Genomic DNA, 144,179 nt, shown 5'->3' with positions numbered 1-144,179 from the left:
TCAGATTAGTAGCTGATTTAGTTACAAATCTCTTATATTTAAGCTTTGATGGATTTAATAAAAACTGTACGAGTGATTTCGACTTCTCATCAGTTTCAACAGACACAAATAAGTCACATGGGCATACATATTACCTATACCTAGAACAGAGGCATGTGCTCCCATGCACATTTAAATTAGCATGCTAGCGCCAGTTATGCGTGTCTGGATGGTGGCCGGTGAGCAGAAACCATAGATCTCATGCCCACAAGCAGATTTAAATAGGCATGCTAGCGCCAGTAGCAGTAATGGGGGCCTACATGGTGCCACATGAGCAGAAACCATGGATCAGGATCACATGTGCAATTTGATGGTGTGGCTATCTGCAGTCACACTCACAGATGTCCAATACCCTTAACAAGCCCTAGCATTCCCACTGTGCACAAGGTCTAATGGATCCATCCAAATTAGCGAATATTTTCTCGATTGGGTTATCCACGAATTGATAGTTGAAAGCAATTGCCTTGCTAGTTAATATTTATCATTTCAACCAAGTTCTATATCCCGGAAATAATTGAATTTGGAAGTATTAGTTAATTATCTGTTATTGATTTATGATTCAAAATAAATTGATATATTTTATATATATTTGAATTTCATTTGATTTGCATTTCATGTTGCATTTGGTTTATATATTATGTTATGAGGTCGGTTATTTTTAAGCCAATGATCATCATATTGGAAACTCTCAATCAAGTGGCTGCCATCATTTTCTCTTTTATATATAAGTCTTTCTTGGCATTTCAATTGATATTGTTTTTACGCCCATAAATAAAAACAAGAACAAAAGAGAGAAACTCTCGAACAAAAGCAAAACTCGACGATCGGGATGGAGAAGAACGCAAGGTAAATTCGATTTCTATAGACAAGGTCTAATGGATCCACTCTCACACATTAGGGCAAGAGAAAAAAACAAAAAACAAAAGGGAGAACAAACAAACGAAGAAGGAACCAAAACAAAATGCTTCAAGTTTGAATGGTTTCGAGGTTGTTGCATTTTTTAAATTTGATCAAATGCTCTACTGGTTGGCCTTGCATCGTGATATTGACACCTTATCCTGGAGCAGTTTACTTTTTATATGGGAGCTTTCCTAAGGAAATTTGGTTTCTTAAGGAAATTTTTTTAAGGTGACATTGACACCTTATCCTGGAGCTTTAACTTAAGTGGTTTCTTCTCGATTGGGTTATCCATGAATTGACAGTTGAAACCAATTGCCTTGCTAGTTAATATTTATCATTTCAACCAACGTCTATATCCCAAAAAGAATTGTGTTGTGTCATATGTAAGACTAAAAAAGTTGGAAAATCCAAAATAATTTTTTAGATAAAGTGCATTAACTTTTTATATGTGGGGAGTCCTACACAAACAGATAAACTACATAACTTTGACATTCAAAAATTCCTTCAGATAGTTCAAGAAAAAATAAATAATTATCCATAAAAAATTCTTAATTTTAAAAGAATTTCAAAATATTAAAATAAACAATCATCTATAAAAAAATTATATATAAAAAAAAGATAAACGTTATTTATAAGAGATAAACGCTATCTATAACAATTCTAAATCCAATCGAATTAGGAAAAATTAGGATAAATGTTATCTATAAGAATCTTAGTCCTAATTTGAGTTGCAATCGAGTTGAGCCTTGATAAGTTCGACTCGGGCTTAGCATACCTGAACTCAGGCTCAAGCTCAGTTAACAAGAACCGAGCTCGGGCTCGCCACCACTAATTGCAAAGGAACATTTCAAAAAAATGAAAATGACAAAACACAAAACTTCGCATCTCTGCATCTGCGCAACAATTTAATTTTCATAGAAAATAAAATCTTTTTCTTTACAGAACAACAACTTAAGCAAGTTAGTGGCTGCAAGCTTAAAAAAGAATCACTCCACTACAAAATTTCAGAATTGGAAAGAGACACACACACACATAAATACAAAGAGAAATGGAGAACGACCTAGATACGAAGAATGGAGATAACAACATTGCAAAAAACAAATGAAAGGAAAGTAGGCAGTAGAGGAAGAGCTTCGAACTAAAATGGCGGTGGCCGGTGAGTGATGTATTTGACGAACAGATGGATTGAATCGGTAGGACATGGCTAGGGCTTGCATCGTCGGAGAATGCATTGTAGCAAAACTGCAGACTGTGGTCATTCACCAAAGAAAATGGATTGCTGTAGAAGAAGAGCAACGAGAACGGAAGGCCAAAAGAGAAAAAGATAGGAGAGAGAGGAAGAGGAAGAGGTTTCTCAATTCATGATCAATATGAGCTAGAAGCTTCCTTCGTAACTCCCATAACTTTTTCGCATGGCTCCTTTCCATGCCTCTCATAGGGAACCTCAAAGTAATTCTATTTCATCATATTCCATCCATATCCCAATTCCATTCATTTAATATCCCTTTGTGTCATTGATATTGATATAATGGCACTAGCACCCAAGATGGGGTGAATTGGGTGAATAAAAATTATTTAACAAAACGTTGAATGCTTTTTGATTCCAGCTTAATTTTTCAATGAACTGATTTTGGATAACCACACATAAAACTTGTGATAGCTTGATTGTATAAGAAAATAAGAAAAATAAATCAATAAGTAGGAGGACACACGATTTATAGTGTTTCGGCCTTCCAAGCCTAATCTACTACCTTACTTGACAACTAAGGATTTTCAAATCACTTTACTAATCAAAAACCCTCTACTTAGACAAGTAGGTTCTTTAGTCTGCGACTATTAATATTACAATCCCTCCTACAACCGTAGGACCTCTAGCCAAGCTAGGTAAACTGTAATGAATACAACGACAATAAATCTAAGAGTTAAAAACTCTTAATACAAACCCTCTCTACAATAAATGCGAGATTGTTAATGAATGAAACAATTGAATGCAAAGTCTAGAAATGAAAAACAAGAGAGAGTACAAATTGAAAGTGTGATTACAAAGTGAATGCTCCGTAGTTGATAGTAATAAATGGTTCTCTAAAAGCTTCAACATGTCTTCAACCATCTATATATAGTTGATGGTGGAAAAATCCAAAAATCGAGCCGTTGGGATGGTTGGTCGAGCATTTAATGCAATAAAAACTAATCTTTATGATTTCTGCAAAAGAGACTTAGTCGACAGATAAAAATAGTTAGTCGACAGAATCAAGCAAAATAACAAGTTTAGTCGACAGGCAAAATAACCTGGTTGACCAATTCATAAAAATAACATAACACTTAGTCAACCAAGACATAAATAAGCATGGCACTTAGTCGACTAAATCTATTCTTCTGTCAACAGACTAAAAGAGTTAGTCGACCAAATCAGCACATAAACACTGTTAGTCGATAAAACTTATAGCTTAGTTGACCAAGTCAAAAACATGCATGCTGTTGGTCGACAGAGCCTATAGCTTAGTTGACCAAATCAAGTTTTAAAATTAATTTTACAATATTGAGCATACTGTTAGTCGACCAATTTATTTTTTATCAATAGATGCATAATAATCTTGAAACCTTGTTAACTAGTTAATAGACTTGTTTTGTTTTAGGTTTGAAATATTTTGAGATATTTCAAAAACAAGTTAAACCAATTTAATTTGAGTTTTTGATTCAAATAAACCCTTTAGATTTAAAATATCCCACCTTCATTTCTTTTTGAGATACTTCATAAAATTGATTTTTGAAAGCATAGTATACATTTAATACATGAATTCCATATTCAATGAAAATTATATTATTTGTCATTATCAAAACTATTTTGATTACAAGAGTAAAATATCAAATATAACTGATGTCGTTTCTAGTTTATCTCTTTATATGAAAAGTTTAAAAATCATCATATAATAATATAGAAATTGCAATAGAAAAGAAAAAAAAGGGGTTTGTGATGATTTTTAAATCTTTTCTACTAGGTAATCTAGTATCCTGATGCATGAAAATAATTAATTCGATTATTGTGGTCGGACTCTATTATGGATTTCTAATCATATTTTTCATAGGGCCTCTCATCTCTTTCTTCTTTGGGCTTAGGTTATGAAAAAAGAAATCGAGAAGAAGGTATCAGTAACAACTGGTTTAGGGTTTGGAGAGAGAGAAAGAGAGCAGAAACATGGGTTTCTTGGTGTGTGTCTTTGCGCGGGGAGGGGGTATTACATACATTTAAATAATATATTTGTAAAATATATAATTTAATAAATATAATAATAATAATAATAATAATAATATTTATGTATATATATATGTTAAATAATATATTTATAAAATATATATATCTAATATATTATACATATATATTATTATATCTAATTGCAAACTTTTACACAAGTTTGTTCATAAGTTTCTATTCGAGTTAGTTTGCAAGCTAACGAGCCGAGATTTATTAAACTTAAATTTGGCTTATTTACCTTAATGAATGAATTCAAACGAGTTTTTTTTGAGTCAAACCTTACTCATTTGCAGCCTTAGTCCTAGTTAGACTATGAATAATTAAGATAAGTGTTATCTACAATAATAATAATTTTAGATTAATTAAGATTATTCTATATCTCTTTATAAATAAGGAGTCACTCATTCTTAAAATGTACATCTCTAATACTGATTTCAATACATTTTTTATTATCTTTAGTATCTAATTTAAGTATCAGAGTATTTATACGAGGATCACCCCGCAACCTTTCATTTTTTTTTTATTACAGATTTAGGCAGCTTAATAATGATATTTTTAATTAAATAAAATTATTATTATATTCAATCAATAATAATTAACGCTGTACATGAAAAACGTTCAAAAAAAACTTATAAATACTATGGCTCTCAGATAATTCCAAGTGGCAGGAAGCCAAATTAAATCAATTAAAAAAGATGACATTGCACGAAATTAATTGCAAATCAGGTATCTCATATACATAAAGAAAAAGTGGAGGAATTATGGTATATATATATAAATATTTCATAAGGAGGAGCTTCTCGTGGAATGGGTAGCTGTGATTTATATGTGTTACATTATATATTATAAAGGTTTATGGAGAAACTTGGCTGGAAAAAGGCAAACCCTGAAACTAGAGTTACTTATTATATATATACATATTATATACTAAAGTTTCTCGTGGAAGCTGGTGGAGAAAGAAGATGTAAAGCATATGTTATATATATTATATGGGTAAATTTAACATACGTTTAATGAAGTTTAAAAATATAATTACTTATTCGATAAATTTTGGATTGTTATTATTTACTTACTAAATTTTATTCAACATCAATTATTCATCGCTTATTACATCTTGTAAATGAAAAATACCCACGTGATTAATGAAATTCGAAAAAATTTAACAACATTCACCAAATTTTAAAAATATAATTATTTACTCACTGAATTTTGGATTGTTATTACATGTTAACTGAACTCTGTTTAACGTCAACCATCATTCATCCCTTACATCACCATCTAATCTTGCAAACGAAAAATGCCAATGTGACTAACGAAATCCTAAGTGACCCAATCAAATTCTTATTTTCGGCCAACTCTGCAACACCATTTCTCTCTCTCTCCCCTTGCTTTGCTCCAGCATCAGTGGTTGGCAGGTGAAAGGGGAGGCGGTGCAAGGTGGCGAGGCGAGGTGATGACGACGAAAGGATCGACAACGACTACTATTGTTGGAGTTGAGTTGGCCAAAAATAAGGATTTGATTGGGCCACGTTGGATTCCATTAGCTAAGGGTGTGCAATCAATTATAACCGAACTGAACCGACTAAGTCATCTAAACTAATCGAAATAACCAAAATCAAACTAACCGAATTTTAAGCCGTTGTAATCGAACTAAAAATCGAATCGAAATTCTTACCAAAAAAAATCAAATTGAACTTAATAACCAAATCAAACCTAATAAAAGAAGGTTGGGTTGTCGATTTAGTTCAGTTTTTCGGTTAATAATACGAAAAAAACCCGAACCGAATAACTGAAATTCTTGAGAGAAATAACCAAACCGAACTAAATAACTGAAATTCTTAGGGGAAATAATCGAACCGAATTGAACCTAATAATCGAACCAAACTAAATAATCGAAAATCTTAATGAAATAAATTGAATCGAACTGAACTGCTACGGGTAAAAAACTGAACTGAACTGAACCAACAACTGACAAGTTTGGTTGGTTCGATTAGTTCGGACTCTTGCTCACCTCGACCGTTAGCCACATTGACATTTTTTGTTTTGCAAGATCAAACGATGATGTAATGGATGATGGATGGTTGACATTGAGCAAAATTCAATGAACAAGTAGTAACTATCCAAAGTTTAGTAAGTAAATAGTTACATTTTTAAAGTTCAGTAAGTGTTAAATTTTCTCGAATTTTGTTAGCCACGTGGGCATTTTCTATTTGTAAGATATAACAGGTGATGGATGGTTAATATTGAGCAAAGTTCAGTGAGTAGGTAGTAACAATCCAAAGTTCAATGAGTAAGTAATTATATTTTTAAAGTTTAATGAGTATATGTTAAATTTATCTTATATTATATTATATAAGAAACTTCTTGAAAAAGGCAAACCCATAAGCCATAACAGAAGTAGATTGTGATGGGTGCGACAATTAGCGACGATAGCGAAGAAGCCGAAGGATTGCAGGACAGCCGTCGTCTCCACTACGAGAAGAAGCTCCCGCCCATCCTCCGTCTGTCGCATCATTCCGTCCGGTAAACCGTAGGAGAAGTAAGTTTCCTAGATTCTAATCAATACGAGGAAAGTTTTTTTTTAAAAAAATCGCTTCCGTTGCATGCTATGTTTCCTCGGGATAATCCTTCAAGTGGTATCAGAGACACGGTTTTGTTGGTTTGAATCTAGGAGCATGCCTAGGATTAAAATCGGAAAAAAGGGTGGTTCCTTTTACTGTTTAAATGCTGTTTTGTTTGCGTTTATGGATCCCTCCAAGAATGGTTTTAGATGCCTTGTAAACCTCATGAGTGGAGGTATAGGACGTTGTAATCTGTTGTGTTTATTCAAATAGATTCGATGTAAACCTCGCGGTTGGGGTATAGGCGGATGTACAACCAGTTTTTGATGGTTGATTTCATCAGTTTTATTTTTCTGTAATACTGCTCATTCAAACAGAATAAGTTGCAGACGGAAAGAGGCCTGTTTTCCCTATTCGGTCAGTGCTGTTCATGATGCAGAAAGTTGCAATTTCGGCCAGTTAGATGCAGACGGAAATCAGCGTCTTTTCAGCCATCGTTTGCATAAGCTGAACGTGATGGAAGAATCAGCCAGATCTAGCTTCGGCTATGGGCTAGAATTGACCATCACGAGAAATCAGCCATTGCAGTTTTCTTTGGATCTGGCCGATTCTTCCATCACGTTCAGCTTATGCAATTAGATTATCTTTGTGATATGTTGCATGAAAATAATTAGTAAAAGGATGGAACCACCTTAGGATTAAACAAGACCACATTTAATATTTATTTGATGTGATGTTTAATCAATTATATGGTCACTTAGGAATAATGAATAGAAAAGCATGTAACTCGTTTATTGTGCTTTTTCAACTGTGATCATATGTGGAGTTAATTCATGAAAACATTTTATTAAACCAAATGAGGTTTAAATTTGGGTTAATTAATCAAAAGAAAAATTAACTTATGGTTTACTCTCTCAAAGTTTTTTTATCCTTGGATTAGAGAGTGTTTCAAGTTTAGATATTTTTCTAAATATTAATGGAATCCAAAAGAAAAACGTTTTTTCAAAACCCTTATTTTAAAAGATTAAGTGGGAGAGGGGTTCCAACGACCCCATGGCTTCCTCCACACCTTTAATTAGAGATCGTGGATACCCTCGTGTTATTCTGAGCATGACCCCCTATAGGATGGGTATTCCATAAGGATCTAGATCTAATGGTAAAGGTATAACTAAAACTTAGGATATGTGTTGTTATCGGCCGGCCTATCGTTGGAGGTAATAATGCAAGATTATCCGTAGGGAATGTGAGATAGTGGCCGCCCTATCGACGGAATTATTCTCTAGATCATTTCTTATTCAGGAAGTTTAGTTTGTGGTGGTTATACACTTAACTTAGAGAATTATCAACCTTCCTATCGGAGCTCTGTTAGTTCTTCTAAGAGCCAAATGACATATTATTGATAATAGTTTAAGGGAAATCTATTTTCAAGACATAATATGAGCTTATGTGCAAAATATTTGTTTTATATGTGCCTTGTCTAAACGTCTTATTTTTCCATAAATTGTACAGGAATGTCAGGTGGAGGTTCTTTCAGTCCCCTTGCTATGATCCTCAAGGATTCTAAGCTGGATGGGGGTAATTATGTTAACTGGAAGAGGAAGTTGAACATAGTACTCACAGCTGAAGGGTACAAGTATGTTCTGACTGACCCCTGTCCTGTAATTGGGAGAGACTCCACTGACGAGGAGCGCCAGGCAGAGGTGGAATGGAAGAATGCAGACGAGATGGCACGATGCTACATGTTGGCTTCCATGTCCGATGTGCTTCAATCGAAGCATGAGCATACGTCCACTGCTTATGATATTGATCTGTCGTTGCGCACCATGTTTGCTGATAAGAGCCAGCCCGCGAGGCAGGAAGCTCTTAAGGCGATTATGACTACCAGGATGGCTGAGGGGGCTTCAGTTCGAGAGAACATGCTCAAGATGATTGCTTACTTCGAGGAAGCTGAGGTTCTGGGAGCGACGATAGATGCTGAGAGTTAGGTAGACATGGTCTTAGAGACTTTGCCAGATTCATACTCGCAGTTCAAATTGAACTATAACATGAATAAGTTAGAGATGAATCTAGTGGAGCTCATGAAAGAGCTCCAGGCAGCAGAGAAGATCATGAAGCCTACCTCAAAGGCTCTAGCTATTCATTCTGCATCTTCTCCTAGAGTTGGCCCTAAAGCCAAGAACTTCAAGAAGAAGAAGGGTCAAAACAAAGCAGGGGGCAAGCCCATAAAGCCCGGAGCTAGTCAGGCCGATGCCAAGCCCAAAGGCAAGTGCTTCAAATGTGGGCAGAAAGGACACTGGAAAAAGGATTGTCCTGCCCTCAAGGTGAAAGCACCAGGTATTGCTCTTTACTTAGAATCCATCAGTTTGGTAGGATCTTCATCCTCTTGGATAGTTGATTCAGGAGCCACTGATCATGTCTGTAACTCTTTGCAGGGGTTCAGAAAGACAAGGACTCTACTTGAAGGAGAGCATGGAATGCTGGTAGCTAGTGGAGCTCGAGTATGGGCTGAAGCAGTGGGAGTTTTGCATTTGTTTTTTGAATCTAATAGGATTTTAATTCCGAAAGATGTTTTATACGTTCCTGCTTTGAGACAGAATTTAATTTCAGTTTCTAAATTGATTTCTTATGGTTATTCTGTTTCGTTCCATTCTGGTGTCACCATCAGTAGAAATGGACAGGTTATTTGTTCAGGCAACCTATTTGGGAATCTTTATTATATTAATCCTATTAAAAGTCTAATAAACAACTCTGAGACTGAACCAGTTAATAAGAAGAGAACATTATCATCTAATGACTCTTATCTATGGCACTTAAGATTAGGGCACATTAATCCTAATCGGATTCAGAGCCTAATCCATGATGGGCCCTTGGGCTCATTGAGATTGGAAGAATGGCCTCAGTGTGAATCATGCCTAATGGGCAAAATGACCAAAAGGCCATTTACTCAGAAGGCAGGTAGAGCCAAAAACATATTAGAGTTAGTTCATAGTGATGTTTGTGGTCCAATGACTACACCTGCTAGAGGAGGTTACGAGTACTTCATCACATTTACGGATGACCACACTCGTTTTGGTTATATTTATCTGATGAGGCGCAAGTCTGATTCTTTTGATAAATTCAAAGAGTTTAAGGCTGAAGTGGAGCGTCAAACAGGTAAATTGATCAAAATTTTGAGGTCAGACCGTGGTGGAGAGTACCTTCTTGGAGAGTTTAAGGACTACTTAGTACATCACGGTATAGTTTCTCAATTGACTGCGCCTGGGACCCCCCAGCAGAATGGAGTCAGTGAGAGAAGGAACAGGACTCTAATGGAGATGGTAGGAAGCATGATGAGCCATGCATCTCTTCCTATTTCCTTTTGGGGATATGCCTTAGAAACGACAACATACATTCTGAACTTGGTACCCTCCAAGTCTGTACCTAGGACACCCTATGAGATGTGGACGGGACGAAAGCCTAGTCTAAATCATCTCAAGATATGGGGTTGTCCAGCTTATGTATTGACTAAGGGGAGTAAGTTGGAACCAAGGTCAGAATTATGCTACTTCATAGGATATCCAAAAGGCACTCGTGGTGGATATTTCTATTATCCTAAGGAGTAGAAAGTACTAATCAGTACTCATGCTAGATACTTGGAGGATGATCAGAGTATGTCCACTAAGGGTTCAAGCAGAGTAGAACTAGATGAGAAGTTGTCTTCTGAACAAACTTCAGGTACATCTAGTGTCCCAATTGAGGAACCAAAAGAGACACAACCGAGTGTTTCTATACGCACGGAGCCTCGTCGTAGTGGGAGGGAAACTAAAGTTCCTGATAGATGGACAGGAGAAGCTTTCGAGCTAGTCTCTGACAATCAGGAACAAGATCCTACTAGATACGAGGAGGCTGTCCTTGATGTTGATGTAGACAAGTGGCGCCTTGCAATGGATGCCGAGATTGAGTCTATGCATCTCAATCAGGTTTGGGATCTTGTAGCTACACCTGAAGGGGTAAAACCCATAGGGTGTAAGTGGGTATACAAGAGGAAAAGGGGAGCGGATGGAAAGGTGCAAACCTTTAAAGCAAGGTTGGTTGCAAAAGGATTTACTCAGAAAGAAGGGATCGATTATGAGGAAACCTTTTCACCAGTAGCCATGCTTAAATCCATTCGCATACTCCTTGCCATAGCATGTCATTATGACTATGAGATATGGCAAATGGATGTTAAGACGGCCTTTCTTAATGGCCATCTTAGTGAAGACATCTATATGTCCCAACCAGAAGGCTATGTTGTGAAAGGCCAAGATCACATGGTCTGCAAGCTTAAGAAGTCCATTTATGGACTTAAGCAGGCATCAAGGGCATGGAACAAACGTTTTGATGAGTCTATAAAATCTTATGGATTTATTTCAAACGTAGATGAACCATGCGTGTATAAGAAAACAAATGGTGAAAATGTGTCTTTTCTGGTGTTATATGTTGATGACATTCTCATCATAGGAAATGATGTAGGGATGTTGTCATCAATAAAGATTTGGCTATCAAGTCAATTTAGCATGAAAGATATGGGAGAAGATAGTTACATTCTCGGTATAAAGCTTCTTAGAGATAGGAAGCAGAGAATGTTAGGTTTATCCCAATCTTCTTATATTGACAAGATATTGGTCAGGTTCAGTATGGATCAGTGTAAAGGGGCATTAATTCTTTTTAGACACGGATTGGGCTTATCTTCCAGGGACTGTCCCAAGACAGAGGAAGAAAAGGCGCGCATGAGTAGGATTTCTTATGTTTCAGCTATAGGAAGTCTCATGTATGCCATGCTGTGTACCAGGCCAGATATCTGCTTTGCTGTAGGCATGATAAGCAGATTTCAGTCAAATCCAGGGGAAGCACATTGGCAAGCTGTAAAGCATATACTCAAGTACCTTAAGGTTACTAAGGATTATATGCTAGTCTACAGAGCTGATGACTTAGTTCCAGTAGGCTACACAGACTCATATTTCCAGGCTGATAAGGATGAAAGAAAATCCACTAGTGGATATGTTTTCACCTTGTCTGGAGGAGCTATTTCATGGCGGAGTATCAAGCAATCTTGTATTGCTGATTCCACCATGGAAGCTGAGTATGTAGCAGCATCAGAGGCGTCCAAGGAAGCAGTATGGCTCCGAAAGTTGCTTATAGAACTAGGAGTTGTACCGCATGTGGAAAAGCCTATTATACTTTATTGTGACAACACCGGAGTAGTGTCACAATGCAAAGAACCAAGGAACCACAGAAAGGGCAAGCATATTGAGAGGAAGTACCACCTCATTCGGGAGTTCATCCAGAAGAATGAGATAGTGGTGGACCAGATATCTACATCAAACAATCTAGCGGATCCTTTCACCAAGCCCTTGGTAGAGAAGGTCTTTCGAAGACACTTAGATGTCATAGGGGTGGGAACTTATGGATTTTCATAGTCTTTGAGTGCAAGTGGGAGATTGTTGGAAATGTATGCCCTAAAGACACGTTTTGTTTAATTTATGGTAATGATGTTTCTTTTAGTCAGTTTGTGGCACATATATTGTTTGCATTTAATTGTTGCAAAAGTGTCCATGCTATTAAGTAAGTGATTCATGTGATGGGTCGTTCTTCACAGTTAGGCATGAATCATGGGTACTTAATAAGCAAGAAAATATTACTCTTGATCTTTTGATAGAACTGGGCATTCTATCATGATAAGATCATTGTACAATAGATCCTAATGGAGGATGGCTTGCCTTAGCCAGTAAACAGTCCGTTTACTCTAATTGTACAAGCGCATTTGGAATGCGTAGAGTGGACCTGTGATAGAAGCTAATGACAAAGTACTAATTATCATGGAACTAGTCTATCACTGCTACTACGTGGACGAGTACTCTAATACTTGAGTATTAGTTGGTGGTCTAGTGAACCTAGAGCTATATTCTTAGATTCACTGTAGGTGAGGTCTATCAAAGATCAATAACCTTTTGAGTTGGGAGTATGGTTTCTAATTAGCTAAGACAGATTAATACAAGATAGTTTCTGTGATTCACCCCCTTGTGATTGTTCAAGAATAATCAAATAATCTAGGGCCCTGGGAACGTGACTTAAGAGTGTGTGCTTTTGGGTAGCTCCCAGTGATAAGCAAGTACATTCGAGTAGTCACGGATTATTGGACTAGTGATCTAAGGATGGTAGAAATAATTTAGAGAGGTGTTAGTACATTATTCCTTTCTAAATGATGGGTGTTACGCAGAGGGGTATTTTTGTCATTACACTAGTAGGTCAAAGACCCTGCATATGCAAAATTATTCGTGGGGTCAGTGTTACCATATGGTGATAGTTGGAACACTTAGAATGACAAAATATAGCTACTAGGTAGCAGGGATATTTTGGTCATTTTAGTAGTCGTGAATAATTTGTCTTTTGGTCCCCGGGGTAGCTCGATATAACTCATGTATTATTTAATACATTTGGCTGGTTGGGTGAATTACATTAAGAGAGAATTATTTTATTCAGAATGGTCCATAATTAATTGGGCTAGAATAAAGTAATAGTTCATTAGCCTTTTAATTAATTAATTGGGCTAACCTAATTAGAAAATTAATTAAATGAACTTGGCCCACTAGGGTTTGGCCCACTAGGGTTTTAACCCTAGGGTTCTCCCTATATATATTCTCTCTTTGGTTGTTTTTCATCCAGGGTTCCTTTTACTCTTCTTCACCGAAAGAGAGGCCACGAGTTCTTGAGTTATACCTTGGAAGATCGAAAGAGAGCCTTCAAGTTCTGATGCGAAGAAGCTGAAGGATTGCAGGACAGCCGTCGTCTCCACTACGAGAAGAAGCTCCCGCCCATCCTCCGTCTGTCGTATCATTCCGTCCGGTAATCCGTAGGAGAAGTAAGTTTCCTAGATTCTAATCAATACGAGGAAAGTTTTTCTTTAAAAAAATCGCTTCCATTGCATGCTATGTTTCCTCGGGATGATCCTTCACTTGTCACAAGGACAAGCTGCCACAAGCAGGGGCAAAGAGAGACATAATGCATACAACTTGGCCCAATTGCAATAGTAGGCAGCCGCAAGGCACAAGGCGTGAAGAAGTAGTAGCATAAGTAGGTAGTACGACAGCCCAAGTGACTGCACTCTCACCCTGCAATTAAAACACAATAAAAACAAATCATAATAAAATTTTTATATTTTTTTTATTTTAGTAAGAGGTTTATACTCACCAGTGTACGAGTGCAGTTGTAGTCCAAATTTATATTTATATTTTCTGGATGAATCCAGGTCGTCCACTGAGAGATTTATTTATGGCAAAAGAAAAAGAATGTCACACACACGCACACGCATTTGGACAAATTGACAACAAGATTTTTTATGGTTTTGTTTTTAGACAACAGATACTAGAAAATAAAGTAAGGCAAAAATTGAAATAAACATTAAACGTAAAAATATGAATTTGGATAGTGCTTGAGTTAAGACAATTTCAGTACCAACCCGTTGATTCCCAAATTTTAGCATAAAAGATTAGCAACATTAATTTAATTTCAGATATGAGAATTTGTTATTAAATGCAATTAGAGATGATGATAGTTCTAGGTTAAGCAATCCCCATACATGATATGCGGGATTCTAATTTAAGCAACTACCATAAATTCAATTACAATTAATATACAAAACAACTAAATTAATCATCCAGATTTGGGTATGATAGCGTTTCCAGTTCTAGTAACTCTCATACATGGCATGAAAGCTCTAAGTTAGGCTTACGCTCCAATCCAAACCTAGTGATTTTTTAATAATTAATACACACTCATACTGAAATTTAAATTAATGTTACTTATTTAAAGCGCAGCTTTCTTTGGGAATCATTGGCGTTGGACACTGTCCTTGCCTTAACCCAAGATTAAATTTAACTACTCATTTTTATTTGAAAGTTAATTGACATAAATTTAAATGACGTAATTTAAATAACAGAATTTAAATGACAAGAAATTTAAAGGCATAAACTAACCGGCCATTTAGGCGGTGGATAATTAAATGACAAGAATTAAAATTGCAGAAATTTAAAGGCATAAACTAACCGGCCATTTAGGCGGTGAATAATTAAATGATAAGAATTAAAATTGCAGAAATTTAAAGGCACAAATTAACCGGCCATTTAGGCGGTGAATAATAAAGTAATAATAAATGACATAAGAATTTAAAAGAAGAAAGAAAAAAGTAAGATTATAAGAGAAAGTACTAAAGAAAATGAGAAAGAACAAGAACAATTCTCAAAGAGAGAATTATAAGGAAACAACTAAACTTTTATTCAAGAATAATAATCACACTTACAAATGCAATCAAGTGAGCTATTTATAGGCCACAAGATGCAATACAAACCACACAATTTCAATTATTCAATTAGACATAATTATATCTAATGGGCACTCACACACTTAAAGTTAAATGGATTTTAGCTATAATACACACCTAATATTAAATGGATTTTAGCTAAAATACATACCTAATAAAGCACTCATAAAGTTAAATGGATTTTAGCTATAATATCCACCTAATAGTTAAATGGATTTTAGCTAAAAAACACACCTAATAAAGCTCTCACATAAAAAATAAAAATAGATTTCTATAAATTGGTTTTTAATCTTCATTAGGATTAAAAATAATCCTTGGGCCTTCTCCAAATAATATTTTCCATGGGTTGCTCAAATTGGGCCTTAATTCTTCACGGGCTTGAATTCTTCATGGACTTTAATTTTTCATGGGTTTGATTTCTTCATGGACTTGATTTCTCCATGGCTTTGATTTCTTCATGGACTTGAATTCTTCATGGACTTTAAGTCTTCATGGGCTTGAATTCTTCATGCCTAAAAAAAATAAAAATAATTTAATGTTATTAATAAATTATATATTATATATATGTATTACACATGGCACATATATATTAGATTATATTATATATATATTACATGCATGCATATAATGATATTTATATATAATTTTATATATTATTATTATTTACTTTAGAACTTCATTTCATTCATCTTTCAATTTAAATTTACATATAACCATAAAATATATATTAATATCTAATTTAAACCATATTTAAGATCGAAAGAAGGGTATAATTATAACAAAATTTTTACAAAATTAACCACTAATCATACCCCCCAACTTCAACATTGCTAGTCCCTTAGCAAGCAGATTATACACCTGCCAAACTTTATTCACAATAACTGTATGAATGTAAAAATTTCAAATTTGAAACCGAAATGCATAAAATTAAATAAATAATTTAGCATTCTAAATCAGATTTTTGGTTAAAGGTCATACAATCTCAGGAATGGAAATTAGGATAACCAACACACAGACTTACTCCCTCGAAGTTTTGACTTCAAATCTTACTATGGATTTTCTCTCCAATAAAAAAGATTCTTCAGGTGTACACACAAGGGGGTGCACCGTCATAAGAGTAAATGCAGAACAAGTTCAAAACTCGGTGCCATCTCAAATACAAGGAACGTATTTTCATGAAAGAACAAGGAAATTGACATAGCTTCATGATTGGAATAATGCTCTAGATGAGTAACTTCTGAATTTAAACATGATTCCCTACTCCAAACTTGAATTCTGAGATCACATGATTTATAGCATCAAAAGGGACCGGACTGGGTTGTAATGGGGCTATAAGGTTAATACGGGTTGTCAAAGAAAAGGTAGAGTGTGCAAAGGGTGTGTCGGGATTTTTTTTTTTTTTTTTTTTTTTTAGCATTCATTTTGAAACAGTTATGCTGAATAGCTAAGAGAATTTGCCCCCTTTTTTTTCACTTTTTTTTTTCTTCTCTTTTTTTTTTTCTCTTTTTTTTTTCTTTTTCTTTTTCTTTTTAAATATGAAAATAGATAAACAGATTAATTCCCAAAATCACACCAGGTTGGATAAAATTCATATGGTTATAGGTTAACCGAGAGTAACGAAAGAAATTGTACTACAAATGGCTCAAATGGGATAGCAAGGGAGGTTAATTTAAAGAAAGAAAAAGGTTTAATAGGCTCAAACTGAAAGAAATTGATCCCCCTATCATGCTTCTCAGTCATCTAAGTCGAAGTTTGAAACCAGTCAAATTCATCCGCTATCATACTAGACATTCAAAGCGAATTGATATTTTGAAGCCATTGAAAAGATAAGATAAACAAGAGAGCATATTTAGAGTAAATATTATTTCACTCAGAATTAATGGTTATTAGGCTCAAACACTTACTTGGGTAATAGTCTCCACTTCTGTTGAGGGATCATACAATGTACTAATCAGCTAATTACTGTTACCTTTGACTTTATGACCGATAACCAATTTTTAAATTTTGAATCCCCGATGAATGCAAATTACTTATTCTAATGCACATACGTTTTCAAATAAGAAATCAATGCATCCATGTTTCGTATTGCAAACTTAACCGGCTTTCAGTGCATAACTTCAAAACTTTAGGAATAGCGTTATTTGAAACACAAATTTTTTTTTTTTTTTAATAAGAGCAGATAAAGATAATCAATTCACACAAGACTACAAACTAGCAATAGCAAACTCACAGTTAAATATGAACCAGATAATTCATAACTAAATCTTACACCCCCCAACTTGAATTGCAGTAATAAATTAGGGTTGTTAGGAATACCTGTAACTCCACAAGTTCATTTTGCTGTGAACTGCTAAAACTTAAACAACAAATGAGCACACCATATATATATATATTTATATTTTCATACCAAAATAAAAATTGATGCAAGTCATAAGATAAAAAAATGCGTCTCAAGAGTACAAAAAGTACTCCTTACTCAGCCATCTTATCAAAGACTTTGCTAACAACATTCCACAGTTTTGTTTTGTTTTGTTTTTTTTTTTTTTTTTTAAAGAACACAATCAAGAAAAATTCTGCGAGTTGTACAATAACTAGATGCGTCTCAAGAGTACAAAAAGTACTCCTTACTCAGCCATCTTAATAAAGAGCATTTCTCACAGTGATAAATCTAAATTAATCGGACCCTTTTGGCGCTTGTTACTAATTGCCTTAGACCAGTCTATCCGAGGCTCATGAGGATCGTACTGTGGAACATAAGCATGTAATTTCTCTAGCAGCTTATCAATGGTGGATGCAGAAATGAGAATCTTTCTTGCTGAACGAGAAATGAACTGTTGGTCCACAGCCTGATCAAGAAAGGAGAGTAACCCATCGAAAAAATGGTTAACATTTAAAAGTCCAATGGGTTTGGTATGGAGATTACTCTTGGCCCAGGAGATTATACAAAAGATTTCTTCCAGTGTTCCAAAACCTCCTGGTAAAGCAATGAAGGCATCTGACTGATAAATCTTACAAGCCATGCGCTCAGACATAGAAGTCGTTTCTATAAGTTGACCGCGTATAATCCCAGAAATATGTGGTTCAGCTAAAGGGATTGGCATTATACCTACCACAGATGAATTTCCAAGATGTACAGCTTGTGAAACATAACCATTCAATCCACGACTTCCCCCTCCATATACCAAATTAATTTTTTTCTCTCCTAATTTTTTACCAAGTTCGCTCGCTGCAAGTGCATAACAAATATCGCTCCCAAGTTGAGAGCCACAAAGTACACATATGGTATTGATTCGACGAACTAACTGGCCTTCCATGTTTGTTCCTTTTGTATGTCCTGAAAAGAAGTTTGGCGATCAAAAGTAGCTATACAACAATTCAACAAGAAATAAATACAAACAAAAATCATGCGTATGTATAAGTAGTTGTGATTGTGGCTCACATCTTCCTCTGGTTTTACGTCCAGAAACGGCTTAAACACTTTCTATGAAGCGGGGATAAGCTTCCCATCCAATTTTCTTATAGATTGGCAAACATGGTCTTTTTTAGTCAGATTCCCAAGACTATAGCGTTGGTGGTCACTTCTGAACTGGGTCCATAAAACAAGAAGTTCTCTTTGCACTATTCCACATGGATGCGTCTCAAGAGTCAATCGGATATCATCCAGAGACTCCTTACTCAGTCCATCCTTTATGAAACTAATTTTATCTTCTCGATTTATGGACGTAAACCCCACAGATTTGCATCATGTGTTACAGGTCCATCGAGCACATTTGTAACAACCATTCACTCTTTTCGCTCTTCTTTTCTTCGCAAAACTACTCTTCCCTAAGCCTGGAAAATGCTTAAAACTAGGTGAAGTTTCACCAGCTAATCGAACTTTTGCTTCGATCAGCCAACGAATATCTTCAGGGATGTTATTAAGCATCAACAACCTAAGTCTTTCACACCTAGTAACATAAATTTTTTGCAAATCATTCTGCGGGAGAGATGGATAGTACTTGTGAATTTTTGAGAGATAAAGATCCATTTTTTTTTTTTAAAAAAAAAAAAATTATACTAAGAAGAAAGTAAAGAACTATAAACTTTACAAAAGGGATGAGAGTACCTGATCGGAGAATAACACAAAGGAGAGAAGATTGAGCTCAAGAGGGGTGACTTGCCTCATACAGATATGGAGTCTCTTATAGAGCAATGGGCATCACTATTCTACACTCGACTCGAGGCATGCCATAATTGCACCGTCAGACTTGACGTCGTTTAGCGTCTCATTTTTCAACATTTGGCAGTGTGCCTTTTTTTTTTTTCAACGCTCGGCGCCTCTGTTTTCAACATTTGGCAGTGTGCTTTCTTTCTTTATAGGGCAGTGTGATTGCACTGCCCAAGAAAAGATGGCTACCACCAGCGTCAATTCTGTCTCTCTCAATTCAATTTTTTTTTTAATTAATTTTGTTTTAATTTTGTTTTTTTTTTTTTTAGGTAAAATTTTGTAGACACCTTACCCCCCAACTTAAATTGCGTATTGTCCTCAATTGGCAATAAAAGGATAGAAGATAGGCATACCTGGCGGTCTTCAATACATAAACTCGTATGGAGAAATTTTATTTAGACTGCACATAGAGAAACACTAGTTAAGTAATGAAGAAAATGAACAACTTATATGTATATATATATATATAAAATTATTTTATTATATTTTTATTTATTTTTTTTTAGAATTTTTTTTTTCTTTTCTTCCAATTAAGGATCAAATGAGTGGTTGCCCACCTAATCGTATAATATCTCCCATTTACTACACCACTTTTAAAGTTATTTTCAAAATTATATAAATTGATTTTTCTCATGAATGCACATATATATTTTGAAAATATATCGTCCGGAGGTGTTGGTTTTATTATATCCGTGCATGGCACATTAATTTGCACAAACATCTCACACGTGTTTGGTTTAATTTGATCCTCAATAATATCGACTAACCTAAAAAATAGAAATTGAGGGGTAAATGTGGATAAACTTATGATTTTTTCACATTTTGGCTCTCGAATTTTATCCTCTTCTTCCTCCCAGGTTTCTTCTTTTCTTACATCATTTTGGTCTTTTTCTTCCTCCAAGGCTTCATTGACATCTACCTCACTGTGATCAACCACTCTCTCTTCTTGCACCAAAGGGTGTACTGTCCTAGGGGCATCAAGTTTCTCAATTATTTCTCTATTCCTTAAGACAGTCACTCCTATGTCCTGCTCCTGACTTTCACTTTTGATGATGGGTTTTATTAATGGGATTTGGAGTGAGTTGGGATGGACAGGCTCTGACATGCTCAAAGTCTGTGTTAGCTGTGTCAATTGGTTCCTAATGTCCTCTGTAACTCTAATAGTATGTTCTTGACATTTGGACATTTGTGTAAAAATTTCCATTTGGCCTTGCATAAATAGATTGAAGGTATCTTCTAATGAACTCCCATGAGGGGGTTGATATGCATCGAATGTAGACCCTTCATTAGTTTGAAATGATTGAGGCTGGGAAAGGAAGTGCTCATGTGGTTGGGCTACAAAATCATTTTTCCATGAGAAATTTGGATGAAAGTGTGAATTAAGGTGATATGCATCAAAGTCCGAATGGTAGTTTTCCTCATGGTTCTGGTAATACATTCTCTCATAGTTGTGTGTGTGTGTAACTGGATTGACCATACAATATCTCCTTAAAAGCAGGTATTATAGGGCAGTCATCCGTTAAATGAGTTGAAGTCTCACACACAGCACACCAAACCTCAATTTCATGGTAAGTGGGTAACAAATGGGTAGTGTCTGATTGCAAATCAAAAGTGGTTTGCCTAAGAGGGTATAGATAATCCTTAAGAGGTCTAGACAAATCAGATTCAAAATGATAATTTTCATCATGATAAGTATCTTGTGCAGACAGATTGTAGTAATTTTGAGACATGAGTGTAAAGTTGACAATCCAATTGCAGGTAAAGACTCAGAATGATATGAAAATACTGTTTCAAAATTCTACCTGATCTCAGTCTCATATACAATGCACAAACAAAAATAAAGTAAAAGAGAAATAGAGTTACCGATTTTATCAAGAGATGCTTATTCTTTTTTTTTTATTTTTTTTATTTTTTTCTTTTTGTTTTTGCCTTAATCTCCCCGGCAACGGCGCCAAAATTTGACTGCACTCTCACCCTGCAATTAAAACACAATAAAAACAAATCATAATAAAACTTTTATATTTTTTTTATTTTAGTGAGAGGTTTATACTCGCCAGTGTACGAGTGCAGTTGTAGTCCAAATTTATATTTATATTTTCTGGATGAATCCAGGTCATCCACTGAGAGATTTATTTATGGCAAAAGAAAAAGAATGTCACACACACGCACACGCATTTGGACAAATTGACAACAAGATTTTTTATGGTTTTGTTTTTAGACAACAGATACTAGAAAATAAAGTAAGGCAAAAATTGAAATAAACATTAAACGTAAAAATATGAATTTGGATAGTGCTTGAGTTAAGACAATTTCAGTACCAACCCGTTGATTCCCAAATTTTAGCATAAAAGATTAGCAACATTAATTTAATTTCAGATATGAGAATTTGTTATTAAATGCAATTAGAGATGATGATAGTTCTAGGTTAAGCAATCCCCATACATGATATGCGGGATTCTAATTTAAGCAACTACCATAAATTCAATTACAATTAATATACAAAACAACTAAATTAATCATCCAGATTTGGGTATGATAGCGTTTCCAGTTCTAGTAACTCTCATACATGGCATGAAAGCTCTAAGTTAGGCTTACGCTCCAATCCAAACCTAGTGATTTTTTAATAATTAATACACACTCATACTGAAATTTAAATTAATGTTACTTATTTAAAGCGCAGCTTTCTTTGGGAATCATTGGCGTTGGACACTGTCCTTGCCTTAACCCAAGATTAAATTTAACTACTCATTTTTATTTGAAAGTTAATTGACATAAATTTAAATGACGTAATTTAAATAACAGAATTTAAATGACAAGAAATTTAAAGGCATAAACTAACCGGCCATTTAGGCGGTGGATAATTAAATGACAAGAATTAAAATTGCAGAAATTTAAAGGCATAAACTAACCGGCCATTTAGGCGGTGAATAATTAAATGACAAGAATTAAAATTGCAGAAATTTAAAGGCACAAATTAACCGGCCATTTAGGCGGTGAATAATAAAGTAATAATAAATGACATAAGAATTTAAAAGAAGAAAGAAAAAAGTAAGATTATAAGAGAAAGTACTAAAGAAAATGAGAAAGAACAAGAACAATTCTCAAAGAGATAATTATAAGGAAACAACTAAACTTTTATTCAAGAATAATAATCACACTTACAAATGCAATCAAGTGAGCTATTTATAGGCCACAAGATGCAATACAAACCACACAATTTCAATTATTCAATTAGACATAATTATATCTAATGGGCACTCACACACTTAAAGTTAAATGGATTTTAGCTATAATACACACCTAATATTAAATGGATTTTAGCTAAAATACATACCTAATAAAGCACTCATAAAGTTAAATGGATTTTAGCTATAATATCCACCTAATAGTTAAATGGATTTTAGCTAAAAAACACACCTAATAAAGCTCTCACATAAAAAATAAAAATAGATTTCTATAAATTGGTTTTTAATCTTCATTAGGATTAAAAATAATCCTTGGGCCTTCTCCAAATAATATTTTCCATGGGTTGCTCAAATTGGGCCTTAATTCTTCACGGGCTTGAATTCTTCATGGACTTTAATTTTTCATGGGTTTGATTTCTTCATGGACTTGATTTTTCCATGGCTTTGATTTCTTCATGGACTTGAATTCTTCATGGACTTTAAGTCTTCATGGGCTTGAATTCTTCATGCCTAAAAAAAATAAAAATAATTTAATGTTATTAATAAATTATATATTATATATATGTATTACACATGGCACATATATATATTAGATTATATTATATATATATTACATGCATGCATATAATGATATTTATATATAATTTTATATATTATTATTATTTACTTTAGAACTTCATTTCATTCATCTTTCAATTTAAATTTACATATAACCATAAAATATATATTAATATCTAATTTAAACCATATTTAAGATCTAAAGAAGGGTATAATTATAACAAAATTTTTACAAAATTAACCACTAATCACCAAGCAAGCAAGCAGTAGTTGAACAATCTGTTGGAATGGTGATTCAGATCTGGTTCTAGATCTAGGCTGAAGGGATGTAGTAGAACTGTGCCCAAAACACCAACTCTTGGTGGATCATTACAAGGGTTTTACATTTAAAGGCATTTTCAACATAGAAAATAGCATAATGAAAATATAAAACATACATAGTGGATACAAAAATTGACCTTGCATGACTCAATATATATCATCCATATGCAAAATAGAAAAGCCCATGCCATAAGAGGATTTTCAGTATACCTTTTGAATGAGGTTTGATGTCGATTGTCCATCCAGTGTCTGTCTTCTTTCTCTGTCCAGCAGGCTCTCCCATCCTTGCAAGTGTTCGGGTGACTAGCCAGCCTCCACAAACAGAGTCATGTTAGGACTCTCTCGATGAAGGTGACCCGAAGCTCTTAAGTGGTCCCTCTCTCGGTTGTTTCTTGGTTGTCCAACAACCTCTCTATGAAAGAAGAAGATGATGAGGACGTTGCACCAGTCGAGCTTGGAGCAAGAACGAGCAACAGCTGCAACTAGGAAGAATAAGAAGATGGCAGACAAAAGAACAAGAAAGAGATGATGGAAAAAGATGGTGAAGAGCAGCTCACACGTTTGGGTAGCTTCCTCAGTCCCCCAAATACCTTTCATATAATCTCTCTCCCTTCCCTCAATCTGTCATCCACACCACTCTCTCTCCCATACACTTCTTCATAAGGCATCTAATCGACAACATGAGGCACTCGATCGACTGCTTAAAGTTACTGACTTTCCTCAAGCCCTAGTTGACGTGACAAAACCAGTCGACCGCAACGAGAGCACCGATTGACTACCCCAAGCGATCAATCGCTCCATGCACCTATCAACCGTTCTAGTTTGCTAAGCACCAGATTCATCCAATTACCACTAAAGCCCTGTTATCAACAATCTCCCATAACCATAGATCCCTGTGTCCCACACATAACAACAACCAACATCATTGTCTCACAGTGATGAGGAACACGCTAACAACAATGAATCACTAATCCACTACATTACTTAGTATGTGTGTGACTTTCTAGATTCACAGCCACATAGCAATTATGACACGTCAACTCCTTAATGTCAACTTACTGAGATGATATCTCAAAATCCCCAGAGCACCCTGAAAGATTCTAAGTATCCTCTAGCCAGGACTCAGGATGATTCTAATGGCAATAAATTCCCACTTCTTATGAACCTATTAAGGCTTCTCGATTACTGTATACTATAGTCCTTCCACTGACAACATCCTGACCAAGTGAAAGCTATGGATTGATTAAGCTCACATGACTTGATAGCTATAATAGATCCAGTAAGGTGTGATTGAAGTAGCATGTCAGATCTAATCTGACGTTGGAAGCCTTTCCAGTCTCTTGCTCATCCTAGCCAGAAAATTTCCAATCAAAGTCATCAACATGGATCACATAGGATGTTCCCCCCATCCAATGAAGGCCAATGAATTCCATTGATGAACATTTGCCTCCATGCACCACTATATAGAGACTACACAAAAAGCATCCCCACATCTTACACTGGATGGTTTCGCTCAACAGTAAATTCCTGACATTAGTGCACAAGACACTATCGCCTCTGGTCTAAGGATTAGATACATAATTGAAAGTCAACGACAGATCATTAATTCTCAAGCTAAGTGATTTGTCGCAAGCATCACATTTAGTGGATGTTCTCTAACACCCACCCACATGTATACTATATGCATCTGATGCAATGTGGCGTGTGACTCACCACCCCATCCAATCAGCATCCCATGCTAAATAATGGTAGTAGTCCTTGTGTCAATCTACTAATTGACAAATCATAGTACCCTTTTAATAAGTCTAAGGACTGTGAATATTTTTAAGAAATCCTAGACTAGAGATCCAAGTCACATAGTCTCAACCCTTTAAGAGTAGGACTTATACCAGGAAATCTAAAGACTCATTCATGAAGATGAGATCGAGAGACATCAATAAAGATATGACCTTTATTAATATCGAGAACAATTAATGGTGCCATTCACATACATCTCATGTAATGCAAATCTAGCATCTATGACACTATCACTAACAGGCAGGAAGCATTAATTTTCATTTATTTTTCTAGATTCCCATTAAACTTATCTCCATTTTTCTCTTTATCTCTCAATATTCATATCTTTTGAGCTACTGTATATAAACCAAGCCCAATATGTGATCGCCCTTTTTTAGGGGAGATTGGTTTCGATTTTATTCATCCTATACTAACAGTACAGTTGCTCCGGATATGTATGTATGTATGCATGTATGTACAGTTGCAAAATTTAGGATCACACCCATGACCAAAAGGCTTAAAGGCAATGCAAGAGGCAACAAGGGATTAATTTAAGAGGAAGTAGCAATTGAAGAGGAGAAGAGTATGTGTGATAGTGTAGTAGCAGGCGAGGCCTATGCAGCTAGTAACCTCATGCACGGCAATAGAAAGCAAGCAGCTTAGCCCATGCATAGTCACTCCCACACAAGGCTTGGCTACGCAACCATAAGTCAAAAGGCAAAGTGGGCAAGCGGGCAGCTGGTTCGAATCTGATTCCAGATTTAAGCAAGGAGCTTTTCTTCTTCTTATTCCTTATTTATTTAATTTTTTTATGCTCCAACTATTGATTTGGATTTTAATTAATTCTATTAAGATCCTTGGGGGTTAATAACGTTAATAGACGAAAGACTCACACACACGCGGGCGTAGACGTTTCACCGAACTGCAAAAACAAAACTAATCATGGACTCATTACGTTGAACCGTGAAAACAAAAATATGGATATTCTTACTAATCATGGACATAGGCATTATGTCGAGCTGAAAAAATAAAACTAATCGTGGATGTAGGCATTACGCCGAGTCGCGAAAACAAAACAAATCGTGAACGTAGACGTTACTTTGAACCACAAAAATAAAAATATGGATATTCTTTCTAATTGTGGATAACAAAACAAATCGCAGACATAGACATTATGTATAACCATGAAAACAAAAATATAGATATTCTTTCTAATCGCGGATGTAGGTATTACGCCAAACCGTAAAAATAAAATATAAATATTATTTTTAATTATCGATGTCGCCCACAATTCTAGCAAGCATAGACACACGAAACTAGGGAGTCGTGACATTATGATAAACAAGTCCGTTAAGATGTCCGGGGGTCAATAACGTCGAAAGGTAAAAAGACTCGCCTCGAACACATGCGGTAAAAAGCTAAACAATTTTGTTAAGATGTCTAGGGGTCAATAATGTCAACGAACAAAAAGACTTGCATAGGACATACACGGCAAAACTACCAATGAAAAAATTGTTGAGATATTTGGGGGTCAAAAATGTTAGTGGATGAAAGACTTACCCTGAACACATGCGAATGTTGAAAACAATTAAGATGTTCAGGGGTCAGTAACGAAAGACTCGCCCTTAACACACTTGTATGTTGAAGTCCATTAAAATGTTTGGGGGTCAATGATATTTTACTTTTATGTTGGTTTTGATGATGAAAAATAAATGATTTATATTTTAAGTCAAATATATGGTTTTTAGGTTTTTTTTTAAAAAAAATCAATTTCAAGTACCTTTGTGAAAATCAAAACCAAATGAATTATATGTATTGTAACATCCTGTATTGAGCGATAGGAAGGACCGAATCAACTTACCCTAATGAGCCTACTTAAACTTCCTAGGGGTCACCCATCCTTAAGCTATCCTAGCTCAAGCACACTTAACTCGAGAATTATTTATCTACATTCAGGCCAAAAGTTATGCAGATGGTATTGTTTCCTTTCATACTATCCTCAATATATATACTAGTTTCTCTAGTGTCCCTTCTTGGACCTGACTTTGGGCTCTCGGGATATTACATTCTCTCCCCTTTGAGCACATAACTTCCTCGTCATGTGACCTTACAATTGGTCACATATCTTTTCCTCTTTGGGGGCTGCCATCCTAAAAGCCTACCAAGAGCTGCTTCTTGTTTAGGCACTCATACCCGGAGCCACTCTTTACCTTCATCGGACCACATTCTCTAAGGGTTGGCTCTGATACCACATGTAACATCCCGCATCGAGCGATAGGAAGGACTGGATCAATTTACCTTAATGGGCCTATGCGAACTTCCTAGGAGTTACCCATCCTTGGGCTACTTTAGTTCAAGCACGCTTGACCCGGGAGTTTTTTTATCCATATTTAGCCCAAAAGGTATCCAGCTGGTATTGCCTTCCATATTATCCTCAATATATATACTATCTTCTCCAGTGTCTCTTCTTAGACCTGACCTTGGGCTCTCGGGGTATTACATGTATGGAGATTTACAAAAATAAGTATTAAGATTTAAAAAAATCTCTTAAATGATTTTCATAAATTGGTTTTGAACCGTTGGTCAAATGAAGCAAAACATTTTCAAAGGCAAAAGAGCATACATGCTCTTTATAGATTGATGTTTTTGTTTTTGACATGATTTTAATGATGAAATTCAATTATAGTTTATGATGTAATTATTTTATTAATTTGCATTTACTTGGTGCTCTAAATTTCTTTTATATGATTTATTAAACATCAAAATTAAAATCAATTTCATCATACATTCCGATGTAAAAAATCTTGTGATATCTCTTAATGACATTTGGAATTCTATGTTTTTATGAAAGAATTTTCTTAAGATAAAATCAATCATATGTCAACTATATTGAAAATTTTTCTTGATCTGGCAACTAATTCATTTAATCTATCAACTAACCTTTTAATCTGTTAACTAATCTCAAGCAATATGTCGACTAACCTTTGAATATGTCGGCTAACTCATTTTATCTGTCAACTAAATAATTTCATCTATTAACTAACCTTTGTATCTGTCGACTAATGCTTTCAATCTGTTGACTAACAAAAACTTAAAATTCAATTTATTGACCGATTTAAGTCATCTGTTGACCGATTAATTTGTAGAAAGCTTCTAATGGTTAGTTTTTCAAAATCCAACAGCTATAAACAATTAGTTTTCTTTTGAAGCTTGTGGGACACCTGTAACACCCCACTTTCTCGGACGTGTTATAAATTGGTACAATTCAGGGATAAATTTTTTTTTCTTCAGTACTACTAAAACTAAACCACATCATTCCTCATATCCATTTCAAAATTTTCTTCCATCTATCTCAAAAGAGAATCGTCATATACATCAAATGCGGAAGTTAAAATTGAATCTAATATCTTAACATTAATCATAAATTAATTCTTACATTCTCATTAACCATAAAAAAGGTTATACATCATTATTCCTCAAAACGTTCAGAATTTAAAAGTAACAGAACTTAAATACATGGGCTACATAACATACATTCAATTTATCATGTGCTTTACTAAGTGTCATTTCATGCCTCATTCATCTTCGCTTCTACTACAATCTCTATCTGTAACGTTTGAATATTTCAGGAACAAAGCCAAAGTTAGATGATGAATCATCTAAGTAAGGGAACAAAACATATTTCGTGCATGAATGTAAAATGTCTTTTTCCATTTCATTTTGGTTTGAGTCGACTATATCTTATTACTACTCCCCATTTTCACAGCCTCTTTACCAGGCCAAGGTGTATACCCGCACTCTTGGAAGAGTAGCGGTCCCAGCCCGTACTCTCAAACCCTTATGCGAATGCATGATCAACAATATCATAGTGTATATATGCATATTTCATTATCAATACATGTAAATGCAATCTACTTGAACATATTCGCATCAAGACATGACAACATGATAAAATTATTTACTTAAAATCGGGTTTTAGGTAGAACCACTTACCTTTTCAAGTTTATCGGGATACCTTGATATTCATGCCTTGCCTCAAAATACGTGCATCATCTTGATTTGCATGTCAACCTCAAAATTTGCACAAGTCACTTCAATTTAAGTCTCAAAGTACCTTAATCATCATATTTATTTAAATAAACATTAAAACCTATTTTTTTCATAATTTCTTGCATTTTTTTTATTTTTCTCTCTATTTCTTCCTATTTTCCCTCAATAAATCCAAACTAAATATTTCTCAAATATTTCACTATAACAATTCATAAAATAAAATTCCTGAATTTCTAGAATTTTCTAGGAAATATTACTCACCTTGAAGGTTTATCTCTAGAAGTTACGGTTTCACAGCAAGAAGCCTAGGTTTCTATCGAAAACACGAGTTTCAGTAAACCTAACCTCCAAAACTTTTACATAGAGTTGAAGGGAATTAAATATGGATCATAAGTGAAAAATTTTAATGAAAATGGGCCCCACATGTGCCCTTTAAAGGTGGCCCACGCACCTTCACGTGCAGCCGTGATAACACTGCGTCACTTTCGTATTTCGGCTATATCTCCCTCATTTTAACTCCGATTCGACCCTGTTTGAACCTATAGGTCCTTCTTTTCCCCCTCTACAGGAATATTAAAAAAATTGGGCTTACATTGCCTTTTTTTATTACTGTTTGGGATGAATTCCGACAAAGACCTGAAACTCCGTCGATGCTTATTCTCCTTCGCTTCTCCTCCGATTCTTTCCTTTCTTCTTGCAGAATTTTCTCCCATATCTCAAGACCAAGCTCTTCACCTTAGAATCCCTCAAGCCTCAAACTCCCTTGGAATGATTTGAGAACAACTCATGGTCATTATTTATAGATTTCTTAGACCAATCACATGATGTCATTTATCTCTTAATAAGCTTTGGACTCTAAAGACTCAAAATTAGAATTGAATGTTGTTTGAAATCCAAATCAATATTGGTTTGAGTTTTGAAATCCACCAATCATATGACGCCACTTGTCTCTTGATAAGATTTGTACTCCAAAGACTCAAAACTATAATTGAATGTTGTTTGAAATTCGAAGCCATATTGGATTAAGTTTTGAAATCTAAAGCTAATACCCCGCGCTTCTTCCAAATGCCATTTTGGCCCTTATTTCAAGTCCTCAAGTTTTGATATTTTACCACGTGAACTCCTAATTTAATCCTTATTTCATTTGGGTAATTCTTTAATTACAATTAGACCCTCAAACATCAAAATAATTCTCATTTTACATCTTTATTACCCTTGAAAATTTCTTAAATTACAAATACACCCTCAACGTCCAATTAATTTGCATTACGATACTGAAAATGTAAAATTAATAATTCATAACTTATTTGATAAGGACGATTTCACCCCATTGTCCTCATCGGGCTATTGATTCATCCTAAAACTACCTCAGGGTTGGTCCTTATGCTAAATCGGAGCCCCCTCAGGATTCCGTTTATTTTTTGGAAGTCTCCTATGATGATTCAATTTTTTAGCCAGAATTGAAGTTGTATTTTAGCTGTACTGAAAATCGTCTCAATTTCCATTTCTTTTGATACCATAAATCCTATCTCGGAATACTCGTTGAGACCATATTTGTTTTCTTAGACATTTACACTCTGAAACATTCCCTGTAGTCGATTCGATATTTATAACTACTATCAAGCCAATTTTTCGGTATTCTAAACTTACTTAAATTACGTGACAACCTCACGAAAATATGAGTTCTTACAACACCTATAAATAAAAATCAAGAATGATCAAAAAGAAGAAAATGAATGGGAATGAAGTGAGGTGAGCTTACAAATTATTTACATCATCTCAATTGTATTTGTGTTTTAATCTTTTCTCTCAAAGGCTTTGATCTTAATTTGTATTTCATCATTCAAGCCTTTTGTTTTTATTTGAGAGATATTTGTAACTAAAAGATTCATCTCTTAGATTTTTCTCTCTATTAAACATTGCTTATATTTCATATGTTGTGTAGCTAGAAGGCCTCTTTGTGTAAGTAGGAGGTTGTAATTCCTAGTCTTGGACTGGAGGAACTATTTGGGTTTAAGTAGGAGGTTATAGTGGATTGGTTTATAAAACTCTTAGTGAAGAGTTAATATAGTGGATTAGACTTAGTTTAACCCAAACCACTATAAATCCTTGTGTTCATCTCTTACTTATTCTTTTTGTTTCATTTATTATTTCAAACATTTCAATAATCATCACTTACATTATATTCTTATTTGTTTTGAAAAAGATTTCAAGTTTTCAACCTAATTTTTAAATAACCAAATTCACCCCCCTCTTGGGTTGGTGCCACAGCATTTCAAACCTATCAATCAATGCCACCGATGGGCAAAAAACTCATCTCAGACACAAGCGACAAAGCTAAACAAGTCTGTTAAGATGTTTGAGGGTGAGGGTTCAATACCACTGATGGGAAAAAAAGACTCACCTCGGACACACACGACAAAGCTATTAATGAAAAAATCGTTAAGATGTTTAGGGGTCGAAAACGTCAATGGATAGAACACTCACCTCGAACACACGTGGATGTTGAAGATCGTTAAGATATTCGGGGGTCAATAACACCAACGGGCAAAAAGACTCATCTCAGACACATGTGAAAAAAAACTAAATAAGTCCGTTAAGATGTTCGGAGGCCAATAATGTCGACGGACAAAAAGACTCACCTCGAACACATGCGACAAAGCTACTAATGAAACAATCATTGAGATGTTTGGGGGTCGAAAATGTCAACAGACGGAAGACTTACCCTAAACACATGCAGATGTTGAAGATCGTTAAAATGTTCGGGGGTTAATAACGAAATACTCGCCCCAAACACACGTGGATGTTAACGTCCCTTAAGATGTCAAGGGGCCAATATTGTCGATGGGCAAAGAGACTCACCTCGCACACACGTGACAAAAGCTAAACAATTCTATTAAGATGTCTAGGGGTCAATATTGCTGACGGGCAAAAAAGAATCACTTTAGACACGTGGCAAAGCTACTAATGAAAAAATCGTTAAGATGTTCGAGGATTAAAAATTTTAATGGACGAAAGACTCACCTCGAACACACGCGGATGTTGAAGACCGTTAAGATGTTTGGGGGTTAATAACATCAATCGATGAATGACTCACACCGAACACACATGGACATTCAAAAAATCAAAGCGCTAACGTGCGAGAAAAGTTTAAAAACTGAAGCATGAGGGCGTGAGAACGGTTCAAAAAGAAAAAAAAAACAAAAAGCGTGAGAATGATCCAAAATTAGAAGCTCGACAAGTGTGAGAATAATCTATCATAAAAAAATAAAGGCAAGTCATGATATAGCCTACTCTTCCATTCGAGAAACTCGGATAAAAGAGTGGAGATGAGTTGTTGTGTCATAGGTAAATGCTCATTAAAAGGTCAAAAAAAGCCAAAATAATTTTTTGGCTAAAATGTGTCAATTTTCCATAAAAAATTCTTAATTTTAAAAGGATTTCGGAATATTGGAATAAACAATCATCCATAAGAAATTCTATCCTAAAAAAAGGGCACGATAAACGTTATTTATAAGAGATAAGACGTCATCCTTAACAATTCTATACCTAGTCAAGTTAGGAAAAATCAGTGTAAATATTATCTATAAAAGTCTTAGTCCCAGCCAAACTGGGAATAATCAAGATAAATGTTATTTATAATAATGTTAATTTTGAATTAATTAAAATTACTTTATATCTCTCTATAAATAGGAAGACACTCATTCTTGAAATATTGATTTTAATACAGTTTTTATTATTTTCAATGTTTGACTTAAATATCGGAGTATTTGCATGTGAATCTCCCCACATTCTCTAATTATTTCTTTTTATAAATTCAGATAACTTGACAACAACGTTTCTAATCAAATAAAATTATTATTACATTTAGACAATAACAAATTGAACTTGGAAGTGTTGTTAATTTTCTGTTATCTGCTGCAGGGAAAGCCTGTACGTGACTATGCGTAGTGAAAGCAACGCATTCACATTTAAAATAATTTTCCGTGCAACTAATGCAGACATTGAATCAGAACAAAAAGGAAAATAAAAAATTACAGCTAATTACTAATACCGACAGGTTCTAGATTACGGAATACAACAGGTATTCATAGTCCCAGTGATAAAAAAATACAGGCATCTTATAATTTGTTAAATGCCAACAGACTGCATCCTATGCTACCATCATCGGGCGCTTTTTCATGCTCAGTGTACTCCTGAAATTGGGGAACTTTGGCGTGTCGGCGGGTTGAACAAACTTGAAAAACTAACTGCATTTAAGTATTTCTTATGAACAAGAGGCTTGAATAACTAAGAAGTTTGCACCGATCGACACAAATATGCAATGCCAACAAGGAAAAGGCTTCTGATTTGAGCAGATGAAGGATGAATCTACTCTTCATTAGCAGAAGTCAAGGCTCCATGCAGTTGCAATTGCCAGATTTGGAGTTTGAAACCGGAGGAGCTGACCTTATCATTAAGCTCTGAACCAGCGCTATCACCTGCACAACCATCGAATCCACAATCCAAGAAAAAAAGGGGACACTAATAAGTCACATGAGCATACATATTGCCCATACCTAGAACAGAGGCATGTGCTCACATGCACAATTGAATTAGCATGCTAGCGCCAGTTATGCGTGTCTACATGGTGGCCGGTGAGCAGAAACCATAGATTCATGCCCACAAGCAGATTTAAATAGGCATGCTAGCGCCAGTAGCGGTAATGGGTGTCTACATGGTGCCACAAGCAGAAACCATGGATCAGCAGGATCACATCTGCAGTTTGTTGATGTGGCTATCTGCAGTCACAGATGTCCAATACCCACAACAAGCCCTAGCATTCCCATTGTGCACAATTATGTGTTTCCAAAATTACAAAGCTCATATACTTATTTTTATTGCATGCGTGTATTAGACCAAGAGTATGGCAGAATATTTAGCTCTGAGTCTGAGAGGACTCAAATGAAGATCCAGATGTCAAAACACAGATAGATTAGGTACATGTGCTTTCTCTATTATCCCACAGAGAACCTGACAGCTAGTGTGCTGGTTGAGGGGCTAATTTTTCATGTTCATCAAGGTGAAATTTGCTATTGTCTTGCTACTTTTTGGATTCAGAGTTAGAATTTTCCCAGATACTATAACAGGGTTTATGGATATGGCTATGGATGAAGGTGGCTGGAGGTCTAGAATTCATGTAGCTGACCCACTAAATGAGATTAAAGCTTTGATTGTTGTACTAGAACAGGGTGGTTTCAGCTCAAAATAAAATTCAGATTGAACCTATCATAGACAGGGTACGGCATGCCTGTATTCAAGTGGTCTCAAAACTTGTTTCAAATGATAAATTGTAATTATAATGCACAAAGCGTTTAAAGAACATAACATGTATCTTAGAAAACCAGTCAAAGCTCTTACCATGGCAAATCCAGCACAGGCAATACTGAAGCCAGGGAAATGAAATGGTGCACTAGTAGAAAGGAACAAAGCTGGAATTGCAAAGAGTGAATTTAGTTTATACTAACTTGAGGACGAACAAAATTCAAAAATAAAATAAAATATCATTTACCTGTCAGAGGACTAAAAACCAAGGGAGAAAGAACATTGGCAAAGGAAGATAGGCCTGAAATGCATCCTTGGGCTTTCCCCTAATCAGAAAAGAAAAGAATAGAAAGAAAAAATATGAGAGCGAGCGAGCGAGAGAGAGAGAGAGAGAGAAGCTGGTCATGAAAAAAACAGTATCACAGAGGATGGGCAGAAGCAAGGAGGCCATCGGTGTGCTGAGGGCATCTGAATGATGCATAGGGTATATGGTGGTGGACATTGCCTGGTGTGGCAGAATATCCCTTTTGGCTTGATTTTAATACCAATTCCATTTCAGTGGAAGAAACTATATAAAAGATACAGAAGGTAGGATGACATTTTATATGACAAATGAAACTGCAAAATGTCAAATAATGAACCCAAAGAAAACAGATAATTTTCAAGACATACCTGCTCATTGGGCCCAACTTGTTTGGATGCAATGCTTCTTAACTGCACGTTTTAGATCCACAACTAATTCAGTGAGATATTTCTCGAAACTAATCATGAATCAGATAGTGATCAGATATATAGAACTTACAGAAGGCTGTGCAACTACACCTAAAACAGAGAACATGGCAGCAGCGTAAGGAACCTATGAGATTTTGAATTGTGTTAGCAAAACTAAGACGCAACCTAAATTAGATAACCAAAGGAACACAAAAGTTAAGGCTTGTAGTTTTTTGAGCAGCAAGTACCCAGGAGGACCATGCAACGCTGTACAGAAACATCTGCATTCAGTGCCATGAACAATAATCAGAATTTAATTTGTATCCTTTAGTTGGAAACTTGGAATATCTGACAGGATACATTATGCAACCGTACTCATCAAACGAGCACGGAGCTAGCCACATGCTTACATGTACACCACTGAAAAAGAGCCCAACTGAAAGCAGCTTAACTTCTCCTATGACAGGAGCCAACACGGGCATGATAAGCATCTGCAGGGTTGACTTAAGGTTAAAAAATGCAACCGTACAGGTGTTTAAAACAAATTGTAAAAGGTAGATTTGAAACAGGAATCTATAATGACAAGCAGAATTAGGCCAATTGATGCTCCGAATCAAGCGTATTTCCCATTGATGTACCACAATGAAAATGATGACCAAAGACCAAGCGTACCTGAGATACAGTCCCGGCAATCCCTGAGAGTACTATTATATCGGCAAACTGATCTTTCTTAAAGTGAAATGTGGCCTTCAAATAGTACTGTACAGCATTTGGTAGATTGAAAAGGTCAGTTGAAAAAAACTCAAGAGTGCCTGAGTGTGGATAAAGTTTGAGGACTTGACACCACCTTTGCTTGACAAATTATTTATTGACACCCAAATTGTCAATCGTATTAAGAAGGTGAAAAAGAGCAGATCCAAATCTGTTATTGAGGGCATCCGGGATAACCTGTTTATTGAGGGCATCTAAAATTTCGGTATTTTTAAGGATATAAAGCCTAGCAAGAGTACTATTTTTGTTTTTCACTTCACATAGCCCCTCATCCAAAAATCTGAAAAGACAGGTCCTCTGGCTGTTTCATAAACTTATAGGAGTAGGCTTACCATTGGTGGTTTATAGTTAAATTTAAAAAAAAAATTCCACACTCCACGGAAGAAAACATAGAAATGAATGAAAGAATACATAAATAGCAGTGGTTAAACTAAATAAGAAAGTGGAAATTTTGTATTAAAAATTCATTAAATGCAGAAATACCATTAGTGAAGAAGTAAAGCCAGCATCTGCAAGACTGAGAAAGAAGGCAATGATAGCTGCTTGTGACAATGTCACGCTGCAAAATAATTTCAAAATATCATATATCAGCACCTAAGTTACATAAAAGGAATAGTAGGGAATGTCAATATCACATCAGATTGGGGATGAACATGAATCGGTTCGGTTATTGTTTTTAGTATAACTATGATTGTATCCATAATTGCAACTGCACGATTATGTATTTTCATAATTAATCATAGGACTAACCATATATGTGGATTTTATACGTAACTATTTTAATAAAATGCATAATTAAATAAAATTTTCAAAAAAATCATTTTTTTCATTAAATTAAATAATAGATAGCCAACACACAAAAATACATGAGATTGGCTGCCAAAACTAAAAAATACAAACATAAATTAGGCTTAAACTAATGATTACACAAATAAATTAAGATTGGCCTCAAGAAATCTAGAAATAGATAGTTGTTATACATTTTATGGAAATGATTTTACTATTTTTTCTGGATATTGTTATAATATATTTCAAGGTCACAATTTCATTTATTCAACATTGTTGTAAATAAATTACAACTTAAAGGATATTTTATGGAAGAATATATATATATATATTAATAACTAATAAACTAATATTATATTTTAAATTTGAAAACTAATATTATATATATATTTGTTGGTTACAATTAGGATTATAGTCATTTTTAATAACCGTTATGTAACTGACAGTTTTATATTTTTTTTAATCGTAACTGTATTTATGTCCATTTTTCTTGGTTTTTAACCTTGTCCTTCAAACGAAAATATAGATTTTTTTTCGGATTAACCTAACTGCACCCATCCATACCTTAAGAGAATACAGAAGACTTGGCAGAAATTAAAACAGCATTGTATAGCAGAACTAAATCTTTGGGAATTATAACAGCATAGCATAAAAATTATTTCTGTTAATAAGTTCCATTCACAATTTTCTTTTTTCTTTTGCTGTTCTTCAAACCAGCCATCTTTCTTAGAAAGAATAAGACCGGGACAACAAGAAAAGCTTAAGCTATTTTTGGAACTTCAACTTGTACTGCCAAGGGAATGAAAAGATAAAATAAAATGAAAGAATTGAAGGTAGATTTATTTATCTAATAAGTCTTGAGTTAGAAAATGACTATGAATTCAGCAAACCTTTCATTTTTCCCTAATTTTGTTATCCATTAACAATGTATAGGTACCGGTATGATTACTTTTCTTTCATTTTGCATTATATCTTGAAAAATCCTAATGATAAAATATAACCAAAATTTTTACTAAATTTCTTTAACAACGTACAAAAATTTCTTCTGTTTTCTCGAGAAACAAGCGAAGCTAGGGACATACAACACGAAGGACAGAGAAAGAGGCAAGAGTGATTCACCTGCTCCTCAACAAGGACATAGTGTCACGGAAGGACGGCATTGTCTTGAACATGCCACCACTATTCCCTGTGGTATCTTTCTCTAAAAGGCTAGCCTCTGCTTCTGCTTCCTTGGCAGCATCCGCCATCGACTCCGGGAGGAAGACTCTCATGTACACTGCTGAAATCACAGTTCCTAATGCAGAAACCTGATAAATCCATCACAAAAGCATAATTAATAATAGTCCATCTTGATGAACCAAACACAAACATATATATATATATAGAGAGAGAGAGAGAGAGAGAGAGAGAGAGAGAGAGAGCCTGGAAAGTGGAAGCAGAGGAGAGGAAGCGAGCGGAGAGGTTTCCGCAGACGAAGGCGGAGGAGTTGACACCGGATAGCATTCCGAACACCGATGCCCGTCGATTCTCTGGAATGTTATCCGCCTGAAATTAATGACAGTGAACCGTTTGGATCACGCTTTCGTTTCTAGGATTTTGCGTCTGTGATAGGGTAGCAGCGAAAAGAACAGAAACAGAACGGAAAAGGAAATACAAAGTTACAAACACGAGGCTCGTTTTCACCGGGAAAATTCACATGTTCTAACTTCAAGCAGTGCCTCAACGTTGATTTTCAGTTGCCTTTCCGGAAGGCTTCCGTCCCAAAAATGGATCGGGTTCGGGTAGTTAAAATGGGAAGTTTTCAAAAGTATAATAATTTAAATAAAAAATAATATAAAAATGTGTTAACATGTTCTGACGTTTGGCTTCGCTAAGGACCTATTATCTTTTCTGGTTTGATTTATATTTATATTTATATTTATATTTACATTTAACGAAAGGCTATCCAATTTTTAGCTTCATATAAAATTCATTTTTCAAATGATTTTTTTTTTTACCGTTCCTTAAAATTACAGTGTTTCAAGATAAGTATTTTTTAAACCAAATTAAAAAAATATATCTTTTAAGACTTTTCAACTCTTGAAATGAAAATATATAACTTTTAAAATGTAAATAAATAGATGTTTTTTTTTATATATAATTTCAGCCAAACTGATATTAAAATTGGAGAAAATCACTTTTCTCCGTCTTGTAAATTGATTCAAGGTTATTTTAAAACTTAATCTATAAGATTAGTTCAGTACTGATGTGACATTGGAATGTTCTTTTTATAAAGTAATAAATTATTTTACAAAATATTCTAAAGGAGATCAAGTACACACACGCTCCTCTAGGGTTTGGTATACGTGGAGTATCAAAAACTCATATTAAATTATATAAAATATTTTTGATATTTTATATATTTATAAAAGTTTTTAATTTAATAAATAAAATGCCTAATATAATAGAAGAAGTACCAAATTAACTCTTTGTGTTGGACATTTTCTACTTTTAGAATGATTAAATAAGATTTTATACTTTTAAATTTCGGCAAAATTGATTTTTTTTTTTCTTTTTTAAAAAGTCATATAAGTTCTTGTATTTTTACAATTTAAGACTAAAGACAGTTAGCATATGAATATAATGATCTTAACAACTTAAATTAAACTTAAAATTGAGCTCAAATTAAATTTTAAATCACAATTGTGTATCATAATCATATTTATTATAAAGTCATTTATAATTAAAGAAGGTTCAAAGTAAAAGAATACCTTTGACTCTTGAATTAAGATATAATAACTAGTTTGATATATTTTACTTTAATTTTTAAAATATGAATATACAGTTTAATTTAGAATTTCTTTTATAAAAAGACTAGAATGATTTGTTTTTTTATTATAAAAAAATCAAGAGAATTTGAGGCAACAAATCAACCTCCTAGCTCCCTTAAAAGCTTTTTGTCATTTCACAATCAATTAGACAGACAAAGACTAAACTTGTTAATGGATGGGGGGGGGGGGGGGGGGGGGGGGGGGGGGGGGGGGGGGGGGGGGGGGGGGGGGGGGGGGGGGGGGAGGGGGGGAGAGAGAGAGAGAGACTGACCACATAAGCAAGAGCAAGGCAGAGCACACTCCCTTCACAGACCATGGCGGTGAGAGTCCTTAGCACATAGTAAGCATAGAAGTAATACTTGGTCCTGTCGTAGGCTAAAATGGCTGTGCGACAAAACAGTCAAAAACACCAACACTTAAGTAGTCGAGTTGTATCACCATCACGCCTTTCATAATTAGCTATAATGTCATTTTCATTAACAAATCTCTTGCAACGTCTTCATCACTAGCTAGGCCATCAGTTTTATTATACTTTTTGGCCAGACATTGACAACAATGCCCTAATGAATTGTGCGGAAAACAGAAGTAGAAAAATTAAAATTTGTGAAAGTTTTTTTTTTTTTCTATCATTATCTACAAGACAACTATATATACCTTTTAACTATTAAGTTAACTCTTGAAAAATCTGTACATGGATTCATCCTGAAGAAATTTAAATCTCGATTATAAATAAGATAATTACAGGTTTTCACTGTGACCAACCTTTGAGACAAGTAATTTTAATTTTACTTCCTTGATAAATTGAAAAATTATCTAGATTCTCACAAGTGAATTAGCGAAGATGAAAGAGCGTGGAAGAAGCCATACCGAGTGGAATGATGGTGAGGCTCATGGGCACAGTCAGCAAGGCTTTTCTCCCGTAAGTGTCTGAGAGATTTCCTATGAGAGGCATCATCAGCAGCGTTCCCAACCCTATTATCTGCACAATCAATTAATTTTCATATAAAATATCACACAGTGATCAGATAATTAATTAATAAAATAAAATAATTAAATATTTGAATTTTGAACATCCATGAGCGTGAGAAGGGATGAAGTTTCGGTTTCATGCTTTATCCATGCCCATGGTCCCAAAGGGACAAAAGGCCAGAAATTAAAGCTTTTGCTTGAAACCAAAGGAAGTTTCCTAAACCAAAGCGTAGGCTTACGTACGTGTGCTACAATGAGGCATAGTGATTGCATGTATTGGCCAAAGCGGGGACACGGAATATCTCATGTCGTAACCTAGGTGATCCGCCTATGCAGTCACACTCGCTACTCGCATGATTTTCTCCTTAATTTCATATGCAATCTTCACTTACCAGAATTGGATCGTGTCAGCCGGTTAATTAATACATTATTAATTTAAAGAGATGATTACTCCTTAATTAGGAAACTCCAAACCATTTACGGAATGCCTTTGTAACGATCGATGATCAATTCTATTTATATATCCGCGATTAACTATGATACAAATTCAATCAAGGTAAGTAATTAAAAACAAAACAAAGCTTGAGCGCAGCTGAAAAAGTACAAGTTTATATCTCAAGTAGCTTGTGAGATTAGCTTTGCTTGTAAGATAAGCGATGGAAGCCAAGAGCATAGAAATTAATTAAGGTACTGCACTTTCGAGCTAAATTCAGTCATGATTTACTGATCATTTGATTGAAAGAACGAACAGGAAGAAGACTGCAATTAATTGTACAGACGGATACATGAAAAGGAGAATGAAAAGAATGTGGAGAACGAACCGCTTGTTGAATTCCGGTGAGGTAGATAGCGAGCGAGCACTCGTCTTCTCCGGGACAGAGAGCGGCCATGGTGACATCGGTGATCGCTGGAATCACCATGAACGTCGAGAAGTGGTGGAGAAACACCGTCATGAAGAGGTGGCTCAATCCTGAGAATTTCTCCATCTCTCTGTCTGTCAGTCCGTCTGTTTCTCTCTCTCTCTCTCTCTCTCTCAAAAATAAAGAAGAAGCAGCAGCAAGAGCAGCTCACTGAACGTAAGCGGCAAGTGATGGATGCCTCAGCGTGCGTGTGAAAAGTTGTATTTATATTGAATACGTCAAATAAGGTTTTGCCATAATTACTGCCGGCAGCAGTCCACGTCAGAGAGGAGAGGCGAGAAGATTTAAAGGTGAAGGTGAATCACAGCCCTTCGTTGAGGATTTTTGAAGGTTGGATGCGGGGTTTGTTATGAATAATTGGCTGTCACGCTGCCTGCCTGCCTGCCTGCGTGCCTGCCTGCCTGCGTTGATGTGTATGTACAGGTCCTCGTAATAATCTTGGAACAAAAGTCCAAGGGAAAGTTTAAAGAGTGAAGAAATGGAGGCGTCGCTTGAAAGCTAATGCAAAACATATATCACCAACTTTTTCTTTTTCTTTTTCTTTTTCTTTTTAGAAAAATTACACTTTACCCATTTAATTTATTTTCTTTGAGAAACAAATAATTTTTCCAGTACTAATAAGTAATATATAGTATTGTTATATGTTTCACAAAAAGTAGATAATAATCCTCATTAGGCTGAAATATTTCTTTAATTTTAGGTTAATTTGCATGTACATATATTGCATTCCATAAAATATATAATAAGATTCATTTATAGCCGATTTTTAAATAAAAAAAAACAAGTCCAAATCATAGGGAATTTTAATTTAACAAATAAGATGCCATTTTCTGTTTTTATAGCAATATTTATTTTTTATTATTATTATTTTTCTTGGACGCGTGGTGAATTTGATTACGCTTTAAGGCGTGCAAGTTTGTTAAAGAAGCCATCGACTACTTCGATTGCAAAGCGTGCCTGGGAAAACTGGAAGTTAGTTTGGGCTTGGAACGGTTGGGCTCTCTTGCAATGGATTTTGTTCCCGGCGCCAGGGTGCATCGACGGTGATCTTTAAGACAAGATTGTCTTATCTTGTTTTTTGTTAATTTCAAATTTACTAATTAAATAGTTCGTGAAGAACTATATATTTGTATTATTATATGTTGATTAATCTTAATCAATTTTGATACAACTTATTAATTACTTAAGTTTCTAAAGAAGTTATGATACGTGGATTTGTTCTTTTCGATCCAAATGAGTGGTCGGATGTGAGCTTGTAGTGGCAGGGAATGGACTTCAGTGATCAACATGAGGGGTGGCTGACACCTGCAAGTATTCTGATGCCCAAATAAGTAAGAGATTAAAGTAGCAGAGTATCAGTAGAATAGAAAAGAACATACAATAATTCTTGATAGAGCTGATTTATATAGAAGAATGAGATGTCATTTTGCATGTATGTTTGCATCGAGTATTATAGGGTGATGGGATTGGATATTCGATGTCGACGGGGCTCTCTGACGATGGCATGGTACTAGCGGGATCTTTATTAAATATGAATGAGATTTGTCATTAATAAGGATGAGATCTTCATTAATGGGGACAAGATCTCGAGTACGCGCGAAGGTATCCAGCATACAGTGATAATGATGACTGTTGCAGACTAGCGTAGAGCCAAGATCGAGTCGAGATTGGGCTATGGGTCGAGCTGTCCTTGGGTCTTTTGAACTGTGTCAGGTTTGATTTGGGCTAGTACGGTCTAAGATTAATGTAAGTAAGAGAAAATTGGAATCAGTTGCAAAATTTTAAAACCTGTTGTGAATTAGAATCAATTCACAATTACAATTACAATTACATGAAAAGAAAATTATTAATAGAGATATATTAAGAAAAATATATATGTTTCGAAAGTGCTAAATATAGAAATTAAAAATTAAAAAAATAACCCAAACTAATATAGCCACTCGTGGCTAAATTTCACTTAATTTGAAATGAAGGATCTAAGTAAAATTAAAACTTGTCTTAAGATACACATTGAACATTTGCTAAGTGAAATTTTAGCTCACTAGTTCACGTATACAAAACAGGGATTTAAGACAATGTTATATGTATAAATCTCGTCCTTTTAAGATCTCATCATATTAGATGTGAAGAATATCCTTTTTGTTCTCAAGAAAAATAAGACTAATTTGTTTGTCGTAAAATATCATATCTTAGATCAATTCGTGTATATGTTAATAAAACAAGGTCAAACATATCATTTGTGTTGTTGAGTCAACTTGTATAATTAATTAATCCCTAAATAAATGTTTTGATGATTACCACCAAGACTTAAGTTTATTAAGCACCTACACGTGACTTCTTTCAATGTGTTTTAACACTTAAAAGTTGAAATTTAAAAGTCTAGAGTTGAGTGAGTTTTAAATTGGTTAGAACAAAATAAAATAGGTTTTATCCTACATTTGAATTTGATAGTTGAGTTTTAAGTTGGTTGAGATTTTATAGGTCATAGAAAATGATAGTTGAGGTTAAAGTTGAGATTTAGAGAGACTCAATTGAGATTTTGTTGAACATTGAATATATAACAAGTGACCCTACATTTGATCTTTAATTCAATTAAATCGAGATCTCGTTGTATTTTAGAATCAATAATTAACTTAGAGTTGAGGTTTCGCTCAAACCTCCTCAACTTTTTGAAATGAGAGTTCATGAGTTCTGCAACCAATATTTTGTTCAGCTTAGTTAACCCTTCAAAACATTTTGGATTTGACGACGGATACATTTAACTGAAAACTAGATCGACTAAGCCAACTAAATTTAAAATTAGAATTTACAACCAATCCTACAATCACCTGTAGGTTCACCTATTCAACGGTCACAATTATTTTTTTGTGTTGTGTCACTTTTGAATAATAAATGCAATTTTAGCCATCGATCGGAGGACTTTACTATTGATTGCACATTAAAGGCTCTAAACTGAAAAAACTCTCAAGACACGCAAAGCTCAAGTCCTATTTGGTGAGGGAAAAGTAACCACGACACTAAAGGCCATCAAACCTTCATCATTCAAGCCAGCCCTTGTGAACATTTTACTATCATTTAAATTTGTTATTTTGCTATTTATTGTGCTTTATTTTCATATTTGGTCAAAAAGTGTAGACTTAGGACTTATATACAATTGTATGAATTATTGTTTGTAGTGTTAACTTCCTAGAGCTTCATTTTCTTAATTCTATTTCTTTCAAGTTTTACAACAGAAAAAACAAATCTCTATTCACACAACAATGTAAGTTTCCTTGCAGATTCCAAAATCACATCGAGAGTTGACAAAATTAAAGGACTTCACCGTGTGTCACAGATTTAACATGGCAGGCTGTGCATTCCCTGGTCAAAAAGGTAACGCTAACGCAACGCCCCCACACGCCCAATCTCTTTACCATCAAATCATTAGCATTCAATTTAAGGTTATCTGAATTGTTTGTGAGATTGCTATGCCGCTGGCTCTTTTGAGTATCGGCACTAAATGTACGGAAAATTAATGCTATATCTATGGGTAATCAATTATTATTAATTTGGTATAAATATTACCCTGAATTATGGTTTATGGGTGGTGAGCTATTAATAGATGATGTATCCATATTTTTTATGATAATAAATAATAATTCCCCAAAAAAGTAGTCAAGATGTTGTAGTGTTTTTTATATAAACTAAATGAGTGGTCTTTACTATGCATGTTTAAATAAAAATTAAATAAAAATTTATTTAGTAGTGTTTGATCATAAATGCAGTTTATTTTAAGTCTTTATGAAACGGTAAAATTTTAGTTATTTAAATGTAATGATAAAATTTTCATATATTAGTTATTTAAATGTTATAAATTTGAGTATGTGTGTGGTATGCTATTACACCGCACAATGAATTTGTTATTATCATATGAAATTATTATTTTCTGCTGAATGGACATAAAGTGCAACACCATTTATATTTATATTTTTGTAAAAGTATTGTATTTGTAAAAGTAATGGGATTCAGACCAAATTTTCTTTACAGAATTCTTATAGTAAATTAATTTTTATGATAATGCAGGGTCCGGTTACCAATTGAATTTTTAAGATTTTTCATGACATTTAAATCATATTTTTAAATTTTTTGCACATGTGAAACAAAAATAACAGTTACTCTGCTACTCGACTAGGAAATTGTCACTTGAATACTTATGTTAGTAAATGATTCTAGAGATAACTTATAGGCTTAAAAGAATTAATAGTGTAGAATATTATGTCTTTGGCTCACTCTTTACTGTTTTTTTTATACTTTTTGAATAGAGTTTCATGATAAAGATCACGAAAAGAATTAGTTGACCTCATCTATGTAGTAAATGATTAGTTGATTTCTCTTGGTTTCATGAGTTTGAAAGTCATCTAGATTGGAGTTGTTCTATAAGTGTGACATATCTTGTATTGACTTGTGAATTTAGAAAATGAACAGAGAGAATTTAGAATGTCTATCATATGTTTCTCGATTTGAATTTATTTATTCTCTAGATTATAGAGATAGCCTCATATTGAGAGTTTGTCCTATACGAAAATACTTTTAGATGAGAGTATAATAAATAAGTATTCTGAGACTTTTTTTTGCTTGAAGTTTTTTTTTTTTGAAAATATCATCTTTATTTTGACATAAAAAATACTTCGATATCTATAGCATTTTAAAATATTTTTAGAATATTTAGAGGGTTAAAGAAATTTTTTTTAATTTAATTTGAAAAATAATTTATTTAACCAAGTGAATGGATTAAATGACCAATACACAAACACATATGAAATAATAAAGTATAAAAATATATATATAAATAAACAAAATAGAGATGATCTTTTCAAAAAAAAAATTTCAAGCGCCAGCCAGCCAAGCCACTATGGGGCGCGCGTGATGTCCCTTTCCCTAAAAAGGACTCCACAGCACCATAGCCTTCATGGCAACTAGCTAGTAGCTGCTTGCAAGCCCCTTGCACCAAAGGGATGGCGTGCAAACCGGCGCCCCCCCCCCCCCCCCCCCCCCCCCCCCCCCCCCCCATTGACTCCCTGTTTTGATCTTTTCTCTCATGTGTATAGAAGATGAGGTTTTAAAAAATAAAAATAAAACAAAAATCCTCCAGTTAATTGACTTCTTTATGAAAAAAATTATGGGTTTTATAAAGTGAGATATTAAGGGACGGTTTCCTCTCGAGGGAGTTAAGTGTAATAAATGAGAGAAAATAGAGAAAAAAGATAAAGAAAAAAGAAAAGCAGTGAAAAGAATAATAAGCTTCTATCAAAGTGACTAATGAGAGGTTAGAAATATAGGAAAATCGAGCAAGATCTTCTCCAAAGAGATCCCAAAGTGAGATTCTCCCACCCACAAACTCTTATTTCACGATTTTTTCACACTAAAATTAATTTTAAAAATTTTGACTTTTCATTTATATCCATAATCATGTATGGCCATGTTATTTTGTTTTACGTCACTCAAGCCTAAGGTAACGTGGTTGGGTACTTTCTAAGACACTTAGGATACTAATTGAGAAAGCTCTTGAAAGTATATCGATATTGTCAAAATTGGCCTTGCGAAATAGAAACTTATATTTTCTTTTATAAACATACATTTTATATAAGTGTTTTATTTTGGGGGTTCTTAGCTAGAAAGTTGATCTTCTAACTTAAATTCATTCATTAGAAGATTCAAACATTTCAATGAGGTATGTGCTTAGAAGAGAAATGAAGTTTTGGAAGTTTTATTATTTTTGTGGTATGTCATGTTTTATACATATCATGCATGTTTTTATATGATACACTAGAAGTATGTATATATTTTATGTCAAATGTATTAAGTATGCTAAATTTATTATACAAACTAAGTTTTTATTTAAAGCATGTCTTTTTGTTTTGGTGGAATTTGAACGACTTTTACAATTATGTTTTGAGTCATAATAACTTAAAATTTTATTCTAAAGGTTCTTAAAGATTTTTTATTGGGACGATCAAAAAGCTTTTTTTTTTCTTTCTTTTTAAATTTGATTTTTTGGAAGAAATAAAAAATTTAGACTCCTTAATATGAGTTATGAATTAAATTATGTTTGATCTATAAAAATGAGTGTACACAAAGACCCCTACCATGATAAATTAAACCAAACATAAGAATTTGGATGGAAGGGCTAAGCCACTAGAGGTAAGCTCTTCTAAGTATCGATTACGAAAATAATCTCTAGTAAATTTAGAGAAAATAAATAATAAAAATGAAATAATAAGCGAACGAAGATTTTGAAAGCAAAATGTAAATTGAAAGGGTCGGTGAAGAGTTTTTAGGGGGAATGTTTTAGAAAAAAACCCTCAAATTATGATGTAAAAACACACTCTAAAAGAGAAAGATATTTCAATGTTCATCTTCAACCTAGATTAGGTTCCTTTTGTTTGCTTATCTCTAAGAAATTTGAGAGCATAATCTGCCCTGGATCCAAATTTCTCATTATAACTAGGTATTCAAGATCAACCTATGGGCTGCTCAGATGCTTTGACTTCCTTTAGCATGAATTTAGTGACATAGCACTTTGTTTCACGTGAATTTTCCTATTTTGCTGGACATCATTACCACTTACTTTTTTTTGTATGTTAATATTTCTAGACTTAGGAAGTTAACGTTATGTCAACAGTGCCCATTAATTTCTAGCTTAGGAAGTTAATATTATGTCAATCGTTTCTATTAATTTCATGGTTGCATTGATTACTTAGTTCAAATGTTAATATTTCTAAACTTAGGAAGTTAATGTTATATATGGCAATCGTATCCATTAATTTTGTGGTTGCATTTATTACAGTTTGGACACATCTTTTATTGTTGGCGTATGCACTTACTTTTTTAATTTCTGGTGGTGTGGATGCTGCGCAGTTGTGCTATCTATCTTTCGTCATCATTATTGCCTTTTGGACATTTTACCTTTTTAGCAATGATTTCCACTCGAAAGCTATGTCATCTCTTTCTTCCTTGTACCTATGTATACCTTTTTCTCCACTGCATTTAACAATTTTTTTTTTTTTTTTTGGCTTTTTTTCCTTGCTTCTACTTTCTTCAATCTTCTGCAACCTTTTATTCCTTACAACTTTTTCGTTCTTCTTTCAATCTTGCTTCCTTTGCCAAAGAGATTTGCGGGAGCATGAATAGGTCCTTTGGACTTTGGAGAAACTTTATCAAGGTTAGTGAAATCTATACACATTTTTCATTCGCTACAAGAATGATATTAGATAGTCAAGTTGAAGAATTAGCTTCTCTAATGATGTTTACCACTAAAAATTATCAACTTCTTTCTCAACGACTTCTTGCTTGGCAAGGGAGAAAGTCTTTTTTTTTTTTTTTTTTTCTAAACCATCAACTTTACTTTTGGATCGAGTTTAAGACAATACTCAGTAATTGTTCTGTCAATTCTAGGCATGTTGAGTGGCTACCATGTGAAAATATCCAAATATTTGCAAAACAACTACAAAAGTGATGTTGTGACTTTAGGGGATAAAGCTTAGTTGAGATTCACTATCTTTGAGTATCTAACTCAATTATAGACAGCAGGAGTAGGTCCTCGACCGACGTCTTTATTGGGGATGTCAAGTGACTTTAGGGGATAAATCTTTATTGGGGTTATTTCTTCCTTAGCTATCTCTTCATTTCTTTTGTTATTCCTCGATAACATGTCGATAACTTTTTCTCTATAACAAGTTATCAATCTCCTTTTGCAATTATTGACAATCATTCATGTTAAGTCCTACCATGCAATGGTATTCAGAGTATTTAGTAGGATCTGGCCTTATTAATGATGTGGTGCCTTTAGCAAGTCTTTGTGCTTGAAATCAGCAGTCACTGTTTACTTTGGTGAGAACTTGATTTGGAGATTGATTATCAAAGACATTCTCTCAGGGATGACGTTTTCTTCCCCAATTCAAGGTGTTTTTCTTTCATATTATCCACGATATTTTGGGTAAGAGATTTATCCTCTCTTTTTTTTTTTTTCATCTACCAAAGAGTTGTTTTTCAATGTTAATATATTATTGAGAACGAACATATAACTCATTCAACATTTTACTGGATTCTTCAATAAGGAGAAACAAAAAGTTCGTATTATTTGGCTCCTTTGTTATGGATGCAGTTCTAGAAAATAGAAATAGATCATCTACCTCGAAGGCAACAATCCAAAATTTCTCTATGTATTGTTTTAGCATCTCCATTGGCCTTGACTTGAAGAAACATTGAATTGGTCTTTGAGGGTTGTTGATCCCCTTGGAATCTTTTAACAAACTAACACTTTAACTGCTTCAGTACTCCCTTAGCAAGGGTATCATACTAGTCTTGTTCTTTTTTATGTAAAACTCGGACAAAACCTCTATAGAACATGGGGTTAGAGGCTCATTTGTCTTCCATGTCATCTTGATAAAGACGCATATGTTTGGGAGGGTACTTTGGTCTTGAAAACTTGTTAATACAAGGATATTCAAAATGATCAGACATGGCTTGACGAATTAAGTTGAAAGATGTGCATATCACTAACAGAAGTATCTAGTGAGACAAAGGGATCATGATTGATTGGACAACTCGACATCCTTACCTTCCTTGTAGACTTTATTTGAGGTTGTTGATAACATCGTAGACTTGGCACTCGTTCAGGCTTCGATTTCGAGATCACAATTGACTTCATCGACAACAATGATCTCTGTATCTTTTACAATCTCGGTTGTTTCGTTTTTATTCTTTTTGATCACGTAAAAGGGATTGACGGGGCAACAAGTTACCACAAATGATTCTTCTCTCTTCTGTATTATTGGTCTGGACTTTATTAGTATAATTTCAAAGATTAATATCCCCTTGATGCTATTTGATTAGTTCGAGGCTAATCATTATTCCTGATATTGCTTCTTCCTCCTCGATTGTTGACAAGGATTTAGACTTGCCTCCTTAACTCGTCTAGTTGTATGAGAAGAGCTAAGGGGTCCATGGTTGTTTTTGTTCATGTTGAGTTTCTAGATCGAATGTATTCTCGTTGATAATGAGGTGATCAATTGGGTAGTCTATTATCTTGTTGAGTAAGGGAAAACCTCTGTTCCTACAAATGATATCAAATGGATGACATTGGGACTAGTCACCAATTGAATTTCTAAGACTTCCTAAGAGATTTGAACCATGTCCTGAACTAATCTAGTCGAGAAATTCTTGCACACGTGAAACAAGAGTAATTGCCACGGGACTTGATCAAGAAAATGTCACTTTGATATTTAAGTTAACAAAAAATTTCTAGAGATAACTTGTAGGCTTAAAAGAGTATAGTAGAATGTCATACCTTTGTCTCACTCTTCGAGATCTTTTTATATATTTTGGGTTGACTTCATGATCACAAGAAGAATCAGCTGACCCCGTCCATGTTGTGGACAATTAGTTGATTCCTCCTAGTTTCGCAATTCCAAGAGTGATTTACATTAGTGTTGTCTGATAAGTATGGTGTATCTTATCTTGGGTTTGTGGAGATTAGGACACACAACACCAAAAAACCTTGGAAAGCCTATCATATGTTTCTCTATACTAGGTTTGGATTTATCTATTCCTTAGACTATAAAGATTGTCTCATGTTGAAAGCTATCCTATAAGGATTTATCTATCATACTTTGTGAATATTATCTTTATCCCAACTTAGAAAATACTTTGGTGTCCATCTGCAATTCAAGAGTATAATTCACCCAAGATTTAGATGCTCGGTTGCAACTAGACATTCGAGATCAAGTCGTGCTTTGACTTCTACCATGAGTTTAGTGACATGCTATGTCTCACATGAATTTTCCTATTTTTATGGACATTTTTAGTTTGAATCAAAATACCAATAAAATATCGAGAAAAAAATATTAAAAAAAAGATTTTTTTCTGGTAAAGAAACTACTTTATTGTAACTATGTGTTTTTTTTGAAAAAAAATTATGTACAAGTATATAACATTTCTATCACAAATAACATTTCTACTTTATGGTGAAGGTTATTCTAGGAAGAATGACTATGAATATCTTTAGTACATATGCACCACAAGCGGGGTTAGGTGAGAAGATAAAAGCAAAATTCTGGGAGGATCTAGAGGGACTCATACAAATGATACCAAGAGAAAAGAAAGTGATTATAAGAGGTGAGTTAAATGGTCATGTGGGTAGAGACGGAAATGGCTATAGAGAGGTATATGGAGGGTATGGATTCGGGGAAATTAATAATGAGGGTAAGTCTATTCTAAATTTTGTAATGGCATATGGGCTTATCATAAACAATACTAGGTTCAAAAAATGGGACGAACACTTAATCACATATAAAAATGTCACATCTAGCACCCAAATAGATTACTTTCTCATGAGACAAAAGGATCGGGTATGTTATAGGGATTGTAAGGTGATACCGGGAGAGTGTTTAACTACCTAACATAGAATTCTTGTACTTGACGTCCAAGTAAGAAATTGGAAGAGAAAAAATCACATAAAACAAAATCCAAGAATCAGGTGGTGGGATTTAAAAAGGGAGAAACAATTAATTTTCAAAGAAAAATTAAGGGGTAGAAGAGAATGGAATGGAGAATGACAGACAAACCAAATGTGGAGAGAAATGGCTAATGTCCTGAGAAACACAACAAAGGTAGTGCTTGGAGAGACAAATGGTAGAGCCCCTAACCTCAAGGAGTCTTGGTGGTGGAATGAAGAAGTGCAATTGAAAATTAAAAATAAGAAAAATTGCTATAAGGCTGTATATCAGTGCAACAATGAAGAAAATCAAAAAAATTATAAAGAATAAGAAAAGGCAGCAAAAAAAGCTGTTAGTGAAGCAAGGTCAAAAGCATACGAGAATCTATATAAATAACTTGATACAAAAGATAGAGAAAGGGATATATATAAATTAGCTAAAGCAAGAGAAAGAAAAACAAGTGATTTAAATCAAATGAAATGCATAAAAGATGAAAATCAAAATGTATTAGTGAATGAGAGAGCGATTAAGGAGAGATGGAAGGAGTATTTCACAAAATTATTCAATGATGATGGCGACACAAGAGTTAGGTTGGGACATCTTAGTAACTCCGAAGGGAACGTGAGCTATACATTTTATCGACGCATAAGTCTAAATGAAATAAGGCAAACATTAAAAAAGATGAAAAATCATAAGGCGGTGGGACCGGATAATGTACCAATAGAAGCATGGAAATGTATGGGAGAAGAAAGTATCCCCTGGCTAACGAAATTATTTAACGCGATTCTTAAATAAAAAAAGATATCAGATGAGTGGAGGAAGAGTACTTTGGTCCCTATATATAAGAACAAAGGAGATGCTCAAAACTGTGAAAATTACAGATGAATTAAGTTAATGAGCCATACCATGAAACTCTGGGAGAAAGTAATAGAGCAGAGGCTCAGAAAAGAAACAAAGGTATCAGAAAATTAGTTTGGTTTCATGCCCGGTAGGTCAACAATGGAAGCTATATATCTACTGAGGTGTCTAATGGAAAGGTATTGGGATCATCAGAAGGACCTACATATGGTGTTTATAGATCTAGAAAAGGCCTATGATGGGATCCCTAGAGAAGTATTATTGAGGGTTTTAGAGACGAAATGAGTCCAAATAGCCTATATACAAGCCCTTAAGGACATGTATCATGGTGCAGAGATAAGGGTCAGAATATGCGGAGGGGATACTGAACCGTTTAAAATTACAATAGGATTACATCAAGGTTCTACACTAAGTCCATACTTATTTGCTTTAGTAATGGATGAACTCACTAAAGATATTCATACAGAGGTGCCATGGTGTATGCTATTTGCAGACGACATAGTGTTGGTGGATGAAACAAAAGAAGGAGTGAACACTAAGCTTGAGTTATGGAGAAACAATTTAGAATCTAAGGGATTTAAATTAAGCAGAAAGAAAACAGAATATATGGAATGTAAATTTAGTAAGAATGCAAGAGTGGAGGATGTTATAATAAAATTGGAAGACCAAATCTTACAAAGAAAAGATTATTTTCGATATTTGAGATCAGTGATTCAAAAAGATGGAGAAATTCACGAGGATGTCACACATAGAATTAAGGTAGGCTGGTTAAAATGGAGAAATGCATCGGGGGTGTTATGTGACAGTAAAATCCCATTAAAATTGAAAGGAAAATTCTATAGGACACCTATAAGACCAGTTTTGTTGTACGGCTCAGAATGTTGGGCAGTCAAATACCAATATGAGCAAAAGACGAGTGTAGCGGAGATGAGGATATTAAGATGGATGTGCGGCCATACAAGAAAAGATAAAATTAGAAATGAAGTTATTCGTAATAAAATAGGAGTAGTACCAATAGAGGAGAAGATGAGAGAGACTAGACTAAAATAGTTTGGTCATGTGAGAAGGAGACCAAGAGACGCTCTTGTGAGGAGAGTTGATGAAATAGAACAACTAATCAAAAAAAGAGGTAGAGGCAGATCTAAGAAGACTTTGAGAGAGACATTAAAGTTTGATATGAAGTGTATGGATCTCAATGAAAATATGAGAAAAGATAGAAATACATGGAAGTCTAGAATTCATGTAGCCGACCCCACATAATGGGATAAAGGCTGGATATGTTGTTGTTTTAAATAAAACCATTTTAGGAGTTTGTCTACTTCTCCAAAATGCAAACCAACTTACCTTTTATTTGAAACCACTCAATAAGGGATGGGAAAAAAAAAATCCCATGCTACCTAGGGATGGCAATTGCAACCAAAACCGTGGGGAACCGAACCGAAATTGAACCGGTCAACGCAGTTAAAAACCGTTTGACTGGGTAATGGTTTGGTTCGGGGAAAAATCGAACATTGTTTCAATGGGTATGGTTTGGTTATGGTTTTCACTAAAACCAAACCAAAACCCGAACCGAAACCGAACTGAATGGTGGGTAACCGAATCGAACCGAATATATATAATATATATTATATACAACCCCGCCCACCTGAGCCCAGCCCATCTGAGGCTAGCCCACCCCAGCCCAATTGCCTTGCTTGCAAACCCTTCTCACCTTCTCTTCTCCTTCCTTTCTCAACCTCGCTCTCACTCTCTCTCATCCTCGCTGCATCTCGCTCGTCCGCCCGCCCTCGCCTTTGCTCTCTGCATGTCTCTTGCTCTCGCTCGCCCTCCCTGGATCTCTCTTGCTCTCGCTTGCCCTCAATCTCTCTCACCCTTTCTGCCTCATTTCTCTTGCTCCTCCACGCGAGCTCGCCAATTGCCCTCGTTCTCTGCATCTCTCTTGCTCTCACTCGCCCTCGCTAGATTTCTCTTGCTCTCGCTCGCCCTCGATCTCTCTCACCCTCGTTGCCTCTCGCTCTCTACGTCATCTCTCTTCATATTAATTTATTTTTTATATTTATAATTTTATTAGATGGAATTGGCTCATTCAATTCAGATGGATATGCATCAATTTACGAAGAATATATTAATGTTGTTGATGAAGGTATTAACTTTCGTAACTAATTTTTTTTAGCTTAAATTACAATTTAATTATGCACATACTAATTTATTGATCTTAACAATTGTAGGTTTGGAAATGTGATTTTATATCCGATAAGTTTTGTAACTTTATGCAAGAATAAGGTAACTTTATTAGAATTTATCTTTGTTTGTTGTGAAATTATCAAAAAAATTTATGAATGCTATTTGTCTTTATTTGTTGATATGGATTAAACTAAAAAAATCATGGTTAAACCGAAACCAAACCGAAACCGAATGGTTTGGTTATGGTTTTAAATTTTTAAAACCAAATGGGTAATGGTTTGGTTTTAGTTTTAGTAATTTAAGTTTAGTTTGGTTATAGTTTTGGCAAAAATCGAAACCAAACCGAACCATTACCAACCCTAATGCTACCCCAATGGAGTATATATAAATTAAATTATATATTTATATAAAATATAATATATATGTTTTGTTTTAATAATATTTTTTATTTTATAAACTATTATATATATCTGTTCAAACAACAAGCAAATTGTTTTATTTTAAATTAATATTTTTTTATAAAATTTATAATTTGTTATTTATTATTGTAGAATAATTATTATAAAAAATTTAATGCCCTATCCCCATTGTGGGCCAGGGTTGGGTTCAATTTTGATTCCTCATACGCGGTGTGGGGTAGGGACAGAGGGTGTAGGGTCGAGGATGGGGAGAGTTGCCCTGTCTTAAACCTACCCCATTGCCATCCATGCACTCAACTATTAAATTTCGCTGGCAATTTAGGGTTTTGAGCACCGCTTTGAAACCGACGGTTTCGGTTTCACTTTTTAATGGAATCGAAATTGAATTGTCTAGAGATGATTCTAATTTTGGTTTCTTGATGATTGGGTCCTAATTTCTAATTAACGGTTTCAATTCTAATTTGAATTGAGTTAATAAAAAAATTTTAAATTTAATTTATATAAATCAAATTGTCTATGTAATTTTTTTAAGATTTAAAAAAAAATAAAGTTAGCTGGTTTACTTATCATTTGAATTTATAATCTCCTTAATTTAATATAAATTATTTTTTAAAGTACTAGTTATTGTGTATTATATTATATATTTATTTAATTTATTTTTTAACGATTTAAACTAGTTCCAGCTTTGGTTTCGGTTTCAATTTTAATTCAGTTTTTAAAAGAACAATTCCAGTTTGGCTCATAATTCAAACTGAACTGGTCAGGCCTAGTTGGCGTGCTTTGGTTATTTAGCTATGAAATAAGAAACAAATATTTGCAAATTTTTTTATAGAGAAAAAAATAAAAATAAAATATAAAGTTATTTTCAAATCAATTACAAATTTGATTTGATTTTCAAATAATCCAATTTAATATGAATAAAAATAATTTAATATCTGAACATCTAACCGATTTGATTTTCAAATCAATTAAAAATAATCCAAATTTTCATATGAATAAAAATTTATTGATCAGGAGTTCAAATTTGAAAATAATTCAAATTTTCATATGAATAAAAAATTGAACCAATTTAATATCTGAACTTCTAAAAAGAGGCAGTTTCATTCCCATTAATCATGAGTCAAGTGTTAGTTTGAGTGTAACTATTAAGTTTCTAAGTATAAATCTAGCGATTTAGGTATAGACAAAGAGAGAATGAACCTCTTGGCTAGGACTAGCAATGAGCCGAGCTACTCATGAGCTAGCTCATGATATAAATGAGCCAAGTTTGAATTCAAATATTTGGCTTATTTAGTAAATGAGCCGAGTTTGAACTACCATTAGCTCGACTCATTTAGCTCACGAGCTAGCTCGATATACTTATATATATATATATATTAATTTTATAAATTTATTAAATAAAAAAATATTTATTACTTAATACTCAATAATATAAATAAATACTTAATAATTTTATAAATATATTATTTAAATATATATTATATATATCGCATATATTATTTAAATATATATATACATAATAGTAAAATAATAGTCAATTTTGAGCCGAGCTGAGCCAGCTTGTAGTCATTATTGAGCCGAACTCAAACTAAGAAAATCAGCTCATATCGAGCTCGAATCGAGCTATGAGTCAAGCTAAAATTAATCGAGTTGATCTCGAATTGGGCCTAGTTCGGCTCAGCTCGACTTATTCCCGACCCTACTCTTGGCCTTCTTTTCATATGGACAAGGGGGGGTGGGGGGGAGGTTTGTCTTGTTTGATTTTACTTAACTCGCACTACAAAAAATAATAATATAAAAAATTAGAATTTTAGTGATTTATTGTTAAAATATCAAAATTCGTTACTAAATTTTTTAGCGATAGATTTAATGAGAGGGTCTCTCCATCATTAAAGATTACATCGCTAAAATATTAAGTGGCCAGTGAAACTCTCCCTTGAAACTGGGTATCTATTATGTGGCCAACAGCCATGTATTTGGGTTCACAAGAATACTTATAATTAACATCTTGCTAGATGCCAGTGGAACTCTAGTTGGTTGTGGAGTTTGAAATTTTCTTGGAGTAAATTAATTAATCAGAAATAGTGAATTAATTGAGTGGTTGTTGGATCAAACACTTCATTGGAAAGGAAACCCCACAAACTTGTTGGAAAATGAACAAAATAATTAAACAAGAAAAGTTGTGTAGTATATCAAGAACAAGAACAACATCTACGACCCACCATCTCATTTACAATCACAGCTGTGGATTTGGGGAAGATAGGAAAAAAGGAAGAGAAAATTACAATCACAAGAGATTACTATGAATATTGAACAAAAAAAAGAAAAGGAAAAATCTGTTTCTAAACCATAGAAATGATCTTAAAGCAAAAAGAAGAGATCTTAAAGCAGGAAACTTTAATTAATGGCGAAGTTGAAGAGGCCTTGGTTGGGCCATGGTTCTTCTCTTCCATAGATTGATCTCTTTCCTTGGCTCCAAAGCCACTCCATCTCCGGCGCCGGAGCAGGGGCCGGGGCCGCCGATTAGGATTGGTGCAGAGAAAGGAATAATGACCTCCCTCTCTTCTCCTTCACTCTCTTCGTCGGAAGAACTCTCCCGGTGGTCCCCCTCCTCCGGAGCAACCTGAGCCGTCCAATCAAAGCCGCCCAGCGATTCACGGCCGCTCGCGAACCGCCTCATCTGCCCCAATGGCGGCGCTCTATTATCCGACAAGGAGGCGCTGTTATCCCCAGAAGGAACCGATTTCGTTCTCGCGGCCGGCGGCTTCCCTCCGGCGAAAAAACTCGGAAACTTCATCAGCTTCTTCTTCGAATCGACGGGCTTGCAATCTTTAGGCAGAGGCACGTGCTTATCTTTCTTGATCTTCTTCTTCTTCTTATGCTTGATCTGGCCCATGCAGGAGACCTTCGGCGAAGTGGGTTCCTGGGCTTCGAAGCCGGAGTTCTTGGGCTTCCGGCGAGCTTCCGCCGGAATGATCGATATGATGGGGCCGGAAAACCCTTTCCCGAAGTGGGTCTTGAGCCTGTTTGCGACGTGATCTTGTCTCTTGTCCCTGGTTGGGCTGAAAGGATGGTTCTGGAAATTGACGGCTGCAACTGCTTTGGGTAGCAGCTTCAAGAACTTGTTCTTGGCCTTGCTTGCTGGTTTCTCCATAGCTAAATCTTGATTCTTGATCTTGATCAACAACAGTGTATGTTCAATCTTCTCCAATTCTCTCTCTCTCTCTCTCTCTCTAGATATATATACGTATATATATATATATTCAGAAGAAAGATAAATTGCAAGGAGACGGAAACAATGTGAGGATTTCAAATGGACCTTTTCAGAGAGAGAGAGAGAGAGAGAGAGAGAGAGTCAGAGGAGGAGAGGTTGATGACTGGGGCAAGCCTTGATTGCTCAGCCGAATTTAATATTGGAGGGATACGTACAGATGCTTGATTTGATGGATGGTTTCGTGGATCGCTGCTGCGGCCAGCATTTATGTTTCCATCCATTCAAAGTCCAAAACAAGCAGCTGCCGTCTTAGGACTCGTATTTTAACCCAACAGAGAGACTATTAATATTATTACAGAATTATTATTATTATGTAATCCAAAATGTGAATTAATTCTGATAACCATAAACCCTAAAATATATTGACTAATTTGGCAGGGCAGGTTAATTAGTATATATATATATATATATCTGGAGGCTAGCTAGCTAGGGGATAAGATCAAAAGTACCCATTTGATTCATGTGATTAACATGCATCTAAATTGAATTAATTAGAAAATGACTTGCATATACATATGACAGACAGACCATAAACAGCTAGCTAGGAAATATTTATTAATATTCAACCATATATATACATATGCCCCCGGCCCCAATTGATTTTTTATTATGTGATTTTGATTATTAATTGTTAGAGAGAGTACTTGAATTAACTTTAACTTTTTATTTATGATAAGATGACAATTATATATGAATTCTGTTACTTTAATTAAATAGATCACCATTATTATTAATTAAAATAACTTATATTTTTCAGAATTTTATTGGCATATTAATATTCTTCTATTTAATTTGTACTTAATTAGAATATATAACGCTTTCCTTTTACTATATAATTATTATTATATTATATCTATATATGTACGACCACTACTCTTATAAATTATATATTTAAATTGTTATCACTATCTCATATATAATTTTGTAATATGAATTTTAATATTAAAATTATATATGGTTTGATGTTATAATATTGTATTTACATTTTTAATATATATAAGTTGTTATTTTGAACCCATATATAAACCTCAAATTTTTTAACTTCCTTTTTACACTCAAAAGAATATACTAACCTTCATTGGAAGTAAGCCCCCTCGAATCCAAATTAGAAGATCGATCGAGGGTAATGTTAATGCATCGTCTTTTCAGATAAAGTAAATTAATTTGTGGTACTTTATTTTTAATAATAATTAAATAGTTTTATTAAATATTAATAATAAATAGTAGTTTTAAAAAGATGGATCAAATAAATTAATCTCTATATGTACTTTCAGACTCAATGCTAAATTAGGTACTGTATTTTAAAAAGTGTCAATTAAGTTACTAATTTCTTCTTAGATTTAGGGTTACATTAATTAATTAGTCATTATGATGGATATTTTTTTAACACCATTCATTCAACGATATTTTATTAGTTTCTATTATCAGCACCAATTGTATTTTTAATCAAAATAAAACCTATACAATTACAAATTAAAATTCAAAGAATTATTCCACGCACTTATAATTTATATTTTTTTAAAAATATGATAGCTAATTTGATCTAATTTAACTCTAATAATTAAAGTAGAGTGCTTTATTTGATATTTAATTCTTAAAGGAATTTAATATTCAATTATTGACAATTCTGTTTGAAGGTAGCCAAACAGTTTCCTAGCTAGCTAAGACCATAAAACACCTTTTAGAAGTGCAAAAGAAGATTACAAATTGGTTGGCTATATATATATATATATATATGCTGCCGTCATTATTATTAGTGAGTACATGGAGTTGGACTTGGAAAAGGTCAAACCCTTACGGCTGAGGAATTCAGAATTGTATTATTCAATTTAGAAACCATACATCATGTACAAAAAAAAAAAAAGTGTAATCTTTCAAATATTGCTGCGGCTGCGATGGATCAAGCTGTATTAATTTTGGCGGCTACGCTAAGGTCTTAATTATCTACTATGCCTATGCTAATAAGGTCGTAATGATTAAATAATATAAATAAAATATGTTTATTATATATATATATATATATAGTTGTATTCTAGCTTCAGGCGATTCACTCCTTAAGCTTATTGGGTGGCTACAGACTTTAGTTGTCAAGTCTTTGGTGTAAAATTTGGATAGTAAGAAATAAAATTAATTTGTGACATCATGAATGCAACTGCCAACCTCTTTTTTGGACCCCACCGATCAATTTGACATTTATGCTGCCTGCCGGCTGACAGGGCTCCGAAATCCATCCATTGTCAATTCAAGCTAAGCTACCAATTATCCCAAGACATTAAGGGCCTCTTTTCTTTGGCCTTTTGGAGCTGTTTTCTATTTTTAATTTTTTAAAACACTAAAAAAAATTTCTTTTTTGTTATTTTTGAAAACATGTTTTCAAAAATAATTAAAATTTTTATAAAGGAAACCCAAAACAACATTTTGTTATTTTGAGTGTTTTCAATGAAAACTCACTGAAAACAGAAAACAATCTCAAAACACGAAACCTCCCCCCACCCCCTCCAATCGACTCCCAAACCCATTCTCGCACTCGCAAGGCAACGCGTGCTCTCTCTCTCCTCTCCTTTCTTCTCCTTCATCCTCCACCATTGTCACCGACTTCTTCTTGCCCGCCTTCATTGTCGTCGACTCCTCCTCGCCCACCACCACTATCGCCAACTCCTCTTCACCTACCACCACTGTCGTCAACTCCTCCTCGCCCGCCACTGACTACCATGGCCGACTAGTTGAGGAAGGAGATGGGGCGATAAACAATGATGAGAAAGTCAGCCGCCGCAATGATAGGTGAGGAAGGAGATGGGGCGATCGACGATGATGATAAGGAGAAATAGAAGCGGCCAGCAGTGAAAGGAAAAGGCGACGGCGACGGCGACGGAAGATGATGGAAGATGGGTTGCGTATAACCCTAGATGGAAGAAGAAAGAAGATGGGTTGCACTTCTCTTATTTGGTTTTTTTTTATTTTTTGTTATTTATTTTTTTTGTTTTATTTCATTTAAATATTAAATTGAATATGTGATATGTTTTGTTTGTATTAATTTTTTTAATGATATTTTTAAGATTGTTAATTTTTTTATTTTATTTTATTTAAATTTTATTTTTTAATTTAAAATATTTGAATTAAATTTATAATTTACTAATAAATGTTTATAGTTTATTTTAAATTAAATTCATTAAATAAAATATCATAATAACAAAAAAAAATCATTTTTAAAATTTCAAAGCAAATGCGTTTTCTAGTTTTTTTGTATTAAGAAATAATTTTTCAGAATGACAAAAAAATCGTATTTTCAAAAATTTCAAAACAGACACTCAAAACACAAAACTCAAAATACAAAACTGAAATACAAAGAGAACACCACCTAACATTCACGTGTGACGTTTAAGTATATATGATTTTTGTTAGAAGGCATAAAATGTCTCCCAACTTTAAGTAAAAGTTCGTTTGACCCCCTTGAAGTTGAATCTATTATGTTATTTAATTTTTAATTTTAAATATATTGTGTCTCTCAACTTTTAATTTTATAACAATCACACATTTGAGTTCAATAAGTATAGCGTGTGAGTTACACCCGCAGTCTGACGTGTGCCCCTTATTGACCAAGCCAATGAGAAAAAGCCACATGTCTCGATGTTGCAAAAGAAGAGGTAGGGCCGACAATAGACGACGTGGCAAAGATTGAAGTCGGCGAGCTTGGCCTTACAGAAGAGGAAGGTGAAGACAACTAAGACCCCCGACAGTACTTGCTGTCGTCGATTCACAACTTTGTTTGCTTAATATTATCGTCAATTCACAAACACAAAGTCCGATTGCTTGGTGCCACTATCAATTCAACGGCGAGGAAGGTGATGTCATGGTTGGTGGTGGAGAGAAGATAAGAACTAGGGTTGATCAATGACAAAGAAGAAAAAAAGGTCAATTGACAATGAAGAAGGCGAGAGGTCAATTAGGTCAAGGAAGACGAAAGGTCGCCAACACGAGGAATAAGGAAGAAGAAGATGATAAATGCTACCTCCACACTCCTCAACCGTGCATATAACTCATGCACTATGTTTACTAGATCATAGGTGTAATTGCTATAAAATTGAAAGTTGAAGGGCACAATAAGTTTGAAATTAAAAGTTGAGGGCCACAATAAATTCAACTTGAAGTCAAGGACATTTTTATCTTTTTACCAATGATTTTTATATAAACTATATATTCATGCATGCTAAGGAGAACAATTAACCATACCAACTAGTGTAGTCTTTGAATCTGCCCACGACTGAATCTGGGATATTTTTCAAAATACCAAATAAGAATTAGAAGCTATTTATATGTTATATTAATGTATTTTAATTGTAAATAAATGTCATTATAATTAAATTGTGATAATGCATCAATATAATAACATAATACCATAATTATATTTATACCGAATTATCTAAACTTGAAATCTAAATTTATTTTTTAAATTCATCTTTGTGATATTTTAAAATTAAAACACTCTATTTAAAATTATATTAATCTCTTGCATCAATCTTTGTCTCACTTTAATTGAGGCAAGAAAATATGCAAAGTTACTCTTATATTTCTATACTATGTATAAGAACATTATATTGATGGCTCATTGTGGATCTAACTAGGGGTGTCAAAAAATATTCGAAAATCAGGTGAACCAAACCAAACCGAATCGAATCGTGTCTTTTGGATTGGTTTTATGGTTCAACGGTTAGGTTCTGATTCTAAAAAATTAAGAATCGATATATTTGATTTGATTACTGATTTTTCTTTTTAAACCGTGGTTCGAACCGAACCGGAATCGATGTTATACTTGTATATATATTATAATTTTTTTTATATATATATACATACACATAAATATATTATTACTTACAATTTTAATCCGTTAGTTTTTGTTTATTTCTTTTTTGTTGTTAGTTATTGTTATTCATGAACTCTTTTATTTCTAGACTTTTATGCGCTATTGCTATACTAAATGGTCGATGTAATCTAATTTGGTAAGATAGTCTATGAATTATTTTGTTCTACTTTTACTTCAAGATTTGAAGCATTAACGAAGTTATGGGTTTATTTTAATTAACAAATTTGTTTGCAATTTCATATTTTACGAAAATATTTTGAAGCTAAATATTAATTGGATAGAACCGAAACCAGTCCAATGCGATGGATTGATCATGATTTGGTTTTATATATGTAATGGTTTGATTACGGTTCTTATTTTTCGGAACTGTTAAAAATGATTCGGTTACTGAATTCTTATAGAATTGGACCAATCTAAATTCTTGATTAGATCTAACTTTTATGGCAAGCATAAGGTTACCTCACGGATTCAAATTTTCTATACTTTTTAGTTGTAGACTTTTTATATATACCAAAAAATAACATTAACAAAGTTTATGGGTGAAACTGAAAAAAGAAAACAATAATAACCCTTCACTTTTGAAAATTTTGGCATCCTTCATTCATTTTATTTCCTTCTCCTTTATACTGCAGTGGTCAAAGGCAAACTTGGTTTATGGCTTAACCAAAATTTAGGTTTGGCCATGAGAGCTAGTTGAATTACCTAAACCTAAAATTAGGTTTATAAATTATTTTCAGATTTTTATTGACTAAACAATGGGCATGTTGCTAGGAGATACAATTTTCTTTCAGAAAACTATGGTCTAGAAAATTTACATAAAATGCTTATCCAAAAGAAATTAACCCAAGAAATCAATAAAAAGAACCAGGCAGGAGGGCACGCGCAAAGCATTGCATCATCATTGCTATTGTCATCTGTCATTACAGTCTGAATCAAACAAACCATACAAAGAGACAATTGGGATTGATTCTACTAATCCTATGACCTTTTCTATTTTGTGCCCTTTCGGTTTATAATGAGTTTTTCTTTAAATAATAGTCTACAGAAAAGGTATAAGCCAGCCAAGCTTGACAAGGCCTTCCATAATAGACTCGAGGAACAATCAACTTTTGCAGTTCTACCAAAGTAAGTTACAAAGACACGATTATAGCGGTGACAATCCGAACTACATATACATATAAAGTTTGCAAAACGGTTAAACTCAAGAGTAACCATAAATACCAAGGATTTTGGGGCTTTGTCTCGATACTAAAACTACAGCAGTATTCTACAACTTCCTATTAACACTGCATTTTCCGGGTACTGAACGGACGACTTCCTTGCCAGCAGAGAAGCTGATGACAGGCAGGCTTGACTACAAAGACTTCCACCCTAATTTCCAGAGATGGTAGCCCGCAAGGTCCCGGATCCAAACCGCCTCTTCAGCACATTCTTTCAAGATGTCAAGAGGGTTGGGAGGAATATTACAACCTAGCGTTTACTCCCGTTGTCCTTGTTGCTCATCTGTGGAGTGTACTGGCTTGTAGATGATGGTGAGTATCCTGGTGCACTCGGCGAGTACCCAGCACTTGGACTGTGGCAAGCATTTCAAAAAAAGGGTAAGAAAGAGCCATTGGGTTGTGATCTAAAACCAACTTTGAAATTCCAAGGTTAGAAAATGAAAATGGAGGGAAAAAATATACTGAACCAAGTTGGGGAAGTCAACAATTTACCTGTATTGTGGTGAACTTGGACTATAATCTGGGCTAACACCAGACTTGCTATAAGGGCTGCAATATTGGGACATAAGAGAGAATCATTCAAGGACCAGACACTTCTAAAGGAACCCAATCATCAAAAAGCTTAAAGAACTCATGCATTATGGGCACACGGGTGAATAAACGTAAATTCTAGCGATGAAGCAATAGCATAGTCTCAGATTTCAACACTGCGCAATGTAATACTTTTCTGACTTAACAGAACTCAATAAAACATTCTGGGGAAGAATATTACACGGAAAATTTTCCTCAGAATTCCCACCATACATCAAATGCTGACATCAGTCTCAGATTTCAACACTGCGTAACGTAATACTTTGTGGCTTCAAGAACTCAACAAAACATTCTGGGGAAGAATATTACAAGGAAATTTTTCTAAATAAAATTCCCACTATACATCACATGCCAACATCAAGAAGCCGGACAAGCAAAACCCATTTTAGCCACGGGGTTAGCAAAGCTTAACCACTGCAAGCTTATAGCTACTAAAAGAAGATGAATAATGTTACCCAAAGAATCAGAAATTGCTTGTACGCAATGTGAGTACTGAGAAAACATTTCATCCTATAACAGCTTTAATTCCCAAGGGTGATAAGGTTGTTCCTTTGTGTGATTGGAAGGTCATGGATTTGAGTTCTGGAAACAATGTCATTGCAAAACAGCAAGAGAGAAAGGCTACATACACATACAACCATCTCCCAACCCTGGAAAGGTGGGGAACTTTGTGCACCTAAACGCCCTTTTTAAATAAATTGTTTTTAATTCCCCCCAGAGCATTAAAGGTCTCATTAAGGCAACATGCTCTAGGCAAAAATGATAAGGACATAACTTCAAATCACATCAAGAACATTAAACACTTAATTTGATTATGCTATTCCACGGATAAGAACAAATACATTGGCCATAACCAAAAATTACCAACATGACAGATAATTTACCTGCTGGGACTGTATGTTGGACTCGATGGGGAGTATGATGGAGATGTTGGTGAATATGATGGTGATGTCGGACTGTAAAATAGAAAAAAAAAAAGGGTATAATATTAAAAGATATAGTTCAAGATTTGGTAAGACACCATTCCAACATCAATCCAAATCTAAGATATGCAGCCAAGAATAAGAGGAGAGAACCCAGTGCAGGTGTCCCACATGTGATAGCCAAACAGTAGGCTTTCTACCCTAGTAAAACCAACTTGGTAATGAAATCAAAGCAGAAATTTTACTCCAAACATAAAGAGGCCATCATTTACCTGTAATTAGGTGATGTTGGACTGTACGGACTAGATGGTGATAGTCTTGGACTGCTAGGGGAGTAAGCAAGAGACGGGCTGTATTTTGCTGATGAAGGATTGTAACTTGGGGATGTGGGGCTGTAGCTTGGAGAAGTTGGACTGTAGCTAGGTGAAGTTGGACTGTAACCTGGAGAAGTTGGGCTATAGGCAGGAGAGGTGGGGCTATATGATGGAGAAGTTGGACTGTAGGAGGGTGAGGTTGGGCTATATGATGGTGAGGTTGGGCTGTAAGATGGCGAGGTCGGGCTGTAGGAGGGTGAGGTCGGGCTGTAAGATGGTGACGTTGGGCTGTACGCAGGAGAGGTTGGGCTGTATGCAGGAGATGTCGGGCTGTAAGCCGGAGAAGTGGGGCTGTAGCTTGGAGAGGTGGGGCTGTAACTGGGAGATGTAGGGCTGTAACTGGGAGAAGTAGGGCTGTAACTAGGAGAAGTTGGACTATAACTAGGTGATGTGGGGGAGTAGGATGGACTTGTAGGAGAATATGTAGGGCTCGTAGGACTATATCCTGGAGAGCTTGGACTATATGTTGGGGAGGTGGGGCTGTAACCAGGTGAAGTTGGACTATACCCAGGGGAAGTTGGGCTGTACCCAGGGGAAGTCGGGCTATATCCAGGTGATGAGGGACTATATCCTGGAGAAGAAGGGCTGTAACCAGGAGACGATGTAGGAGAGAAGCCCATCCCACCAACATATGGAGAAAACTGGGCATCTGTAACAGGTGAAAGACGGAGATTTGGGCTTAGCAAATAATTAGGTGACATCATCCCGTCATGAAAAGGGGTCCCTGAAATCGGCGAACGGGCAGGAGTCATGCCAAAGTCCAAACCTTCCATGTAACTAGGAAGCTGGATATCAATAGCTTGCTGCAGCATCTGTTCATTTAGATAAAGGGCACAATCTCCGGTACCGATTGGCGCAAGTTGACCCAGCATAATATTTTCAGTTACACCCCTAAGGTAATCTGTTTCGGCATACACAGCAGCATCAAGAAGAATATCCACTGTTTCCTCAAATGAACATCTCATCAGCGGTCCAGTGTCATTTCGATTAATACCATGGCGAGTGATGGCCATCAAGTGACCTCGGTAAGTCATAGTGTCACACAATATAGCCAGGTGCCTGTAATTTACATATGATCCATCAAAAGATATGACAACTCGTAACTCATCCAGCAAGGACCGACGAACTGCTTCTATTCCCAGAACTTCAATGATTTCAATCAAATGATTGCTAGTTGTCCTCCTAGCATCAACATCTTCATGGCACATAACAGCCAAGAGGTTGACACCTTCCGTGTCAAGCATCCACTCATTCTCAGGCTTGAATCCTTCATTATCATCAAATTTATTCACTTTACCAGATTTGATGAACACCTTGTTAATATCGGGGATGCCGCGAAGGGCCATTTCTGTCAGCATGTTGCTTTCAATCTTTTTGAGGAAAACATCATCTTCTGCAGATTCATCCTGCAACTCCCCTTTAGGAGCTTCATCATTCATGATACGGATGCGGAGGATCAATTTTTCAGCATTATCATCATTGAAAATGCAGGTCAAATCATCATCAAACTCAAGATTGATCTTCTCCGCAATGTCAGCCATGCTCAGCTTCTTATCAACCATCATCTCACGATTCAACTCTATACGGAGTAACCATGGAGAAATTTTCTCCGGGGCAATTTCTTCATCTGGCATTTCATAATAAGACTTGACAAAATCAACATCCTCTTCAATGATTGTGCTCATTGGGTCTGGATCATACCACACTTCAGTAGCCTGTGTTACACTGCGTAATGTAGTGTATTCCAGAGCACACTGGACATTCTTGGCCTTTTCTTTTGTCCTGCTGACTTCAGGCTTCAAGTAGACAGACAGAGAAGGGGTTTTGATTTTTTTGGCCACATTAATAATTTCCCTCAATCTAGGTACTCCAAGAGTGACATTTTTTGCACTCACACCAGCATAGTGGAAGGTGTTTAGAGTCATCTGAGTGGCAGGCTCACCAATAGACTGGGCAGCAACACATCCAATCATTTCTCCAGGAGCCACAAGTGACTGCAAAAATCGTGATTCTATCTCACCAATAACCCACTCAAATGCTTCACGGGTAAGCCTATACTCTTTCAACACCCTCTTACTAGAAAATGTGCTTCGGAGAAGAATGTTGAAGAATGTGGTGGCATTTTTCTGTGCTTCCATGCTCAGCAAATCCTCACCAGGGACAACCTTGAGTCTCTCCTGAAGCTTATCGACAGCTTCCACAATCTCCATTGGGTGCATATCAGAAGGTCTTCTCAAGTCAACCTTAAATGTCTTCTGTGCATTCCAGATAAGCCGTTTGAGATTCACAGGCATAGGCCAAGAGTTGTCACCAGTTGTAGCAATTTCTTTTCCAAGCTGGAATCGATCTGCTTCAAGTTTCTGAACCTCAGCATCAAACACATTGCGGAACTCCCGAATTGTTTTAAGATCCTCCACATGTTCTGGCAACATATAGCTTGGGTTCCAGTTCTCATCATCAATTTCATACTTGAACACCTTATCAAACTCTGACTTCCTCATTTTAAGAGAATCCAGCTTCTGAGATTCAATCCAAACTGCATCCATACCATCTTCTCCATATAGAAACTGTATAACATCTCCCAATGAGTTCCTAACTGTACCATCATATTTGACCATAATATCTTCCATAGCTTTCACTAGTCGCCTCTGGATATATCCAGTCTCAGAAGTTTTAACCGCCGTATCAATCAAACCTTCTCTACCACCCATAGCATGAAAAAAGAACTCTTGAGGGGTCAAACCTCGTAGGTAAGAGTTCTCCACGAACCCACGACTTTCGGGTCCATAGTCATCTTTCGTGAAATGGGGAAGGGTACGATCTATGAAGCCAAATGGGATACGCTTGCCTTCAACATTCTGTTGTCCCACACAAGCAGTCATCTGTGATATATTAATAAAACTTCCCTTTGACCCTGCTGTGACCATTGCCTTCAGATTGTTACTCTCAGCTAAGCTCTTCTGAGCACTACTTCCAGCATCATCACGAGCCTTGTTGAGCACCTGAACAGGAAACCGTGTGTTAATAAAATTAAGATGAAGATGTTAAGTCCTTTTAATAGGTATTCATATAGTTTCTCCACCTGGTTCACTCTGTTCTCAAATGATTCCATCATAGTCCGGCCAGGCTCAGCCTCCAACTGCTTATCTTGCGCAGCCTTAATAAGATCTTTCACCTCATTCTTGGCTTTAGAAATAGTTTCATTAATTTTTTCCATAGTTGAAGCATCTGCAATTGTATCTCCAATACCAATGCTAAAACCATTCTGTAGTAGCCAATAGTTAACAAGCCACTGGGTATGCCCCAGGAATTTGCGAGCAGCATCAGGACCAACTTCCTCCCTGTATGTGCAAACATAAAGGTCTGCAAGTCATGCTTTAAATAGAGCAGATGTAAAGCATCCATAGACTCTTTCAATTTTTTTTTTCTTTTTACAATTTTTGGCCAGCATTACCAGATAACATGGATAAGACTTCCTGTAGATGTGCCAAGGGTTTTCTTGCAAAGGGTGCCTGAGAGCACTTCTCCTTTTTCTATTCGAACTTGAGTGTCTCCTGGAGTTATAGGTCCCTTCTCAGTTTCAGAGTGCCAAGCTGATGTCCTCAAGAGGTTTATCTGCTTTGGAATAATAAGATTAAACACTTGCTTTCCCGTCCAAAGAGGTCTAGGCTTCAAAATTGCAGGCGCTGGTATCTTTCCATCAAAATCCTCCCACCACATCAAAATGTTCATGAAGACATCCTGCAGATACAACATAATGGACTAGAATTAAAACAATGGAACTTGAGTAGAGTAACATTTAAGCATAATGGCAAACTTGAAGCAATTACCATAATAAAAAACAAAATTACCTTCTCAATAAATGTATCTCTCTTTGTTATCTTGCGGCAACCTAAAAGAGTGTCCTGCACAATGCCCATAACTGGCCTATTGGATTGAGGTGAGACAATACACTTAGGTACCATCATTAACTCCAAGACCTCTGCTCTTGTTTCAAAAGATTGAGGCACATGCATATTCATCTCATCTCCATCAAAGTCCGCATTGTATGGGGATGTCACAGATAAATTCAAACGGAATGTTGAGTATGGCATGATCTTTATCCTGTGCCCCATGATAGACATCTTATGCAGACTTGGTTGTCTATTGAAGAGAACAAAGTCTCCATCAATTAGGTGTCGCTCCACCTGCACTTAAGACGGGGCATATTCAAGCTGCAACGTAAAAAAGGAAAAAAGAAAAGAAAAGAAAAAAATAAGAATAGACAATATAATTCAAAACATAAAAGCCTGTTTGCCTTGTATCCAAGCTCAAGATGATGGTCACTGCTTTTCTTCAAGTAACGAAGATCAAGCCTCTGACCGTCTTCTCTGATTATATACTTAGCTCCAGTTTTCCCAGGAGGAGGATGTGGGCCATACTCAACAAGCTCCTTCAGCCTAACCAGGAAGATATAAGATTTAGTTAAAATGGTACAGGCCCATTGAAAGCAGAACTGAGTAAAATCTCCAGAACATCCCAGACCTTTCAATATTATAAGGGGTGACAGTTTCTGGATACGTCAAGTTTAACGCGATACTCCATGGCACACCCAATTCATCAATGTTGATGGTTGGATCTGGGGTGATGACTGTACGAGCTGAGAAATCCACACGTTTACCCATCAAATTACCCCTAATACGTCCCTCCTTAGCCTTAAGCCTACTGCATATAGATTTGATTGGGCGGCCAGATCGCTGTGTAGCCTGAAAGGTAAGCAAATATTGAAGTGAGCCTGCAGTAACCATTTCATAAAATTATACACACATGAGAGCATTAATAAGTGAACATACTCTTGGCTGACCCGGAAGCTCGTTGTCAAAATATGTAGCAACATGGAACTGCAACAACTGTGCAAACTCAGAAATTATGTGTGCAGGAGCCCCATTTCTCTCTTGTCTCCTCAGGTTTTCATTATGTCTAATGATCATAGCCAACTGATGGGTTAAATCATCCTGCTCCAAGAGATGGGGGTAGAGGTCAAGGTACTAAATTTGAGCTTTAAATGTGTAGAATACATTTCAGCACTCACTATTAGCATCATATTTTCCATCTAAATAAGCCAATAGGCATCAGGCATAACCAAATTAGCAATTGTTATGACCGTACTAAAACTGCACCGGGTTGATTCCAATAGAACAAATACTAGATTTTGGAAGGAGATTTACTCGTAGAAAGGAATATGAGAGAAAAAGAATAACAAAAGACTTGCCTCGCTCCTTGCAGAAGTATCCATCATCACAGAAGGTCTCACTGGAGGTGGCGGTATTGGAAGGACTTGCAGAATCATCCAATCTGGACGGGCATACTTGGGATTCAAGCCCAACAACAAGCAATCTTCATCACTTATGCGCTTGAGGACATTTAGAACCTGCAGAAATGTCATGTGACATCCACATGATCAGTCTTGACAAGCTAAAAACTGTGAAGGGAAAACATATACAGCTAGAAGCATTATGTTGATGAAGCTACCCTTTCAGCAGAGAGCTGCTGTTTCCTCTCAACGGGTTCAGGAAGCTGCTCAGGGTCATCAGTCTTCTTCTTCTGAATCTTGTATTCAGCAATCATTTTCATACCTTCAATAGTGATCTTTGGCTGCTGAGCACCACAACCCCCTCGACTCTTCTTAACAGGTTCATCAGAATCTTGACCTTGGGTGTCAATTTCATCACCACCTTCACATTTGGTTTTGCTTTTGCAGGCATCCAATATTTTTTTAAGTCTATTTTTGGGGTTTCTAATTTTCTGAGCTTGTTTAAATTTGGAGTCCTCCTACAAATATAAGAACTGAATTAGAAACAAAGGCTCCAATGACATACGCTTAGAGATATGGGCAAAATTAAGGGAAATAATTAAGAAAATGTCAATGTGACATGAAAATGTGGAGTAAATACAAAGATGATTGACAATGACCAAATATACAAATGAAATTAAGATACATGTCAGTACATATAGTACACTTGGCCTGTGTGCGTTACATTATGTGGCTTTTTATGATCTACATTAAAGAACCAACATTTTGGTTATATCACCGGTAAGATTCTCACATTGCATCCTCTTAAACGTAATATAGCATATGCATACATGTCAAGTAAGTGACCTAACAACTCAGCACTGCAAGCATTGTCTGATGCCATGATTGCCATCTTTTAGAACTTAAAACAATTCTGATTTGAAATCCATCACAGTATCACCCTCTAGGTAATCAGAACCACAAGTAATCAATTCCTCAGCCGGTATTGTCACACCTCACAAGAAGAATTCAGAATACTGGAGCCACTACCAATTTTAGACAAGTTTGTTAACAAATAAAGATGAACTCCCAATCAATTAATCAAGAATTTCATATCCACGTTCCCACCGCCAATTGGAACAACACACCAACATAACCCAGAAGCCAAACAAAAACAGAACAACTCGACAAGAACTAGGGTTGTAAACCTAGAATCAGGCGATGAACTAATTGAAGGATACAACCTACCTCATCAGCGAGGATTTTAGAGCAATTGAAGCAAACACATCGCATAATACTGAGAACAGTCTTCAAAAACCCTATATGGAACATGGGTTTGGCAAGCTCGAGGTGCCCAAAATGGCCAGGACACTCGGCCATGTTAGCCATGCAAGTCTCGCACTTCATCTTCCGGTCAATCGTACCCAACCGAGGGTCGCTGAGCCCGGCAGGCTTTGGCTTCCCTCGCTCCGTCGTCTCGCTGTGCTCGATCTGCACAACCGACATTTGCCTCTGCCAAACACCGATACAAACACAGTATCAAAGAATCAGTACTCTTGGCCTTGATCTTGTGCAATTTCTCAACAACCAAACACGAAAATTGTTAAGCAGCAGAAGATAGTAGAGAAAGAAAGATTTTACGATCTCATCGGGGCTGAGAATGCCAAACTGGACAACCCGAACTTTGGCGACCTCCGCCGGGGAGTACGGAAATCGAATATCCATCGTTACCGCAGATCGCTGAACCACTCAACCGGAACAAATATGAAGAAGACCAGCTAGGGTTAGAGTCGGTGCAATCTTGGATTAATTTTCATCCAAACCACGACAAATTCGCAATTTTTTTCCTTCTCTTTCACTAACGTTTTAGGGTTTCCACTGTTAACGGTTAGTTTTGATGTTTTTCTGAAACTAAGAGCTAATCGCCCACCAGAGAATTGATCTCTTCCTCTCTCTCTCTGTCCCAAATGTGAGAGAACGAGAGGATGCAAAGCGAAGAGAAGAGGAGATGTGAAGTATATTTATAGGCGGAGAGGGGTCATCCAATTGGTGCCCTAGAGTGGATAGATCCTTGGGCAGCAAGCGAGGAGATGAAACGCCGAAACTACCCCTCTATGGGTTGAGCCGACTTTAATGACATCGCTGCCACACTGTTAATTCCTTCCTTCGAGGTATTGCATTATCTGTAATTTTGTATTAAAGGATGGTTAATAATCATATTAGGAAGGTATAAATAAAATAATATATTCAGTGATTAAAATTTAAGTTCTCTTTATTTTTTATTTTTTAATTTTTAATTTTAAATTTTAAATTTTAAATTTATTTTAAATTTTTTATTTTAATAATTTATTTTTAAAAAATTAAAAACACGTTCTATTTGTCATTTTGAAAAATTATTTTTTAAAACAAAAAATTTAAAAGAAAATTAGAAAATACGTTCTTTTTAAAATTTTAAAAATATTTTTTTAATAATATTTTAGTCAATAAATTTGATTATTCAGTAAATTAAAAATATTTAATATTTATAAATTATTAAAAATATATATACATTTTAAAGTTAATTAATTTTGTAATATTTTTTATTATAATAATAAAATATAAATAAATAAATGTATTTTGAGTTTTGAGTTTGTTTTAGATGAAAACACTCAAAACAATTTTTTATTGTTTTGAATTTTTTTTATAATTTTTTTTTTATTTTTAAAAATAGTATAGATAACGCATTTTCATTATTTTAGAAAATTAAAAACTAAAAATGACTTGAAAACAGTAAAGAGAACATAAAATTTTTTGGAAACATTTAAGCGGAGATAAATTTGGATATAATGTAAAATTTTGTTTCAAGTTAATTTCTATCTGATATAAAAAGTCATGCTTTTGAATATTATTAAATAATTAATTTTGTGTTAAATAAATTTATAAAATGTATTTTAAAAAATAATTTTATTAGAGGAGTTTTATAATACTAAAATGAGATTTTTGCTCATATAAAAAAAATAGATAGATAAAGATCTTTTGTGATTTAAAATTATTTTTAAGATTAAAAGTTTTTATAATTTATTTTCTCTCTAAGATTTTATCTTTTTATTTGGAAACAATCTTATCCATTAGTTAGTAACAATGGTAATTGGTCATAATTAAATTAAATTAATCTAAATAACTCTAACTAATTATATTAAATTAGATTTTAAAAACATATAAAAATAAATAAATAAATCATCTCATCGCCAATGTTGTGTTTTAGCTATCAAAATCCATCATCGATGACAATAGAATTTGACTTATTTAACTTTATAATCAATTTTAGTTGTCACTGATAATAATTTATCAAAAATAAAAAGAAAAGATATGTCTAATATTAAAATTTATTGAGAATGGTTATTTTAAAATTCTTTGTCACCAAGAAAACATAAGTTGAAGAGAAAAAAATGTTTGATGCTACAACTTGTCGAAAAAATAAAAATATTTCTATTATTGTAACTCATCAAATACCTCATTAGAAGAACTAAAGGTTATGTCATTGGTGTTGGTTTTCGTATTTCCATTGTTATCATATTTGATTTCTCCTCCAATCAAATCCATGGGTTGCTGGTGGAGGATTTTTATAAAGCTTAATCGGTGAAGAGCATATTGACACATAATGTTTCTATTCCTTAATTTATTCGCTCTTTCATTTGTTAGCGTGTATGCATACCCTAGAGAAAAATTATTTAAAAAATAACAATAATAGATATATAGTTAGCTGTACCATTCTTGATATAAAAACTAAAATCAATTCATTTACATCAAGTGTAAAGTTATAAAAAGAAAGTAACAAAATTTATTAAAATAAATTAATTCTATATCCCTTAAACTTTGGGTCTTATATATGGACATCCCATATCATTTTTTTTTTTATTATTTATTTGAAACTAACCCAAGATTGGGAGGACACCCCCATCTACTTCTGACATCGTTCATTGTATTAAAATTAAATTAAACTTATTTTCAATCTAATTAAAGATAGAGAAAATGGCAAGGTGTCGCGTGTAATTTTTTTTCTTTTTATTCAAATTTTAAATGAATATAAATTTTATTGTAGTGATGATATTATGTTAAGTTTAATAACTTTGAGATCATAAGTTGAAGTTAAAAAATCAATTTAATTTTTAATAATTTATTCTAAATGAAATTATCAGAATTTTAATTCTACTAGATCACTAAAACTATGGGGGGGAAAAAAAAAGAAATAAAATTATGCAAAAATTGGTTCGCAAGGAGCTGTGGGGACATAAAGGAAATTTGTATGGAGAGGGAGGTAAATCCAAGATTATGCCCAAATTGTTGAAAAAGAAAAGTAGCAAAAACAAGATAAAAACAAAATAGAAGAAGTATGGCGGGACGAGCGTCCATTATGTCATGGCAATGGCTTCACTGCCCCTTCCCCCCTCCTCTCCCCTCTCTCTTAGTTCGGACTGTGAAGCTGTGAGCATGTGCAACTCATGATTTGGGGCACCGTGATTACATGGGATCATAATTGAACATTCATCAGTGTTAACCCACCAGCAAGCGTCTTCTAATTCATTGACTTTGACTCAAGGAAGGTAAAAGATCAATATAATATCCCTGCCGTTGTCGATGGATCACTCTGCAATCACAGGATTGGAGCTTTACGCATCAAACCACAAAGTTTATGATCCCCATAGTTACAGAACCAGATCAACATCCAACCGCAAACAGTAGCAAATACTTGAAACCCTAACAAAAGTAAACTATTCCAAACTGGTACATGAAATTTCAAAAATACAACCCAAAACTGTTAACTTCTAGCGAGCACCCAATCAAATTCGATATGAGGCAACCTCAGTGTGTTTGCCAGTGAGAGTTGGAACGTGGATTACCAAGACCCAGTTCATCGATGCCAAAAGGGATCATAGTGGATTATGTTAATACTGAACGAGTAACAAATCCTCCATTCACCGTTTTCTCTACCAGTTTAGTTCCTCACGCTTCTGCCTTCCTCAGCACTTGGCCAGTTGCAAAACCATTCCATTATCTGTCTGATTGGTCTTAGACACTTCTCCTCAATCAGATATCTATACGAAGAACTTACAGGCGTTGTTCCTCTAAACAGAGATTATTCCAAACTGGTACATGAAATTTCTAAAAATGCAGTCCAAGCAAGCATAATCAAATTCGCCACAAGACAACTTCATAAGGGATGGAGTGAGGATTACAAGACCGAAGTCATAGATGCAAAAATGGATCATACTCCATTTATATTGGACGAGCAACAAATCCCCTATCCACCATTTTCTCTACCAGTTCCTCATGCTTCTTTATCTGTCCTGCCTTCCTCAGCACTTGCAAGACCATTTCATAATCTGTTTGACTTGGTTTTAAACACTTCTCCTCAATCATCTCTCTGAAGAACTTATAGGCATTGTTCCAGTGCCCAATTGCACAGAACAGCGAGATCAAAACCCGGTAAGTATTGATGTTCGGCTCAATTTCACCATCATCCATTTCTTTCTTAAGCTTGAGGACCATGTCAGTTGATTTTGAATCAACAAACATCCGCATCAGAATGTTATATGTCACCGTGTTGGGCTTACATTCCAACTGCTTCATCCGGGCATGCATCCTATGAGCAGCATTGACATCTCGGGAGTTCGAGGAGATGCACCTAAAGATCGGATTGAAGGTATGCGCGTTAGGAGCACACCCCTTCTTAACCATCGTATTAAGCACCTTAATTGCTTCCTCGCGATTGCCATCTTTACAATGGCTTTCTATGAGAAAATTATATGTTATTGTGTCAGCAGGGCAAGAAAGCTTCTTCATCTGATTATACACTTGCAAGACCTTTTCAGTCCGGCCAGCCTTCACATGTACCCTCATCAGATTGTTGAAAGTTACAGAGTTCGGCTCGCACCCTGTATCGAGCATTTCAGCAAACACATCGTGGGCACGACTAATCTGCCCACATCTACACAACGCATCTATTACGATGCTGTAAGTATACACATTTGGCTTGATGCCAGCCATCTTCATTTCACGAAACACCCTCTCAGCTTCGGAGATATTACCAGCTCGGCACCATCCACGAACTAAGTTAGTGTAAACAACCACATCGGGAACAATTTTATCTTTCAAGCCATCAAAGAATGACTGGGCTTCGGATGCTCTTCTCTTCTTACAAAGAATGCTAATCAAGACGGAGAACGCAATTAGGTCCGGTTTGCAGCCGTAATCTTCCATTCGATTAAACGCGTGAACGGCCTCCGAGGCCAATCCGGCGCGCACATAGCGCCGAATAAGAATAGAGAAAGTGTCGATTGTAATCTGTACGTTTCCTGTTTTCATCAAATCGATCAAATGCCAAGCAATGTCGAATTGTCGGACCTTCCCGGCGAGGTCGACCATCTCGTTGTAGGGTTCGGGGGAGGTACCGAACCCGTCGCGACTCTTGGCCCAGTTGAAAAAGGCGAGCGTTTGCAGGAAGGGGATGCCGTGGCGGACGCCGCCGCATTTCTCCACCACCCGGAGGAAGACGGCTGGGGAGAGCGGTTCGGAGGAGGCGGCGCCAGCTTTTGAGAAGTCGAAGGAGAGAGACGGGATGGTGAAGTTGGGGGTCAGAGGGACGGGGTTGGGATTGGGGTTAGGGTTTTTGCGATGGTGGCCTTTGATTAGGGCGTGGAGTTTGTCTGCAAGTAGGGTTTCTGATTGAGACAACTCGACGGCAGGGGTGGTGAGTGGCGGCGTTTCCTCATCTTTTACGACGTCGGACTCGTGATCTTCTGAAGTTGAGGAAGAAGAGCAGTAGGACTTGAAGAAGCTAGGGCTGGAGAGGAAAGCGAGACGAGGAGGAAGGTATAGGCGGCGTAGATCTGATTTGATGATTGCCATTGGAGGCCTCTTCCACCAACACCAACTGGATATATATATATATATATATATATATAACTACAAGTCACCAGCGTCTCTGTTTTTCATCAAAATAATTCAAACATCGCTTACAGTTGATTGTGTTTTTTAGCTATTTGTACGTAGTTTTTTTTATAATTTAGAAATATTTTTTATAAATTTTTCTGATTTTCTTTAAACACTTTTATTAGTTACAAAATATTTTAGATAAAGTTTTTGAACAAAGAATTACATTATAAAAAAGTTTAAATATATTTTTAAATCACGTAAAATTCCTTTCCAAATAATTCAAATCATCAAAAAAATTAAGTACAAGCTATCTCAAATTTCTTTCTTGTAAAAGTCAAAATGAAAATGAACAAGAAAAATTACTAAAAATATTAACCTTAATGGGTATATTAATTATACAAATTTTAAAAATTATCATTATTATATATAATGAGGGCAAACTTAATACCAGAAGCTCATGAGACTAACAGTTATTGAGAAATTCTCTAAAAAATTACTCTTCGATATTCTTGAGACTTTCTCAAGAACTTTTTGTAGTTTTAATAATATGTTAAGTAATCTTTGAATTTTTTTTGAAAGATTTATAACAAAAAATCTTGAAAGATTCTAATATCTATTCGTTGAGATTCTTAATCATTATAAATAGAAAGTAATTCCTTCAATTAAGGTAGAAGTAAAATTCAACTTAAATAATTTTTTTACTATTTTCATATATTATGTAATACTCGAGAAATTATTAAGAGTATAAATAATATTTAATGAAGGGTATAATCGGAATTATCGAAAGAATAAGGCTATATGACACACTAACGCAGTTTTAGATGAGTAAATCAGTCGGAAGGAGTAACCCGGACCTTAGATAGCTAAAGAAAATTGTACAATATCGACAAGTGATTCGAATTATGATTTTTAGTGATGAAAGAAGTGGGATCGGGAACAGTTTTCGGTACAGTTGTCGACCGGGCTGAGAAAACCGGATCGACGTAGGAAATGTCTAGAAGATCAACGGAGCGCGTCAAGGACTAGTATTTAATGTGTAGAACAACCCTTAAGCGATTTCGGGTTGAATCAAATGGATTTAAGGTCAATTTGACCAATCGGGCCTAAGTGCAGTTTTCTAATTTTGCCCGAGAGAGGTCAAAACGATTATTTTTCAGAAATTTCAAAGATAAAATGAATAATGTAAATCTTGTAGGCCTTAATGGTGATATTGGATAGTTCAGGGGTGGATGGGAAAGGCTAAAATGGGATTAGAAGAAATTATGGGGGTCAAAGTGCAAAAAAATGAAAAATGGCATAGTGTGAACGCAGCAAAATGGCCGCCGCAAATCTTCACACGTGGAGGCCGAATCCGGCGATGGGACGGTCGGGGAGGAGCTAGGGGAGGTCGTATACGGCGGTGGGTTGCTTGTAGGCCAAGTTGTGGCCAGTGATTGGCCGGATTTTGGTCGGATTTCGAGTATAAAAGGAGGCCGCGGGTTTTGATTTTTGGGCTTCAAATCGATCGAGTTTTTGAATGGTTTCGGGAGAGTGAATAAGGGGCTTTTGGTCACGAGGCATCAAGGAAGATTTTGGGAGGCTTTAAAAGCATTTTCGTCAAGTGTAGAGGCCGATTGAAGCTCGGCCGAGGGTTGGTGGCGGACCGCCGCGAGCCGCCTGCAACTGCCATTTTTGGGCTTTTTCCGGCGAGTTTTCGGCCTGATTTTGGTGCCATTGGGATCGATTCTTCAAGAGCTTCAAGGGGGTATCGATTTTGCAGCCATCGGAGCAACTGCCGGTGACCGGTCTTGAGGAAGAAGACGACGCGCGTGGCTGCACGCGCCGGCTTCCACGCGCCAGGCGCGTGAGGGCGCGTGTGATAGGGGCATTTTGGTATTCTTCTTCCAGTATTTTTGTCAATTTATTTGAGGATTTATCATGTTGAAACATTTTGGAAAATGTTTGAGGAAATCATTATTTTGGAATTATCAAGGAGAAAATTGGGAGAAAATAGAGAAAATTAAGGAAAAATTGAGGAAAATGGATTTTAATACTTCCTCAATTAAATATGATATTTAGGAAGTATCTTGGCTAGAGGTTGAGCACAAGTTTAAGTATTTGGGGTTTGGCACGTAAATCGAGGCCGTGCACGAGGATCAAGGCAATCTAAATACATTCGAGGTGAGTGGTCTGATCCTGTCTTTACCTTATTTTGAAAATATGTTGGAAGGTGTGTAGTGGGTTTAGGTGGGCGGTGTTACCCTCCCGAACTTGGGTTACACGTAATTGGAACCAGTTCTAGTGAGCGATTTTACCCTCCGGATCTTGGGTTGTTCTGCGAAAGCGTTTCACTTATGTATTTACGTCATCTTTTGCATATTGTACATGTGATTTATTACATCAACTGTTTTTACTTACAAAAGAGTCGGTGCATGGCGAGTGATTTTCATATCATCGGGGTATTGATATTCGTGTCAATGTTGTTTTCTGTGTTGGATGGGTTGGGGTCTACTTGAGAAAGGGACAATGTTAATCCAGGTGAACGGGTGTCACACTGGGGTACTCGAGGGAACAATGTTAAACCAGGTGAACGGGTGTCACGACGGTGCACTCGAGGGATTAACATTAGACCAGGTGAACGGGTGTTACAGTGGGGCATTCGAGGGATTAAGTATGTCAGGGGAGTTTCTCAAGTTAGACATGTTTTTGCATGTTGCCGCTTGTCTGAATATGCCATGCTTATGTGTCTCTCATGCATTGTATAATCTGTTTCTATACCATCACTTAGATGTTTATCATCTAACCTGGGCTATGCCCCTGGAACGTTTTATGTTCCAGCCAGGAACTGCTGCGAGGGCAAGGATGTGGCCGGTTGAGGGCCAATGGTGCTTAGTTTGTTAAGTCGTAGTAACGTTCGGAGACTTTAGTATGTATTTCAGGTTGTAAATGAACAGTTGTATAATAGCAATTTTATCATTTGGTCTGTATTAAGTATTTTGCTTTGGAAATACTATGGTGTTTTGGTATTAGTGTATCCGCTGCGTTGTATTAAGACTCGTTTAGTTTAAGATTATTGATCTTGATAGTTAAACGGGTAAGACTGGGGTTCGCGGGGTTTTGTTTCTGCATGTGAAGATTGTTCTTGAAATACCGCGCGTGTTGAATTTAAAAAAAAAAAAAAATGAAATCCCGGGAATACCCTTATAGTGACACGCTTGGCGAGTCGGGGGTGTTACAATTAAATGAAATCCCGGGAATACCCTTATAGTGACACGCCTAGCGAGTCGGGGTGTTACATATTATCTCATAGATTAATTTAAGTATTAGAAGATATGTGCATAAAACATTCTATACCCTTATATGTTTTATATTTCACAAGTCTCCTAAAGACTATGAGTTCCACTTTCGTAATTATAAAGTTATTGTTATATTTAGGTAATAATAATAAAAAATATATTTAAAATTATATATATATATATATTAATTTTATAATACCATTACACAAAACTAACGATATTAATGTTCAAGTGTTTTGTTCCATCGACTTAACATCTTTATATTAATTTTTAATATATCTTTTACACGTTCTCAATTATTAAAAATATTTTTTTAATATATTTACTCTATGTATGGTTTACATTTATATATACACGTGTATAGATATAAACATAAAATATGTATCGGTACAATATTTTAGTATATGATATTTAATATCTAGTCTTTCATACATTAAGTTTACTTTTATGATAATGTTTAAAGATAAATAATGTTGATATAATTACAAATAAATAAGATAATAAATACTAAAATTCAACAATTAAGTAGTTGGTTTCAACATTTACAACTTTAGTAAGTTAAGAAGTTGTTAATCTACCTCTGCTAGAAAAAATAATATTTTTATGTAATTTTTATACACAACACGTGTTTAGAATGTGTAATAATACCATTTTATTATTATGATAAACTTTAACTAGTAAGTATTTTTCTATTATGCATAATTATTATTGATAGAATTGGAGACTAATCATTACGATTTTATCTTGACCAAAACATCTAAAAAAAGATGAGTCTCATATAATTTTTAAAGATTTAAATTAGTTTTTGTATTAGAGATAAAATAAAATTATTATATACAATAAAAATGTATTTTTTTCTTAAAATTTATACCTTTATATAGTCATATTACAAGACAAAACAGAGTTACGATCACACCACATGAATAAACAAATTCTAACCTATAGATTTAGACCCTAAATTAAAGTATATTTAATTATTTTTGTCAAATCTTTTACTTAGTCAAGATCCAAACTTTAATTTAAATATTTTATAACATGTGTTATGTTGAGGGATTGAAGTAAGAACATTTTTGTAATTTCATGTAGAGCTAAAATTTTCCCTATCAATTTATCTATGAAAGATATAATTAAATATTAAAAATCAACCATTAATATTAAAATATTTAAAAATTTACTAAACTCCTAAGGACCCCTTAATTTTCTGAACTTTGCCTTTGCCTTCCAGACGCCAGACGGCAGCCGCTGCTTAATTTTTTTTTTGTTATATGTAAAAATATATTTCTAAATCAATCAAAATACATGTGAATATAAATTTAAGAATAGAATTAAAGAAATTATAGATTACAAATCGGAAATCATATCAATTATAATTCACAATACAAACGGGAATTTAAATATCAGCAAACAGCAAAAGTTGAACCTAAATCCTATCGTTTCTGCTTCTGGTTCTGGTTCCGGTTCCGGTTCCGGTTCTCTCTGAAGCTGCTGCTATCGAATATCGATTTGCTTTGTTCGGGCTGTCTTCAAACCGCCCAAAGCGGTTGCCACGAGAAAGATGACCGCGAATATCCAGAGGTGCCGACCCCTCGCAAATTCTCTCCTCTTCCTCCGCCCCCTCCGCCGCCGTTTCTTACACAGCGGCCCGGACACAATTGACGAGCTATTGGACAGGCATGTAGTCAGGAAAGACACGAGCTACGTTGACGACGATGAAAACGAGCTTCTGACTCGGCGGCGGCTCACCAGCACTCGGCGCGAGGTGCTGAGTCTCTACCGAGACATCCTCCGGGCCACCCGCTTCTTCATGTGGCCCGACTCGCGAGGCGTTCTGTGGCGCGACGTTCTCAGAGAGAACGCCAGGAGGGAGTTCGAGGAGGCCCGATTCGAGACCGACCCGGAGATCATCACCCGGTTGCTCATCGGCGGGCGTGATGCTGTGCAATCGGCGCTCGATAAGCTTGCGGAGAAACAGAGAGATCAGATCGCCAAGCAACAACGAGATCAAGGTAGTCGTTGATTGTGGTAATTGCTTAATGTTGTTCCTGAAAACGATGTATAAATCATGTGAACTTTTTCAATTTTTTTATTTGATCAATAAGAGTTTCCATTGAGTCTATGTTAAATTCCAGGGATCCCTATTTCTTTTGTCATTCTTTTACTGGAAACCGCAAAGATTTTGTGAAACCTAATTATCTATGCTGATCCTGCAAAAGATATGTCAAATGTGTGACACACACATCATGTGGCTCACACTCTAATAACTTTCTTCTGGAATTGTTAGTTCGGAAAATTTCAGTTAATACTCGAGTTATGGATGGGATTTCTGGTGCAAAAATGAGTGAAGAAATCATTGCCTCCCTAACATGTAGGGGGTTAGCTGGCAATAGAGGACTTAGTTTCTCCAGTTTGGAAATGTCCTTGGAGTTTGGATGCTATTTGATAATGGAATGATGATTTTGGTATATGAGTTTGGATGGCCTTATTTGGAATTTCCAAGATGGGAATGAATAGACGCTGAATAGAGTAAAAGAAAATGGTGTCAACTTAATTTTGTAGGACAATGCTTCCAAGTTTTGCCCAGTGGCATCAGCTTACTAAGCTTTCCATCTTAGTTGCCCTTTATCATCTTTAGTTTGACTAAAACATCCTAGACATGCATCACTTTGGCTGTTTGGCATGCAACCACTTTATGATTCTCGGCTAGGACTCTAAAACATAGGCCTGGCACAGCCTTAAATTTTTAAAATGTCTAAGGTACATAAGTTCTGTGGCTGCAATTCTGCCAATGTTTTTGCACGGTATCTCGTTATGACAATATTGGTTTCCTGACTAAATTAATGCAATCATATGATTGGCCCTGTTCTACTGTCTAGGAAAACTGTGGTTGTGTGCTCTATTTAGGTCTACCTCAGTGATTTATAGTTGCCTGATTTTGAAGTTCACTTGAGATTGATATCTGTGGCTCTGATCATATTCACTCTGTGGGATAGTATGTAATAATTTTGTTTGTTCAAAATAAAAAAACCCTTAAAAATGTTTCTTTTCTTAATATGCAGAAAGCTACTTCTCTTCTTCCTATTAGATGGAAATGTGCTTAAACCTATTAGATGACATGCAGCTGCATATTGATGAGATACATTCATTTGCATTTGGCATGTTGTTAAAGGTGCCTGATTCTGAAGTTCACTTGAGAGTGATATCTGTGGCTCTGATTATATTTTACAGTTTCATGCCGCTGTTATTTATTCTTTTCTGATTTAACTCTTGTTTGATTGTCTTGTGGCCAAATGCTTGACAAGATGGTATGTAGTAATTTTGCTTGTCCAAACTTCAGTTTTTACTTCATGGTTGGCACGTGTGGAGGATAAGTTTGTTTTTACTTCATGCTGCTGCTACATCAGAAAATACCGAGTTGTGGATTTTCCTAGTCCTCTTGGAAATCTGGTTAGACCTATTAGATGTCTTGTACCTGCATTTTGTGTGCGTGTGTTTGTTTTTTTTTTTTTTTTGGGGGGGGGGGGGGGGGGGGGGGGGTTCCAGAGCTACTTTGTGAAATTTTTCAGTCGTATTATATGGAAATCTGGTTAGAATTAGATGACTTGTAGCTCCAAATGAATGATATATGTTCTTCCACATTATGCATTGTTGAAGGTTTCCCCCTCCCAAACCCACAAAAAACAGAAGAAATAAAATATTACAATTAATGCTATGTTATTATTATCAAATGAAACGTGAGACAGTCACCTGGATGTACAGCTTCATAATTAGACAAGTTCTGATCAAAATGTTTCATTCAGTAACCATTGGCCTTCTAGTAGTCAGAACAAAAATTTAATGTGGGCTTAATATTTGATTGATCTCCATTCTGCAATCTGTCATTAGAACGTGACAGTTCTGTATCATTTTGCACTCTCGAACTAGGCCAGATTGACCTGTTTATCTATTGCTGCTTAAGATCCCAAGTCAACTATTTTTAAACATTTCATCCTATTTGAGCCACCAAGTTCCCTTCGGCTGTTATTTTCCTACTCTTACTTGAACTGTTTAGTAGAAATGCTTCAAAACATCTTATGGTTTAGATTAAGTTATGTAGGGAACCTTCTGTCATTCTCTTTGCTAATTCCCGGACAGAATCTCTTCGATGGCTTCTGTCCTAGATTTTTCAGTTGCCTCACAACTGTAACTAGCGGGCGCTCTAACTAATGGGACAGGTTTTGTTTTGTTTAAGCTTTTACAGGCTATAAATTAGTTAGTAGGGGACTTATAGCAATGATGGGACTTCCCCTCTTGACTCATATCTACAATGGATGGCTTGGGTTGCTTAGTTTTAGGAGTATAAAGTTAACTATAGCTATAACTTTTTAGTGATAGATCGTGGTGTTACAGTTGATATTAACTGATTAGAATTAGTGCAGGATAATAGATATATGTATATATATTGAAACTCACCTAGGTTAAACTTATGCTAAGATGAGATATTTTGCCTGGTGAAAGACGTTACAAGTCTAGAGGAGGAAAGTTTATAGTGGCCCAGTTCCGCATTGATAGTATATATACTGAGAATGTTACAACCCAAATGTGGGGGTTGTGGCAATACTCTCTAATAGGACTATAGGCCCCACATGGGTGCAACAAGCCTTATAGGATACCAAACTACACTAACATGCATGCATGTCATATACATGATGCATAATTAATAAAGTGATGGAACAATCACATGATTCAATAACCTCGTGTGTAGTTGTTATGAAACTAATCATAATATAAGTGCCATATGAAGGAAGGAATAGCCAGTAAGTGAAAAATGAATGTATAGTCATACTCTAATCCATGAATAAATATACAATACCAGGAATAGTCAATGTATTGGCGATCGTATCTAGAGGAGCCTGTCTATCACATATCACTAGAACTCGAGATCGTTGCATCCTGCCATGATCAACTGCAATGGATGAGACCAAACCTACAAATATGAAAGTGGTAAGGTAATGGTGTAAGTCTGCAAACATGGCGAGACTATGATATAGGAGAAATAAGCCAAGATATGAATTTGCAGAAAGCTAAATGCAAGTGCTCCGCAATGACAACAGGGATGGGAAGGGTGTACCGTTCTAAAATCATGCATGAAAATACATTACATAATAGAATTGGCAAGCTGTATGAAAGAACAAATTGAGAATTGAGCCACGTGTGCTACACACGCAGTTAGCAACTTAGCAACTCCCCTGCGAAACCAACGATTTAACACCATCTACAAGTTACTCCATATGACATGTCATAAAAATAATCCATAATTTTCTATACTAACAAATAAGGATCAATATATGCAATAAAAATCAATTACAATCGTGTAAACTCAATCGATCATCAGGTTCGAATGTAGAGGCATGCATGGTAGTAAACACACAGCTTGTATCAGTTAACAGATTGCCCACTCCCATATCTATTTCTTTTTAAAGGAGGTTTGAAATGAATTTGATAACCTATGATGAGTACATCTGTACATGTAACAATGACATAGAGATGATAGAACATATCAATTCCTTCTAAACATACAATCATGTACTATATGAATCAAATTGTGGGACATAGGCAGAAGGTTATATATACAGAAGGTGAGAAGTAGTCTAACGTCAAAGTCTAGTGACCCCTTTCCCTATTAGAGAGTTGGACATAGTGGCCACGACGAAACAGATACTCGATGCGCCAAGGTTCATAGAGCCCTACTGCGAACATTCAGGGTCCATCTAAATACTCCCAAACATAAAAATATGTCATAGATGATGGAACATATCAGTTCACAACCATGTTTAAATTTGCCCTCCATGAGCTACGACTCTGATCCTACAAACAATATAAATCCCGTCAGAATTTCACATAGGAATCGAAGCAGGACATATATGTAGATTAATTGTACAAGACCACCCCTCAATACACTATTGAAAAGGGTCATCTTTTTGTTGTCCGACGTTGAGCCCAATCTGCATCACAAAAGGCATTCAACTGCAATGAATTTGTGGATGAGAAAAAAAGACCTTGTTTAGCTGTTTTCTTGATGTAGCGTAGAACTCTTTGTGCCGCTTCTAGGTGCGGAACTCGGGGCTTGTTTATAAACTGACTGAGAATGTGAATAGAATAGACCAAGTCTGGCCTTATGATGGTTAAGTAAATTAATTGCCCAACAAGTCTTCGATAAGAGAAGGGATTTTTAATACAATCGTCATCTTCCTTACTAAGAGATAAATTCTACTTCATTGGATAATTGGCGGGCTTTACTACCAAGTACCCCATGTCTTCTAATATTTCAAGTACATATTTTCTTTGTGAAATAACAATTCATTGTTTTGATCGAGATATCTTTATCCCAGAAAATTTTTCAAGTTATCAAGATCCTTAAATCTTAAATTGTTGCATGAGATGAGTTTTAATTTGTTTAATTTCTTGGAGATTATTACTTGCCAGAATGATGTCATCCACAGAGACAATGAGAGCAGTAAAGGAAGTACCATGGTGTCGAATAAATAAGGAGTGATCTGATTTGGATTGTATGAAGTTTGCAAAGGTGATGACTTTGGATAGTTTGATGAACCACTAATGAGAAACTTGCCTAAGCCCATACAAAGATTTGTGAAGCTTGCATACTCGAGTCTCCCCTTTTCATCCGAAACCAGAAGGTAATAACATGTAGATATCTTCCTCCAGATCGCCATGGAGAAATACATTGTTGACGTTGAGTTGTCGAAGGTGCCAATTCATGGAAGACGCAACAACAATGAGTAAGCGAACAGTAACAAGCTTGGTAACAGAGGCAAAAATCTCACAGTAATCAAAACCTTCAATTTGACCGTAACCTTTTGCAACTAAGTGTGCTTTATAGCACTCGACAATGCCATTAGGATTAAATTTGATCTTGTAGACCCATTTGCAACCCACGAATTTCTTGTTTGAAGGCAAATGTTAGAGAGACCAAGTGCCATTATCATGGAAAGCACAAAGTTCTTCGGTCATGGCAAGACGCCATTTAGGATCTTTGACGGCCTGGGTAAATGAGGTAGGTTCTTTGACTGCTGAAATGGAAGTGCTGAAAGCACGATGAATGTGAGAAAGTCGATCATAAGTAAGAACATGAGATAAGGTGTAATACCCGGGAATAATTTGAGGATAAAAATGATATTTGATAAAGGGCATAAATGAAATTTTGGAAAAAATAAGACTATAAGGCATACTAGCACAGTTTTGGACGACCGAATTAGTTAGAAGGAGTACCTCGGACCCTAGATAATTAAAAAAAATGGTATAGTATCATCGAGTAGAATAAATTATGATTTTTGGTGATGAAAGAAATGAGATCGAGAACAGTTTTCGGTATAGCAAAAATACAACTGCCAATTAGGTCGTATTATCGAATTGTTATAAACGATGTCCAAAAATTCAACGGAGAGTTTCAAGGACTAGTATTCGATGTGTAGAATAACCCTTAAGTGGTTTCAGGTTGAATCAAATGGATTTGAGGTCAAATCAATCAATCGGGCCTACGTGTAATTTTCTAAAAATGCCCGAGGGAGGTCAAAACGGTAATTTTTCAAAAGTTTCAAGGGAGAAATGAGGAGTACTAATCTTGAGGGTCTTAGTGGTGGTGCTAGAAAGATCAGGGACTTGAGGATAAGGGCCAAAATGCAAAAGAGAAATTCCAAAGGGTTAAACTGCAATTTTCAGAAAGTTATACATGCATGGCTGATTTGGCCGGAAAATTCGACGATTTGGCAGCCTAGGTTCATCAGTGCATAGCCTAGGGTAGTCTAGGAGGCGTGGGGATGAAGCTTTGGCCGGAAATTGGCCACGTGGGGGTCGGATTTTGGCTATAAATAGCCAAGGGTTTCGGCCGAATTTAAATCATCAAATCGCTCAAGTTTGAGAGCGAATCAAGGGAAACCAATAAGGGGCTTTTGATCCTTGAGGGAAGAGGATCATTTCTGGAGAGTTTCAGAATTTTTGGAGCGGTGTAGAGGTGTTTTTGCGTTCGGCCGCATGTGTATATATATATATATATCAAGTGAAGGTGAAATCGGGTTGTAAAGTGATCGATTGAGCGATCTAATAAGAGGCTTTTGGTCGCAAGGTGATGGGTAATTGATCTGGAAAGTTTCGTGTCAATCGGAGTTCAAATCGAAGGTCAATTTGGCTCGCCGAAAAACGCAAAGCTTCGTCGGAGCCGGATTGTAAATCGTCAAATCGGGCAGCTTCCGATAAGTTTTTCGACCATGTGAGGGTTTCATTGTGATCGACTTGAAGAGGGCTTCAAGACGGTGTCTTCAGATCAGTCATCGGAGAAGGTCGCCGGTCGCCGTCGCTTGAGAAGATGACCGGAGGTATTTTCTGTATTTTTTTAAATACTGAAAATAAAGAAAATTAGAGAAAAAATAGAATTAAAGGGATTAAAATTCTGGAAAAATATCTAGAAATTCAAGAAGGATGAATAGTTTATTTTGATAAATTTTTATCTTGGAAATTTCTTGAGGAGATAATTATTTTGGATTTTTGAAAGGAAAGGTAAATGGAAAATAAATAGGAGGGATTTTTATAAAATTCTGAGAAAATTTCAGAAGGATAAGGGATTTATTTTATGAGTTTTGGTGATTTTTCTTGGAGGAGATTCGAAGGAAATCAAGAAGAAATAAATTTTCTCAAGAAAAAGCAATTATGGAAATTTGAAAAAAATAGGAGAAAATCTGAAAAATTTCCAGAAAATCCTAGAGGCTTATAAATATTGTTTTATGAATTATTATGGAGAAAAATTTGGAAAAATACTTGAATAGGTATTTATTTGGAATTATCAAGAGAAAAAATAGGAAAAAATAAGATAAAAATTATGAGAAATTTGAGAAAATAGATATTTATTTTCCTTTGAATGCATACAATGTCTAGGGTATCATTAAAGCTCGAGGTTGAACTAGAGAGCACCTGACACGATAATCGAGGTCGATCGGGCACGCATTTCGAGGAATCTTGAATTTAGCCCAAGGTGAGTGGTTCTACCTGAAAAGACTTTAAGTGACATGTGAATGGTTTACTGTGAGTGTTCATCCCTATGGCATGGTTTATTGTGATGGATTGTCCAAACGGTTATTTACACATGCATTAAATTTTGTACGATAAATTGCATACATCGAAATGTTGATTTTAAGCTATGCATGTTATGATTTTCGACATTGGCTTGTTTGTGTCGTCCATGTGGGACGTGGGTTGGTAACCTGTGACGTAACCTAGAGTGACAGCACTCGCGATGCGTACCTAGGATTAATGCTAGGTGACCCACTTGGGACGGGGCTGAGACGGACTTCACCCTATGGGACCCAAGTGGCGGGGCTGAGAATGGACACCACCCCGGTTGTTGGCTCAAGTGGCGGGGCTGCGAGTGGACACCACCCCAGGTTCCTTTGAGCGATAGCATTAATGCTGAGGTGATGTCGATTCCGAGGATAGTGCTAATGTGACACTCTTGGGGCTAGGGTTGCGTTGGGTTTTGGATTGCTTTTGAGTTGGAGCGTAAAGCCTAACAATGACAATGGGGTGATTTCCGGGTTCATATGTCGAGGTTGTCCCTCTTAAGCAGGATTGTTTTGCCAATGGGCCGAAGTGGTCGTGTCACCTTTAGAGAGATTGCATTTTCCCCAATTAGGGTTAAGTGCTATGTGGGATTTTCTTAGGCTGGTGCATGACGGGATTTATCAATTTTGTATATGATTCTTCATATTTACATGAAAACGTTTTTGAACTCTCACTTAGATGATTCAGCATCTAATTTGGACTATGTCCCTAGAATATTCAAACGTTCCAGGTGAAAGTAGTGGCGCCAAGGGAAAGAATGTCATCGAGATGTAGCTGCTATGTTTAGTTTTCGTAGGTTTTGTCTATGATTACGATGTTCAGAGGTTATGTAAATATTTGATATTTTCATGTGAAACATCGATTTGGTTATTGTAAAGGAATTGTCGGTTATATATCATTGTGGTTTCGATCTTACTTCCGCTGATGTGATTGTTAATACATGTCTTAGTTTATTTATTATTAAATTTTGATATGCTAAGAATGTACGATCGGGATTGACGGGAAATGATTATGATGAAGGTATATGTATCAAGAGACTTATGTTGTGTGTTTGATGTTGAAAATATATATATATATATATTCCCGAAATCTCGAGTTAACGCTCGCTTTAGAAAAGTGGGGCGTTACATAAGGGGTGAGGAATACATGTGGCTGCAGTCAACACCGAGTGAGACGATGGTAGGGAGCAAGCATGCAAGAAATCTTCTACATGGTACTATTGAAGATAGCTAGGTGCTTGTGTGGGTCGTCGGAGTTGGGTGTCGGGTGTGGGAGAATCATGTGGGGCATTAGGGAATGTCGCAAGGGCAGGTTTGAAAGTCGCAACATCTGGAATTTGTAATGCAAAAGAGAGGATTAGGTCGGAAGGTGTGGTAATGGACAAAGTTGGCGTCGCATCGAGTGAGGTCGGGTGGGAATCAAACTGGATTAAAAGAGTTGTGGCAGGAGAAGATGGCACTGTGATAGGCAAGTTTGGATGGGTAGGCATTGTAGTAGGCGGATTCAGATTGGCAGGTGTTGCAGAGCAAAAAATTGGATCAATAGGGCCCGCGACGGAAATGGTCAAGTGTGTTGGTAAAGTAGAGAGGGGAGTAGCGGAAGTATAAGGGAAAACATGTTCATGAAAAAAGGACATCTCGAGAAATGAAGATTTTTCTAGTAGCTAAATCATATACCCGATAACATTTGGTACTATAAGGGTAGCCAAGAAAGATACAACGAAGAGAACGAGTATCAAATTTGCTTGGTTTGTGGTTGAGGGTAGAGGCAAAACAGAGACAACAAAAAACGTGTAAATGATCATAAGTGGGTGTTTTATGAAATACTACCTCAAATGGTGTTTTGCCGTGAAGAATATGGGTTAAGGTACGATTGACAAGATAGGTGGAGGTTAGGATATCATCACCCCAAAAGGTTTTGCAAAGGTTGACTTGGAAAAGTAAGGCACGGGCTACATTGAGGAGATATCTATGTTTTCGTTCAACAACATTATTTTGTTGTGGGGTTGAGACACAACTAGTTGGTGAATAATTCATTTGGCATGATATGTGTTTGGAATGGCAAATTCAGGGTCATTATCATTACGAATGATTTTGATGCGAGAATCAAATTGGGTTTCAATAAGGTTTATAAAGGTAAGTAAACAATTTCTAACTTCAGATTTGTTAAGCAAGAGATAAACCCATATGCATTGAAAAAAAATTATCTACGATAGTAAGGAAGTATTTTGCCTTTTGTAAACTTGGGACATGATAACCACCCCAAATGTCAACATAAATCAACTCAAAACAAGATTTTGTGTTAATAAAACTGGAAGGAAAAGGTTGTTTGGTTTGTTTAGTAAGTGGACAAATAGAACAATCATTGAAAAAATCGGTTTTGATAGAGTCTGAACATAAAGAAGTGGCTTGCATGTTCTTATTGGATGGATGACCAAGATGTTGGTGCCAAATATGAGGATTGATGGAAGTGGTGGTGGTAAGGAAAATATGACACTTAGCATACTTCGACTTGTCCAAGTAATAGAGTCCAACTTGCTCAATTCCCGTCCCAATCGTCTTCCCCAAATGTTGGTCCTACACAAAACAAAGATTGTCGATAAATGTTGCGTAACATGAAGAGGTTTGAGTCAATTTGACCATAGATATCAAGTTGAGTTTAAAAGAAGGAACGCAAAGGACATTATAAAGAACTAGTGAACTTGAAAAATGAATTGTCCCTATATGTGTGACTTAAGCTAAAGCATAGTTTGGTAAATGAACATAATGATTGGTAACTGGTATACTATTGGTGAAAAAATAAGGGGAACAAATTATGTGATCAGTGGCTTCTATGTGAAAGATCCATCGAATATCCTTATCATATGTGAGAGAGTTGGGAGGGATGCTTGAAATGTTACTCATTGTTGATACTTGATTGACATCACTAACAGATTTTGTTCGAGCAATGAGTTCAAGGAGATCATGATATTGCTTAGCAGTGAGACTGTAGGAGAAAGTAGTTGTTTCAGTCTTGTTAGATTTGAAGTCTGCATGATGAGCTTGTTTGAGGGACCTTTCTTATCCCCTTGAGCATTTTCCTGCTTGAGCTTGTGACAAACATCAATGGTATGGCCTTTGTAACGACAATGATCACACTTAAGGTGTTGGCGGCAATTTTGCAGTGGTATGCCCAACAAGGTTGCAGCGATCGCATTTGAGATGTGGATTCCTGGTGAGTAATTCTTGTTGGAATTTGGTGGTCCATTTTTTACAGCAAAAATAGTTGCATCCAGTGTTTTCCCAATCACTTGTGAAGAGACATTTCGTTGTTTTTCATCTTGAATGATGAGGAAAAATACATTGTTCACGGGTGACAAGGGATCCATGAGTAATATCTGCCCTCTAGCTCCAGCATAAATGGGGTTGAGTTTCATAAGGAATTGGATAGTGCGTTGCGTTTGTTGGTACTCCTACAATTGTTTTGCCATGTCTCCATCAACAGATGAAAAAAAGCTTAGAGCATCACGCGCATCCCACAAGCCTTTTAATTTGGTGTACTAGTCACCAATACTCATGTCCCCTTAAATACACTCATGAATCTCTTGGTCAACTTAAAAAAGATGAACATTATTCGTATAAGAGAAACGCTCTTTCAATTCTAGCCAGATCTTGGATACACTATCATTATACATCACACTTTGAGCAATGTTAGGTGAAATAGTGTTGAGAATCCAACATTTAACGAGGAGATTGCAGCGAGCCCATTGTTTGTGTTTTTAGTGGATGTTGTTGAGGGCTCCATGATGGATCCGTTTATAAAGCTGTCCATGTTCTTGGTGATGAGAGCCATGAGCATGGCATGGCTGCAAAGGGGATAGTTGTTTTATGTCAAATGTTGAGGCACGAGAACCAAACTTGGTTGGTTAGAGTGATAGAGATAAAATGAGTCGTTTGGATCATCGTACATATTGGAAGAGAACATAGTTTCCTTTAAAGTTTCATCATTATTTGCCATAAAAGTTGAAAGGAATGGACGCTTGGAGTTGAATGGGTTATGAAGACTTCACAGATATGAAGCGAAAATAGTTGCGACAGTTCATATTTGCCCCACCATCGGTCCTAAGCCGCCACCGCCAAGATCTGCCCCATCACTGGTCGTCGTGTGCTCAACCCACGGCCGTCGCTGCCCGCAGCTTTCGCTGCCGTCGCTGTTGCCTTTACCAGTCGCCGGCCGTTGCGTGCTTAACCCGCGACCGCTGCTACCCGCAGCTTTCGCTGTCGCCTTCACTAGCTATCGGCCTTCGTGTGCTTTACCCGCAGTACTCGCTGCCTGCAGTTTTCGTTATCGTTGTTGTCGCCTTCAACCACTACTCAAATCTGCACCGTCACCAGCGACTCTTCCCATATTCGCCATCATCAGTGGCCCTCGTCTTGGATCCGCACCGCAACCACTCAAATCCGCCACTTTGCTCACTGGATCCAACCACCGTTGCTCAGATCCAAGTTGCTACTCAAATTTGCACCTAGCTCACCCAGATCCAACATCGGACAACCATATCTTGTTGTGGCCACCACCATTCTCAAATCTGACTCACCCATAGTCGTTTTTCGATCTCGGAGTTTCAAATCTTGTTGTTTTTAGATCTGAATTGTCGCAACTGTTTTCGCTTCATATCTGTGAAGTCTTTCTTTACTGCTCTCATTGTCTATTGTGGATGACACCATGGTACTTTCTTATTCATCCGACACCATCCAAATCAGAATGATGTCATCCTAGCATGCAATAGTGTTCAAGAAATTAAACAAATTAAAGCTCATCTCATGCAGCAATTTAAGCTTAAGGATCTTGGTAACTTGAAATATTTTCTGGGCAGGGAGATATCTCGATCAAAACAAATAATTGCTATTTCACAAAGAAAATATGCACTTGAAATATTAGAAGACATGGGGTACTTTGCCGTAAAGCCCGCCAATTCTCCAATGGAGCAGAATTTATCTCTTAATAAGGAAGATGGTGATTATATTGAAAATTCCTCATCTTATCGAAGACTTGTTGGGCAATTGATTTACTTAACCATCACAAGGCCATACTTGGTCTATTCCGTTCACATTCTTAGTCAATTTATGGATAAGTCCCGAGTTTCACACCTAGAAGCAGCACAAAGAGTTCTACACTATATCAGGAAAACACCCGAACAAGTTATTTTTTTTTTTTTCATCCATAAGCTTATTGCAGTTAAATGCTTTTTGTGATGCGAATTGGGCTCAATGTCGAGACACACGAAAATCAATCGCAGGTTACTGTGTTTATTGGGAGTTCCCTTATTTCTTAGAAAACTAAAAAAATAAGCTATTGTCTCTCGATCAAGTGCAGAGACACAGAATATCAGTCCATGGCATCTTTTTGTTGTGAGGTCTTTTGGCTCCAAAATATTTTACATGATCTTGGAATAAATCATTCACAACTAGTTAAGTTATTTTGTGATAGTCAAGCGACTTTACACATAATTTTCAATCCGGTATTTCAAGAACGAATAAAACACATAGAAATTGATTGTCAGTTTGTTCGAGAAAAAGTTCAAGTTGGTGTAATCAAGACTTACCATATATCAAAATCAAAACAACTAGTCGACATTTTCACTAAATCATTAAGCATACCACAGATTTCAAATCTTATCAGCAACTTAGGAATTATCAACATCTATTCCAACTTGAGGGAGAGTGTTAAGAATCAAGATCTCCAAATTTAGAATGTTTGTGTTTTTGCTTTTGTGCTTTTATTTTGTCTGTTTTATCTCTTCCTTGTATACAAAAACATTACTCTTTCAAGAATTTTTGTCTGCTCATTCCATTCGAATTTCATCAGTTGGGTTAAAAATTGCTCAAATTAAAATCTTGCTCTTACTTTTTTTAACCCTTGAATCTACAGTCATTCATATGAAAATTGTTTTACTTTTACAATTTATATATTGATACCAACTTTTATAGAAATTGCATTCTTGGTCTATATTTTTATAAAATTACATTTGAGGCCAAACCATTATATTTGTTTGTGTACCTTAATTTTAAGCCCATATATTCTTATAATTTCACGAAAACCCTTTTAACTTTTTTAAAATTTCACAAAAACCAGAAAGTTGCACAAATTAACATAGGCTTTCATGTATTTCATTATAACCCCTTAAAATTTTAATTAATTCCAAAAAATACCCCAATTAAGAAAAAACCCAATATTGGAATCACGTGCCTGTCCCTCGTTACCGGATGGTAACCTTGACCATCTGACCCCACCATTGGAATCTTCTCATCCTCAAGAACACAATATCCAAAATTCATACTCATCCAACAATTAGATCTACTTGGATATGAAAACTAATTCTCAAAATTTTAGTTATCATCAGTTATTGTCAGCTATGATTTCAATGATTAGAGCAAATAACAGGATTCTCTCGGCTATAGTGGTTAACATATCTAAACAAAAAATCGATACAATGACTAGATCTTACCAAATTTGAAAATTAATTTTCGATCAAAAGATTCATATTTTATAATGGCCTCATCACTAACTATCCATAACAGATTTTAATGAACAAAACCATCGGAGTTTTCTTGGTCAATCCACAAACCCAAAAATCAAAAAATATGTTATACTTTTGAGGTCAACGGCCATTACATTTAATTATTTATCTCTCTTTGTCTTTATACGTTTATCTAATTTTAAAAAATAATTAGATATAAAACAACGAGTGGTTATTAGTTGTCCATGATCGCTATTGTGGTTGGTCTAAGTTTAAACCCATATTCATCTGGGATGAAATTGGGAGTTATCCCTTTGTTTGGATTCAATTAACCTACAATATGGACATAATTGAGGAGGAGAGAAGATGAAGAGGGAACTTACTAAAACAAAGACATGCAATGACAACAAAGGGAATAGGCATAAGAGAGAAAAAAAAAAAAAAAAAAGAAGGGAATAAAGAAAAAGGATAAAAGAGGTTTATATATAATAATACGATAAATCTATTTGGATAGAATCTATCTGGATAGAAAGGCATTTAATACTTATTGTATATTATTTTATAATATTTTAATTATATTAAACAAAATAAAAAGACAATTTTAACCTTATAAAAATTTTAAGTCTTCACTCGTATGTTTCTCTTCTAAAACTCCCGCCTAAAATTACTATCCAACATATTAAAGCTGCACATTTTCAAAACAAAAAAAATTAGTTATGAAAATGAATAATGACAGTCATGACACTTAGGTGACAGCACACCATTAACTGTAATTAATGTATTCTCTTTGCATTTTCTTTTTATTTTATTTCATTCATGGATTATTTTACTTTGTCCGAATTGATTGACGCACAGAATGACTAAAGACATTAAATAATAAAAATATTCTTATTTTAAAATTATCGTCTTGCCTCAAACTGAATGGACGAACTTCATCTGTGTTGAAGTCTGCCTACACTGGGCGGACTGCATCTAAGATGCAATCTGTATTGAGATGCAGTTCACTATCTGGCGGACTGCACAGTATGCAGCCCATTGGCGGGCTACATCTAAGATGCAGTCCGCTAGAAAATTAGGGTTTGCCTGAATTGTTAGGTGGGGTTCATCACTGATATTTTTAGTGATCTCGTGCGTCAACCAATTCGAACAAAGTAGAATAATCCATATTTAAAGCCATTGTGACTCTTGGGATTCTAAAAATTCATTAAATCGGGTGACAGACTAAAATTTAAATTTAACAAGGAAAATAGAGAATGAAATTTTGAATTGTGACTAGAGAGGGTATTGTTAGTAAATAAAATGTTAAATGACATAATTATCCTAACGTCAATAATTGAAATGACAAAAAAAGACAATTCTATTTGGATAGATTCTATCCAAATAGCAAGGTCCATAATAATATTTTGATCATTTTAAATGTTCATTGGTAGGAAATTTTGTAACATACTATTAAAGTTCATGTATGCTCATATTTTCTCAACGTTCTAAAATGTTAGGGGTATGTGTGTAATTTTTTATATTTATAATTATAAAATTAAAAAAAATATTTTTAATTTATTAAGCCAACGGACCCTTGGCTGGGATGACTTTTTTAACCCCAGTGATTGTGCGATCCAACATGCAATTAGTGATGTAAACGGTCTTAACAAACTTATTTATATATTTGTTTTAAACAAATTTTATATTTAATTTAATTTCAAATGAAATTAATTAGGACTAATTGCGTCCTCAGGTCTCTATGCATGACCCATTTAATTTGGGGACGCTCGGTTTTCTGAATCTTTTAAAATTAATAATAATAATATTATTATTTTAATCATGCGTTTAACATGGAAATATAATTAATTAATTAATTTTGGACTAATCTAATGTTGCATGCTATCCGAACTTGGCCTATTCCCTTGGTTGGGCTAAACGTTAAAGGGTCCAAGACTAATTAGTTGAATTAAGGGGTGTTGTGTTATCTGCCCGGCCTTTGGTTCGATTAATTCGCATTTAATACTATATTGGTAAAAAATAAAAATAAAATGTGTGATGCTAAGTCTGAATTAAGAACATAATAATATTATTTTAAAAAATATTAATTGTAGAAATTGTTGACTTGTTCAAGAATAATGTAGTCCCATATGATCCTAGCAACTCCTCCTGGCTCTCCACAAATCATTATTTGCTCAAAATCTATTGTCTTTTAAGTAAAAGTTTTAATCAAATGAGCTTACTTAATGTAAAGCTGGTTATTTACCTTAACTAGAACCCGACTTAATTAAAAAATCTTAGTGCTAATAAGTGACAATAATAAATACATATTTTAATTTTTTAGACAATTCTATAATAAATATATTATATTGTATATTATCTAATCAATTATTTAAAAAATTAAAATGAATAATACATTTTTTATTTAAATTAAATATATATGGATATTCAATTAGGATCGAAATTAGACTAAGTATATTATCTACATAATAATACAATTACAAATGCGAGCATTAGAAATAAAATACAAGTATGAATTTAAGAAAAAGTAATTAAATCATATATCATGATTGTTTTATCATTTTCTATCATATGCTTTAATTTGTGTTTAGTTTCAATTTTATAATAAAAAAATCATTTTTGAACCCATATACGATTATTATTATTACTAGGATTAGTAGAAAGACCTACTATACCTTTAAAATACTTTTAAAATTTATTGTGGTTACTATTTTTTGTTTGGAAACTCTAATCTTAATTAAGTTAAATTAAATTAAGTTTAATAAAAAATAGAAGGTGGTGCCAAACATTACTCTTAAGAATCATTAAATATACTTCTTCTTTTTTTTTCAAATAATACATATTTATTATATATAATTTTTTAGATTTAAACACGTATGTGCTAAGTCAAATATATTTATAATAACAAAATCAACCAATAAAAGATATTTAAACTTAAAAAAAAGGATAATAAATAAATATATTTAATATTTGATAAGTATTACCTTAACAATCATTTGACAAAAATTAAATCACCGAAAATCTAAGAACAATTATTTTATTATAAAATGGAAATTAAACACAAAATTTGATAATTGTTGAAGAAAATAAAAATTCACTATGAAATTAAAACTAAACTCAAATTTTATTATATTACTGTATTAGTGGAAAATTTTAAAATTATTATAAAAAAATAAAAAAAAATTCAGTATGTGTATATATATATATATATATATATTTTAATTTATCCGTCCTGACTCCGTGACATGCTAACATTGAGTAGATACATACGTTAAAAGACAGGGGCATTTATGTCATTCTAAACTGCCGTTTGTTTTCTTAACTCGAGCCCACGGTATTCAAGAGTCCGCGTAGAGTCAGAAACCGCGAGAGAGAAAAAGAGAGCGCTGAATTCAAAGCAGAGGTTTCCGCCCGGACGATTCATATGATCTGATCGCTGTTTGATCAACTCTGGTCTCTAGTAGGATTCTCAATTCAGCAATGGCGAAACGAAGTAACATTTCTCGGCATCATCAAGGCAAGAGATCTTCCACCGTCGTTCTGGTCCTCGCCATGCTTCTGATGCTAACCCTAGTCCTCCTAATGCTTCTCGCTCTCGGAATTCTCTCTCTCCCCGTTAGCTCCGAAGATTCTCCGCCGATCCGAGATAGGCTCAAGCTAGGTCGCAAAGCCAAAGTTGGCGTCGAGTATGTTTTACTATTACTATTATGATTCCTTACCCTTGGTGATAAATAATTCGGTTTTTCTGGTTTGGAATTGGTGATCTCTTGCTATTCATTTATGCCATGTTTGGAACCTCCTCGTCCTCCTCCTTTAGCAGTGGTATGAAATGAGAAGAAAAAAAATGGATGTTAGTCAAAAGTTTTTTTTTTTTTTTTATTTGGCTTGGTTATGTATGAAACTTGTACAACTATTGGTACTTGTATTGTTTTTATCTTTTCAAAAATTGTACTTCCATATAAGCATTGAAAATATTGAGTATTTTATTACTTGTACAAAAGATAAATATGATTTGACTGATATTTTGCAGGGGTGGTGGTGTTGGTGATGGTGATCAGGCGGGAAGAAGAGGAGAGCAGTGGACCGAAATTCTATCTTGGGAGCCTAGAGCCTTTCTTTATCACAACTTTTTGGTGAGTTTATTTGTTTTTTCTTGTGCTTTTTTTTCGCTTTTCTTTTCTTTTTCTTATTTGTTTTGAGGGGTTTTTTTTCTTTCGGTGGTGGTGGTGGTGGGGGGGGGGGGGGGGGGTGATTTTGTTCTCTAATTAATGCACGTTTTTGCTCCTGTGAAACTTATGCAACGAATTTTCTGTAATCATAGAATTGCAAACGTTGAATATTTCTAATAACAAATTTATACAAAAGCATTTTATTGAATTGATTGATTGAATTTTGAGGTGCTTAATGGTACACACAGTTCTTTCCTCTGCCTAAAGAGGTTAGTTCTGCTTTCTATCAATTAGGGATCCTATTGATAAATGAAATAATTGAGCAACTGGCAACCTCGTATACTAATTTTTTATGTGAAAAAGTCAGAGCCCTTTCCAGATGAAAGATGAATGTAATTTGTCTTCAAAATTGAGTCATTTCTTATCACCTCTAGGCACAACAAACTAATGTTTTTCATCTCAAAATGACTGTTAACTCTGCAACCTATATTTCCAGCAGTATCTGCATCAATTTTCTTTTAGTTCTCAATGGGCAGTTGGTATCTTTGATTTGTTCTTTATATTGTTTGCACCTTGGTTTTAGTCTCTCCCCGAAATTTTGCAAAAAAGAAGTGTGATGTTCAGTTTTATGACAAATTTCTTTCTATCAATAGATTGGATGGGTGTTTTTATACTTATTTGTTTTTTTAGTTTTTCAGCTTGCACTAAGATAATTTAAAATGAAAAATATTTAATTTTTTGGTCAGTAAATGTTGACATTGGATGCTGTTTCCCAACAGTCCAAGGAGGAATGTGAATACTTGATAAAACTTGCCAAGCCTCACATGAGAAAGTCAACTGTTGTTGATAGCAAAACTGGTCAGAGTAAAGATAGCAGGTCTGTGTTTGACACTCCCATTTGTTTTTTTTTGCATGGAATATTAGATTACATATGGAGGAGAAAGCATTTAGAATGAGTGTGTCTTCTTATTCTATCTAGTTTAATTTGACCTGCAATCGTGTTCAATAGTGAATATTTCTTGCAGGGTGCGGACGAGTTCTGGAATGTTTTTAAAGAGAGGAAGAGATAAGACCATCAGGGACATAGAGAAAAGAATAGCAGACTTCACATTTATTCCTGTAGGTATGTGTTTGGAAGAATTTTTACCTTCATTTTTAGAGTTTCCCATGTCTTTTTTTCAGTTATTAGTTTCTCATAGATGGAATTTCTGTATGTTATTGAAAGCATTAGGATATCATGGATGAATATTCTGAACCAAGATAAATAGCAGAACTCATTAGGCACATAGGTTTTTGTGATACTGATTTCCAGTTATTATAGAGTTTGACTGGCAGTGGGCAATGTGTTATTGATTTGTTATTCATGGAGAGTTCTGATGCGTAGACATGTATTTAATGATTTGAATATTACCTACAAATTCATATCAATTTATTAGTCTAGACAAGGGAAATTGGTGATAACAGTCTTTAAACTGCTAAAGCCATGGCATACAGAAATTGAGTACTATAGACAGACAGGTTGGCAAGAGCAGCCCGTATCCCTAGAGTGAGTCAAGGTAGTACTTAGACTACATTTTACATAGAGATTTGATATATATATATATATCTATATATATAAGAACATAAGATGCATAAAAGAAATTTGTTGTATGACGTGTAATGTTATGCAATAAAGTACCAATATGCGTAAAATACAAAATATGAGTGCAACAAAGATGAGGATGTTACAATGAATATGTAAATAACAATAGAATTAAAAATTTTGATTATTTGTAATAAGGTTGGAGTGGCTTCTATTGAAGATAAGATATGTGAAATACAATTTTAGATGTTTTGGTTATGCAAGGAGAAGACAAATAGAGGCTATTGTAATGAGAATGGATGGAATGCAATAAGTTTTTAGCAAAAGAGATATAGGAAAATAAAGAAAAACTTGTAAGGCCATTGCTTATTCATAAACAAATGTGAGCAAGGTCGCAAATTTCTTACTTTCACTGTGCTCAACTTTATTTTCCGCTAGGTTGTTTCAATGTAAAATTCTAAGGTAATTGGGCAGTTAATCAGTTCTTGTTACTCAATAACTGCAACTTCTGTACTGTTCCTTGTGATATCTGCCTTTGCTATTGGGTAATTCTGCTTTACTTAGCCCAAGTATCTGAAAATTAAATTGATAGGTTTATTTGGGAAAATCAGTGGAACAAAAAAGCAGCCCTCTCTGTCATAATCTCAGTTAGCCTTGGATCTGTCTTCAGTTAATGTTCTGCCTGGACCTCATTTGTCAGATTTAATCTTTTCCATGCATCATTAGATAATTGAATTAGCCGGTTTATAGGTCTTTTCCCTGCTTTTCAGAATATGGTAAACCAAACATCTTAATAAAATGTCTCTGGTTATATGCATTGCGTTTGGAAGTTTTTCCTCTTAGTACGTTTGTTGTTTGATAAATCAAAATTTTATGCTAATGACAATGTGCTGTTCCCATAAGGTTGAACTAGATATTAAGAAAAGCAACACAAAACTCAAATAATGTAGTTTTTATTTGACTTTACTTCTACCTATCTGTCTGGCATTTGTTTAGTTTTTGTCTAGTTGGCTTATTTTTACTGTTATATATTTTATTGTTTTGTCTGTATTGTGGCTGGTTTAGCTTACTTCAAAACTTACAGAGCATGGAGAGGGGCTACAAGTTCTCCATTACGAAGTTGGGCAGAAATATGAGCCTCATTATGATTACTTTCTTGATGAGTTCAACACAAGAAATGGCGGCCAAAGGATAGCTACAGTTCTTATGTATTTGTACGAGTTACACCCAACCTGTTATTGAGTTCACTTAACATGATGTTCTTTGGTGGCCAAACTACAAATTTGATTTACTTAGTATTTTTCAACTTCATTTCTTTGATTGCCGACCTAGGTCAGATGTAGAAGAAGGAGGTGAGACTATCTTCCCTGCCGCTAAGGGAAATATTAGTGCAGTACCATGGTGGTATGAGTTGTCTGAATGTGGTAAGAGGGGCCTTGCTGTGAAGCCAAAGATGGGTGATGCATTACTTTTCTGGAGTATGCGACCTGATGCAACATTAGATCCATCCAGTTTGCATGGTAAATATTCAAATTCCTCGGTCAACAATAAAAGCTAAAATCCTGTAAATCGTGTTATCTAGTTATTTTAGATGAGTAGGATATAGTCTTGTTTAATATTGTTGTGTGAATATGTTGCATTATTTAAGGTCATTTGCCTCAAATTTCTACCAGTGTTCTCTTATTTGTCTAGCAAAAATAAATTATGGGTTAAAATGACTGCTTTTACGTTTGTGCTTCCTAACAGGTGGTTGCCCTGTAATTAAAGGAAACAAATGGTCATCTACTAAGTGGATGCATGTCGATGAATACAAGGCCTAAGCCACTTTTTGTCAAGGTAAGTATGGACCTTTTTCTTGGGACATCAGCTCTACTGGCTTTTTTGGGTTTTTATTTGTAAACAGTGAGGTTTTATTCTTGCTTTTATCAATTTTTGTCATTGCCGTTACTGCGTTCTAATTTCTGGGTTTGTGGTTGCCTTCCTTCTTTTCTCTGTTTTGGTAAGAGTGTGATTGGCATCACATGAAGTCTCACTCAACATCCTGGAAATGGTCAAAAGAGAAAACTGAGCCCCTAAATCCAGCGTTTTTGCCTACTCATTTGGCCAATGCTATATGACACATTTTTTATCCTTGTTATATGCCATCCCCCAAGTCTTAAGAGTTCATGATAATTGTGCTGAACTGCCCATCCTCCCCCTTCCAAGTGTATGCAGCTTGACAATTTCCTTTCTAAGGCAAAAGACTTTCCTTTTGTGCAGAAGAAAGTTGATTTCCCCCTGATGAAGGTCCCAATACAAGTGTTCTTGTTTGTTTAGACCTTTGGTTCACATGGGTTTTTTCATGTATGCACTACATGAAGAACAACCCCCCCCCCCCCCACTCCCCGGACCCTTTCCCGGGATATTTTTTTTATGGAGATTTGGAGTCCAGACTTGCATATCCAACCATATTGGATAATGGCAGCAGCTTGTGATTGAAAACGGTAGACAGTTGAAGTTACATGTTGCTGCATGATAATCTTTATATTGAAGCCAATACCAGATGCCCCCTTTCCACCTCGTTATTCTTTAGTTGGCACACTTTTTTGACCTACTTTAGTTGTCAACAAAAACATTTCGTGACTTGCTCAATACTCATTGTACGTCCTTTGCAGGATTCGTCAGACTGTTTATGTGGGATTTTTGGTGGCTTCTGAGATGAGTTATTGTTAAGGTTCCAGCATTAATTCCTACATAAACGCCAGTGCTCCTGATAAGCTGCAGTCATATGTGATTTTTTTTTTTTCCAATGTTCAAGTTCTGATTTATTATGTATGTATGGGCTTCGTTTATTGTTTGCCCAACTATTCCCAGGTTTTGTAACTCGGCCGGGTTATGCATACTTCAGTTTCAGTTCAATAGAGTTGTAGGGGGCGAATAATTAATAGGTCGCAACTAACTCAGAAAGGTAAATACATACATACCATTTGGCACTCTGCGCGTTTGCAAGTTATATTGTTTGTATTTCTCAAAAACTACAATACCCAGCGCTTCCTTTCGTTGTGTTGGGAGTATGCGGTTGATGCTCGCATTGATGTCTTGGGCATCTGAGAAATTCAGATAGGTTTGTTGCTAATTACAGATTGGACCTCCACATAGACTTCTAGTTTATGAATGGAAGGATTAATCGTCAGGGATAAACCTTTTTTACACTTTGATTCCTTGAAATATCGGAAGGGGAATGCAAGTAGTATTTGATATTTTAGGAAATCTTTTGAAATTTATTTACAGAATGAACAATACCTCAACTAGAACTTGTTGCAGGCGACGAACTGCAATTGGAAAAGGTTTATTTTTTTATTTTTATTTTTTATTTTTATTTTGATTTAATTATAACTTATTTTAACTTAATTAATATTTTAATTAATTTAACAAAACTAACAACGAAGGGAATGCCTTCACCAAAAAATTAAATCATGAAAACTTATAAAAATATTTGCGAATCACGAGATTATCTCAAGTAATGACCCCCAGCGACCACACAAAGTCTTATTTATTTAACTATTTTATTTTCTCTAAAAAATGTATGTGATTGATCGAAACAATTAGTTATTTCAGTTCTTCACTTAAATCCAAACAGAATAAAATGATTCTTTTGCCTTGCAAGTTGGCTGAAACTGTTGGTTGACGGGGAAATCCCCATCTTACCGTTGCTTTGTTTCAAGTTGGCGGGTAGAAATCCACGCCCTTTGTTTTTCAGAAAGAGTAATGATATGTCTGCAGCACTATAACTGTTAATAGATTATCTAATTAGATGATTTAATCCAAATTAAATAAGAAATTAGTAGATTTGGGTTGATTCTTAACAAATTTGTGTAGTTATTGGGTCGATCCAATAAAAAATTCAAAAACTGACTAATAAAAAGGTATGTTTCAATGTGTTGACATGAAACCCAAAATTGAAATTGCCTCTAACTCAATAACAACTTTTTTTATTTTCATTCTCACTTTCTACCAAGTCATTTTTCACATAAAGATTTTAATATTTTGACTATTTTTCAAATTATATTATGTTTTATTCTTAATTTATATCTTGACTATTTTAAATTGTTTAGGAAAATCAGAAGGAAATGAATCACTTAATTAGTAATTTGTGGGTTATTTTATTTTTTTAATATTTTAATTAACATTTAAATTTAAATAAATACTTAAATATGTTAATAAATTAACTTAATCTATACATATTAATCTTTACAAGTATTTTAACAGGTTAACCTGTTTATTTGTTTAATTAATATGTCCAAATTCGGGTTGACAATTCTTGACCCAATAAACTACAAATTAAGTTCAAATTAAATCTTCACAAATCCCAACCCATTAATGACCGATTCGAACCCAATGACCTGTTAACCTGTTTTGACACCACTGGACAGCACCTCAGACAATTTCGCTATTCAAGCCCATTAGACAGCTATTTTATCCCATCTTTCGAACGGCACAAAATTATTCTTCCGCCACCCCCACCACAAAAACAAAAAACAAAAGCAAAGCAAAGCAAAGGTAAGATGAGACCAACTTGGGAGGTAAAAGTAGCAGTGTCCATGCAAATGCGCTGCCCATGCAATTTCGGTTCATATAGAACAGGGCCCATGCAATTTCGGTTCATATAGAACAGGGCCCATGCAATTTCGGTTCATATAGAACAGGGCCGAGTTATTCCGATTTAGATTTTGCCCCGACAATGCTTCCTTTCTTTCTCATAATTATCTCAGTAGATTCTTGCCATATGTGCCAAACGAAACAAGAAAACCCTGATAATTGTGTCCTGCGAAGGAAGGGGAACAGTCTATAAGAAATCAGATTTTGACAAGGTTCCAGCAGAGGGACCTGCATTCTGGGAGAAAGATTGAATATCTAAATCAGCACAAGTTTGTAACTGTATAATCAATTATTGACCAAAATATTCTGTAATAAATCACAGAAACATTTGCATTTATCAACTTATTTCAGTTAATCATACGGGCTACACTAACATCAAAACATAATAATAGACTTCACCAGACAACTGAAATTTACTTCTACTCCTCTACAGTACACTAGAAATGATGGCCATGGAATGTGGCAACAGCAGCAGCAGCAACACGCGAGCATGAGGCACTGACAACTGAGTGATCAAGCCTATCCTTGCAGAATGATGTCAGGTCCTCGGAATGAGTTTAATTTCACAAAAGTAACAACCGTTTACGCAGAAACCCTCTTCGATTCACTTTAAAGCATGGTTGAGCTTTTCCTCTCTCTGCTAGGCTAGCATCCACGGAAAGGCCATCAGATCACCTGTTAAAGCTCTGAAGTAAAATTGCACGGCTCCCCTCTTGATGTTTCTAAGTATATACTTGGTGAACCTGAAGAAATGACATGAAGACATTAAATGTAACTCGAGATATTTTGTCATTTGTGTTCACCATAGGACCATATACTATGAGCAAGTTAGAAGAGTTTTCACCTTCACTGTGCTAATTTCACGGAGCAGGCTTAAAATCTCAATAAAATCGGCAGGTGGAGGGCAAGAAAACTTGATGTTCTCCTTGGTACATGGATGCTTAAACCTATAGAGCAGACAAGATGATGTATTTTTTAGCATATAATGACACTCCAATAGAATTTGAAGTAACCAAAAATTGGAAAATTAGAAGTTAAATATGCTAACCCAAGGGCCATAGCATGAAGGCAAGGCCTCTCCAATCCAGATACCAGTTGCTTCAGTTTCCCATGGAAATTAGATGGGGTCCTAGGACATAGGACTGACATTGCCATATTTTTAGTGCCTCCATACACCTCATCCCCCAATAGAGGAATTCCCAAGTACTTTGCATGTGCGCGGATCTATTTCAAAGTACCAACTGGGAAAATGTTAGTTGAAACCCATAATGAACAAAGCTGTTCTGCAAAAAATAATGTAGTAGCAGAAAATATAGGAAAACCCTGCTTTTGTTAGATTATTTAATGCAGTGAAAATAATGAAAGCTGCAGCATTAATTGGTGTATGAAATTAATTCATTGAAAATATGGAAGATACATAACGTGTCACCAAAATGGAGAGAAAACTACTATTTCATTCAGGAGAGGATAGCAGTTAGTCAATTTAAAAATGGTTCATAAATATTGCCACTTAATTCATGAATCAAGTCAATTAAAACCCTAAAAAACAACATAGGTAAGTCTATTATAGGACATAGGGTACCTGATGGGTGCGCCCGGTCTCTAATTGCCATTCTACAAGAGCAGAACCGCCACCAGCAAGAATTTCTATTACTTTGTACCTGATGTAATTCAATAACACCTATTAGACATGGATCAGAACCTAAAAGTTATACCCCCACAACTATGTTTTACATGCCTTTCGCTTTCATTCCTTGTAATGCATTCTTTAACACCAGCTTAAAATCCATGACAATGTAAATGAAGCAAAAGAAAAACTCCTATTAGATTGTGAATATCTTACTTTCAGTAACTTCTTGGAGCCTATGTTTAATTAGAGAAGCTAGGAATGCTTGCAGAGCAAAACTATAAGCAGTGGTTTCTATAAAGAACTCTATATGTATCAATATTGAACAGAATTCCCAACAAAGCTTGTTCCAGTGATTTGCATTCTAATATTTTCTAAAGGTTTTTTTTTTCCCCCTCTCGTTTAACCTCGCATTAACACAATCAATTATGATATTCCAAGTGCTTTACTGCATAGAAGGCAATGGCACTGATGATTACTGCCTTGGTAATCCATAATTCTATATTTTGCTATTCTGCACATCAAACATCAGTTTTGAACAAGTTGGAAAATATTCCAAGATCTAATACCAGTAAATGGGTTCTACAAGACCAAATTACTCAAAAAAGTAAACTATACAAAACATTAAAAGGCTCAGCAGCAGTAAATTAACAAGGTAAGAAATCCTGCTAGCATGTGCTTAATGAAAGAGAATAATAAACATTAATGTATATTGTTTCGGTCTTCTATTGTGATGCTACTCCCACATCTAAAATAATTGAGGGTAAATTATAGGGAGAAACTCAGCTCTTTAACATTGGATTCCAATTTTAGAAAAGAAAACCATGAGGTTAGTACAGAACCACTAAAATGTATCTAAAAACTCAAAACCCCTTATTTTGATTGATGTCACATAATAGGAGAAGTAATACAGAACATCTTTTATATTACCTTAATATATGATTAAGTTTTGGTTTGTTTTTTCTAGCCTGAACAACCTTAAAAAGGTGCACACTTAGTTGTATTTATCTGGTCAACTTTACAGACATGGAGAGTTGAGGGAAAGCTTACAAGGGAACAAAAGATGCGCAGAATTTCTTTTCTTTTTCTTTTTTTTTTTTTGGGGGGGGGGGGGGGGGGGGGGGTTTACAATTTACATTTTTGCATACAGATTTTACTAGGGGTGTGCATAACTTAGTCTAAACTGCTAAATTTGAGCAAACCATTAAATTCAGTCTGGCTTGGTTCAGTTTAGTCTTGTCAAATATAGTTTGCTTTGTGAATCTTGAAAACAAAATTATTTATGTTTTTGAAAAGTGTAAATTGTAATATCATAATAATATATATATTTTTTAAAAATAATATGCATTTATAATAATGAAATTATATATTTTTTGAAAACTAAATTTTACTCATTCTATGATGTTAATTCAAAATCTTTAAGCAAAGACATCGATATTGTATTAGTTCTTATGTGACTTTTTAATTATGTTATGCATGTGTATTTGTGTTATTATTTATTTGTATAGTTAGTTTGAATTGAAAGACTAAATTTTATGTAATGGTTTCCAAGATTGTGGTTCAAACTAAAGGCTACAAAAAATGGTTTAGTTTGGTCTTTAAATTCTTTCAAAAGAGCGACAAATCAAACAGCATAAACCCTCATATTTTAACATAAAGCAAAAGAGCTTTGTGGCACTAAAACTAAGGGCTACAGTTTTGTGCGCAATGGAGTGAAAGAAGGACCACCCCCAAACTTATAAATTAGGTTATAAGCACTAACTACCAAGATACTAATAGAGGATCTTAAATCACCTACTGGCAGCATGGCGTGTCAGTCTAAATTTAGCAGGACCAGGAACAGCAGTCATACGAGTTCTGTTGTTCAGATCTCGACCTATCGGAATATCAACACGTCCTGAAATTGGGGAGGGCACCCCACATGTAAGACTGATGTATCTCCTGTGGATTGTGCGTTGCTTGAATTGCTCGGATAAGTATGCATGAGCATGCTCATCCTGCCATCATCATACAAAGAGTTCAACATTCAAGTTAATGCTTTATATCCTAGCAACAAATTCCACTGGCAGATAAAAGAAATACAACCAAGAAGGTCTGAGAAGACTGAAGATTAGGGATCATTATCAAGGTGCAGAAATAACCTTTGCTACCACAAGCAACCCACTGGTGCCTTTATCTAATCTGTGAACAATTCCGGGGCGAACAGATGCTGAAAATATGCCGGAGCTTGAATCTTCATTGCAACTTGGACTAGGAACAGAAGAATTGAACTCTTCATCAGAAAGATCATCCATCTCAGAAAGTACTTGCTGGTTCGGAAATGCACATGTAGAAAGACTGCAATGGTGAAGAATGCCATTGACAAGTGTTCCAGTTGCATTGCCAGGAGCTGGATGAACAACCTGGATCGAGAAATAAGAATATATATATCGAGAAGTATAGTTGAAGGGTCAACCACAAGTGAGGACAGCCATGTATGTGGTGTTTTCGTTTTTTCTGCAATATTAAGGCCTCCTTAAACTCATGTTCAGGTTCTATTATAGTAAAAGTGGTGTGCATGAGCAGATCGTCAAATACAATCTTCACCACATTCCTGGTGAAAATTCTTTCCAATGATTGGAAATGAAAAATACAAAAACCATTCTTTAGAAGACACTGGAAATTGAATTAATGATCAGGCATCTTATGTGCTTTCTTATGCTTTGGAAGGCCTAAAGACAAGTGAATGAAGTGGCATTTTAGGAAGGGACACGAGTGAACTGATTCCACAGAATTGAACCCGTTACTAGTGCACACACACCAATTTTTGTGTACCATGAAGACATAAACCAGAAGGACGATATTATGTTGAGTTTTATAGCTTATGATAGTTTAGCAGCTGTTTTTTCTGATGTTAAAACCTTCCAAATGAAGAAAAATGAATCCCCACCTTTTCAATGATAATAATAATAGTAAATAAATAAACAATAGAACAGAAGAACAATGGATCCCAGAAAATGTTCGACCAACTGGTGAACATGCTGTACAACCAAGAAAAAGAAGTCTTATAACTGAAGTTATATAATTATAACTCGAGTTACAAATTCAGAACCAAATGTTTCCATTTCCAAGGCTTGCAGTGAAAATGAAAATAGTGCATAAAATAGCTCAGAGTGAGGCCATGTAAGATAACGACTTACATTGCTGTAACTGAGAGGGGACAGATCCAAAAATTTGTTATAGAAACTTCAAATAAGCATATGGAACAGAACCAGAAGTTGTAGATCAAATTTAATATACATGGAATCCCCCTATGTGTAGCTATTTCCTTTAGCAACATGCATACACATATAGAGGCAGTTGCTGTGTACATGAGAATCAATGTATACTGTCAATTCCAAAACATAATTCAAGTTCAATAAGAAAATCAATAGGTACAGACTTACACTCTTACCATGTGTGCCGCTTTGTTAACAACAAGAACATTATCATCTTCATAAATGATATCCAATGGAATATCTTCCGGTTCAGCCTTTAAAGGTTGCAACTCCGATATAGTGCACTTAACTTTATCCCCATCTTTGATCATGTGTGAAACCTGCTAAACAATAAACTTAAATTTTACAATAGCTTAAAGCCTCCTGGCTTACTCTTCTTGGAAATCTTGATACTCAAATTTGATATTGCAAAAGCCAAGCTACAAGAACCAAAATAGAAAGGGCATAATATAGGCTGGCAAGGACAAGACCGTAGTTAAAGAGAAAAATGAAATTTTTGTTTCTGTAAGACTGTAACCCCATACTCATAGTTATTTGCATTAACTGCGTTTGTCTCAAAACATTTATTGAAAAAAAGATATCCATACAGGACTTTATTTAGACAAAATGATGACAGTTGCATTAATGTAATTATGAGTCATTTGATATATATATATATATATATATATATATTACAAGTACAAAGTATTAAAGGAAAGGAAAGGAAACCAACATCAAAGTGGAAGGATCCTGCAGATGGCAGGATTTGAACCTGGAACCTAAGGGTGCCAGGGCTTTTTTTTTTTTTTTTAAATGCAAGGATAATAATGAGCCACATCATCTGTATAAAAAGTTTGTAGAGAGTTTCTATTTGTGTACCGTTAAATTTATTCATTTCAGGTGACACTAGGCTTGATAGATATTCTACCGAGCTTCTAAAAATTCTATTGTCCTAGCTTCCTACAAAAGCAACTATGGAAACATGGAATTCATAAGTTCTTTACATTAACTAGTTCTGCAAAATAATTATTTGTTGAATGAAACAAATTTAGCAAAAGAGGAACACAGATCACACAGCAAAACTGTTAACCAAATAAGTATAACAATAAAAATTTTGAGTTCAATGGAGTGAGTTGATTGGCTGCATTGTTTACACAATAGATCTACAAGTCAGTCCACAAACATTATCAGATTCTGTGAATATGCTAAAATAAGCCAGAGATAAAAGTTAAAAAGGTTAATTATAAGTTGAAAATCGATGGAGAATAATAATTATGCTTATTTTATCCGCTGTTCCGGTTCATGTGCAATACTACAACAGTTTTTGGCAGTTAACTACGTTCACTAACCCGTTTTTCTTTAAAGCTAAAATTGTCAATATCATGTTCTTTTCATTTCCTTCCACTTATTTTCTAGGCAGCCAACTTTCAGTTTTGTCTTCAATCTCACATGTGAAGTTGGAATTTGAATTGAACCCCAAAAAATAAGACTAGCTGGTGCTACGTTTGGTCCTAGGATTTTGTCAAGGGTGAAACTAATAACATCTATGCGTTTTTTATGAATAACCAAACCAATTTTTGGTTATTTACCATTCATAAATACCTACAATTCTTCTCATTTTAACCTACAAACCAAATAATACTTAGCTTTAGTTATTTCATTCTTATCTCCAAAATCCTAATTACAATATGGTGAGGGGGAAGGATTAACCTTATCGATTACTCGGCCATTAACGGTTACTAATCCAGTGCGAATGCTGGACTGCACGCGAGCTCTGCTGACGCCGGCGATGCGAGACGAAATCCAAGAATCGAGCCTCAGCTTGCCGGATTTGATATCGACAGTTTCGTTCAACAATACTCCGGCGTAACTGGTTCGAACTTCCGGAAATTGGCCGGAACCAGGGGCTACGGCAGGACCCGAGCAGGCTCTGACGGTTCTCCAAACCCTAACGAAACTTGTAGGGCTTCGATGGACGAAGCAGAACGAGGACGAAGAGGTCCGTAGGGCTTTGGTGGATGCGCCTGAGAAAGAGGAACACGAGATCATCTTCTTCGTTCGGGACGGTCGTTTAGCGTTGTGTCGTATGTCGTTTTTAAAGGAAACAAATTACTTCAGTCCCAAAGCGACGAGAGAGAGAATGCAATGCAATGCGAGCTCTGTTTATCTTTCTCTTCGGCAACCCAATCTCCACACTCAATCTTCAAACTTAATTTTTTGACATTAATAAGATTATAAATATTTTTTAGAAAAATTAACAACGTTATTTTATATATTATCAATTATTTTTAAAAATTATAAATATTTTTACGTACTTATGATTCTTAAAAATTAATTAATAATTTTACAAAAAATTGTGATTAATTCATTAAAAAAGTATTTATAATTATGTAAATGTCAAAATTAATGTACAAATAACATTAATGATATTATAAAATAATTTAAATATGAGATAAGAAAACGTACCAAAATATTGATAAAATTCCCTTAAAAAATGGTGGTAGTCTAGCAAAAATTAGATTTAAAAAAAAAATAATAATAACTGAAGGCTAAGGCGTTAAGTGTTGCGCCCCATATGAAACTTGCCCACCATGCATGCTTTTAAGTGAAATTTTAGAGCAAACAGCTTATCATCATATCTACAATCACCTAAACAAGGGTAAAGGCTAAACTTAATTCAAGTTTGGCATATAATTTTACAAATGAAGTTTTTGTTTTTTTTTTTACCATATTCGTATTATATTGATTGATACACATCATTTTAGTAAGAAAATAGAACAAAAATGAGTTGGTATCGTTTCTGTATTAATATTAATTTATACTGATTAATACTAAAATACTATATTGGGAGTCGTTTTTAAAAGTTAATTTCAAAATTATAAAAAAATATATAAAAATTTTGAATGTTGTTTAAAAGTTTGTGTTTTTTTAAGTAGGAAAATTTTTATGTTTATTTTAAGTATATGTTTTAAAAAAATTTTGGATGTTGTTTATTTTTTTAAGTTCATTATATGTATTTGAAGTATTGCCAATTTAGTTAAATTGATTATTTAGGCATATTTATTTATTTTTTATTTTTCTATAAAAAGTTATACATGATTTTAAGCTACATTGTGATATTTTTATTGAAAGTTCTATTATATTTTATATATTTTATAATTTATATTATTAAATTTTGTATAAATTCAAAATAGTACTCGATATTATCCGGTACTTATTGAATATGATATTTATGATAGATTTAACTATTTTTAATGAAAAAACAAAACCTTAAAACACTATGAGAAAGAATAATCTTTTATGAGACATGAATACATAAAAAAGATGATTGACTGACTTTTCATGGGGACAAGTACAAAGACCTAATGAGTTGCATTACGAAGATAAAAGAGATCGAGCTTCAATTGCTGTGGCCAAGAGCCTTAGAGGCTGTTTGGCTCATCTTTTTTTTTATTGGAGCTTTTAAATTAGTTAGCTGTTAATAGTGTTTAACTTGATAGTGTGTTTGGATAAATATGCTTTTAAACTGTCAGTTATGTGTTTGGTTTGTAAAAACTGATAAGTTGTCAAAACTTGACAAAAAGACTAAAATAGACATGATGTTAAATAATACAAATAAAATTTATAAAATTATTATTTTTAATAAAAAAATTATAAATTAATTTCTAAATATTAGATAAATTATACATACTTATTAAAAAATATTACTATTAATATATTTACAATATATATATGTATACTTGTAAGTGTATATATATATTGTATATACACTTACAGGTCGGGGATGCCACCAGCGATGGAGGAGGCGACAATCAAGGCTGGAGGTGGCGCTTGATGACGACGACGATCATGAAGGAGGGTCGACAGTTGGAGGTGACTTGTGGCGGTAGATCTAGAACCAGATGAGGCGATGGCGCGACCCACCAACACCAGCTGCTTGCGACAGCCCAGCTGCACGACAGCAATGGCGACGACGGTATGGAGGAGAGGCAACAGTGATAGTGGCAGTAATGACAGAGCACACCTTTGAAGAAGATGATGGAGAATAGAGCTTTGGGTAATGATAATGAATGACATTTTGATATTTTTGTTGGTCAACAATACAACGTTTTTTGGCAAAACTGGGGAGTACCAACTTTTGCTAAACGTTGCTATAACAGCTTTTCAGTGAAATAGCTTTTAAGTTGATTATATATGCCAAACACTTAACCATCAAACGCACCATAGTGGATCAGCTGCACAAATAGCTTATATGCGGGGTCAAATCGCTAAGCCAAACAGCCTCTTAGTAATTAGCTAAAAGCTTTAACTAGTGAGCAGAGCAAAGTAGGCAGAAGCAATTGCTTTCTTTCCTTCATATAGGATGATGATTATTACAAGAATATTATACAGCAGAGAGGATGGTTGTTAACCATTGGAACAATTTACACATTTGACAGACAAGGCAAGAGTAGAAGAAAAGCTTAATTTACTTGCAAGCAACAGAAGGAACCGAAAGATTCACACTGGTTTTAGCGTGGTACAGACAGGAGGCTAAACCCGTAGTTGCTGTAGCTCGTTATCATCCAGTGTTCCCTTCCTCATCATGGCTACAAATTCCTCATAATTAATCTTTCCATCCTGCATTACAGAATAAGCCGGCCATGAGCTTCAACCAGAGCTAAAGAAAATTAAAACAACATTATGGGCTGCAGATTGCTTAAATGAACACACTACTTTATCAGTATCGACGTCCTCAAGCACTTCGTCCAAAGTGGCCTCGTCCCCCATTCCGTATTGAGTCATGGCCCGTCTCAGCTCATCTCGCGTAATGAACCTGCCAGTTAATGAAACGCAAGCCACTGCAAATTAGAGAAGGATTAAACCCAATATCAGGTTCTAAAAGTTTTGGCCAATCCATCACAATGAGGGATGCCTTTTGAACTGAGTCTGAGTGTGGGGTGTGGCCTTTCAATGTGAATACAATGGCAGCTTGTGTAAAATCTACTGGTAGTATATCAATAGACACGTGTGGTAGAGCCATAGAATACTACTAACCCGCTGCCATCCTGGTCGAAGAACTGAAAAGCCTTGTACAAGTTCTCTTTTTCCTCAAGCCTATGCCGATGCATGGTAGCAGTGATGAATTCAATGTAATCAATCGTCCCATTCTGGTCAACATCAGCCTGCCCAAGGAAAGAGAGAAATTAGCTGTTCTGTTTTCTGTTCCTTCTATTATTTTGGCATGCAAATAACTTTTTCTCATTCATTTTTTAATTTGTTCATTTTGTAGTGGTAAATGATTGAGCTCAGAATATCAGAGCAAGGATTATAGCACATTTTTCCATTTCAACTTAAATTTCAAGATGATTACTAATGGAAAAAGATATCTCATTAAGAAATAAAGGTAATTTCTGGCTCCATTGTTCCTTGCTCCAACCAAATGCTTTCCTGCACAGTCAATCAAATGCAGCCATGCAGGTCAGAGAGAGAGAGAGAGAGAGCTCACAGCATCCATCAGTGCCTTTATTTCACTTTCAGTAAGCTTTGATCCCAGCTTAGACAATCCAGTTTTGAGTTCTTCTAATGTGATTGTGCCACTCCCGTCAGTATCCATGTTGTCAAACATTTGTTTCAAGCCCTGGATTTCTTCTTTTGAAAGATTTTCAGCAATAACCTAAAAGACAACAAATTTTCAGTATTAGAAAACAGGTGACAGTACTATGCAAAATAAGTTATGTACTTCCTCCTAATGCTCAGAATGTGGCCAGGCTTCAGCAACTGCAGGAATTAGTATGTGTGGAATGACCACATTGCATGACCACCAGCGAAAATCACCCCAAAAAGACTGTCCATATGTGGATATCAATATGGTTGGAGTATTTTGGAACAAGCAAACTACCCTTTCCTTTACTGAGCAAAAGAAAAAAAAGAACTACCCTATCCCTTTTATGTAACAGAAGTTTCCTTTTTTGTCAAGAAGGTTATAAGATCATAATGCAGATTCCCGAATTGCTTAAAAGTCCCCTATTTGTGACCGAATTCATATTACCCATTCAGAAAGAAAGACTTTAAGATAGATATATGCAGAAGAGGCAGCTTATGCTTTGGCAGGCAAGGAAATTTTTCCGAGAATTTTGATGTAGATGCATACTTGCATGCACGTGTCCCCCAGGCATCCCAAGTGCAAGCTCAAGTCCCTTGTTCATTGCAACATTAGTAGTTGATATCTAAATCCCTGATAGTTGATAATGTTCATGTGTGTTACCTTTAGAGCAAGCTTTTTCATCTTGTTCATTGCTCTGAGTTGCCTCATTCTAACTAGAACAACATTATCAAGCGGTTTATCTGAGGCTTCACCATCTTCTTTCAGCCATGGATCCTCTGGTTCAAAGAACACGAAGATCTGAATTAAATTGTTCCACATCTAAATAAATAAGTATCATCTTATTTGTTAGGATGTTCCCAACGTATGTTGAAGAACCCTGGGCAAATTGCATCCTCAGACCCCTCTTAAATGAGCCATTGAATAAAAAGAACATCAATCGTCTAATGTCTCAATAGGTACTATGAATCTATGAGGGATTCACTGCAAAAATATTTGCTTCTAAGACCTTTTACTATGTGCACTTACCGATGGCTTGGGCAGCAGTTATCCGCTTTTTAGGATCCATTGTTAACATTTTCCTGATAAGATCCTTTGCACCGGTTGATATGGAAGGCCATGGCTGGCTTCGGAAGTCAACTTGGCCTCTGAGAATTTCATCGAATATGCCTTTCTCAGTCTCTGAAGAAAATTTATTCACATAGAAAGCAAATGTTAAAAGCTAATAACACTTACCAATCTCAGATCAGTAAAATTTCAGGCATACTGCAGTGGCTAGCAAGCCACTTGAAATTAATCAAGGGGAGCAAGCAGCCAGTTAATTTCACAAGTTGTGCATGATGGTGAAGAGGTATGCTAATGTCATTCAACTTAAGAAAGGGCAATGAATAAGGAAGCCCTTAGCATTCAGGCCAATGGCTTTAACACCCTTTCTTCAACATCAAACTAGGTGGCGTCTAAGAAAATAATAGGAGAACTGTACTAGTTCAAATATAAAATGTGGTTAATTGTCTGAATGCTAGAACCTTCTGACAGCTTACCCCTAAAATAATGGTCTAGCAGGTACTCAAATAATAATTTTTGGCCTCAGCAAATAACTCTCACTAACTGGTATACAAATACAAAAAGACATTTACCAGCCCAGAATGGGGGCACTCCACTTAGAAGAATGTACAGAATGACTCCAGCACTCCACACGTCTATCTCCTTCCCGTAGTTCTTATTTAACACCTCTGGGGCAACATAATAAGCACTTCCAACAATGTCGCTATAAACTTTCCCTGTAGAAACAATGTGAAGCCGCGTATACCCAATAAGAAACTTAAAAAGATCTATAAACTCAGGCAATTGACATGAATTGTCAAACATGAGTTTTTAGAACAACTTGCATTTTACTCTATCATATTACAGCCATAAACAGAAAGGAGGAACAGTTGAGCCAAAACAAAATTGCACGAGATTTTTATTACTAAATTTAACAGGGACCAGAGCTAAGGTAGCAAGACCAACAATATTTTAGATAACTGACAGTAATTACACCAAAAAGGTCTTCTGACAGGACTTTATTGCACTTTCTATCAGGCCCCTGTGATTCACAGAAATGCCTTGTTCTTGGCACTGCAAACCAAGTATTAATTCAACTGCAAGTGTGATCGCACATTTTTCTTTTTATGAGTTCCTTTTCAAGTATGTGAGGAGCCGAAGCAATAAAATCCACAGATCTTACTATCTATAAATTGATTCAATATATTGATCTAACAAAACAATTAGACATTGGTTTAAACCTCATCACCATCTAGTTTCTAATCATGAACTCTTGCACCATGTTTGGGACTAGGATTTGTGGAAGGAAATGAATCAGAATGGCAAAAAAAGGAAAACAATTGTTATTATGCACAAGTCAAAATGTTTGTTCATGTTATTTTAATTTATTTCCATTTTCCTATTCATTGAAAAATCCTAGTTTCAAACAGGGGGTTAGTCTTAATAACCACCTTGGTACAACGTGAATTCTTAAAAATGGTTTCCAATTTCCAACATTGTTTCCAGAAATGCTTGTGCCATGACGAAGGACCACTTATTTGGGGAAGAAGCAACTGGTGATCTTATCCTCTCAATAATATATATATATATAGATAGATAGATAGATAGATAGAGAGAGAGAGAGAGAGAGAGAGATTCATTGACTTGGTTGACTTGTCGTTTTCTCCATTGACCTGGTCGTGTTGACTCAGAAGTGGCATCCAGATGTAGTCTAAATCAAGCTTCTGTTTCAAGCTTATCAACTGTAATTATCTATTGTATCTATCATCTGCGACCTCTCATTCAATCCCATTTCACCATCAACGAAATCAACTCCCCAAAATACACCCACTGTAACACAAAGTTCAGCAAATGTCAATCCAAACCGCGTCAAGTAATAGTAAGAATCCTTCTCACTGTACAGATATTACACTTTCTGAATGCCAATATCATCCAAAATCAATCTCACTCAACTAAACCACACAAATAATGTAGCCTCTTGATGGATTTTTTGCTTGCAAATTGGACTTAATTAGTAGAAATTAATCAAACTAACCCAGTAGACTCGAGCACAAACAAGAAGCAGGAAATCAAAATCAAAGTTCACAATCCATTCGCAAATTAAACTAACCTTTCTCTATGAAGACGGAGAGCCCAAAATCCGTGGCCTTCAAAGGAGCAGACTCATCCCGACTCACCAGCAAGAAATTCTCGGGCTTTAAGTCTCGGTGCATCACGCCCATGAAATGGCAAGAATGAACCACATTCACAATCTGGCGCCCAATCCTGGCGGCCTCCTTCTCGGAGTAGCTTCCCCGGGCCGCAATCCGGTCGAAAAGCTCCCCGCCGGAGCAGAGCTCCATCACCAAATGCAGATTGCTTCTGTCCTCATAAGCGCCCTTGAACTCCACAATATTGGGCTGGCCGCTCAGATGCTGCAGAATCGCAACCTCCCTTCTCACATCGGCAATTTCCTTCTCAGCGATGAGCTTCCTCCGGGAAATGGACTTGCACGCGTACTTTCGTCCGGTGGCCTTCTCGGTGCAGAGATAGGTGATCCCGAACTGGCCGCGACCCAGCTCCTTCTCGAGGTTGTAAAGCTGGGTTATGTCAACGTAAGGCTTGCCGAGAACAGGGCCGATTGGGGGAGAAAAAGAGGATGGAACAGTGGCAAAAGTGGAGGGTGGGGGTGGTCTGGCCCGAGACGGTTCAGAGGGGGCGGTGGCGTCTAGGGAGTTGATGGGTATAGGGTGGTAGTGATGCGGCGGCGAGTCCGAGGAGGAAGAGATTGGGATGTCATGCGTATCAGACTTGGAGCGGGTGCTGCAGCAGAGTCCCATCGAGAGAGAGAGAGTGGGGTTTGATGCTTTAGGGAGGATTGTTGTTTTGGTTTTGGTTATGGTTGTGGTGGACGGAGTCTGTTCGGGTTTATGGGTTTACTTTTTAAACTTTTTGGAGGGTGCTTTGCTTTGCTTAGCGTCTGAATTGTCCTTTCCTCCCGTCCCGGCATCGTTGCTTGCTTCCCACCTTTTTTTCTCAAAGGCTCTCACCTACGCTTTGCCAGACTAAACCTTCAAAGTTGAAACCAGTAACCACACGGACAGAGACAGATATTGACCCGGTTTTTTTTTTTTTTTGGCTCTTTTTGGTTCAATTGGCCTTTGCGTCCCCAACTTAGCAAGACAAACATTCTATTCTATTAGAATATCTTGAAAGTGGCGTGTAATTTTAGAGTGTTAAATTATTATTTTATAATTTTAAATAGTATTATGACATTTTTAAATTTTATATATATTCTAATAAAGGTGTCATTTTAATATTTTTTATTAAAAAATATAATTAAAAATTTAAATTTTAAATTTTGATCGCTAAAATTCAAATTTCAAAATTCAACCATCGAATTTGAAATTTTTTGAATTTTGAAATTTTAAAATTTAATTACCAAAATAAAAATTCAAAAATTTCAAATTCATCTATAAATATGATAATTTTTCTCATGTTTTCATTCATCTATATTACATTCTCTCTCTAAAATCATTCATCATCTCATATTTTCATTCATCTATCGATATGAATCGTTATCCTAATATTTTAGAAGGGATCCTCAATATTGAGAAAAAATATAATGATCAATTAGATACGTTGTATGATTCAGCCAGAAGGTCAGAAGGGTCTAGTCGTGGACGACTAAGAAGGCATCATGGTTATGTTATAGGCCATAGAACAATTAATCGTGGTAGAGTTGAAGGCCACAAAAGACTCTACCGCGACTATTTTGCAATCCCGTGTATGAAGATTTTTTTCGAAGGAGATTCCGAATGAGTCGTCCTCTTTTTCTCCGAATTGCAAATGAGGTTGAACAACACGATCCATACTTCATCCAAACAAAAGATGCCGTTGGAGTTCTTGGTTTGTCATCCCTTCAGAAGATAACAACTGCTTATAGAATTCTTGTTTACGGAATATCGGCAGATTCTGTGGATGAATACATCAGAATTGGAGAAAGCACTGTCATACTTAGCCTAAGAAGGTTTGTGAAAGCTGTTATTGCAGTGTTTGACAATCATTACTTGAGACCACCAAACAATAGTGATATTACTCGATTGCTACAGATAGGGGAACAACGTGGCTTTCTCGGCACGTTAAGGAGTATTGATTGCATGCATTGGAAGTGGAAAAATTGTCCGATCACATGGCAAAGTATGTATACTAGTCATTGTCATGAACCAACAATCATTTTGAAAGTTATGGCTTCTCAAGATCTTTGGATATGGCATGCATTCTTTGGGCTTCCTGGTTCGCTGAATGACATAAATGTTCTAGATAAGTCCCCTGTTTTTGCATTATTAGCAAATGGTCATGCTCATCCAGTAAACTATATAATTAATGGCCATGAGTATATAACGGGATATTATCTAGCTGATGGTATTTATCCAAACTGGTCGACATTTGTAAAAACAATTCCCTACCCACAAGGTTTGAAGAAAAAATATTTTGCTAAAACACAAGAGTCGGCAAGAAAAGATGTAAAGCGGACATTTGGGGTACTTCAAACCCGTTTTGCAATTGTGCGTGGACCAGTACGCTTTTAGGATGAAGAAACACTTGCAGATATTATGAAAGCATGCATAATAATACATAACATGGTCATTGAGGATGAAGGAGATATTGGTAACAATCACTTTGATGGAAGTGATGCAAATCCATCTGTAGAAGTATTGCATGCGTATACATTAGAATTGGAAGACTTCATGCAAACCCATTGTCAAATTAGGAACAATGTAACTCATTCTCAACTACAATAAGATCTTATCGAGCATTTGTAGGAACACCATGACGAATAATAATTTTTTCAATTTTAATTTCAAGTTGCATTTTCAATTCCAATTTTAATTTCAAGTTGTATTTTCAATTCTAATTTCAATTTTAAGTTGTATTTTCAATTCTATTTTCAATTTCAAGTTGTATTTCAATTTCACAAATACTTTCATAGCAATCAAACTCCAATTTCAATTTCAAGATTTTTTAATCAATTTCACAAGTACTTTCATAGTAATCAAACTTAATACATAGTTTTTCATGAATAATAACAACATAATAAATAATAACTAAAAAGTAAAACCCCGTTTTTTCATAATCTCCATCTTCAAGTTATTCCAATATGCTGCAGAAATTGGGTCCATACCAATAGTGTCAGTTTCCATGATTTTCATTTCAGTTTGCCATTCATTATTCTTTTATTCAACTTCTACCTTCATTTTTTTGAACTTTTAATTGCATTTCTTCAATTTCTAACTATAGCAAACATTTTCTCATGCCGCTCCGCTTTTTGTTGTTCCACTTCCATTCTTTGATTCCAGTGGTGATGATCTAGTATATCTTCAGCCCCGGTTTGCTTCTCTTTGTTTTTAAGTTATTTCTTCGAAACTTTTCTGCCCAATGGCCTATTGAGGTTGGGAGTAGACGATGGTTCAATGTCATCCCCTAAATGTGGAGTTAAATAACAAGATTCAACATAATTTGATTCAGTAGGACTACCAGTTGAATGCGTTTTTGCTCTCTTATTGCTAGTGAGATTATCAGTCCATTTTTGCTCCATTTTCAAGATATTCCAACAATGCTCGTATTGAAATGGTCTTCCAATGATCTTAGCAAATATTTATTTTGCTTCATCAACCTGAAAAACATATGAAATCATTCAATCAATAGTTCAAATATTAAATCATAGTAGTGTTTATCTAAAAAAAACTCAATCATTACATTATTTTGCTCAATGTGTCCACTTTGTTGCAGTCTTTCAATTTGACTATAAAAATCGATAAATCTGGCACATTTTGTATTTATATCAATCCAACGACTTTTAATAGAAGCTTGCGAATGTTCTTCTTGATTGCCTCCATGAAATTCTACGTATTTCAATATTCTATGTCAGAAAGAACTACCTTATTGTTCATTTCTAGTAATTGCATCTTTACTCGTGTTAAGTCACACAGACACAATTAATTTATCTTTTTCTTGATAGAAGTTCTTTGTCCTTTACGATTTTCTCACTCTTGGAACAGCTTCATCTTGTACTGAGGCCAATACTGCGGGATTGGGCCACATAGTATCATCATATAAATCGGTGTTACTCATAAGCAAATCAGTGAAAGAACTGTCGAATTGAGAATCCATTTAAAAAATATAATCAATTTAAAGAATGAGCATAAAATAATAAATTAACATAAATTCTAACAATTAACTATAATTAATATATATAATTCTAACAATTAACTATAAAATCGTTTGTACAACTCCCCAAACACCTCCTATTAAACATTTATAATTAATTAATATATATATATATAACATACAACTTCTCCAAACCTTCTTCTTTCTCGTATTAAACATTTATAATTAATATATATATATGACTTCTCCAGAACCTTCTTCTTCCTCCTATTAAACATTTATTAAACATTTATAACATACATTCACAGCTTCACTCCAGAAACCTTCTTCTTCTCTGCGCAGCTCGCCCCCCTCGCCCTTTCTTGCTTCTACTCACGACTCGTCCTCGCTGCTCGCCCCCCTCGCCCTTTCTTGCTTCTACTCACGACTCGTCCTCGCTGCTCGCCCTCGCAGTTTTTCTCGCTCAGCGCTGCTCGTCTTCGCCTTCTACCTTTGATTCTTTCTTGCTCTACCTCACCTCTGTTTTAGTAAATATGTATGTATATATATATATATATAATGTAGAATATAGCCGTTGATTTTTGATCGTTGGCGCAAATGCAACATTTGATTTTCTCTTTCCAAGAGTTGTAAAAATGGCATCGGAGTAGGGAAGTTGCCATTTTACAACTTCATATGCCACTCCCATTGGAGTGGATATTTTGTATTTCGGGGTGCCATTTCAGCAATTATGCGGATGGCACCTGGAATGGCAGCTCCTGTTATAGTTGCTCTTATATATTCTATTCTATACCCCTTCAGCTATAAATACTTACAATCCCCCCCCCCCTTTTTTTTTTTATCATGAATGGTAAAAATTATATAGATAAAAAATCATGTGCAGAAAACACTAGAGATAGTCAGGCTATGAACAAAAGGCAAGGATCGCCAAAACAAAATTATCCCGTAGCAAATGCCTCAAAATGGATTAAAATATAGGGATGCATAGTTGACTGCACTCTCACCCTGCAATTAAAACACAATAAAAACAAATCATAATAAAACTTTTATATTTTTTTTATTTTAGTGAGGTTTATACTCGCCAGTGTACGAGTGCAGTTGTAGTCCAAATTTAAATTTATATTTTCTGGATGAATCCAGGTCGTCCACTGAGAGATTTATTTATGGCAAAAGAAAAAGAATGTCACACACACGCACACGCATTTGGACAAATTGACAACAAGATTTTTTATGGTTTTGTTTTTAGACAACAGATACTAGAAAATAATGTAAAACATTAAACGTAAAAATATGAATTTGGATAGTGCTTGAGTTAAGACAATTTCAGTATCAACCCGTTGATTCCCAAATTTTAGCATATAAGATTAGCAACATTAATTTAATTTCAGATATGAGGGTTTGTTATTAAATGCAATTAGAGATGATGATAGTTCTAGGTTAAGCAATCCCCATACATGATATGCGGGATTCTAATTTAAGCAACTACCATAAATCCAATTACAATTAATATACAAAACAACTAAATTAATCATCCGGGTTTGGGTATGATAGCGTTTCCAGTTCTAGTAACTCTCATACATGGCATGAAAGCTCTAAGTTAGGCTTACGCTCCAAACCAAACCTAGTGATTTTTTAATAATTAATACACACTCATACTGAAATTTAAATTAATGTTACTTATTTAAAGCGCAGCTTTCTTTGGGAATCATTGGCATTGGACACTGTCCTTGCCTTAACCCAAGATTAGATTTAACTACTCATTTTTATTTGAAAGTTAATTGACAGAAATTTAAATGACGTAATTTAAATAACATAATTTAAATGACAAGAAATTTAAAAGCATAAACTAACCGGCCATTTAGGCGGTGGATAATTAAATGACAAGAATTAAAATTGCAGAAATTTAAAGGCATAAACTAACCGGCCATTTAGGCGGTGAATAATTAAATGACAAGAATTAAAATTACAGAAATTTAAAAGCACAAATTAACCGGCCATTTAGGCGGTGAATAATAAAGTAATAATAAATGACATAAGAATTTAAAAGAAGAAAGAAAAAAAAGTAAGATTATAAGAGAAAGTACTAAAGAAAATGAGAAAGAACAAGAACAATTCTCAAAGAGAGAATTATAAGGAAACAACTAAATTTTTATTCAAGAATAATAATCACACTTACAAATGCAATCAAGTGAGCTATTTATAGGCCACAAGATGCAATACAAACCACACAATTTCAATTATTCAATTAGACATAATTATATCTAATGGGCACTCACACACTTAAAGTTAAATGGATTTTAGCTATAATACACACCTAATATTAAATGGATTTTAGCTAAAATACATACCTAATAAAGCACTCATAAAGTTAAATGGATTTTAGCTATAATATCCACCTAATAGTTAAATGGATTTTAGCTAAAAAACACACCTAATAAAGCTCTCACATAAAAAATAAAAATAGATTTCTATAAATTGGTTTTTAATCTTCATTAGGATTAAAAATAATCCTTGGGCCTTCTCCAAATAATATTTTCCATGGGTTGCTCAAATTGGGCCTTAATTCTTCATGGGCTTGAATTCTTCATGGACTTTAATTTTTCATGGGTTTGATTTCTTCATGGACTTGATTTCTCCATGGCTTTGATTTTTTCATGGACTTGAATTCTTCATGGACTTTAATTTTCATGGGCTTGAATTCTTCATGGACTTTAAGTCTTCATGGGCTTGAATTCTTCATGCCTAAAAAAAATAAAAATAATTTAATGTTATTAATAAATTATATATTATATATATGTATTACACATGGCACATATATATATTAGATTATATTATATATATTACATGCATGCATATAATGATATATATGTATTATATATAATTTTATATATTATTATTATTTATTTTAGAACTTCATTTCATTCATCTTTCAATTTAAATTTACATATAACCATAAAATATATATTAATATCTAATTTAAACCATATTTAAGATCGAAAGAAGGGTATAATTATAACAAAATTTTTACAAAATTAACCACTAATCATACCCCCCAACTTAAACATTGCTAGTCCCTTAGCAAGCAGATTATACACCTGCCAAACTTTATTCACAATAACTGTATGAATGTAAAAATTTCAAATTCGAAACCGAAATGCATAAAATTAAATAAATAATTTAGCATTCTAAATCAGATTTTTGGTTAAAGGTCATACAATCTCAGGAATGGAAATTAGGATAACCAACACACAGACTTACTCCCTCGAAGTTTTGACTTCAAATCTTACTATGGATTTTCTCTCCAATAAAAAGGATTCCTCAGGTGTACACACAAGGGGGTGCACCGTTATAAGAGTAAATGCAGAACAAGTTCAAAACTCGGTGCCATCCCAAATACAAGGAACGTATTTTCATGAAAGAACAAGGAAATTGACATAGCTTCATGATTGGAATAATGCTCTAGATGAGTAACTTCTGAATTTAAACATGATTCCCTACTCCAAACTTGAATTCTGAGATCACATGATTTATAGCATCAAAAGGGACCGGACTGGGTTGTAATGGGGCTATAAGGTTAATACGGGTTGTCAAAGAAAAGGTAGAGTGTGCAAAGGGTGTGTCGGGATTTTTTTTTTTTTTTTTTTTAGCATTCATTTTGAAACAGTTATGCTGAATAGCTAAGAGAATTTGCCCCTTTTTTTTTTCACTTTTTTTTTTCTTCTTTTTTTTTTTCTTTTTTTTTTTCTTTTTAAATATGAAAATAGATAAACAGACTAATTCCCAAAATCACACCAGGTTGGATAAAATTCATATGGTTATGGGTTAAACGAGGGTAACGAAAGAAGTTGTACTACAAATGGCTCAAATGGGCTAACAAAAGGTTGATTTAAAGAAAAAAATAGGCTCAAAATGAAAGAAATTGATCCCCCTATCATGCTTCTCAGTCATCTAATTCATAGTTTGAAACCAGTCAAATTCATCCGCTATCATACTAGACATTCAAAGCGAATTGATATTTTGAAGCCATTGAAAAGATAAGATAAACAAGAGAGCATATTTAGAGTAAGTGTTATTTCACTCAGAATTAACGGTTATTAGGCTCAAACACTTGCTTGGGTAATAGTCTCCACTTCTGTTGAGGGATCATTCAATGTACTAATCAGCTAATTACTGTTACCTTTGACTTTATGACCGATAACCAATTTCTAAATTTTGAATCCCTGATGAATGTAAATTACTTATTCTCATGCATAAACGTTTTCAAATGAGAAATCAATGCATTCATGTTTCGTATTGCAAACTTAACCGGCTATCAGTGCATAACTTTAAAACTTTAGGAATAGCATTATTTAAAACACATAATAATTTTTTTTTTTTTATAAGAGCAAATAAAGATAATCAATTCCCACAAGACTACAAACTAGTAATTACAAACTCACAGTTAAATATAAACCAGATGATTCATGACTAGACCTTACACCCCCCAACTTGAATTGCAGTAATAAATCAGGGTTGTTAGAAATACCTGTAACTCCACAAGTCCATAGATTTGCTGTGAACTGCTAAAACTTAAACAACAAATGAACACACCATATATATATATTTATATTTTCACACCAAAATAAAAATTTCATGCAAGTCATAAGATAAGCAAAATGCGTCTCAAGAGTACAAAAAGTACTCCTTACTCAGCCATCTTATCAAAGACTTTGCTAACAATATTCCACAGTTTTGTTTTGTTTTTTTTTTTTTTTTTTAAAGAAACACAATCAAGAAAAATTCTGCGAGTTGTACAATAACTAGATGCGTCTCAAGAGTACAAAAAGTACTCCTTACTCAGCCATCTTAATAAAGAGCATTTCTCACAGTGATAAATCTAAATTAATCGGACCCCTTTGGCGCTTGTTACTAATTGCCTTAGACCAGTCTATCCGAGGCTCATGAGGATCGTACTGTGGAACATAAGCATGTAATTTCTCTAGCAGCTTATCAATGGTGGATGCAGAAATGAGAATCTTTCTTGCTGAACGAGAAATGAACTGTTGGTCCACAGCCTGATCAAGAAAGGAGAGTAACCCATCGAAAAAATGGTTAACATTTAAAAGTCCAATGGGTTTGGTATGGAGATTACTCTTGGCCCAGGAGATTATACAAAAGATTTCTTCAAGTGTTCCAAAACCTCCTGGTAAAGCAATGAAGGCATCTGACTGATAAATCTTACAAGCCATGCGCTCAGACATAGAAGTCATTTCTATAAGTTGACCGCGTGTAATCCCGGAAATATGTGGTTCAGCTAAAGGGATTGGCATTATACCTACCACAGATGAATTTCCAAGATGTACAGCTTGTGAAACATAACCATTTAATCCACGACTTCCCCCTCCATATACCAAATTAATTTTTTTCTCTCCTAATTTTTTACCAAGTTCGTTCGCTGCAAGTGCGTAACAAATATCGCTCCCAAGTTGAGAGCCACAAAGTACGCATATGGTATTGATTCGACGAACTAACTGGCCTTCCATGTTTGTTCCTTTTGTATGTCCTGAAAAGAAGTTTGGCGATCAAAAGTAGCTATACAACAATTCAACAAGAAATAAATACAAACAAAAATTATGCGTATGTATAAGTAGTTGTGATTGTGGCTCACATCTTCCTCTGGTTTTACGTCCAGAAACGGCTTAAACACCTTCTATGAAGCGGGGATAAGCTTCCCATCCAATTTTCTTATAGATTGGCAAACAGGGTCTTTTTTAGTCAGATTCCCAAGACTATAGCGTTGGTGGTCACTTCTGAACTGGGTCCATAAAGCAAGAAGTTCTCTTTGCACTATTCCACATGGATGCGTCTCAAGAGTCAATCGGATATCATCCAGAGACTCCTTACTCAGTCCATCCTTTATGAAACTAATTTTATCTTCTCGATTTATGGACGTAAACCCCACAGATTTGCATCGTGTGTTACAGGTCCATCGAGCACATTTGTAACAACCATTCACTCTTTTCGCTCTTCTTTTCTTCGCAAAACTACTCTTCCCTAAGCCTGGAAAATGCTTAAAACTAGGTGAAGTTTCACCAGCTAATCGAACTTTTGCTTCGATCAGCCAACGAATATCTTCAGGGATGTTATTAAGCATCAACAACCTAAGTCTTTCACACCTAGCAACATAAATTTTTTTCAAATCATTCTGCGGGAGAGATGGATAGTACTTGTGAATTTTTGAGAGATAAAGATCCATTTTTTTTTTTTAAAAAAAAAAATTATACTAAGAAGAAAGTAAAGAACTATAAACTTTACAAAAGGGATGAGAGTACCTGATCGGAGAATAACACAAAGGAGAGAAGATTGAGCTCAAGAGGGGTGACTTGCCTCATACAGATATGGAGTCTCTTATAGAGCAATGGGCATCACTATTCTACACTCGACTCGAGGCATGCCATAATTGCACCGTCAGACTTGACGTCGTTTAGCGTCTCATTTTTCAACATTTGGCAGTGTGCCTTTTTTTTTTTTTTTTTCAACGCTCGGCGCCTCTGTTTTCAACATTTGGCAGTGTGCCTTCTTTCTTTATAGGGCAGTGTGATTGCACTGCCCAAGAAAAGATGGCTACCACCAGCGTCAATTCTGTCTCTCTCAATTCAATTTTTTTTAATTAATTTTGTTTTAATTTTTTTTTTTTTTTTTTAGGTAAAATTTTGTAGACACCTTACCTCCCAACTTAAATTGCGTATTGTCCTCAATTGGCAATAAAAGGATAGAAGATAGGCATACCTGGCGGTCTTCAATACATAAACTCGTATGGAGAAATTTTATTTAGACTGCACATAGAGAAACACTAGTTAAGTAATGAAGAAAAGGAACAACTTATATGTATATATATATATATAAAATTATTTTATTATATTTTTATTTATTTTTTTTTTTAGAATTTTTTTTTTCTTTTCTTCCAATTAAGGATCAAATGAGTGGTTGCCCACCTAATCGTATAATATCTCCCATTCACTACACCACTTTTAAAGTTATTTTCAAAATTATATAAATTGATTTTTCTCATGAATACACATATATATTTTGAAAATATATCGTCCGGAGGTGTTGGTCTTATTATATCCGCGTATGGCACATTAATTTGCACAAACATCTCACACGTGTTTGGTTTAATTTAATCCTCAATAATATCGACTAACCTAAAAGATAGAAATTGAGGGGTAAATGTGGATAAACTTATGATTTTTTCATATTTTGGCTCTCGAATTTTATCCTCTTCTTCCTCCCAGGTTTCTTCTTTTCTTACATCATTTTGGTCTTTTTCTTCCTCCAAGGCTTCATTGACATCTACCTCACTGTGATCAACCACTCTCTCTTCTTGCACCAAAGGGTGTACTGTCCTAGGGGCATCAAGTTTCTCAATTATTTCTCCATTCCTTAAGACAGTCACTCCTATGTCCTGCTCCTGACTTTCACTTTTGATGATGGGTTTTATTAATGGGATTTGGAGTGAGTTGGGATGGACAGGCTCTGACATGCTCAAAGTCTGTGTTAGCTGTGTCAATTGGTTCCTAATGTCCTCTGTAACTCTAATAGTATGTTCTTGACATTTGGACATTTGTGTAAAAATTTCCATTTGGCCTTGCATAAATAGATTGAAGGTATCTTCTAATGAACTCCCATGAGGGGGTTGATATGCATCGAATGTAGACCCTTCATTAGTTTGAAATGATTGAGGCTGGGAAAGGAAGTGCTCATGTGGTTGGGCTACAAAATCATTTTCCCATGAGAAATTTGGATGAAAGTGTGAATTAAGGTGATATGCATCAAAGTCCGAATGGTAGTTTTCCTCATGGTTCTGGTAATACATTCTCTCATAGTTGTGTGTGTGTGTAACTGGATTGACCATACAATACCTCCTTAAAAACAGGTATTATAGGGCAGTCATCCGTTAAATGAGCTGAAGTCTCACACACAGCACACCAAACCTCAATTTCATGGTAAGTGGGTAACAAATGGGTAGTGTCTGATTGCAAATCAAAAGTGGTTTGCCTAAGAGGGTATAGATAATCCTTAAGAGGTCTAGACAAATCAGATTCAAAATGATAATTTTCATCATGATAAGTATCTTGTGCAGACAGATTGTAGTAATTTTGAGACATGAGTGTAAAGTTGACAATCCAATTGTAGGTAAAGACTCAGAATGATATGAAAATACTGTTTCAAAATTCTACCTGATCTCAGTCTCATATACAATGCACAAACAAAAATAAAGTAAAAGAGAAATAGAGTTACCGATTTTATCAAGAGATGCTTATTCTTTTTTTCTTTTTTTATTTATTTTTTTCTTTTTATTTTTGCCTTAATCTCCCCGGCAACGGCGCCAAAATTTGACTGCACTCTCACCCTGCAATTAAAACACAATAAAAACAAATCACAATAAAACTTTTATATTTTTTTTATTTTAGTGAGAGGTTTATACTCGCCAGTGTACGAGTGCAGTTGTAGTCCAAATTTAAATTTATATTTTCTGGATGAATCCAGGTCGTCCACTGAGAGATTTATTTATGGCAAAAGAAAAAGAATGTCACACACACGCACACGCATTTGGACAAATTGACAACAAGATTTTTTATGGTTTTGTTTTTAGACAACAGATACTAGAAAATAAAGTAAAACATTAAACGTAAAAATATGAATTTGGATAGTGCTTGAGTTAAGACAATTTCAGTACCAACCCGTTGATTCCCAAATTTTAGCATATAAGATTAGCAACATTAATTTAATTTCAGATATGAGGGTTTGTTATTAAATGCAATTAGAGATGATGATAGTTCTAGGTTAAGCAATCCCCATACATGATATGCGGGATTCTAATTTAAGCAACTACCATAAATCCAATTACAATTAATATACAAAACAACTAAATTAATCATCCGGGTTTGGGTATGATAGCGTTTCCAGTTCTAGTAACTCTCATACATGGCATGAAAGCTCTAAGTTAGGCTTACGCTCCAAACCAAACCTAGTGATTTTTTAATAATTAATACACACTCATACTGAAATTTAAATTAATGTTACTTATTTAAAGCGCAGCTTTCTTTGGGAATCATTGGCATTGGACACTGTCCTTGCCTTAACCCAAGATTAGATTTAACTACTCATTTTTATTTGAAAGTTAATTGACAGAAATTTAAATGACGTAATTTAAATAACATAATTTAAATGACAAGAAATTTAAAAGCATAAACTAACCGGCCATTTAGGCGGTGGATAATTAAATGACAAGAATTAAAATTGCAGAAATTTAAAGGCATAAACTAACCGGCCATTTAGGCGGTGAATAATTAAATGACAAGAATTAAAATTACAGAAATTTAAAGGCACAAATTAACCGGCCATTTAGGCGGTGAATAATAAAGTAATAATAAATGACATAAGAATTTAAAAGAAGAAAGAAAAAAAAGTAAGATTATAAGAGAAAGTACTAAAGAAAATGAGAAAGAACAAGAACAATTCTCAAAGAGAGAATTATAAGGAAACAACTAAACTTTTATTCAAGAATAATAATCACACTTACAAATGCAATCAAGTGAGCTATTTATAGGCCACAAGATGCAATACAAACCACACAATTTCAATTATTCAATTAGACATAATTATATCTAATGGGCACTCACACACTTAAAGTTAAATGGATTTTAGCTATAATACACACCTAATATTAAATGGATTTTAGCTAAAATACATACCTAATAAAGCACTCATAAAGTTAAATGGATTTTAGCTATAATATCCACCTAATAGTTAAATGGATTTTAGCTAAAAAACACACCTAATAAAGCTCTCACATAAAAAATAAAAATAGATTTCTATAAATTGGTTTTTAATCTTCATTAGGATTAAAAATAATCCTTGGGCCTTCTCCAAATAATATTTTCCATGGGTTGCTCAAATTGGGCCTTAATTCTTCATGGGCTTGAATTCTTCATGGACTTTAATTTTTCATGGGTTTGATTTCTTCATGGACTTGATTTCTCCATGGCTTTGATTTCTTCATGGACTTGAATTCTTCATGGACTTTAATTTTCATGGGCTTGAATTCTTCATGGACTTTAAGTCTTCATGGGCTTGAATTCTTCATGCCTAAAAAAAATAAAAATAATTTAATGTTATTAATAAATTATATATTATATATATGTATTACACATGGCACATATATATTAGATTATATTATATATATATTACATGCATGCATATAATGATATATATGTATTATATATAATTTTATATATTATTATTATTTATTTTAGAACTTCATTTCATTCATCTTTCAATTTAAATTTACATATAACCATAAAATATATATTAATATCTAATTTAAACCATATTTAAGATCGAAAGAAGGGTATAATTATAACAAAATTTTTACAAAATTAACCACTAATCAATAGTAAATATTACTTTGTATACAAATGTTTTAATCCTCCTAATGATGGACTCAATATGGGGCACTTCATCTTCAAACATCTTGCGGTTTCTAGCATTCCATATTTGATAAATGATGCAGCCAAGCGTGACTCTTTTAACTTTACTTTGCCATCCAGTACCTCGAGTCTCCCTTATGAACCATTTGAAGGCGCTAGGAATTGAGGACATACTGCGAGATATGTCTAGCCAACTCCTAATCATCCTTCAAATCTCCACGGAGATAGGGGATTGAAAAAAGAGGTGTCGACTAGACTTCTCCACCCCATTACACATAGGGCACACTTTGTTGATATTCAGAAAAATCAACTTATCTCTTGTTAAGATGCCTTTCTTAGCACACAACCAAACCAAGAATGCATGTTTTGGAATAAAGGTAGAGTGCCAGACAACTGATGCCCAACCCATCCTGGGCCCCTTCAATCGAAAGAAATCATAGGCAGATGCCAAGCAAATACGTGCATTCCTAACCAACTTGATAGAAGGATGGATAACACCGAGTATTTGTATTTCTAAATATTATAAGTAATCAATTGCTAGAAGATTACTTGAGCTTATCATGAAAGAAAAGTAATTTTGCTCTTACTCCCCAAAACTCATTATCAATTATATTTAATATATTTACTCACCTACAAAGTACTCTCTTAAGCTTTGGCGTCTCATCTAGCTCATATTCTTAATTCCTTGGTGGACCAAGCACAATTTTCATTTGTCCAAGGTAGAAGTATAGTTGATAATATATATTTCACGCAAGACCTATTGAGAAATTACAACAAAAAGGGGTTTCTCCCAAGTGGTTGGCTAAAGTGGACATTAGGAAAGCTTATGACTTTGTAAGCTAATCTTTTCTCAAGCGCATCCTTATTAGTATGGGATTTCCTAGCAGATTTGTTCTCTGGGTCATGAAATGTGTGACTTCCCTTTTATACTCCCTCATTATCAATGGCAGCCTTTGGGATTTTTTTAAGGGTAAGAGGGGATTAAGGCAAGGGGATCCCCTATCGCCATTCTTGTTTGTCTTATGCTTGGAATACTTCTTCAGGTCGCTAAAAATTGCTATAGGTAATTCAGATTTCAACTCCTACCCCAAGTGTGACAGGTTAAAAATCACACATTTAGCTTTTGTCGATGATTTAATGTTGATGGCTAGAGGTGATGTCCCTTCGGTTAAAATTGTTATGGAGTGTTTGGTAAACTTTGGTGCTAAGTCCATTTTATATGTAAATGAATTGAAATCTAACATGTTTGCTACTGGTTTGGAGGGCCATGAGCTTGAGGAAATTATGTCAATGGTTAATTTTCCAAGAGGGGTAATGCCATTTCGTTACCTAGGCATCCCTTCAGCAGTTGAAAGATTAAAAGTAATGCACTATGCTCTAATTATTGATAAGCTCGCTTGTAAGCACCCCTGCCCAGATATCCCCCAATCACCCGGACTACCCGAATGGGAGCACTTACGGAAGGAGAAAGAATGAAACACGAGATAAGAATCACCCTGGCATGCATACACAAAAATAAGAACAACGGAAGCGAAGCTAAACACATGCATGCACTACGGGTACCTCGCTAGCACAGCGGTCACATGATAAATAAATAAACACAGACTCATGTGCCGACATACACGAGAATCGAGGAAAGACCTGGCATAGTACAAAATAATAGAGTAAATTCTACTCAGACATCAGAGTTGACAGGGATTGACGAGACTGCATGTATACCATACCGACACTGCTACTAGAAGCTGACTCTCTTGCCCATGGCCCACGCTGCAACTACTTGGAATGATGGAAAGCAAAAGTGAGTCGAGAGACTCAGTAAGCATAAGAAAAGAAAGGCTGAAGGCTGTATAAATCCAATAAACTCTTCCCAGAACACGAACCCCCAAGCACACACAAGCTATGAGATGCTACCACGCAATAGTATAGTATAATAAAAGCACATATCGGTCATTGGGGCCTACACAAGACACACGGCACCCAAGTCCCATACCAACCTGCCGCTGCCCTGAGAGGCAACATAAATCTCCAACAAACCTGCGCACGCTGTCCCAGGTCGGTGCTCTCGTCATCTATGTGTTCGTGTCGGTACTCTCGACACCTGAGCCATAGGCTTCCTCAAAACGGTCCTCTCATCTGAGAATTAGTAACTACCAATAACCATGCAATGCACATAAAAATGTAATGACGTAGTAAGCATCAACGTGATACACTGGTGCCCATACATCCAGGCATCAAGCCATGCTCCGCCCACATAGCAAACCACACGCGATGCATATGCCCGTGCTGGATGCAACCTAACCAAGCTAGAATGTCCGTGTCCCAAGCATACTCAATAAATGAATATCCCAACATGCAACTCGTACCCATGTGCATATAAAATCATGAACAGTAATATAATAAATCTAATCGTGCAGTAAATCACATTCTAGTAGAGCTAGTCAGCAGTGCCCGGCACCGGTCAACGGCCAGTGATTAGGAGTGTCCACCCGACGGTCCACTTCAGAGCCGTACAATAATCTACCCCAACGTCACCAAACAGCCGACCCTCTGCCCCATTGCTCGATAACTCTAACCGAACCATAAATAAATCTAAGAAAACCATAAATAAACCCGCACGTCTAGGAACCTAGTCCCCAAGCTGAGTTCAGCATCATTCTGAAAAGAATGGGGGCGGTACAAACCCCCGTAGGCATACAACGAACAAAACTCTAGAAGTCTCAGATTTAATTTAAATTAAAACAAATGAATAATAACTCAATAAATAATGCTAGGAGCCAAATTAGCGTAAGGGAGGGAATAAAATACGAGAAACCACGGAGTCTCTCAGGGAAATTAAAGAACACGAGTAGAGGGTTAGGAGCTTGCCTTTACATGGCCGTTTCTTGCATTTCTTGCACTCCCGCTACGAAGTAAAACGTTTCCTGGCACTAAATAAAATCGTAACTTTAATTAAATAAATCTACTGTCTAATATAAATAATTTAGCTGTCTAAAATCCCACGTAGGCGCACCGCAAATAAAATCCTAATAAATCTCATATTTATTTTAAATTAAATCATGTCAATAATATCCTTAATTTATATAATTAATACGCAAAACCAAAACGAATTAAGGAAAGGCATGGGGTTCACAAAATGGAAAAAGATCGCAAAGGTAGAGAGGGCTTGCCTCTATTTAGCTGTTTACAGCGTTTCCACGCCTGAACACCACCAAATAAATACACGCTGTAAAATAGATTAAACTCCCAAAATTAATAAAATTGGACCCAAAATAAAATTCTAACCGTACAAAATATTTAATACATATTTCTTTACTTATCTGAATAATTAAACCACGATTAAAAGGAGTTTAATCTTCATTTTTCTTCCAAATTCCTCCAATTTTCATGACTGTGCGCGCGATCTTCTTCTTCTTATTTTCCTTGCTGAAATCCCTTCTGTTTATGCGTGAAATTGGCCCGAATTGGGCCTTAAATTGGTGCAAAAAGAGTGGCCGAGGAAGAGCTACGTGGCGGCTGCTGGAAGGCATCACCATCTTGCCGAAACGAGGCCGTTTTGGGCGTCAAAGGCTGATTAAAATCAGCCCAAAATTCCTTGTGCGCGCATGCCTGCTGCTTGAATCGAACCCGCGACCTCCGCTATCGCCCGCGCGCACGCGACCAGCTGGCCTGGCTGTTTCCTTCATTTCTAATACGTGGCCCATTAATTTTAAAGCAATCCCAGCCCCTTTCCAAGAAATTACATTTAAGCCCCAAAACTTCAAAAAATTCCATATACACCCCCAAACTCCAATTCCTTCTTATTTCACTTACACCCTAAAACTTTCAAAAATCCACCAATTAAATTTATTTCATTCTTTCATTATTTTCATAAATATTCCCAAATAATTTAATTAAATACCTAAATTTCCTATTTCCTCAAAATTACATAAATAAACATTTTTCTTAAATCTCCAAATACTCAAATAAATTAATATTTTCTTTTAACCCACAAATATTCAATAATCACCACAAATACTATAATTAAATATTATTAACCATTTTTAATAATTTAATTAATTACCTTTAATTCCTTATTTTTTCTCAAAACCACCTAAATAAATATTTCTTCTTAAATTCTCAAATATTCATTAATGTCCTCAAACACCGGTTTGAATAATTATTATTTATTTTCAAATTTTGGGATATTACATCGCTGCTTACATTAATTCTTGAAAGTGTGAGTCAATGTTTTATGCAAGTAGGACAGAACTGATAAGATCTATCCTCCAAGGGGTGGAATGTTTTTGGCTCTTGGTATTGCTGGTTCCTGCTTCTGTTATGGATTAAATTATTCGGATGTGCAGAGCTTTCTTGTGGAATTCTAATCACTCCTTAGTTGCATGGAAGGATATTTGCCTGCTTAAATCAGATGGTGGCCTTGGTTTGAAAGATTTAAAGAGTTGGAATTCGGTTCTTCTTATCAATGTCTTATGGAACATCCACCAAAGGAAGGATTCGCATTGGGTCAAGTGGGTTAACCATGTTTATCTCAGTGAAGGCTCAATTTGGGGATGGTCACCAAGGAATGGGGATTAGTCGTTACTTTAACGAATTTTCTCTCTACGAGATTTTCTTTTCCATAATAAGGGGTCTGTGTTGGAAGCAATCCAACTGCTATCAAGTTGGGATCAAGGAGGTACTCTCTTCCTTTCTAAAGTTTATGACTATTTTCATTCAAAAGGCGGGAAGAAAATAGGCTAATGTTGTGTGGAACTCGTCAATTATTTCCAAGCATGCGTTTATTTTGTGGCTAGCAGTGAAGGCAAAGCTTCTCACCAGAGATAAACTACACTTTCTGGACACGAATAAAAGATGTGGCTTCTGTGGGGCTTTTAATGTATCGATCCAGCATATCTTCTTTAATTGTTCGGTCAGTTCAGAGATCTGAAGGAGTATCAAATCTTGGATTGACATCCGAAAATCCATTTCTTTTTTGGCTACGCGAGAGACGTCCTGGCAATGTAAGGTCAAGAAGATAGCTTTTACTTGTACTATTTATCTCATATGGACAATGAAGAATAAACATATTTTTAAAGGCCAATCGCCAATTGTGGATTCCATTATTCATAGGGTCAAAACACATATATAGAGAGTTATTTTCTCTATGTATCTTTATGTTTTATCCCATTTTCAAGCCTTAGCTATAGGTCATTAGCTTGTTCCATCTTTTGTTTTGTCTGCTCAGTGTTCTTGTACAGTTCATTTGATCAATTATACATATTTACATGTTGATAAAAAAAAATATATTTAATTAAAAAAATAACAATTAAGTCCCTTAAAGTTACTAATTCAAAATTCATAACTTATTTTTTATTTACACTAAAACTAATAAATTATTTTTTCATCAAAATAATTTTACACACATACATATACATATATATAAATACATATATACTTAAATATGTATATATAGATATGAATATATGTGATAATTATGACTCAAAATCTTAATTGGGTAAAGACATAAATGCACCCCTGTACTTTAGAAAAAAAAATTGTGCCACCCCAAACTTTCAAAACATTCCATTAGATACATTTACTTCAAAAAAGTAGAACTATTAAACACTTTTTAATTTGTATTAAATTAAATGTACCCCTGCACTTTACCAAAAAAAGTCATGTGACACTTAACTTTTTTTAAAAAAATTTAACAAGTGAAATTATTAAACACCTTTTAAGCAAGTTCCGGTGCCACATGACATTTTTGGTAAAGTACAAGAGTGAACTTAATTTAATACAAATTAAAAGATGTTTAATAGTTTTATTTTTTGGAGAGAAGTATCTAATAGGATGTTTAGAAAGTTTAAGGTGCCATAGGACTTTTTTGCTAGAGTACAAGGGTGCATTTTATGCCTTTATCTATCTTAATTTATTTGTGATTAGGTTTCCTAATTTGACCGTGATTTGGACTTTGAATTTAACTGTGATTATGATGTTGTCAAATTTGATTTTAATTGGAATTTATCTCATCTGGAGGAATATCCTCATGCATCATTTTCTGATCAGGATATGATTTTCTATGTACATCCATAGATAATTTTAGGTTTATAAATAGGTGCTCACGTCACATGGAATTTTACAGAGTACGTGTCAATATCACTTTTGTACCAGCAATTATTTGCTTAGTGATATTTTTGTTATTTCTATCTATAGTTTTTCTTGATTTGGGTTTTTCACGTAAAATTCTGTATTCTTGTATGATTGATTGGTTTGATTGTGGTTTGTTGTCGATTCAATTTTGTAACAAAGTGATATCAGAGCTATTGGATTAGACCATCAATTGTTTGCAGATCTAAACCATTGGATCTGATTTTTAGTATCATCATCATCTTCTTCAACTAGGTTGCCTAGCTTTTGCCGCCACCGCAGTCCACCACCTTTTCCATCGCCAACAGCCAAAGAAGCCTTTGCCACTGTCGATGATCAATGCCATTTGACCTTCCTGCATCGCGATTGCCTTTATTTCTTTCTGGTGCTTCAGCCACCGCCACCACCCTTATTACCGCTGTCTGCTTGGGGTTTTCTTCTTCTTCTTCTTCATTATTCGCCTTTTGTCCTTTGACGTTTGACGCTTCGTGACCTTTTGCTTAGTTACAACACCATTGGCCACTACTCGATCTCCCTTTTCTAGTGTCGTTCGCCCCTTTGCTAGCTGTGAGCTTCCTCGCCGTCCGTTGTTGCAAGCAACCATCGATTGCTTACAACATTTGTGTTCAAATCTACAATCAACATACAATCGAAATTTATCCATTGTTGGCTATTCCAAGCTAATCTAGATCTCACCCAGATCTGGTCCGACCCATTAATTTAACTTATCAGAATCCACGACCCACTTCAAATCTTAAGGGAATCACTAGTACAACGGTGCAGGTAAAAATAAAAATTTTATCGTGTATCAAATACACGCTGCAGAATATAATATACATGCCATGCAGAGATTATGTATTTAATTAATACGCATATTCAACAAATGAATATATAAATAAATCTCAAACTTGCTATCCGATGTAAGGTTGGGGTATAGAAATAGTTTATGTATTAAGACCGTATTCACCTCACATTGTGGTGGTCTTAGTCTGTCTACACCTAGCAGTAGGGTATTGTTCTGGTCACTTTTTCCCGTTCTAGACATAGAGGATCTGCGTATCACCGATGCCTGTGTTTCAAAATTTTACGCATGACCTTCACATGTAAAATATTTCTGTTGCAGTAGAATATTTTTTAGATGAAGAAGAAAGAAAAAGAGGAAGTACAAACGTGTGTGTGTGTGTGTGTGAGAGAGAGAGAGAGAGAGAGAGAGAGAAGGGAGAGACAGGGGTAGAGGCCTTGCCCCTTTATTTATTTTTCCTTCTCCCATCTCATTTTCTTCTTCTCCCAATTCCATTTTTTCTCATGTTCACCACTTCTGGTTACTGTGCAATCAATAATTGATTTCACTATGTATTATGCACTATGCACTATTTGCAATACGCCACCTCTTACTGTGTAATCAATAATTGATTTCACATTATGTACTATCCACTATTGATAAGAGGGGTCAAGAGTCAACTTTTGACTAACAATTTTCAAAGATATTTTGGACACACGATGTCAATATCAAACGCAACACTATATGGTGTGTGACTTTTTACGTTCACTATCCACTAGCAATCAGATAATATCGAAACCTTTTTTGGTATCGGTGAATCCCTTGACCCATTACCAGAACTTCTCCAAATCCCGATGATGTTCCGAGAGTTCCTGAATAGCGCCTAGCAGCAGTTCAGGACAATATAGGTGGCAGAAAATTCTCACTTCAAATTAACCTATTACAGTTGATGATTACTATGTGTTATAATCCTTCCATCACCTAACGTCCCGATTGAGCGAGAGTCATAATGTGACAAACTCACAAACTTAGTAACTATGTGTCAGAGCTCATTAATGTGACTAGA

At 35.2% G+C, this 144,179-nt stretch overlaps 8 protein-coding genes and 1 pseudogene across 12 annotated transcripts in view; 3 read left to right on the top strand and 6 right to left on the bottom strand.

The window, feature by feature from the left end:
* The window catches only part of LOC127808461 (uncharacterized), a 68,983-nt gene extending 27,147 nt beyond the window's left edge, over positions 1-41,836 (bottom strand). For 2 of the 4 annotated variants that reach the window (XM_052347018.1, XM_052347017.1), the window contains exons 1-14: positions 41,361-41,835; positions 40,438-40,549; positions 39,842-39,954; positions 38,183-38,305; positions 37,880-38,067; positions 36,458-36,533; positions 35,876-35,962; positions 35,614-35,694; positions 35,452-35,484; positions 35,295-35,348; positions 35,165-35,206; positions 34,740-34,818; positions 34,589-34,659; positions 33,638-33,669 (exon numbers count right to left, since the gene is read on the bottom strand). In XM_052347018.1, the coding sequence (XP_052202978.1) occupies positions 33,638-33,669; positions 34,589-34,659; positions 34,740-34,818; positions 35,165-35,206; positions 35,295-35,348; positions 35,452-35,484; positions 35,614-35,694; positions 35,876-35,962; positions 36,458-36,533; positions 37,880-38,067; positions 38,183-38,305; positions 39,842-39,954; positions 40,438-40,549; positions 41,361-41,525 (1,256 nt within the window). In that variant the 5' untranslated portion in view covers positions 41,526-41,835. Of the gene's footprint in view, positions 1-33,192; positions 33,670-34,588; positions 34,660-34,739; positions 34,819-35,164; positions 35,207-35,294; positions 35,349-35,451; positions 35,485-35,613; positions 35,695-35,875; positions 35,963-36,457; positions 36,534-37,879; positions 38,068-38,182; positions 38,306-39,841; positions 39,955-40,437; positions 40,550-41,360 lie in introns of those variants that run through there. The other 2 variants (XM_052347016.1, XM_052347019.1) reach the window with 2 other exon arrangements.
* A 15,725-nt stretch (positions 41,837-57,561) lies between these two features.
* LOC127807276 (uncharacterized protein At1g76070) lies at positions 57,562-58,766 on the bottom strand. The gene has a single exon (XM_052344990.1). It carries the CDS (start codon positions 58,547-58,549, stop codon positions 57,797-57,799), a length of 753 nt encoding a protein of 250 aa, XP_052200950.1. The 5' UTR covers positions 58,550-58,766; the 3' UTR covers positions 57,562-57,796.
* Positions 58,767-64,381: 5,615 nt separating this feature from the next.
* On the bottom strand, positions 64,382-73,913 carry LOC127807394 (DNA-directed RNA polymerase II subunit RPB1). The gene is made up of 14 exons (XM_052345208.1): positions 73,552-73,913; positions 73,159-73,422; positions 72,150-72,449; positions 71,890-72,048; positions 71,471-71,632; positions 71,163-71,383; positions 70,936-71,077; positions 70,490-70,825; positions 70,093-70,379; positions 69,721-69,979; positions 66,537-69,640; positions 66,226-66,297; positions 65,243-65,299; positions 64,382-65,103 (listed from the first exon to the last, which is right to left on the bottom strand). The coding sequence occupies exons 1-14, from the start codon at positions 73,633-73,635 to the stop codon at positions 65,001-65,003; spliced, it is 5,550 nt and encodes a 1,849-aa protein (XP_052201168.1). The 5' UTR covers positions 73,636-73,913; the 3' UTR covers positions 64,382-65,000.
* Positions 73,914-76,492: 2,579 nt separating this feature from the next.
* Positions 76,493-78,832, bottom strand: LOC127807088 (pentatricopeptide repeat-containing protein At1g20300, mitochondrial). Its single transcript, XM_052344701.1, has one exon. It carries the CDS (start codon positions 78,796-78,798, stop codon positions 77,167-77,169), a length of 1,632 nt encoding a protein of 543 aa, XP_052200661.1. The 5' UTR covers positions 78,799-78,832; the 3' UTR covers positions 76,493-77,166.
* A 4,697-nt stretch (positions 78,833-83,529) lies between these two features.
* LOC127808214 (uncharacterized) lies at positions 83,530-84,223 on the top strand. Its single transcript, XM_052346643.1, has one exon. The coding sequence runs from the start codon at positions 83,656-83,658 to the stop codon at positions 84,115-84,117; it is 462 nt and encodes a 153-aa protein (XP_052202603.1). The 5' UTR covers positions 83,530-83,655; the 3' UTR covers positions 84,118-84,223.
* A 16,826-nt stretch (positions 84,224-101,049) lies between these two features.
* On the top strand, positions 101,050-106,573 carry LOC127808887 (probable prolyl 4-hydroxylase 3). The gene is made up of 8 exons (XM_052347587.1): positions 101,050-101,390; positions 101,735-101,837; positions 102,653-102,750; positions 102,899-102,996; positions 104,540-104,669; positions 104,788-104,975; positions 105,202-105,291; positions 106,110-106,573. The coding sequence occupies exons 1-7, from the start codon at positions 101,185-101,187 to the stop codon at positions 105,273-105,275; spliced, it is 897 nt and encodes a 298-aa protein (XP_052203547.1). The 5' UTR covers positions 101,050-101,184; the 3' UTR covers positions 105,276-105,291; positions 106,110-106,573.
* A 1,780-nt stretch (positions 106,574-108,353) lies between these two features.
* Positions 108,354-115,110, bottom strand: LOC127808819 (RNA pseudouridine synthase 2, chloroplastic). Its single transcript, XM_052347466.1, has 8 exons — positions 114,667-115,110; positions 113,154-113,297; positions 111,862-112,122; positions 111,515-111,717; positions 109,676-109,754; positions 109,142-109,317; positions 108,938-109,040; positions 108,354-108,836 (listed from the first exon to the last, which is right to left on the bottom strand). The coding sequence occupies exons 1-8, from the start codon at positions 115,003-115,005 to the stop codon at positions 108,816-108,818; spliced, it is 1,326 nt and encodes a 441-aa protein (XP_052203426.1). The 5' UTR covers positions 115,006-115,110; the 3' UTR covers positions 108,354-108,815.
* A 2,141-nt stretch (positions 115,111-117,251) lies between these two features.
* Positions 117,252-122,619, bottom strand: LOC127808040 (calcium-dependent protein kinase 29-like). 2 transcript variants are annotated; one of them, XM_052346352.1, is made up of 8 exons: positions 121,695-122,619; positions 120,178-120,321; positions 119,570-119,722; positions 119,204-119,319; positions 118,445-118,612; positions 117,994-118,121; positions 117,673-117,772; positions 117,252-117,576 (listed from the first exon to the last, which is right to left on the bottom strand). In XM_052346352.1, exons 1-8 carry the CDS (start codon positions 122,401-122,403, stop codon positions 117,490-117,492), a joined length of 1,605 nt encoding a protein of 534 aa, XP_052202312.1. In that variant the 5' UTR covers positions 122,404-122,619; the 3' UTR covers positions 117,252-117,489. The 2 variants fall into 2 exon arrangements, with proteins under 2 accessions (XP_052202312.1, XP_052202313.1); XM_052346353.1 differs by lacking the exon at positions 121,695-122,619 and adding an exon at positions 121,229-121,395.
* A 514-nt stretch (positions 122,620-123,133) lies between these two features.
* Positions 123,134-124,368, top strand: LOC127808603 (uncharacterized; annotated as a pseudogene).
* The last annotated feature ends 19,811 nt before the right edge of the window (positions 124,369-144,179 follow it).

The sequence above is a fragment of the Diospyros lotus genome, chromosome 8, assembly GCF_014633365.1.
Source record: "Diospyros lotus cultivar Yz01 chromosome 8, ASM1463336v1, whole genome shotgun sequence".
Taxonomy (NCBI): domain Eukaryota; kingdom Viridiplantae; phylum Streptophyta; class Magnoliopsida; order Ericales; family Ebenaceae; genus Diospyros; species Diospyros lotus.
Note: the sequence above shows the minus strand (reverse complement) of the source record. Positions and strands in the feature narration are given on the sequence as shown.

Coding starts and splice junctions, on each gene's coding strand:
- LOC127807276 (XM_052344990.1), bottom strand. CDS start 58,549: ATGGAGAAACCAGCAAGCAAGGCCAAGAACAAGTTCTTGAAGCTGCTA.
- LOC127807394 (XM_052345208.1), bottom strand. CDS start 73,635: ATGGATATTCGATTTCCGTACTCCCCGGCGGAGGTCGCCAAAGTTCGG. Junction 70,380..70,489: donor GAGATACATTTATTGAGAAG/GTAATTTTGTTT, acceptor TTGTATCTGCAG/GATGTCTTCATGAACATTTT. Junction 65,104..65,242: donor CCAAGTTCACCACAATACAG/GTAAATTGTTGA, acceptor TGCTTGCCACAG/TCCAAGTGCTGGGTACTCGC.
- LOC127807088 (XM_052344701.1), bottom strand. CDS start 78,798: ATGGCAATCATCAAATCAGATCTACGCCGCCTATACCTTCCTCCTCGT.
- LOC127808214 (XM_052346643.1), top strand. CDS start 83,656: ATGACCGCGAATATCCAGAGGTGCCGACCCCTCGCAAATTCTCTCCTC.
- LOC127808887 (XM_052347587.1), top strand. CDS start 101,185: ATGGCGAAACGAAGTAACATTTCTCGGCATCATCAAGGCAAGAGATCT. Junction 102,751..102,898: donor GGTCAGAGTAAAGATAGCAG/GTCTGTGTTTGA, acceptor TATTTCTTGCAG/GGTGCGGACGAGTTCTGGAA. Junction 102,997..104,539: donor CTTCACATTTATTCCTGTAG/GTATGTGTTTGG, acceptor CAAAACTTACAG/AGCATGGAGAGGGGCTACAA.
- LOC127808819 (XM_052347466.1), bottom strand. CDS start 115,005: ATGATCTCGTGTTCCTCTTTCTCAGGCGCATCCACCAAAGCCCTACGG. Junction 113,298..114,666: donor ATGGCCGAGTAATCGATAAG/GTTAATCCTTCC, acceptor ATTGTTTAGCAG/GTTTCACACATGATCAAAGA. Junction 108,837..108,937: donor GTGAAATTAGCACAGTGAAG/GTGAAAACTCTT, acceptor TCATTTCTTCAG/GTTCACCAAGTATATACTTA.
- LOC127808040 (XM_052346352.1), bottom strand. CDS start 122,403: ATGGGACTCTGCTGCAGCACCCGCTCCAAGTCTGATACGCATGACATC. Junction 118,613..119,203: donor TGAAAAAGCTTGCTCTAAAG/GTAACACACATG, acceptor GTTGTCTTTTAG/GTTATTGCTGAAAATCTTTC. Junction 117,577..117,672: donor AGGACGTCGATACTGATAAA/GTAGTGTGTTCA, acceptor TCTGTAATGCAG/GATGGAAAGATTAATTATGA.